Below are 144,179 nucleotides of genomic sequence, written 5' to 3'. Positions count from 1 at the left end.
AGATGGACTGAAGGGCTTGTCTCTGTGCTGTACTTTTCTGTGACTCTATGGTCTAAAACACTTGGGGCCAGTAATCCCAGACTCCGCATTAATGCTGGGAGTACAGAGATACTCCAGCTATTGATTGATCAAACTGTGAGCTTGTTTGCTGTGCTCAGTAACAAAGAGTATCTGGTCTACAAGCTTCTCTGTATTCAATAACAATGATGCAAATAATGTATCTGCAGTTAATCAAAAACACAAGAGATCCTTCAGATGCTCAAAATCCAGAGCAGCACACACAAATCCCATGCTATCAACATTCTGGGGGTTACGATTGACAGGAACCTGAATTGGTTTAGACATTTAAACACCGTGGCATCCAGAGCAGGTAAAAAAGTTAGGTATCCTGCTGTGTTTAACTCACCTTCTGACTCCCCAAAGACTGTTCACCATCTCAAAGTCTCAGGTCAGGAGTTTAATGGAATAGTCACCACCACCTAGATGTGTGCAGCTCCATCAACACTCAAGAAGCTTGACACCATCCAATACAAGGCAGCCCACTTGGTTGGTACCCTTTCCGCAAGCATCCAATCCCCCCACCATCGACGGACACTTGCAGCAGTGTGTACTATCGACAAGATGCCCTGCAACAACACACCAAAGTTCCTAAATCAGCACCTTCCAGACCCACGAGCACTACCATCTAGAAAGATGAGAACAGCAGATACCTGGGAACACCAGCACTTGGAAATCCACCTCTAAATCACTCACCATCCCGACTTGGAAACATATCACCGTTCATTCATTGTCACAGGGACAAAGTCATGGAATTTTCTGCCTAACATCACTTTGGGTATACCTACACCTCAGGGACTGCACCAGCTCGTCACCACTTTTTCAATGGCAAATAGAGAAGGGCAATAAATGCTGGCTTAACTGGCGATGCCCCCATCCCGTAAATGAATAAACGGACTCGGTCGGTCAGCAGCATCTATGGAAATTAATTTGAAGTTGATGTTTTGGGCCAAAACCCTTCATCGGGACTGGAAAGGAAGGGGAAGAAACCAGAACAGATGAGCAGAGGGGAAGGGGGCAAACCAGGATGCTGGGAAAGGGGGTATGAAGTAAGAAGCTTGGAGGCAACATGTGAAAGACAAAAAGCTAGAGGAGAAGGAACCTGAGAGCAGAGGAGAGTGGACCAGGGAAGATAAGGAGGAGGAGGAGCACTGGGCCAGGTGAAAGGCAAGCAAGGTGAGGAGAAGAGTCAAACCACTAGAAGCTGGAGAAAAAGACGTTCATGCTATCAGGTGGAATATGAGGTGTTACTCCTCCAAGCTGAGAGTAGGCCCATCGTGACAGTAAAGGTAGCCGTGGACCAACATGTTGGAATGGAAATGGAAACTGGAATTCAAATGGTTCACCACCAGAAATCCCAGTTCTTTCAGAGAGACCGAGGGTGCTCAACAATGCCGTCCCCCAACGCAGACCAGACAGCATTGGGAGCACTAGGTACAACAGATGACCCCAAAAGATCTCGGGGTGAAGCACTGCTTCACCTGGAAGCACTGCCTGGGTCTCTGAATGAAGGTGAGGGAGGGGGGTGAATGAGCAGATGTAGCACTGCTTCTGCCTGCAGGGACGGGTGCCAGGAGGGAGACTAGTGGGGTGAGTGGAAAGGACAAGTGAATTACAGACTGGAGGGGAGGTAACAATGTTTTTGGTGGAAGGGTCCTGGAGACTGATGTGCTTGATACAGAGACTCATCGAGTGGCAGACAGGGACAGAGAAACTCAATCCCTGCTAAGGCAACAGGAAGATGTGGGTGAGGGTGGACATTCAGGAAACGGAACAGATACAGATGAGGGTATTCAATGGTGGAGGAAGGGAAACACTGATCCACAAAGAAGGAGGTTATCCCTGATCTCTTGGAAAGGAACGCCTCACCCTGGGAATAGATGCAGTGGAGATAAAGGAACTGAGAAAAGCGAATGGCATTTCCACAGGGGGCAGTGTGGGAAGAGGCTGTAGTTGCCTATTTTATGTAGGCGAATTAACATGACCCCATTGTCTCACCTTTAGCAAATGCAGATGAGAAGGCTCATGGTCGCTTCACTTTGCAAACGATGCAACCAACCTCCTCAACATTTGCAAAGCTGTGCTTTATATTTCAAACTGATTAGTTCAAGCAATTTACATTAAGAGCTGAAGACTGGTTCTTGTTTACAACAAGAAGCTGAACAAGGAATATGGTTAGAAGTTTAACTTTGTCACAGCCAATTCTGATCCTGAGGAAAGGTTATGCTGCTATGCTAAATAGCTGAAGTTAGCAAAAGGCCTCTTGGGCCTTGGAAACTGAATGTCCAATACAGTAATTTTTTGTGCTACTGTAATGCCTGCAATAAAATGAATCTCAATGTTGCATATGGTGACATATGCGTAATTTGATAATAAACTTACTTTGATCTTTCAACATTGAACCTAGTATGTTGTGAGAGGCAACGGACAGAATTGCTAGGACCATGGCAGAGATCATTGTTTCTTTAATACCCACAGCAGAGTGACTGGGAAACTAGAGAATGGCTAATGCTGTCCCTTTACTTTAGGAGGGCCAGTAGAATAAGCCAATATGTTATGGCCATTGAACCTTAAATGAAGAATGGGAAACTTAGAGGGATTCTGAGAAACAGGATTATTTACATTTGGAAAGGAAAGGATGAATTAAGGATAATCACCAAGAGTTTTTGCATGGCAAACCAGTTCTCACTAATTTGTTTGTTTTTTGTTTTGTGTAGGTAAGCAAGAAGACAGAAAAGGGCACTGTGCTGAGCATTGCCTATATCAGGGGGTTCCCAAACTGGAGTCTACAGACCCGTTGCTTAATTGTATTGGCGCATGGCATGAAAGAGGTTGGGAAACCCTGGCCTACACGAATTTTAGCAAGGCCTTTCAAAAGGTCCATTTGGTAGGCTGCTCAAGAAGATTAGAGACACATAGCATCCAGGATGAGTGAGCCACTTAGATACCATATCGGCTTGGTAGCAAGAGGCAGAGCTCAGTAGTTAGAGGTTGCTTTTTCAGATTAGATGTCTGTGGACAGCGGTGTGTTGTAGAAATCTCAACCTGATCTCTTGTGGTTTGTCATCTATATTAATGATTTGCATAAGACTGTAGGTGGGATGATTAGTAAGTTTTTATTGGATGGTAAACTCACCTCTTCACACTCAAAACCTGCCTACCTTCCACAAGTATCATGTGAGGACTGTGACGCAGTACTTTCCACCAGTGAAGAAACTTGACACCATGCAAAACACAGCAGCCCGCCTGATAGGCACACATCCATAACCATTCACTGCCACCATAGATGTAGCAGGTTTTGCCATTTACAGGAGGCACTGCAGCAGTTCACTAAACAAATAACCATACAGCATTTGGTTTACTTTTTATGGCCATGCTAATGTGAGGAACGACTTAAATAATAAGCCCTGTGTAAGGATTTTGTCCCGACACGCTGACTGTACTTTTTTTTTCCATAGATGCTGCCTGGCCTGCTGAGCTTCTCCAGCATTTTGTGTCTGCTGCTCGGATTTCCTGCATCTGCGGACATTCTCTTGTTTGTAGATAAGTGCATCTGTTTGCTGCTCCAGTCACTGATGCTTCTATTTTACACGTTTTGAGTAACATCTAAATTCTTCCTCCCAAGAAGTATTATCTCCCATCTCTATCTTTTTTTCTCATAATTGATATCATCCACAATTAAATATCATTCAAAAATGTACAATTCTTATTTTCAAATCTAAAATTAAAAATCAATACTGTAAATTGCAAACTGCAAAGTCTCATCAATGATCCAGGCAGAATACCATTTCTCAAGAACAATATGGCTCTAGGACTCTATTTTAACTCACGGTGAGCAAACTAATTGACTCTTAAATAAGTCTCCCATAATATTTTCTGTGGAAGTCCGCTACAAAATGTGAGTTTTTTTTCTTTTCTGTGAACAGAGCAGCTCAATATAACACAAGTACTTTGTTTGCAACTTTCTACCTTATATCTTGCAATGGATTTCCAGAATCTTTTAGTTCCCACTGGATATTTATTTATTTATTTTTTATAATGTGATAAAGTATTTCAAATTATATTGTTAACTGTGTTTTTTAAAACAAAATCTTTATTTTTAATCTGCAAAACTTGGCTCGAGTAGAGCCTTGATATGTTGTTGAATGTATAAAAGCTATAGGGAGAGATTTTAATGTCCAATTGCAGATGTTTGCTTTTTAAAAATTCCTGCAGAAAGCCTCATTCACATACAAATTGGGGGTGGGTGTATATGTAACTATTAAGCAAGCAGATATTTGTTGGCTAAATGATTTTTTGTCCAAGGTCTTTCTCCTCTTTATTGTTATCTAGTAATACTGGTAAACAGACCCTGCAGTATTGTTTGTGTTCTTACTAATGGACAAATCTGACAGGTATTTTTCTCAAATTGTGTATAAATAATAAATCAGCTACAACAAATGATAAAACATTGATAAAAGTGAATGTTTAATCAGTTCAGTTTACCAATCATGACAATTAATCAATGCCAAAATGTGGAATTAATTAACGAACGGGAGCAAAAGCAAACACAGTAAGTGTGTTTATAGGACTACTCACAATGTGCTGGAGGAACTCAGCAGGTCAGTCAGCATCAGTTGAAAAGATTAGTCGACGTTTCGGACCGAAACCCTTCGTCAGGACTGAAGGAAGAACTTTGGGGAGGGTTTGAAGAATGCTGGTAGTTGAAAGAACAAGCAATTTGAAAGACAAATGGGTGGGGGAGGGGAAGCAGGGAGGTGATTGGCAGGAGAACAATGTGCAGTAGTAGAAGGAGGTGTAACTATGAGGGAGGTGATGTGAAATAGGGATTGAGGAAGGGAGGTGGAGGGAATTACCGGAAGTTGGAGAATTCTATGTTCATACCAAGGGGCTGGAGACTACCTAGAGGGTATATGAGGTGTTGCTCCTCCAACCTGAGTTTAGCCTCATCATAGCAGTAGAGGAGGCCATGTATGGACATATCTGAATGGGAATGGGAAGCAGAGTTGAAGTGGGTTGCTACCGGGAGATCCTATCTGTTGTGGCAGACGGAGCGGAGGTACTCGACGAAGCGGTGCCCCAATCTGCGTCGGGTTTCACCAATGTAGAGGAGGCCGCACCGGGAGCACCAGATGCAATAGATGACCCCAACAGATTCGCAAGTGAAGTGTTGCCTCACCTGGAAGGACTGTTTGGGGCCCTGATTTGTGGCAAGAGAGGAGGTGTAGGGACAGGTGTAGCACTTACGCTTACAGGGATAAGTGCCAGGTGGGAGATCCGTGGGGATGGACGTGCGGATAAGTGAGTCGCGGAGGGAACAATCCCTGCGGGAAGCAGAGAGGGGTGGAGAGGGAAAGATGTGCTTAGTGGTGGGGTCCTGTTGAAGGTGGCGGAAGTTGCGGAGGATAATGTGCTGGATCCGGAGGCTGGTGGGATGGTAGGTGAAGACAAGGGGAACTCTGTCCCTGTTGTGGTGGCGGGAGGATGGGGTGAGGGCCGAAGTGTGGGAAATGGAGGAGATGTGGGTGAGGGCATCATTGATGACGACAGAAGGGAACCCACGATCCTTAAAGAAAGAGAATATCTGAGATGTCCTGGAACGGAAAGCCTCATCCTGGGAGCACCTCCGCGACGTCCCTCCCCACGGATCTCCCACCTGGCACTTATCCCTGCAAGCGTAAGTGCTACACCTGTCCCTACACCTCCTCTCTTGCCACCATTCAGGGCCCCAAACAGTCCTTCCAGGTGAGGCAACACTTCACCTGCGAGTCTGTTGGGGTCATCTATTGCATCCGGTGCTCCTGGTGCGGCCTCCTCTACATCGGTGAAACCCGACGCAGATTGGGGGACCGCTTCGTCGAGCACCTCCGCTCCGTCCGCCACAACAGACAGGATCTCCCGGTAGCCACCCACTTCAACTCTGCTTCCCATTCCCATTCAGATATGTCCATACACGGCCTCCTCTACTGCAATGATGAGGCTAAACTCAGGTTGGAGGAGCAACACCTCATATACCGTCTAGGTAGTCTCCAGCCCCTTGGTTTGAATATAGAATTCTCCAACTTCCAGTAATTCCCACCCCTTCCCTTCCTCTATCCCTATTTCACACCACCTCCCTCATAGTTCCACCTCCTTCTACTGCTGCGCATTGTTCTCCTGCCAATCACCTCCCTGCTTCCCCTCCCCCACCCCTCTGTCTTTCAAATTACTGTTTTTTTTTCTACTACCAGCATTCTTCAAACCCTCCCCAAAATTCTTCCTTCAGTCCTGACGAAGGGTTTCGGCCCGAAACGTCGACTAATCTTTTCAACTGATGCTGACTGACCCGCTGAGTTCCTCCAGCGCATTGTGAGTGTTCCTTTGACAACAACATCGGCAGATTATTTTGTGTTTACAGGACTAATGATTTATTAGCAGACAGCGTGAGAAAACACACAGGAGGAGATTTAAGTGATGATCTTGCTGTCATTCACCATGGTTGGTTGATTGCGTCTTTAATGGTATTTGGAGCTCAATTCATCCGAGACCACCTTAAGAAATTTACCAACTGCACAGTGGTATGCAGGGGTGAACGTAGGCAAGTGAATGGCCAGGGTGAGTACGATACAATTGGTGAGCATCTGTAAAAGTGAAAAGTAAATAGCATAGGCTGGTGTTAATATTCTCAACGGTTGAATTTACCCATTAAAAGTGCGTTGATTGTTTGTCCTTTGAATGCTTTCCTATGTATAATGCAACAGGACAAAATATTCCCAGCTAAGCTGACGAAGATGACATTTCCAGACTGCTGGGATTTCAACTGAATAAATTTGAAAGTTCAGAGTTGCTGATCTAATTATAATATCATAGTTTATGTAATAACAATTACTAAGATTCTATAAAATTGTTACATACGTGAATGTAATGAGGATCCATCTGCAGTTCTTCACGATATTCAATGGCAAGCCCTTCCAGGTGTTTACCCATGTGGTCCACGTCATGGGCTGCATCCGCCAATGCTTTCATTACCAGGCGACCGTGATTTCTGACCGATGGGTCACAGTCTTTGAAGCCAGTGAATTTCTTGAAATTTTTCTTAGTTTGAGGATAGACAGTAAACAACCTTCAGAAAAATGGAAAGTGAAGGCAGAAATTATTTGCAGACACAATATACACTACATCTCGCCTAGAATTAAATTTAATTTTTCTTCGGACCAGCAATCGCACTACTTTGGAAAATCTTCAATTCTATACAGAGAATGTCTTTGTATAGGGAAATGCAAAGACATGTTACCGATTACAAATAATAGCTGAAAATGCATTAATTATACTATGAATCTAAGAAAATTACCTGACTAAAGCATCCGCACCCCAAGCTTCAGCATTTGCCTTTATGTGGTTGCCAATTTCTTCCATAATCTGTTTCTCGCTGTCAGAGAATGCCATTGTTGCAGAGTTTTCGCCTTTTCAGATCTCTCAATAACCAGGAGATGCCTCTGGCTCGATGTGTCCGTACTTACTGCAATTCGCGCTGAGCCGCACCCTCTCCGCCCCACTTTTCCCATTGGTTGTGGGTCCTGATTCATGGTCTATGTAATATAATGATAAGAGGCAATGGGAACGGCAGCCAGTTGTCCGGTTCACATACGACCGTTAGCAAGGATATCCTGTTTCCTAAAAGATAAACACCACCTTAATATATTTCATTTGAAGCGCTTTTGCAAAAACTTAGTATATTTCCGTATAAGTTATCAGTAAATGTAGAAAAACATCCATTACTCTATATGCGTTTTCAAACTAACCCTGATATAATAAGTTTATTTCGTTTTATTGTTATTTTTGCCTGGATATTACACTGAATTCACCCATTCAACTTCATCCTCCTCACCTTTAGTCTTTTTTATTTCACAACTGTCTAACCTCAGTGTGCAGGGAGACTTGGTTTTCCAAAATTCTCAAGATGCCTGCTGCGTACGCTGCACAGAAACTGACTGGGCAAAATGAATGTTAATGTAACCATATTGGACCAGGAAGTGTGTTGGTCTAGAATCACGTAAATAATGTGTATTAGCAAACAGCTGAAGGATTTGGTTATGCCCTAGTCTATTTAAGGTCTAAAACGTGAGGATGGCCAGAGCAACTTTGCAGTATTGTTCTGGAATTACATAGACATGGGAGAACTGAGCTGATGTTACAAGCACATTTAGAGAAGGAAACTCAGGTCAGGTTTGAGGTTACAGACCTGATCAAACAGCGAAAGGGAGAGTGATGAAGTTGGCTTCTGATATCAGAATTATGCAGCCAAAGCAAATGATTTTGAATTCTTCCTAAAGCTCATTTGGAACAAAATTTCCTTCATTCATTGCCAGACATCAGATAACTAGCGTGACTGAGCAGAAGCAGTGGATGAGTCAGCAGAGTTGCAAAGAAATACAATGTTGTGGTTCATTGTATCTAATGTGTTACTGCTCTCTGAGAAACATAAAGCACTGATTATTTTAAGAAAATACATTAAAAACATTTTGTTTTCATATTTAATTTAAATAATTTTGTGATTTGCCTCAAATTGTATAGAATAATGATTTAGCAATGTCTAGTGAACACATCTCACATGGAGTAATGATACTACAATACTTAACCGAATGTTATTAGCATATGGTGGGTGGAATTTATTATTTAAACAACATTTTGGATGGAATTTTGTCATTTCAGTAACAAACTTTCATGATGTGAACGTAAGAAATGAATGAAGGTTTGGACACAGCCTTTAGGATGACCTCTTCATTCAGTAAACATTTAGTTGATCTGCTGGACGACCACAACTCCACTTTTTTGCTGGATCATCATATCCTTTGATCTATTACATTCTATTTATCTACCAATTCCAATTCTTGAGAGAATTAACATGTACTCAACACCCACAGTACTCTGAGGCAGAGCATTCCAAACAGCCACAACCACAAAGAGAAGAAAATCCCCATCATCTCACTGTTGAAGTGGCTAAACCTGTTTTGTGAAACTAAACCCCAGAATACTTTCTGGGTTGAGCCTCCAATGAAGAGAAAATTTAAAAAATCAGAGTTTAAAAGAATGTTGGGAGTCCTTGTGCAGGATTCCCTACAGGTTAACTTGCAGGTTGAATTGGTGGTAAGGAAGGGAAGTCAATGTTTGCATTCATTTTGAAAAGTCTAGAATATTGAGCAAGGATGTAATGCTGACACCTTATAAGGGTTTTGTCAGATCACATGTTATGTTGGTGGTACTGGGAAGCTGGGTGGTCATGGGTAACACACACGAGAGATGGAGACGTGAGGAACAAATGTACCGCTGCTTATTTTACAAGCCGTCTACCCAGCATGCCCTCTTACAATACATTCAGTACATAACACACAGAAAAGCTTGACAGAAACCCGTAAGGGACAAAATAGACACGAATGCATAACACGTCCCCTCTCCTCATTCTAATGCTTTGTCCCACTTCCCGTACACAGACCAGCTGCTGAACAGTTAATATTTGACGTTGTAATCATCAAATTCAACAACAACAAAATAACATGTTTTCTCAGCAAAGGAAAAAAGAAATAGCATGCCTCTATTTCCAGACATAACCCTGGGAATCATCCTGTGCCATGAGTTGCAGCTCAGTCACCAAACTGCAGATTCCATCTGTTTGGAGGCTACTTGAGGTACTGACGACTGGGGGATGACACCAAAGGTGTTTTATCTCTTGGTAGTGTGTGCTTATACATCTTGGTTTGGGTACCACATTGTCAGTAGGAAGAACCTCAGAGAGCACAGGGGATGGGGGATGAATGGCCTTGCTGATTCGGAACTTATGTATATGGTTCTGACTGACCAGCAGGTCACCTGGGATATCTGGGGCTGGTGGCTAAACTACAGGGGTGGTAGAAATTCGGGGGGAGTTGATTGCAAAGTTCAACCTGTCTTCATACTTTTAACTAGTTTACTTAAAGCAGACTTATCTGCGTTTACTTTCGTATTTGCTCAGGATCAGTTCATGCAGTTGGAGTCTATTCCAGATTTGACACCATGAATGGGGTGGCAATGTTCCTCACAGATTGCATTTTAAGACCTTTCAGTTCTGCTTCCACCTCTTCCACATACAAAACCACTCCAGTCGGTAAACTGGCCTTTAGTTTCTCCTCGTTAGCAGTGAGACTGGACAGCTATGGTTTCACACCCACATTTACTTTTCACAGTATTTCTAAAATATCTACCCTTTCATTAATCTTCTTATGATCTTCTTGTATGGAATGGAAGCAAAGTCGTTTCCAAGCTTTGCAAAAGGAGTTTGGATCCTCTATTCCAGACCAACATATCTCTCAAGTTTTTCATGTGTGGTAGAATACAAGCTACTGAAGCATCTACCCGCTCTACTGAAGTCACTTGAAAACCCTTGACTGAGCTTTCTACTTGACACTGATCCGGGTGATCCGGGTGGGTGTTCCTCTGGCTACACATGTAACAAGCCAGTTCGATTTCAACCATTAAGGGATAGTTTGGATGGGAGGGGTGCGGAAGGCTTTGGCCCCAGTACAGCTCGAAGGGATGAGGCAGTTTAAATCGCTCAGCCCAAAGGCCTGTTTTTGTGTTGTACTTTTCCATGTCACCTTGATCTCTGATTCATAACAGAGACAACGGGTTGATTCAACAAAGATCAGAAATAATTTTCAGAAGTTTAATTTTTCACAGCCCAAGGATATTCTAACAAGGAGAACATGTTCTGCAGACTTTTCAAGCGGTCCCTTCTCTCTGCCCCACACGCTGGTCTTTCGTAACCATCGTAACACACAAATGCTGGAGGAACTCAGCAGGACCGGCAGCATCTATGGAACGGAGAAATTAGTCGAGCTTTCGTGCCAAACCCTTCAGTGGAACTGGAAAGGAAGAGTGAATAGCTCAGATCATGGATTGATTTGGAAGATGAGGATGGTTGTTCTGTGAAACTCGGAGCTCAGGGTCTGTGTGGAAGCATCTGCTGGACCTGCACATTCCTCGGAACAGGGAACGTCCTTTCTGCTGAAATCAAATCCGACCAGTTCGACAATTCACTGTCATTCAGGTGTGAAATCATTCACTTTTATAATGTATTTATCCATTTCTGCTGCAGGGAAGACCGATAGAACCATTAATGTGTCTTTAAGAAATTTACCTGGGGTCTCGAACCCGCAACATTACCCGTTACAGAGCTGCGAGTGTTAGCTGCGAGTTTCCAGCATTTCATGTTCCCCTCGGACTCGCATCAGCTGCAATTATTCTACAAATATTTTCAGGATTCCTACAAATAATCAGTCCGTGTCATTCCTAACTGCAACATTAACTTGGCTATGTTCCCAGTTACTGTTGCCAGTAATGTTTAAATGTTTGCTGTAACCGTGAGGGTGAGGGCGAGGGAGAGGAGGGGCTGATGGAAAGGAGGAGAGTGCGGTTTGAAGGGTGAGCAGATGGAGGAGGGGCAGGATGAGTGTGTGGAAGTTAGAGAGGGGGAAGATGAAGTTGCGTCGAGAGCGGGCGGAGTGGGAGAGAGTTAAAGAGATGGGAGACATGGAGAGGGTGAGAGAGGGGGAAGACGTGCATGTATTTTCTATATCCATTAAAGAATGCCAACGTTGCATCCACCCTCTTCACCACCGACTCAACCTTGGAGGTTAACCTTTAGGGTATCCAGCACAAGGACTCCCAAGTCCCTTTACATCTCTGCAGTTTGAATTCTCTCCGAGGTTGTCACTCTCTATCTTGTAGTCATGGAAGCATCAAATCTGCTGATCTTTGTCCTGGACCAGATACTGAGCAGGATTCCGAATATTTACATGTTAATTGAAATTTTCTTGCGCTCCAAGTGTATACCGGTGTTTAACATCCACGCTGTTCCTCTTTGTTTGGTCTGGTCCACAGTCACCCTTCACTTTTGATCCATTTGTAGCCAATTGATGTCAAAAAAATTAAAACTAAATATTGCACCACGAAAATCAGGGCAATGATTCTGGGGACAGTGACTGTGATCAGCTGTTTAAGGAACCTTTACTGGTACTTTCCGTTCTCACAGTATTATACAACAACAATTACTCCATCTATTTGTTTGACTTCTCTACATTATTTGTCCTTATCTTTCGCGATGCCAATGGACTTATTTAATTGCACCCTCTCCTCTGTAAATCCCATTTTTGCTGTTTTTCCTGACGAATGGATTAACAGCTGGGCGCAGGAGACTCCGGTATGCTGACAAGGGGCAGGGTGCCAGAGGCTCGGAGACGGAGAGCCACAGGAAACCCTTCGAGCAAAGAGCTGCTTCAGGACTGTAAGAAATGCAAGAGAACACTTACGAATAAACAAGCAGGAGAGTCAAAGGAAAGCATGATGTTTTCTTAGCGGACAACGTGAAGGAGAATCGTATGGGAGGCTGCAGATATGTTAAGAGCAATGGGACTACAAGAGACAGACTTGGTCCTCTGGGAGATCAGAATAGTAAACCGTGCGTGCAGCCAAAGAGATTATTCAATGCGCATCTGTATTTAGTCAAGAGACGGAGAGAGAGTATATAGAGGTAATGCAAATAGGCATCAACCATGGTTTCTATACATATTATAGAGAAGCTGTTTGCAGTCTTGAAGCTGGGATTAAATCACCAGGACTTGACCAGGTGTACCCTCAGACCCTGCGGGAGGCAAGTGTAGAAAATGCTGGGACTCCAGCAGAGATATTTAAATCACCCTCAAGCCAGAGGATTGCAGCATAACCAATGTTGTTCCACTGTTTAAGAAGGATTCTAAAATAAACCATGTAATTATGGGCCGTGAGCTGACATCAGTAGTGGGAAAGCTACTGGAAATTAATCTAAGCGACCGGATCTATGAGCATTTGGATAGACATGGACTGATTAGGGATAGTTAGTTAGCATGGCGTATTACGTGGTAAGTCGTGTCTCATCACTGTTATAGAGTATTTCAAGCAAGTTATCAGGAAGCTCGATGAAGGCAAGCATTGTCGGTACGGATTTTAAAAAGGTATTTGACAATCTCCAGCATAGGAGGTTGGACAAGGAATTCAAAACGAGGTAGTAAATTGGATAAGGCATTTGCTCCGTGGGAGAAGCCAGAGTGGGGTAGCCGATGGTTGTCTCTCTGACTGTAGGCTTGTGACTAGTGGAGTGTTGCAGGGATCGCCTTTCGCTCTTTTCATCTGTATCAACGATCTGAATGACAGTGTGGTTAGCTGGATTAGCACATTTGCGGTCGGCAGCGAGGAATACTATCATGTCTTGCAGCGGAATCTGGCCCACCTGGAAAACGCTGTTACAGATTAATGGCGTTTGGCACATCGGCCTTCATAAATCAAATACTAAACACAGGAGATGGGATGTTATGGTGAAATTGTACAAGACATCGGCCTTCATAAATCAAATACTAAATACAGGAGATTGGATGCTATGGTGAAGTTTTATAGGACATCGCCCTTTGTAAGTCAAATGCTAAATAGAGAAGATGGGATGTTATGGTGAAATTGTACAAGACATCGGCCTTCATATGACACTGGCAAATGATACTTAAAGGGTTGACGGTGGATATGCAATGGCAAGCATTTAAAGGTTGCATGGATGAACTACAACAATTGTTCATCCCAGTTTGGCAAAAGAATAAATCAGGGAAGGTAGTGCACCCGTGGCTGACAAGGGAAATTAGGGATAGTATCAATTCTAAAGAAGAAGCATACAAATTAGCCAGAAAAAGTGTCTCACCTGAGGGCTGGGAGAAATTCAGAGTCCAGCAGAGGAGGACAAAGGGCTTAATTAGGAAAGGGAAGAAAGAGTATGAGAGAAAACTGGCAAGGAACATAAAAACTGATTGTAAAACTTTTATAGATATGTGAAAAGAAAAAAAGATTGGTTAAGGCAAATGTAGGTCCCCTACAGACAGAAACAGGTGAATTGATTATGTGCAGCAAGGACATGGCAGACAAATTGAATAAATACTTTAGTTCTGTCTTCACTAAGAAGGACATAAATAATCTTCCAGAAATAGTAGGGGACAGAGGGTCCAGTGAGATGGAGGAACTGAGGGAAATACATGTTAGTAGGGAAGTGGTGTTGGGTAAATTGAAGGGATTAAAGGCAGATACGTCCCCAGGGCCAGATGGTCTGCATCCCAGAGTGCTTAAGGAAGTAGCCCAACAAACAGTGGATGCATTAGTGGTAATTTTTCAAAACTCCTTAGATTCTGGACTAGTTCCTGAGGATTGGAGAGTGGCTAATGTAATCCCGCTTTTTAAAAAAGGAAGGAGAGAGAAACCGGGGAATTATAGACCAGTTAGCCTAACATCGGTGGTGGGGAAAATGCTAGAGTCAGTTATCAAATATGTGATAACAGCACATTTGGAAAGTGGTGAAATCATCGGACAAAGTCAGCATGGATTTGTGAAAGGAAAATCATGTCTGACGAATCTCATAGAATTTTTTGAGGATGTAACTAGTAGAGTGGATAGGGGAGAACCAGTGGATGTGGTATATTTGGATTTTCAAAAGGCTTTTGGCAAGGTCCCACACAGGAGATTAGTGTGCAAATTTAAAGCACACGGTATTGGGGGTAAAGTATTGATGTGGATAGAGAATTGGTTAGCAGACAGGAAGCAAAGAGTGGGAATAAACGGGACCTTTTCAGAATGGCAGGCAGTGACTAGTGGGGTACCGCAAGGCTCAGTGCTGGGACCCCAGTTGTTTACAATATATATTAATGACTTAGACGAGGGAATTAAATGCAGCACCTCCAAGTTTGCAGATGACACCAAGCTGGACGGCAGTGTTAGCTGTGAGGAGGATGCTAAGAAGATGCAGGGTGACTTGGATAGGTTAGGTGAGTGGGCAAATTCATGGCAGATGCAATTTAATGAGAATCAATGTGAGGTTATCCACTTTGGTGGCAAAAACAGGAAAACAGATCATTATCTGAATGGTGGCCGATTAGGAAAAGGGGAGGTGCAACGAGACCTGGGTGTCATTATACACCAGTCATTGAAAGTGGGCATGCAGGTACAGCAGGCGGTGAAAAAGGCGAATGGTATGCTGGCATTCATAGCAAGAAGATTCGAGTACAGGAGCAGGGAGGTACTACTGCAGTTGTACAAGGCCTTGGTGAGACCACACCTGGAGTATTGTGTGCAGTTTTGGTCCCCTAATCTGAGGAAAGACATCCTTGCCATAGAGGGAGTACAAGGAAGGTCCACCAGATTGATTCCTGGGATGGCAGGACTTTCATATGATGAAAGACTGGATGAACTAGGCTTATACTCGTTGGAATTTAGAAGACTGAGGGGGGATCTGATTGAAACATATAAAATTCTAAAGGGATTGGACAGGCTAGATGCAGGAAGATTGTTCCCGATGTTGGGGAAGTCCAGAACGAGGGGTCACAGTTTGAGGATAAAGGGGAAGCCTTCTGGGACCGAGATTAGGAAAAACTTCTTCACACAGAGAGTGGTGAATCTGTGGAATTCTCTGCCACAGGAAACAGTTGAGGCCAGTTCATTGGCTATATTTAAGAGGGAATTAGATATGGCCGTTGTGGCTAAAGGGATCAGGGGGTATGGAGGGAAGGCTGGTACAGGGTTCTGAGTTGGATGATCAGCCATGATCATACTGAATGGCGGTGCAGGCTCGAAGGGCCGAATGGCCTACTCCTGCACCTATTTTCTATGTTTCTATGTTTCACATGATCAATGCCCCTCATCATTTTATACACCTAAAAAAAGGTTCTAAATATAATCAAGAAAATTATACATTGCTTTGAGGATTTGTTAGAAGTATACAAAATTATGAGTGTATACATAGGGTAAATGCAAGCAGCTTTTTCCACTGAGGTTGGGTGGGATGACAACTAGAGGTCATGGGTAAGTGGGGAAGGTGAAAATTTAACGGCAACATTTGGAAAAGCTCTTTACTGAAATGGTCGTGAGAGTGTGGAATGAGATGCCAGCACAAGTGGTGAATATGAGCTCAGTTTCACCATTTAAAAGAAGTTTGGATGGGAGCCTGGATGGTAGGGGTATGGAGGGGCGATGGTCCCAGTGCAGGTAATTGCATTAGACAGCTTAAATATTTATTCTGAATTGACTTGATGGGCCAAATAGCCTGTTTCCGAACTGAACTTCTCCATGTTTCTGCGACAGAGAAGCTGGCCAAAATTGTTTGGAAGGGAAAAGGTAGGATTGACAACGGAGCAGCAATGGCTGGAGTTTTGGGGAGGAATTCGGGAGCTGAGTGATCGATACATCCCGAAGAAGTGGAAGCATTGGAAAGGCAGAAGGACACGACCATGGCTGAAATGAGAAGCCAAAGCCAATATAAAATCCAAAGAGAGGGCAAACAAAAGAGCAAAAACTACTGGAAAGCTTTTGGAAACCAACAGAAGACAACTAAAAAAGTCAGATGAGCTCAGGGCGCAGAATTATGATATTGTCGTGATTAAGCGCTATTCTGATGATATCGGAAAGGATCTGGCGAGTGTGGACTGGGATAGGCGGCTTTCTGGCAAAAATATACCTGGAAGGTGTGAGGCCTTCAAAAACGAAATGTTGAGACTACTAAGCCTGCAATTGCAGATCAGAATAAAAGGTAAGGATAACGAGTACAGGAATGTTGATTTTCAAGAGATATTGGGGCGCTGGTTAAAAGAAGAGAGGAGGTGCTTAGCAAAGAACGGCAAATAGGATGAAATGAGGTCCTTATGGAGTCTGGCAAGTTCAAGAAATGGTCAAGAAATAAATCAGGGAGGCGAAAAGAGGGCATGAAGTTCCTCTAGTAGACAAGGTGAAGGAGAACCCTTGATGATTCCACAGACATGTTCAGAGCAAAAGGATTGCAAAGAATAAAATTCGTCCTCTGGCAGACCAGAATGATCATCCATTTGTGGAGCCAAAACAGATGACGAAGACCTTAAATGAATTCATTGCACCTGCATTTCATCAGCACACGGATACAGAGTTTGTAGAACTGATGCAAAGCGGCTTCAATTTCACGAACCATGTACAGATTACAGAGGAGTGGGTGTTTGCTACCCTGAGGCAAATCAGAGTGGATAATCCCCAGGGTCAGACAAGATGTTTCTTCCGACCCTGCAGAAGGCAAGTGCAGAAATTGACGGGGCCTTAGCAAAAATATTAAAAACAGGTGAGGTACCAGGGGATTGGAGAATAATCAATATTGTCCGCTGTTTAAAAAAGTCTGTAAACACGAACCAAACAAATTACAGGCCGGCGAGTCTGACATCAGTGATGGGAAAGTTATTGAAAGTTATAACCTTCGACTGACCAGTTCTGATGAAGTGTCTCGGCACGAAACGTCGACTGTGCTCTTTTGCACAGATGCTGTCCGATCTATTGAGTTTCTCCGGTATTTTGTGTGTGTAATTTGAATCTGCAGATTGTCCCTTGTCACGGATAGTCAATATGGCTTTGTGAGTCATAGGTCCTTTCTAACTAAGCTTATAGAGTTTTTCGAGCAGATTACCTGCAAAGTGGATGAAGGCAATGCTGTGGATGTTGTGTACATGGACCCGAGTAAAGGAATTGACGAGGTCCCGCATGGGAGGCTGGTCAAGAAGGTGACGTCACTCGGCATTCAGGATGCGGCTTGCAAGACGTGGTAATGGGGTGTTGACTCTCAGTCTGGAAGCTGTGACGAGTTTTGTGCGGCAGAGATCAGTGCTTGGTCCTTTGTTGTTTGTCATCTATACCAATGATCTGGAGGATAATGTGGTTAACTGATCAGCAAATTTGCGGATAGCACCAAGTTTGCGGGTGTAGTGGACAGCGAGGACGACTACCATGCTTGCAGAAGGATCTGCATCAGCTAAAACATGGGCTGAAAATGGCCGATCGAATTTAATGCAGACATGTGCAAGGTTTTGGCCTTCTGCCGGGCCAACCAGGATAGGTCTTACACAGTCAATGGTAGGGCAATGAGGACTGTGATTAAACAAGGGGATCTGCGACCACAGGTCCATATCCATTGAAAGTTGTGTCACAGGTAGACAGGGTCGTAGCGAAAGCTGTTGGCACGTTGCCATTCATAATTCGATGTATTGAGTACAGGACATGGGATGTTATGTTGAAGTCATATAATACGGTGATGAAGTCTAATTTGGAGAATTGTGCACAGTTTTGGTCACCTACCTACAGGAAAGGTGTAAACAAGGTTGACGGAGTACAGAAAATAATAAAAGGGTGTTGCAGGGTCTGGGGGACCTGAGTTATCGGGAAAGATTGAGCTCGGTAAGACTGTATTCTTTAGAACGTGGACGATTGAGATGGGATTTCATGGAGGTATTCAAAATACGAGGGACATACGAGGGACGAGTGCAAGCAGACTTTTTCTATTGAGGTTGCGTAGGATCACAATCAGAGGTCATGGGTTAAGGGTGAAATGTGAGAAGTTTATGGGGACCGTGCGGGGAAACTTCTTCACTCAGAAGGTCGTGACAGGATGGAATGAGCTGCCAGCATAAGTGGTGCAGGCGAGCTCGATTTCAACGTTTATTCGAAGTTTGAATAGGTACGTGGATAGTAGGGATATGGAGGGTTATGATCCCGGTGCAGGTCGATGGGAGTCGGCAGTTTAAAACTGGTTTCGGTGTTGATGAGCTGAAGGGCCTGTTTCTGGGCTGTGGTTTCAGATGACTGTATGTTCCGGGACGCGTAATTTCATCCTGAAAACAAACCAAACCCGTTCGCCCGTGTACGATTCAGGAATGTTTATGACTATTCCTTTATTAACACGAGCATTAACTGATTATTGTATTTCCATCCGGGCAGTTATTGCCGCAAAAAAACACTTTCGCCCTCAGTTGACCAGCCCGAAACATCTGTGAAATTTGTCGTTATTAAAAGACGCCCATTCCAAATGGCCAGGAATTGTATCCAAGTAGGGAGTGATAGGTTTGGAAATGGGCGATATTGAAGCAGTGACGCACAAACTGAGATGGACGACGTCACTGTTATTGGAATGGCCGTCGGGGAGGGAGAGACGCAGAAACTAGTGATGTTCACCTTGGTTAACTTGGCTGTCAGGGAGGGAATGAAATATTGATTGGAAATTATATCCAGTTGTGTAGTATTAAAAATGCGAGCTAGGAAGGAAATGATTCCCAATTTCAAAACGTTCACGGGAATGTAGATCAGATCGCAGATCACATTCGCAAACTGACAGGCCACGGTTTACGGCAGAGAGAGAGAGCGCGGAGAGAGTGAATGGAGGAGACACAGACTGCGGTGAATGGAGAGAGAAAGTGAGGAGAGAGAGAGAGAGAAAGAGAGAGGGAGAGAGGGAGAATGGAGAGATTTGAAATGGAGGAGGGGAAACAGATGGATAGTGATATTGGAGAGTGGAAGCGTGAGAGGGAGGGAGTGAGTGAGTGGATGAGACAGAAGAAGAGACTGCTGTGAATGAAGAGATTGAAGGAGGCGGGGGGGGGGGCGGAGAGAGAGAGAGAGAGAGAGAGTGCCAGAGAGAGAGAGAGAGATTGGGAACTGGAAGTGAGAGGGTGGAGGCTAGGAGGACGAAGATAAGTTTGGGACCCTGTATACCTGTACCGCCACTTTAAATAAATTACGGACCTGTATTCCGACTGAAGGGCCGCACCTCGCACTTGTTTACACTAAAATCCATCCACCATTTTTGCAGCTGGTCCAGATCCCGCTGGAATCCAATAGTCTTCCTCGTTGTCCACTGCGCCCCCAATCTTAGTGTCATCCGCAAATGTGCGGATCCAGTTAACCACATTACCATCTAGATCAATGATAGAGATGACAAACAACAGCAGACCCAGCACACATCCCTTTGGCACTCCACTAGTCACAGGCCTCCAGTCAGGGAGGCAATCACTCTCTCGCTTCTCCCGCAAAGCTAATACTTCATACAATTTACTCCCTCTCATTAAATGTCAAGCAGCTGAACTTTCTTCACAAGCGGGACCTTGTCAAGTACCTTCTTAAAGTCCGTACACGCAACATCCACTTCCTTGTCTTCATCAACGTTCCTTAAATTCCCTTAAAACTCTCTCATATTCATTAGACACAAGCTGAAGGGGACAGAACTATGCTGACTGTCCCGAATCAGTCCCTGTCCATCCAAATACTTAAAGGCCCAATCCCTCTGAATACCGTCCAATATCTTTCCCTCGACTGATGTCAAGCTCACATCAGCAGAAACCCTTTTCTTAAACAGCGGGACAACATTTCATATTACCCATCGACTCGATGGGGCAGTGACCTAGTTCTGATCTTTTATCTTCTGGTCATGTAGATTCGCCCAAAGAGGGAAATTAGATCAGCCATGACGAAATGGTGGAGCCCATACGCGGGGCCTATTTCCCCAATTCTGCTCATATACCTTCCGGTCTTACTCGCTATCCTCCGATTTTGCGGTGCCTCACCCGTCGCTACGAATGGTTTAAGTATCTCTGCTGGAGTCCGAGCAATTTCTGCACTTGCCTCCCACAAGTTCCGAAGGGACACCTTGGCAGGCCTGGGAGTTTCTCCACCGAATTTACTTCAAGGCAGCAACATGTCCGCCTCTGTAATAAGTATATGGTCCATCATCTGCTTTGCCCCACTTTTATATGTTTTGTCTTGATTCTGAGTCCGTTTTCCTAATAAATACAGATGCAGAATAAAACCTGCAAGATCCCTCCCATCTCTATTGGCTACACGCATTGATTACGGTTCTGATCTTCCAGAGGATCAATTTTGTCCCTTGCAATTCTTTTGCTCTTGGCATTTCTGTAGGATCCCCTTAGGATTCCAGTTCACATTGTGTGCTTGGCCAACCTCAACTTCCTGATTTTTCTTCAGTATTCTCTTGAATCTCTCTTACCCCAGAAGTACCTCAGTTGCCCCTACCTGCCTACACCTGCTAAGCAACTCCATATTTTTCTTAACTAGGGCCTCAATATCTCCTGAAAGCCAAAACTCTGTAAACCTGTTATATTTACCTTTTATTTTGAAAGGCACATACAAGCTTGGTACACTCAACATTTCACTTTTGAAGGTTTCCCATTCACCAGTTACACCTTTGCCTGACAGCAGCGTGTCTCAATGCACAATTCTCAAATCCTTTCAGATACCATCGAAATTGGCCTTTCCCCAATTTAGAATCTCAACCCACAGGTCAGACCGTACCTTATCTATACTTACTTCGAAACTAATGGCATTGTGATTGCTAGATGTAAAGAATTTGCCTACACAATCACCTGTCACCAGCCGTGTCTCAGTATCTAATCGGGAATCAAGTCTCGCACACTCTCTCGTTGGGACCTCCATGGACTGATTAAGGAAACTTTTCTGATCACATTTAACAAACTCTATAAATCTAGGCCTTTTGACTATGGGAGACCCAGTCAGTGTGTGCAAAGTTAAAATCGCCTACTTTCACAAACGTATGTTTCTTTAAACAATCTGGGATCTCTCCGCAAATTTGTTCCTCGAAATCCCTAGGACTGCCGGGCGGTCTGTAATATAGCCCCAGTAATGTGGTCCTACTTTGGTTATTACTCAGTTTCACCCTTAACGCCTCACTAGAGGAATTCTCCAGTCTGTCCTGACGGAGCACTGCCCTGACATGTTCCCTGACTGGCAACGCCACCGCTCCTCCTGTAATCCGTCCCACTCCATGGCGTCTAAAACAACGCAATCCCAGAATACTGATCTGTCAGTCCTGCTCCTGTCACAGCCAACTCTCACTAATGGCTACAATATCACAAAACCTTGTTTCGACCCAAGCTCTGAGCTCATCCGCCTTTCCTTCAATAATTCTTGCATTGAAATATACTCAGCTCAGAACATTAGTGGCAACATGCTTTACCTTTTGATTCCTGACTTTGCCTGAGGGCTTAACATCTGTTTGAGAAACTTGGATAAGTACAGGGATGGGAGGGGTATGGACAGCATGTCAGTGCGAATCGGCAGGTAAGTAATTTGGCACGGAGACGGGGAGCAGTGTCCTGGACTTATTTCATAATTTACTGGCATAATTTACATACTACTATTTAACTATTTATGGTTTTATTACTATTTACTATTTATGGTGCAACTGTAACGAAAACCAATTTCCCCCGGAATCAATAAAGTATGACTATGACTATGACTATAACACTCCCGATGTGGAATACAGAGACTGAGAATTGTGTGCGGTAAAACACCCGGTTGTCGTATATGGAGACCAGAACCATACGCGGTAAAACTCCCCGTGTGGAACCGAAGGTTTGTTCCGTGACTTGTGAACATACTTGATTAAGACGCTGCCACTGGTGACTGAATAAATAGTTAGTCTAACAATTCTAACCAGACACATCTCCATCTCCTCGCCTTTCTGCCTCAGCCCTTTTCCCTCAGCAGTCCCTCCTCACAACACCTCCTCCTCATCCGGCCTTCTACTCCAACCCTCCCTTCTTGCTCCCTCTCTCCCTTATCGTCTCTCCACTCCCTCACCCCTTCCTTACCATCTTCCCTCTCAATCATCCCTGCTTCCTCACCGCCTCTCTCCCTCACCTTTCCCTGTCCTCTGTTCCTCAGTTACATCCCTAACTCGCCCAGTCTCTCCCTCTCTCCCACTCCCCCCCCCACTTTCTTTGCCTCCCATCGCCCTCACTTTCCTTTCTCACCGGCCCCACATGCTCACTGGTCCCTCCAGATTCGTTCACTCCCTTTGCCTCAAATGCGTCTCCCTCAGACCTCTCTCCTCACCTACTTGTTCAATCGCACTTTCCTCCTCGCTGCACCTCTCACTCAGTCACTCAGCCACCCACCCACCCACCTGCCCCCCAAGACACACACACCTCCTTCATCTCCCAAACTGCTTCCCTCTCCGTCTCTCTTCTATCCTTCAGACTCTCCATACCCCACAGTCCCTACCCGCTCTCCCTCCACTTTCTCCCTACTCCTCTCTCCTGTCTCCCTCTTCACCTCTCTCACCCTCTGCCCTGTCTCTCTTTATCTCTCCCACCCTCTCTTCCCTTCTCTCCTTCTACCCCCTCTATTCAACCTACTCTCCCATTCTCTCTCACATCCCACTCCCCCTGTCCCCGCCCCTATCACCCGCCATCTCACTCGCAATCTGTCACCGTCTTCCCCTCCCTATCTCTTGTTCTCCCTTCTCCTCACTCTTTCCCCTATCTCCTCTTTCTTACTCTCCAGTCTCACACCCTCGCCGCCTCTCTCTAACCCATTCTCCCTCTCTATTTCTCTCCCTATGGCCCACCCTATCCCACTCGCTCTACCACACTCTCTCCCTACTGGCTTCCGTATCCCACACTGTCTTTCCCCCTCTCTCTCATCCTCTTAATCCACCTCTCACCCCACCCACTCTTCTTCTTCGTTCTCTCTCTCTTCCTCCCTCCCTTCTCCCTTTCTCCCTCTCTCTCTCTCTTCCTCTCTCTCTACTCACGTTCCGCGCTCTCCACCTCATCCCATACATACATCAACAATATTTAAATGCCAAGTACATTTGTATCTGGGATCTTTGTGGGTTCCAGATCCTCGGTAATGGTCTTTATATTACGGAATGACGCAGCTGGGAATGACGTCGAATCATATATTAAAATGAATTGTGTAAAATATTTTTCAAACAACTGCAGAAAGTTGTCATCTGAGTTAAACATGAAAAAGAAGGTTCGGATAGATATAGATTGTTTCGCTCTTCCCTGCCGCAGAAAGGGTTAAATAAAATATTAAAGTGACCTGGTTCACACCCAAATGAGAGGGTTTTGCCGAACTAGTTCGATTTGATTTCAGCCTAAAGGCGGCTCCCTATTCTCAGGAATGTGCCTGGACAGGAAGTTGCTTACACACAGAGCCTGGACTGCGAGTTTCACAGAACAACAACCCGTACCTTCCAAATCAATCAATGATCTGGCCTCTTCTCCTTCCATTCCAGTTCTGCTGAAGGGTCTTGGATCGGAACATCGACTGGTTATACCCATCCATAGATGCTGCCTGGCCTGCAGCGTTTCTCCCGCAGTGTGTGTGTGTGTGTGTGTGTGTGTGTGTGTGTGTTGCCATGGTTACGGGAGATCAGCGCGAGGGTGCGAGATGGCGCGTGTGGGTGCAGTGGGCGGGGAAGAAGCGACTTCAGAACACCCGTCCTTCCAGAATATTCCTGGGGAAAGATTCATTTTCTGATATGTATTTTGTATCTTTATTCAAAACCAACCAGTTGTCTGTGTTTTGGATCAGTGATTAATATGTTACCGTATGAGGAACGTCTGGCAGCTCTTGGGAGGCATTTGCTGGAGTTCAGGAGAATGAGGGGGATCTCATAGAAACATTCCGAATGTTAAAAGGCCTGAACAGATTAGATATGGCAAAGTTATTTCCCATGGTAGGGGATTCTAGGACAATAGGGCACGGCTTCAGGATCGTAGGACGTCCTTTTAGAACTGAGATGCAGAGAAATCACTTTAGTCAGAGGGTGATAAATCTGTGGAATCTGTTGCCACCAGCGGCTGTGGGGGCCAAGTCATTGGGTGCATTTAAGGCAACGATTGATAGGTTCTTGATTAGCCAGGGCATCAAAGCGTATGGGGAGAAGGCAGGGGAGTGGGGATGACTGGAAAAATTGGATCTGCACATGATTGGATGGCGGAGCGGACTCGATGGGCCGAATGGCCTACTTCTGCTCCTGTATGTTATGGTCTTATGTCATCACCTCTCTTCCAAATCTCCTGACGACGGTTGTGTTTGCGTTCCTCTTGTTTCCCGTTTGCACGGTTGAGTTTTTCCAGAATTTATGTCAAGATTAATATCAGTTCTAAAACGATGAGTAACGGTTTAAATCTAGTTGATAACCCGAAACACCAATCAGCCTAAAAATTACTCTGCCTGCTGTGTTAGGGCAGATTACGGAACAATGATTCCAGAGAGAAACTTCTTTCTCAAAGTACAGCCAGCATGCGAGTCAGTTACTTGTAGCTCGGTATATCAGGACAGTATATCAGGCTTTCCCAAGCGCAGGCATGTGATGATTCTTAGAACAAGGAAGCACAGACATAGTTATTTTCCCATCCCGTCTACAAAGCACATTTCAGTCACACCGTGTACATTAGCCGCAGATAAGTGATTACAGACTTTGAATTCACACACTACAAGAAGGTCATTAACCCCTTAACGTTCGCCACAATGTCTGACTATTTTTCTTCCACAGGGTGGAACGCCCTCTTGACGAATCTCGTATCCCTATTGGTTGGTACCTTAGATTGACATTATCTGATACCAATGGAAGCAAAATATCGCGGTAGTCATTTGACGAGAAGTGGCACGTTGCCTGGGAGATGACAGGAGCACGGATTGTTAGCGCGAGGCTGACGAAGCTCCGTGAGAGGGCGCGCGTGGTGCAGTAGGCGGGGCTGTGTAATGACGCATGAGAGCGATGGGGGGTCTGCAGGATGAGTGAAAGCGAACGGGAAGCTCGTCTTCTCTTCCCAGACCGTGTTGCCCAGCAGCCGTTCAATTCCCCAACCCCTGCTGGGGTCCGGAATTCACACTGAAAATGGACTATAAATACATAATTAGTGCAATATTAAATTTACGTTCTGCCAACTAAAAATTTGCATGTGCATTTGCAAGTACTCGTTCGATTGGTTTACTCCAAATCAGTTGTCACCGATTCTCTTGTGAACAGCGCAATGTGCATTTGTAGGCCAGCCAGCCCCTCAAATCGGCTACTTCAGGCAGTAATCTGATTTGAACCCGAGGGCCAATACGAATACTCCAAGCGCGAGCGGAGCGGCCATCCTTTTTCATTCTGTCACTGATAAGAATGGCTTTATCTCATCGGGCTTAGGCGAGATCAGGTTTGGGTGAGGTACATTGTCCTGTAAGTTACTCGCTTTGTGCGCTCACTTGTTCATTCCCCATTTATTTTGGCAGAACAGATTAGAGCGAGTGGCTCCTGGGCAGTGTTTTCTACTCTGTGTGGGATGTGGGAAGTCTGGGAGACCTCCAGTCCCCCAGATAAACACATCTGCACCAGGTACGCCGAGTAGCGCCCCCTGAGAGAAGGTGTTAAGGAACTGGAGCTGCAGCTCGATGGCCTTCGACTGATACGGGATAATGAGCGGGTGATAGACAGGAGCTAAAGGGAAGTAGTGACCTCTAGGTTGCAGGAGATGGGTAACTGGGCGGCTGTCAGGAGAATGAGGGGAAATACACAGCCAGTGTGGCAGTCCCCCTCATTAATAGTACACAACTAGATACTATTGAGGGTGACGACCTACCCGGGAGGAGTCACGGTGACCGGCTCTCTGGTACTGAGTCTAGTGCTGCGGCTCAGAAGAGCAGAGAGATGAAGACAATTGCAGTGTTGATAGGAGATTCCTTAGTCGGAGGGACAGAGACGATGTTCTGTAGGAGTGATAGAGAAATCGACATGGATGTTGCCTCCCTGGTTCCGGGATCAGGGGTGTCTCGGGTCGGGTCTATGGTACTCTCAAGGGCGAGCGTGAGCAGCCCGAGGTCTGGTGAATATTGACACTAACGGCATTGGTAGACAAGGTGATAAGATCCTGAAGAGAGATTTAGGGAGATGTTTAAAAGCCTGAGAAACAGGACTTCCAGGTAGTAATCTCTGAATTGCTGCCTATGCGACCTGACGGAATGATTTGGCAGGCGACAGCGAGGCCTCACTTGGGGCATTGTGAGCAGTTTCGTCTCCCTTATCGTAGAAAGGTTGTGCTGAAACTGGACAGGGTTCAAAGGAGGTTCAGAAAAATTATTCAAGGTTTGAAAGGCTCGTCATATGAAAAGCGTTTCCTGCCCTGGGCCTGTATTCACCAGAATTCAGAAGAATAAGGGGTGGCCTAATTGAAACGTATCGAATGGTGAAATGTCCTGATAGGGTAGATGCGGGGAGAATGTTTCCTGTGGTGGGAGAGTCTAAGACCAGATGACCCAGTCTCACAATAGAGGGCCGTCCTTTAAGAACGAAGATGCGGAGAAATGTCTTTAGCCAGTGATTGGTAACCCTGCAGTCAAGTCTGAATGTATTTTTAAGGCAGAGGTTTATAGATTCTTGATTGGTCAGGGCATGAAGTGATACGGGGAAAAGGTGGGCGTTTGGGGCTGAGATGCAAAATCGATGAGCCATGGGGAAATGTCGGAACAGTCTCGATGGGCCAAATGGCCTAATTCTGCTCCGCCGTCTTATGGTCTTAAAAAATATAGCTGAACACATCTGAACTTTCAGTCTGCATTCCCAAACTTTATATTAAGCGTCTGGGTCTTGAATATAATCGAAAACCTTGGTTCTATTGACCATTGAGAGGATTTTCAAACATAACAAAAAAGACAAAAAAAGAAAGAGAGATTAAAAACGTACTTAACATGCAACCCTTTCAAACCGGATCAGCTGTCGTTAATACAACTGTTGCTTTTAAACCGTTCCCCCATCTTTTAGAACTGATATTAATCTTGACATAAGTTCTGGAAAATCTCAACCGTACAAAGAGGAAACAAGCGGAACGCAAACACAATCTCCACTAAGCGAGATTTAGAAGAGAGGTGATGACATATTGATCACTGATCCGAAACACAGACAACGGGTTGTTTGTAAATAAAGATACAAAATACATATAAGAAGATGAATTATTCTCATCTTAACTCCTCAGGAATATCCTAAGAGGATGGGTGCTTTGAAGTCGATTCTTTCAACTAGCCCCGCCCACTGCCCCCTCCCCCCCCACACGCTCCCTCTCGCGGATCATTCGTAACCAGGGCAACGCTGAAAATACCGGAGAAACGCTGCAGGCGAGGCAGCATCTATGGCTGGGAATAACAGCTCGACGTTCCGATCCAAGACCTTTCATCAGGACTGAAATGGAAGGAGAAGGTGTCAGATCATTGATTGATTTGGAAGGTCCGGGTTGTTATTCTGTGAAACTCGCAGTCCAGAGTCTGTGTGTAAGCAGCTGCCTGTCCGCTCCCATTTCTGAGAACAGGGAGCCGCCTTTGGGCTGAAATGAAATCGAACCGGTTCCGCAAATTAATCTCATTTGGGTGTGTGCAAAGTCGCTTTAATATTGTATTTAACCCTTTTTGCAGGAGGGAAGAGCAATAGAATCTATATCTATTAGAGCCTTCTTTTCATTTTTAACTCAGATTACAATTTTCTGCAGTTGTTTTAAAAATATTTTTCACGATTGATTTAAATAAATGAGACAACGTTATTCCCAACTGCCGCATTCCATAATATAGAAACATAGAAACCTAAAGCACAATACAGGCCCTTTGGCCCACAAAGCAGTACCGAACATGTCCTTAACTTAAAACTACCTAAACTTTACCCATCGTCCTCTATTTTTCTAAGCTCCATGTAGCCATCCAGGAGTCTCTTAAAAGACACCATCGTTTCCGCCTCCACCACCGCCGCTGGAAGCCCATTCCACGCACTCACCACTCTCTACGTAAAAAAAAACTTAATCCTGACATCTCCTCTGTACCTACTTCCAAGCACCTTAAAACTATGCCCTCTCGTGCTAGCCATTTCAGCTCTGGGGAAAAGCCTCTGACTATCCACACGATCAATGCCTCTCATTATCTTGTACACCTCTATCAGATCACCTCTCATCCTCCGTCGCTATAAAGATAAAAGGCCGAGGACACTCAACCAATTCTCATAAGGCATACTCTCCAATCCAGGCAACATCCTTGTAAATCTCCTCTGCAACATTTCTATGGTTTCCACGTCCTTCCTGTAGTGAGGCGATCAGAATTAAAAACAGTACCCCAAGTCGTGTCTGACCAGGGTCCTATAAAGCTGCAACATTACCTCTCGGCTCTTAAACTCAGTCCCATGATTGACAAAGGCCAATGCACCGTATGTCTTCCTAACCACAGAGTTAACCTGCGATGAAACTTTGAGTGTCATATGGACTCCGACCCCAAGATCCCTCTGATCCTCATATATAAAGACCATTACTGAAGATCCGGAACATACAAAGAGCATTATTATAAATGCAACTTGATATTTAAATATTGTTGATGTATGTATGGGATGAGGTGGAGAGCGTGGGGTATGACGGGAGGGAGGGAGTGAGGGATAGAGGAGACAGAGAGAGAGGGAGAGAGAGAATAAGAGAGAAGGGAGAGCGTGAAAGAGAGATTGAGAGAGAGGGGAGTTGAGAGACAGTAAGAGAGAGAGAGCAAAGAGGGAGAACGCGTGGGGTGAGCGGTGCATTTAGAGGGTGAGAGAGAGGGTAGGACAGTGTGGGATACGGGAGCCAGCAGGGAGCGTGTTTGGAAGAGCGAGGAGGTGAGGGTGGGACATAGGGAGAGATATAGAGAGGGAGAGAGCTGGAGATGGAGGAGGTTACAGAGAGACAGAGGTGAGGGAGTGAGAGAGAAGAGTTAGAGGGAGAAGAGAGTGAGAGATGGAGAGGGGGAGACAGAGGGTGACTGAGACTGAGTGAGATGGTGGGTGATGGGGTAGGGACAGGGATTGTGGAATGGGAATGAGAATGGAAGAGTAAGAGAATCTGAGGGGATAGAAAGGGTGAAGGGGAGAGAGAGAGTGTGAGAGAAATGAAGAGAGAACATGAGAGAGTGAGGGAGTGAAGAAAGACAGGAGAGAGGAGTACGATTTGTTGATAGAATAGTAGAGAGAGGGGTAACAGAGGAGAGAGGGAGGAAAAGGATGAAAGACAGTGGGAGACTGGTCGAGGTAGTGGTGTACCTGAGAGGGATAGAGACGAGGGAAAGGGAGGGAGAGGGACGGTGAGGAAGCAAAGATGATTGAGAGAGGCGATGAGGGGGAGATAAGGGGGATAAGGGATAACGGGGAGACGACACGAAGGGGGAGACGACACGATGAGGAAGACAGGGAGTAAGAAGGGAAGGCTGGAGTAGAGGGCCGGATAATGAAGAAAGACTGTGAGGAGGGAGACGGGGTAAGTAGCCAGGGGTAAGGGAGAAATGCGAGGAGATGGTGTGCCTGATTAGAATTGTTCAACGAACTATTCATTCAGTCTCCAGTTGCAGGGTCGTTAATCATAGATGTTCACAAGTCACCGAACATATCCACCGTGGGATTACGGTTCCACGTCGGGAGTTTTACCGCGAACGGTTCTGGTCTCCATATCTGATAGCGCGGAGTTTTACAGCACACGATTCTCCGTCTCTATATTCCGCACCGGGAGCTTTATTGTTCACTGTTCCCCGTCTGCGTGCAAAATTATTAACCTGCCGATTTCCACTGACCTGCTCTCTATAGCCCTCCCATCCACATACTTATCTAAGTTTCTCAAACAGATGCTAAACCCTCAGACAAAGTCAGGAATCAAACGGTAAAGCATGTTGCGACTAATGTTCTGAGCTGCGTATGTTTGAATACAAGAATTATTGAAGAAAAGACAGATGAGAATCAGGGCATGAATCGACACGATTTACAATATTATAGTCCTTCGTGAGACTTGGCTATGACACGGGCAGGATTGACAGATCTATATTCCAGGGTTCCGTTGTTTTAGACGCCACAGAGTGGGGCAGATTAAAGGAGGAGCGGTGGCTTTATCAGTCAGGGGAAAACGTGATGGTAGTGCCCCGTCAGGACACTGATATGTTCCCGCTGATGGGTGAGTCCAGAACCAGAGGCCAGAGGCCACAGTTTAAGATTTAGGGGTAGGCCATTTAGAACGGAGTTGAGGAAACACTTTTTCACCCAGAGAGTGGTGAATATATGGAATGCTCTGCCCCAGAAGGCTATGGAGGCTAAGTCTCAGGATGCTTTCAAAAAAGAGATGGATAGAGCTCTTAAAGACAGCAGAATCAAAGGTTATGGGGATAAGGCAGGAACGGGGTACTGATTGTGGATGATCAGCCATGATCACAGTGAATGGCGGTGCTGGCTCGAGGGGCCGAATGGCCTACTTCTGCACCTATTGTCTACTGTCTATTGTCTATTGACAGACTGGATAATTCCTCTAGTGAGGCGTTATGGTTGAAACTGAGTAACAAAAAAGGTAGGACCATGTTACTGGGGCTATATTACAGACCACCCTACAGTCCGAGGGATTTTGAGGAACACATTTGTAGAGAGATCACAGACTGTTCAAAGAAACATAAGTTTGTGAAAGTAGGTGATTTTAACTTTCCACGCATTGACTGGGTCTCCCACCATGCTCAAAACCCCTAGACTGGGTCGTGTTTGTTAAATGTGATCAGAAAAAGTTTCCTTCATCAGTACATGGAAGTCCCAACGAGAGAGTCTGCGAAATTTGATTTCCCATTAGACACGGCTTGTGATTGAAGATTCTGTATGCCAAATATTTACATCTAGCGATCATAATGCCATTATTTTAGAAGTAAATATAGATAACGAACGGTCTGGCCTGCGGGCTGAGATTATAAATTGGGGAAAGGCCAATTTTGATGGTATCTAAAAAGGTTTTGAGAATTGTGCATTGGGACTCGCTGTTATCAGGCAATGGTGTAACTGGTGAACGGGAGACCTTCAAAAGCGACATTTTGAGAGTGCCAAGCGTGAATGTGGCTGTCAGAATAAAAAAAAGTAAATATAACAAGTTTAGAGAACTTTGGTTTTCAAGATATATTGAGGCAGATATTGAAGAAATAAATGCAGTTCCTTAGCAGGTATCGTCAGGTAGGGACAACTGAGCTACTTCTGGGGTATGGGAGATGCAAGAGAACACTTAAGAAAAGATCAGGAAGGTTAAAGAATACATGACATTGCCCAAGGAGACAAAGTGAACCAGAATCCAAAGGGGATTCTACAGAAATGTAAAGAACAAAATAATTGCAAGGGACAAAATTGGTCCTCTGGAAGACCGGAATGGTAATCAACGCATGAAGCCAATAGTTATTGGGTGGGGTGGTTATTATCGGTTTTATTCGGGAGTCGGAGGCAGAATCTACACAGAATATATAGAAGTCAGGTGAAGCAGCTCATGGAACATATACTTATTACAGAGGCGGACATGCTGCTGCCTTGAGGCAAAATCGGTTGACGAATTTCCAGGTCCTGCCAAAGGGTTCCTTCCGAACTTGTGGATGGCAAGTGCAGAATCTGCTCGGGATCCAGCAGAGATAATTAAACCATCCTCAGCAGCAAGTAAGACAACAAAAAAATTAGAGAATAATGAATAAGACGATAAGGTAAAGGGGCAGATTGGGGAATTTGGCTCATCGAGTCGGCACTGCCATTTCATCCTGGCTGATCTAGTTACCCTCTCTGACTCAATCTACACGACCTTGAGATAAACGATCAGCATTAGGTCACTTGCCCATCGTGTTGATCGGTAATGTGAAATATTGTTCTGCTGTTTAAGAAAGGCTCTCTCCTGATGTGAGTCATGTCAGACGTGGGAAAGATATTGGACGGTATTCTAAGGGGTCGGGTCTATGACCATTTGGGCGGACAGGGACTGATTAGGGATAGTTAGCACAGTTTTGTGCCCTGCAAGTCGTGTCTAATGAACATGGTAGCGTTTTAAGGGGAATTTACTAGGAATGTTGATGAAGGCAAGGAAGTGGATGTTGTGTGCATGGACTTTATCAAGATATTTGACAAGGTTTCGCATGGGATGCTGGTCAATGAAATTCAGTTGCTTGGCATTCAATGAGAGGTAGTAAATTGTATGAAGTATTGGCTTTGCGGGAGAAGTGAGATTGTGATTGCCTCTCTGATTGGAGGCCTGTGGAGTGCCAAAGGGATCGATACCGGTTCCGCTGTTGTTTGACATCTATATCATTGATCCAGATGATAATGCAGCTAACTGGATCCGCACATTTGCGGATGACTCCAGTATTGGGGGTGCAGTGGACAACAAGGAAGACTATTGGATTCCAGCGGGATCTGGACCAGCTGGACAACCGGTGGATGGATTTTAATGCTGACAAGTGTGAGGTGCTGCACTTCAGTCGGACCATCCAGGGTGAGATTTACCCAGTGAACGGTGCACTGGGGTGTGCGGTGGAACAAGAGGATCTGGCAGTACTGGTCCATAATTCATTTATGTGGCTGTAGAGGTACATAGGGGTCGAAATGAAAGCTTTTGGCCCGCTGCCTTTCATAAATCAAAGTGCTGATTACAGGAGACAGGATGTAATGTTGAAGTTGTATGAGACGCCATTGAGGCCTGACTGGGAGTATTGTGCGCAGGTTTGGTCATCTACTAACAGGAAAGCTATAAATCAGGTTGAAGCGGTTCAGAGGAAATTTACAAGGATCTTGTCGGATCTCGAGGACCTGAGTTATGAGGAAAGATTGGACAGGTTCGCACTTTATTTCTTGAAGTGCAGAAGATAGAGGGGGATTTGACAGAGGCATAATAAATACTAAAGGGGGCATATAGGGTAAATGCAAGCAGGATTTTACCACTGAGCAACGCACACACACAATGCTGGAGGAACTCAGCAGGCCAGGCAGCATCTGTAGACAAGTGTAAACTGTCGATGTTTCGGGCCGAGACCCTTCATCAGGACTGAGCCTGAAATGTTTACTCTTTTCGATAGATGCGGCCTGGTCTGTTGAGCTCCAGTGGCATTGTGTGCATGTGGCTTTGACTTCCAGCATCTGCAGATTTTATCGTGTTTCTTTTTCCACTGAGGTTGGGCGAGACTACAGTCTGTGGTCATGGCAGAAGGACGAAAGTTGAAAAGCTGAAGAGGAAAATGAGGGGATTTTTTTTCACTCACTGGATCGTGAGAATGTGGAACGAGCTGCTACCGCAGTTGTTGCATGCATGCTCGTTTACAATGTTTCAGAGAAGGTTGGATAGGTACATGGATGTTAGGGACATGGACGGGGCAGGTCGATGCGAATAGGCGGTTTTTTCACAGAATAGATGTGTCTCCTTATTGGAAATCAAATCCACATCCAACTACCATCGCACCTTCAACAGCGCTCATTCCCAAACAACCTGTCACTCCCTACATGGGTCCAGTTTCTGACCATTTGGAATGGGCGTCTTTCAAGAAAGATAAATTTCTCAAATCTTTCTGGCGCAGTGTGAATCAACAACTCACTGGTTAACCGAGGGCGAAGGTGCTTCTTTTGATAAGAATTGCCCTGATTGAAATACAATAATCAGTTAATACTGATGTCAATAAATGAATAGTCGTAAACATTCTTGACTCGTACACGGGCGAACGGGTTTGGTTTGTTTCTAGAAGAAAGGATGAAATTACGTGTCCCGGAACATAGAGTCATATAAAACGACAGCACAGGAACAGGCCCTTCAGCCCATCTAGTCAATACCGAAACCAGTTAAACTGCCTACCCGCACCGACCTACATCGGGATCATAACCCTCCATATCCCCACTATCCATGTATCGATACAAACTTCGCCTGAACGTTGAAATCAAGCTCGCCTGCACCACTTGTGCTGCAGCCTCATGCCATCCTGTCACCACCCTCTGAGTGAAGAACAATTACCTGGAGGTAACCCTGGGTAATTGCTAAAGTAAGTACATGTTAGGTACAGCTTTGTGGGCCGAAGGGCCTGTATTGTGCTGTAGGTTATCTATGTTTCTGTTTCCTCTCACGTTCCCCATAAACTTCTCACATTTCACCCTGATTGTAGCCCTACCCAACCTAAAGAGACAAAGCCTGCTTGCATTTACCACATCTATGCCCCTTGTAATTGTGTATACCTCTATCAAATCCCCCTTCCACTTTCTAAGGAATCCAGTCTTACCCTGCTCAACATTTCCTTATAACTGAAATCCCCCAGACACTGCAACATTTTTGTATTTTTTCTGTACTCCTTCAAACTTGCTTACACCTTTCCTGCAGGTAGGTGACCAAAACTGCACACTATTCTCCAAGTTAGACTTCACCACCGTATTATACAACTTCAACATAACTTTTTATCTCCTGTACTCAATACACTGCCGTATGAATGGCAACGTGTCAAAAGCTTTCTTTACCACCCTATCTACCTGTGGCACAACTTTTAATGGATTATGGATCTATGTTCGCAGATCCCTTTCTTTAATCACAGTCCTCAGTGCCCCACCGTTCACTGTGTAAGACCTAGCCTGGCTGGTCCGACAGAGGTGCAAAACCTTGCTGTTTTCTGTATTAATTTACATCAGCCATTTTTCAGCCCATCTTTACAGCTGATGCAGATCCTTCTGCAAACCGTGATGCCGTCCTCACTGTCCACTACAGTCCCATACTTGGTGCTATCCGCAAATCTGCTCATCAGTAAACCACATTATCCTCCAGATCATTGATAGAGATGGGAAACAACAAACGACAAAGCGCCGATCCCTGTGGCTCTCTATCCTGAGGCTGTGTCCTCTTGTCCTGGACTCCCCCACGTCCTTTTCACGTCTACTCTGTCTCGGCATTTCAACATTAGAAAGGATTCAATGAGATTCCCCCCACCGCCCGCCCCCCTCCATCCTTCTGGATTCCAGCGCATGCTGACCCAGAGTCATCAAACGTTCCTCGTGTGATAACCCTTTCATTCCTGGAATCGTCCTTGTGAAGCTCCTCCGGACCCTCTCCAATTCCAGCACGTCCTTTCTAAGCCGAGGGACCGAAACTGTTCACAATACTCAAGGTTAGGCCTCACCCGGGCCTTGTTATGTCTCATCGTTGCTCTTGTACTCTAGAACTCTTGACATGAATGCTAACATGACATTTGCCTTTTCACCACTGACTCAACCTGCAAGTTACACTTCTGGGTGTTCTGCACAAGGACTCCCAAGTCCATCTGCATTTCAGATTGCTGGATTTTCTCCCCGGTATAAAAGTAGTCCGCACATTTATTTCTACTACAAAGTGCATGACCATGCATGTTCGAACATTTGCCACTTTCTTGCCCATTCTCCTAATCTGTCTCAGTCCGTCTGCATCTTACCTGTTTCCTGAACTCTACTTGCCTCTCCACCAATCTTTGTATCATCTGCAGACTTGGCAACAAACACATCTGTGCTAACATCTAAATTTTTAATATACAGCAGGAAAAGTAATGCTTCCAACACCGACCCCTGTGGAACACTACTAGTCACTGGCAGCCGACCAGAAAAAAGGACCCTTTGATTCCCACTCGCTGCCTCCTACCAATCAGCCAAGGCTCTAACCATCTTAGTAACTTTCCTGTAATACCATGGGCTCTTCACTTGGTAAGCAGCCTCATGTGTGGCACCTTGTTAAAGGTCTTCTGAAAGTCCAAATGTACAACATCCACAGTATCCCGTTTATCTATTTGTCATCTCCTCAAAGAATTCCAACAGGTTCGTCAGGTAAGATTATCTTGTACTGTGTCACCAACTACACTATCATTTCTCTTTTATTTTTAACATACTTGAAAAAACTTTTGCTATCTATTTTGATATTATTTGCTAGTTTACTTTCATATTTCGTTCTTTCCCTTCTAACGATTTTGGTTGCTCTCTGTAGGTTTTTAAACACTTCCCAATCCTCTATCTTCCCACTAATTTTTGCTTTGTTGTGTGTCCTTTCTTTTGATTTTACAATGGCTTTGACTTCCCTCGTCAGCCACAGTTGTAGTATTTTTCAATTTGAGTTTTTCTTCATTTTTGGAATACCCATGTCCCGCAGTTTCCTCTTTTTTTTTTCAGAAATGCACGGCATTGCTGCTCTGCTGATACCCCTGCCAGCAGCTCCATCCAATTTACTTTGGCCAATTCCTCTCTCACCCCAATGTAATTTCCCTGACTCCACAGAAATACTGAAACATCAGACTACCCCAGATTATCAGTTTGATCTTCCAAAGGTCCAATTTATCCCTTGCGATCCATTGTCTTTGAACATGTTTGTGGAATTCCCAAGGATTTCCCTTCACCTTGTCTACTAGAGGAACATCATGCCTTCTTTTAGCCTCCCGGGTTTCTTTCTTGAGCGTTCTCCTGCACTTGTTATACTCCATACGGACCTCATGTGATCCTACTTGCCGTTCTCTGCTGTACTCCTCCTCTCCTCTTTTAACCGGCGCCTCAATATCTCCTGGCTATCAATATTCCTACACGTGTTATTCTTACCTTTCATCTGACAGCCACTTGCAGGCTTTGTAGTCCCAACATTTCTTTTTTAAAGGCCTCACACCATCCAAGTACACTTTTGCCAGAGGCAGCCTGTTTCAATCCACACTTGCCAGATCCTTTCTGATAACATCAAAATGGTGCCTTCTCCAATTCAGAATCTCAACCCACAGGTCAGACCTAACATTTTACATGTTTACGTGTACATTCTGGCATCGTGGTCAGTGGATGAAAAGTGTCCCCATACGCAAACTTTTGTCCCCTGCCCTGCCCCATTGCTTAATTGCAGATTCAGTATTTCACGCTCACTCGTTCTGCTTACCGATGAAGAAAACGTTTGACAATCTCTATCCCAACTAGTTCATGTACGATATGGGATTGCTAGCCATTATGTGGAAAATTAAAATCACCTACTATAACAACTACAAGGTTCTTGCAACAGCATGGGATCTTACAATTCCTCTAAATCCCCAGGACTGTTGGGTTGTCTTTAATATAGCCTCTTTAACGTGGCCATAGCTTACTTATTTCTCATTTCCACACAGAACTCCTCACTAGTCGGGTTCTACAATTTCTCCTGACGGAGCGCTGCCGTGACATTTTCTCTGACTGGTAACACCACTCCTTCTTCATTAATCCTCCTCGCTCTGAAACGCCTTAAAGAACGGTTCCCCGAAATAGCTGTGACGGGCGTGGAGTGTTTGTGTTGAAACTCGTCCTGCGCCGGAGAACCCCGTTCACACGCGGGGTGGAGCCTCAACCCGGCTGGATCAAATTTACAGCCTGGGATTGGCTGAATAAAACGGAGAAGCTCCGCCCCGCTGGTTGCGTCACCGGAATAAGGAGGAAAACTGAGATCGACCCGGAAATCCAGACAGAAACTACCTGCGAACGCGGGGGAAGGTTCACACAGCTTCTGTAATTCTGCCTGTGTTTTCTGCGTTCGTGCTAGTCCCCTCTACCCCGCTGACCGACCTGTACCAGGCCGGTGAGGAGGTGTGGGACCAGAACCGCCGACTGCCTCATTAACCCCGGCTCATCCGGACCTGTCTCTCTGTAATCAGCGACTGACACTCTATAACCGAATAGGGTCGGGAGCGGCAGCACAGACTGAATTATCGGTGCACGGTCGGCACATTTGTCATCCGGGACCGCACTGAACACCGTCCGGTATCAACATCAGAGGTAAATGTTGTCTCTGATTCTGCAAATCAGTGTGCGTTTACAGCGGGGCTGGTCTTTTGTCGGGATCGGGAGGGAATACAAGGGGCGAAGGCAGCTCTGACACGTTCAACGAAGTAATTATTGACCAAATGCATTAAAAGAAACGACATTGTTACCTTCAGTCATACACATTTTTTAGGGCGGTTTCTACTGAGGTAGTACAGTTGAAGCTTGTTCACGATAATAATATCCAAAATGTACCGCGGGGCAGGGCCGGGTCCCTTCGCCGATTTCTCTCTCTCTCTCACACAGAGACACAGATACACGCACACACAGTTAAAACTAACTACCCAGAATAACAGGGCGACCGTGAGATTTTACTGTTTTACTGTTCGGGACGTGACGGTGGAGAATGCCACAGAGCAATTTATTCAATTAAACCGCAAAGTATGATATGGAAACTACAAATGATGGCAGTTTGTGGTAAAATTTAATGCTGGAATCTTACAAGGTCTGGTCGCAATCGTAACAAGTAATCATTCAGACTGCAGACACTGGGGAACTTTCTTTTCTATACCAACGGGTGTTTATTGTTATTTTTCTGTAACAGAAATAATTAAATACAACATTAAGCCTGCTATGTGCACAGCTGCAGTGGAGTTGAACTGGTTTGTTTGGAATCCGCCCTGTGGACAGGCAGCCGCTTGCACACAGAAAATCGCGCTGTGAGTCTCACAGAACAGCGACACCGGGCCCTGCCCCATAGATAATAAATATCTGTCGCTGGACTGGTTGGAATGAAGTTAGCAGAAAACCACTCGAAAATATATCGACACGGAGACAGAACATTCTTGGTGAATTGAGGTGAGACTAATTCAGCTTCTGATATTTATTTCGGATCTTTATTTCCAATCAGCACGTTATCTGTGTTTTGGATCAGTGATCAAGAAGTCACCATTTCTATTGTAACCCTCCTCGGGCGGTGGTGGTGTTGGTGATCCTGTAGTTTTCCGTCTGCACGTGTGAGAGCTTCCACAATTTATGTCAGAGATAAAAGCAGTTCTCGAACCAGGGGTTACGATTTCAAAGCCAGTGTGCGAAAAGCTGTTTAGCCAACACGGGTTCTGTATCCAAACTTGTCATTTCAGATGAATGCATGTTCTTTCCTCTTTCTGACTGTGTTTATTGTGGGTGTTTCGAGCTGATCTCCTCAACGTCATGTAGCAGCAAAGACCTTGATTTTGCTTAAGGCTTCGATACATTGCAAACAACTGGGGGTGGGGGTGGGGATGGGGAAACAGTTTCAGAAAGCAGCACGTGGTATTGCAAAGCGAAAACCATGATTGCACGGTGTGGGACAGAAAGCTCGATGGGCTGGATAGTCAATTCTGCTTGGCATGTTCACAAGAGAAGCTCTGACGACAGTTACCGTAAATCAATTTAATGCGAACGGAGCATAACACATGTAAATTACCTGTCGCTGAACCAAAGCCAAACATTGCCGTAATGTTTGGAAGGGAGGAGAACAGGAAAATCTAAAAAGAATCTAATCTAAAATTACATCATCCAGGCCGCTGACATAGGTGATAAACAACAATGGACCCAGCGCCGATCCCTGGGATATCCCAGCACCCACTGGTCACCAGTCAGAGGGTTAAACCATCTTTCAGTATTTGCTGGTTTCTCCCGCACAGCCGATGGCGAAGCCAATTTATCACCACATCCAGAATTTCCAAGTCCCTGAACCTCAGACCATAAGACAGAGGAGCAGCATTAGGCCATTCAGCCCATCGAGTCTGCTCCACCGTTCTATCATGGTTAATCCCGGATCCCACTCAATCCCATACACCTGCCCTCTCGCCATATCCTTTAATGCCCTGACCGATCAGGAAACTATCAACTTCCACCTTAAATATACGCCTGGGCTTGGCTTCCGTGGCAGAGTATTCCACAGATTCATTCCTCTCTGGATAAACAAACAATCTTCCTTACCTCTGTTCTAAATGGTCGCCCCTCAATTTTGAGGCTCTGCCCTCCAGTTCAGGATACCGTCACCATCGATAACATCCCCTCTACGTCCATCTTGTCTAGTCCTTTCAACATTCAGTAGGTTTAAATCAGATCTACACACATTCTTCTAAATTCCACTGAGTACAGGCTCAAAGCTGCCATACGCTTCTCATATGTTAACCCCTTCATTCCCGGAATCTTGCTCGTGAACTTCCTCTGGACTTTCCAATGACAACACATCCATTCTGAAAAATGGAGTCCAAAACTCTTAGCTATACTCCGAGCGCGGCCTAACCAGTGTCTTATAAAGGTTCAGCATAATCTCTTTGCTTTTATACTCTATTCCACTTCAAATAAATGCCAACATTACATTTGCCTTTTCCCAAAGACGCAACCCGTAAGTTAACCTTCTGGGAGTCTTGCACGAGGACTTCTAAGTCCCTCTGCATCTCCGATGTTTGAAACTTCTCCCCATTTAGATAATAGTCTGCACTATTGCTCTTTTTACCAAAAAGCATTACCATACATTTCCCAACAATTAATCCATCTGCCAATTTTTTGCCCATTCTTCCAATTTGCCTAAATCCTGTTGCAATCGCATTGCTTCCTCAGCCCCACATACCCCCTCCAGCTATATTCGTATCATCCACGAACTTTGCCACAAAGCCATCAATTCTATTATTTAAATCATTGACAAACAATGTGAAAAGTAGCTGTCCCAATACTGACCCCTGAGAACCACCACTAATCACCGGCAGCCAACCAGAAAAGGCCCCTTTTATTCCCTCATGTTGTCTCTTGCCTGTCAGGCATTCCAGTCTCCATGCCAGTATCATGTCTGTAACGCCATCAGATGTTATCTTGTTAACCTGCCTCAGGTGTGGCACCTTATCAAACGCCTTCTGAAAATTCAGGTAAGTGATATCCATTGTCTAAGCCCTTCTGGCATCCCTAAGAAACCCATAATATTGTTTTCTTTACTACTCCGAAAGCATCACATCTGAGGCCGGCCTAGTAGCGCTAGGAGATGTGACTGTAAGATGACCGGGTCTAGATGCTCGTTATTACATGGTGCTGTGAAAGGGCAGCAGCTCAAAGGGGAAAACTCGGCGTAGGTGTTAACTAAGGATTCCGAATGTTCTTTAATCGAGATATAGAGGTAGTAGTAATGCAGAATAAGTGTGATTTTAAATACTTAATAGCAGGGAAAAGGAGGCTGCGGGGAGAGTAAACACCAGAGATTCTGCGGATGCGGAAAAAAAGAGATTCGCACCCGAAAAGTAAGCATACAGGTACAGCAGGCAGTGAAGAAAGCTAATGGCATATTGGCCTTCATAACAAGGGGAGTTGAGTATAGCAGCAAAGAGGTCCTTCTGCAGTTGTACAGGGCCCTGGTGAGACCCCACCTGGAGTATAATATGCAGTTTTAGTCTCCAAATTTGAGGAAGGACATTCTTGCTATGGAGGCAGTGCGGCGTAGATTCGCTGGGTTAATTCCAGGGACGGCGGGAATGTCATATGTTAAAAGATTGGAGGGACTGGACTTGTATACACTGGAATTTAGAAGGATGAGAGGGGATCTGATTGAAACATATAAGATTATTAAGGGATTGGACACGCTAGAGGCAGGACACATGTTCCCGATGTTGGGGGAGTCCAGAACCAGAGGCCACAGTTTAAAAATAAGCGGTAGACCATTTAGAACGGAGCTGAGGAAGCACTTCTTTACACAGAGGGTTGTGGATGTGTCGAATGCTCTGCCTCAGAAGGCAGTGGAAGCCAATTCTCTGGATTCTTTCAAGAAAGTGTTAGATAGAGGTCTTAAAGATAGCGGAGTCAATGGATATGGCGAGAAAGCAGGAACAGGGTACTGCTTGTGGATGATCAGCCATAATCAGAGTGAATAGCGGTGCTGGCTCGAAAGGCCGAATAGCCTACTCCTGCACCTATTGTCTATTGTCTATTGTCTATTGAAATGCTGGAGGAAGTCCCCAGGCCTGGCAACATCTATGGAGAGAAATTCCTCGACCCGAAACGTTGTCTGTCTATTCCTCTCCCTAGATGCTGCCTGACCTATGATTTCCTCCAGCATTTTGTAGTTGTCATAGCCCCCAAAATAAGATCTGTCGGTTGGGTGAAGGTAAGTAGCTTTTGAAGTTTTGCAGCTGCATATTGACAGGCAAGCCAATTGCCAAGGCTGTCGCAATTTGTCACAATGTTGTTTTAGAGTGTATGCTATAAACCTATGCGGGAAAAGGTTATTTTGGGTTCGCTCCTTTTGTGCAACAAATACGGATTCATAAGAAACATTGTGAGTGGCTCCATGCTGTTGGACGCGGGATCAGGCTCCGCTAAATGGGGCTGAGTCAATGGGCCTCCGGTTATCTGTAGCCCGGTCATGACATTAGGTAACATTGGAAACACAGTACATTTGTAAGTAGGATTTGTGGTGATGCTGTGGTCCGACTTTTCCGACAATCGCGACATGGGCTTTAATACTAGACTAGTGCGGGATTAGATGATTAATCCCGTGACCTGGAAGAATGGGAAATGTGTGACTTGGCTCAAGGATTTTTCTAACCTTCTGTTCGTCCATCTGTATTCACTGTATCTCTCTCCCAGTAACACCTTAGCCCCGCTCCTCCTGTCACGTTGCTTTCCCAAGCCGCTACTCCTGCCGGGCAGTCAGCACCGCGAACATTCAATCCCTCTCTGTGTGCCTTGCGCTCCTGAGTGGGATCAGAACGCCTCATATCATGACCGGGTGCAGTCCCACCCCACTCCCACGTGTGCTAAACTTAATTTGTCTGCCATGTCTTTATTCCCCATGATCAATTCACCTGTTTCTGACTGTAAGGGACCTACATTTGTCTTAAAACCAATCTTTTTCGTTTCACATATCTATAAAAGCTTTTACAGTCAGTTTTTATGTTCCCTGCCAGCTTTCTCTCATAATCTTTTTTTCCCTTTCCTAATTAAGCCCTTTGTCCTCCTCTGCTGGACTCTGATTTTCTCCCAGTCCTCAGGTGTGCCGCTTTTTCTGGCTAATTTGTATGTTTCTTCTTTGGAATTGATACTAACCTTAATTTCCCTTGTCAGCCACGGGTGCACTACCTTCCTTGATTTATTCTTTTTCTAGACTGGGCTGAACAATTGTTGCAGTTCATCCATGCGATCTTTAAATGTTTGCCATTGCATATCCACCGTCAACCCTTTAAGTATCATTTGCCAGTCTGTCTTAGCTAATTAACGTCTCAAACCTTCAAAGTTACCCTTCTTTAAGTTCAGAACCTTTGTTTCTGAATTAACTATGCCACTCTCCATCTCAATGAAGAATTCCACCATATTATGGTCACTCTTACCCAAAGGGCATCGCACGACAAGATTGCTAACTAACCCTTCCTCATTGCCCAATATCCAGTCCAGAATGGCCTGCTCTCTAGCTGGTTCCTCGACATGTTGGTTCAGAAAACTATCCCGCATACATTCCAAGAAATCCTCTTCCTCAGTACCCTTACCAATGTGGTTCACCCAATCTATCTGTAGACTGAAGTCACCCATTATAACAGCTGCTCCTTTATTGCACGCATTTCTAATTTCCTGTTTGATGCCATCCCCAACCTCACTACTACCGTTAGGTGGCCTGTACACAGCTCCCTCTGTATCGATTGACAGCGAGGTGGAGATCGGCACACATTGTGGTTGCCCGGTGAGGAAGTCGAGGATCCAGTTGCAGAGGGAGGTAGAAAGGCCCAGCGGTTTGAGCCTTTTGATCAGATCTCTAGGAATACTGCATTACAGGCTGACCTCTGGTCGAGAAACAGCATTCTGATATAAGTATTCGTATTGTCAAAGTAATCCAAAGCGGCATGATGAGCCGATGAAATCGCATTGTTGCCTATTGTGGATACAATCAAATGACAGTGGGCTGAGGTCCTTGCTAAGGGATGAGCTAATTGTAGCCATCGCAAACCTCTCAGAGTAGTGTGAGTACTATGGATAATAGTCCTTAATGCAGCTCATGCTGCTCTTCTTGGGCACTGGTATGATTGTTACCCTTTTAAGGGATGTGCAATCTTCCAACTGCAGCAAAAATGACCGCATCTCCGAAACAGTCATAGAACACAACTCCTGTTGTTCTGGGATGGCTGAAATCCCTTTTAACTCCATGCGACGACTGCACCCACCACATCCTCTCTCTCCCAAAATCGATGGAAACACAAACATTTTCCCACGATGTCATTCGTGCCCCAGGATTAGTCTCAGTAAGGTACACTAGTAATGTCATCAGTGTCCCAGGTTGGGATGTAGAATGGGACACCAGTAATGGCAATCAGAGAACCGGGTGGGGCTCGGTCTGAGACATTAGTAATGCCATCAGTGTCCCAGGATGGGGCGTAGAATGGGGCAACAGTGATCGGATTCAGTATCGCAAGAGCGTGGTTATCCGGGGCGAGAGCCGTTTGGCCAGGTCATGAGTTATGTGTATCTGGACTGTCTACTGCTGTCCCTATTACAGCCTGTCTGTATAAAGTTAATTTGACTAATATCTCAACAGTTGACTCTGGGTCTGAAGAGATTTTGGCACACGTTGCTGTGCTGTAATTTTTTAATAAATGCAGAATGACGGTGATGATTGGACGGTATTATTTTAACCATTTAACCTGGAAGTTGAACAATTCAACTCATTCTTGTCAGTTCGCTGGCCATGGCGGTTTTAAAATCTGGAAGAAAATGTCGAACTCGAATGGGTCAAGGACAGTGGAAGCAGACAGGTGAATTGTCTTTGCTCCTGCCACGTGCTTGGAGATGGAGGCTGCCATTTTTTGGAACTGTTTTACATCCTCCATTTTGTGAGATAAAGTTGCTTTGCTCTGTGTTTTAAAATCGACAGAACGATGCCTCAGGTCACCTGCTAAACTGGAGATCCTTTCCAAAGAAGTTATTTGTGAGGTGTTCTTTGATATAATATAACATGTAGCTTTGTGAATGATGCGGTTGGTGCCTGCCTGATGTGATTAGAGCTGGTTACGGAAGAGAATGCATTAGGGTTCTCTCCCTAGTTATCCTCCTGATCTTGATGAATGTATAGAATTCCTTAGGATTCACCTTAATCGAACTTACCAAGAATTTTTCATGTCCCTCTCTTCTCTTTCGTAATTCCCTTTTTCAGTTATGTTCTGGTGTCTTTATACTCCTCGTCTGTTTTGTTTGATCCTAACAACTAAAGCTTTACGTACGTTTCATTTTCCTTCCTGACCAAATTTATCACCTCCCTGGCCATCTAATGTTCTCCTCTCTTTTCATCCCCGTCCATTCTTTTAACAGGAACTTTTGATAAATGGCAAAAGTTGAATAATTCCCCAAGAATAGTCCAACAGCATTTTGACGTCATTGCAAACTGCCAGACACACTTTCTTCACAACTGCTGAAATCAAATGGAACCGGTTCGACCAATCACTCTCAATAGAGTGTGAACAAAGTCACTTTAATATTGTATGTAACCATTTCTGCTGAAGTGTAGAATGATAGAGCCTTTATTGTGAAATAAAGAACATGAACTAGGGTCTCGAACCTGCAGCATTACCAGTTAAATTTGCTGCCCTGTTTTCTGTGAGTTTACAAAATTTTACAAATTTTACAAGAAGAGGAAGGGCAGGGTGAGTGTGTGGAAGTTGGAAACTGGAGAGGGGGAAGCTGAAATTATGTGGGGAAAGAATAGATCAAGGAAGGTAGTGCACCCGTGGCTGAGAAGAGAAATTAGGAATAGTATCAATTCCAAAGAAGAAGCATACAAATTAGCCATAAAAAGTGGCTCACCTGAGGAGTGGGAGAAATTCAGAGTTCAGCAGAGGAGGACAAAGGGCTTAATTAGGAAGGGGAAAAAAGATTATGAGAGAAAACTGGCAGGGAACATAAAAACTGACTGTAAAAGCTTTTATAGATATGTAAAAAGGAAAAGACTGGTAAAGACAAATGTAGGTCCCCTACAGACAGAAACAGGTGAATTGATTCTGGGGAGCAAGGACATGGCAGACCAATTGAATAATTACTTTGGTTCTGTCTTCACTAAGGAGGACATAAATAATCTTCCAGAAATAGTAGGGGACAGAGGGTCCAGTGAGATGGAGGAACTGAGCGAAATACATGTTAGTAGGGAAGTGGTGTTAGGTAAATTGAAGGCATTAAAGGCAGATAAATCCCCAGGGCCAGATGGTCTGCATCCCAGGGTACTTAAGGAAGTAGCCCAAGAAATAGTGGATGCATTAGCGATAACTTTTCAAAACTCTTTAGATTCTGTACTAGTTCCTGAGGATTGGAGGGTGGCTAATGTAACCCCGCTTTTTAAAAAAAGGAGGGAGAGAGAAACCGGGGAATTATAGACCAGTTAGCCTAACGTCGGTGGTGGGGAAACTGCTGGAGTCAGTTATCAAAGATGTGATAACAGCACATTTGGAAAGCAGTGAAATCATCGGACAAAGTCAGCATGGATTTGTGAAAGGAAAATCATGTCTGACGAATCTCATAGAATTTTTTGAGGATGTAACTAGTAGAGTGGATAGGGGAGAACAAGTGGATGTGGTATATTTGGATTTTCAAAAGGCTTTTGACAAGGTCCCACACAAGAGATTAGTGTGCAAACTTAAAGCACACGGTATTGGGGGTAAGGTATTGATATGTATAGAGAATTGGTTAGCAGACGGGAAGCAAAGAGTGGGAATAAACGGGACCTTTTCAGAATGGCAGGCGGTGACTAGTGGGGTACCGCAAGGCTCAGTGCTGGGACCCCAGTTGTTTACAATATATATTAATGACTTGGATGAGGGAATTAAATGCAGCATCTCCAAGTTTGTGGATGACACCAAGCTGGGCGGCAGTGTTAGCTGTGAGGAGGATGCTAAGAGGATGCAGGCTGACTTGGATAGGTTGGGTGAGTGGGCAAATTCATGGCAGATGCAATTTAATGTGGATAAATGTGAAGTTATCCACTTTGGTGGCAAAAATAGGAAAACAGATTATTATCTGAATGGTGGCCGATTAGGAAAAGAGGAGGTGCAACGAGACCTGGTTGTCATTATACACCAGTCATTGAAAGTGGGCATGCAGGTACAGCAGGCGGTGAAAAAGGCGAATGGTATGCTGGCATTCATAGCAAGAGAATTCAAGTACAGGAGCAGGGAGGTACTACTGCAGTTGTACAAGGCCTTGGTGAGACCACACCTGGAGTATTGTGTGCAGTTTTGGTCCCCTAATCTGAGGAAAGACATCCTTGCCATAGAGGGAGTACAAAGAAGGTTCACCAGATTGATTCCTGGGATGGCAGGACTTTCATATGAAGAAAGACTGGATGAACTAGGCTTGTACTCGTTGGAATTTAGAAGATTGAGGGGGGATCTGATTGAAACGTATAAAATCCTAAAGGGATTGGACAAGCTAGATGCAGGAAGATTGTTCCCGATGTTGGGGAAGTCCAGAACGAGGGGTCACAGTTTGAGGATAAAGGGGAAGCTTTTTAAGACTGAGATTAGGAAAAACTTCTTCACACAGACAGTGGTGAATCTGTGGAATTCTCTGCCACAGGAAACAGTTAAGGCCAGTTCATTGGCTATATTTAAGAGGGAGTTAGATATGGCCCTTGTGGCTAGGGGGATCAGAGGGTATGGAGGGAAGGCTGGTGCAGGGTTCTGAGTTGGGTGATCAGCCGTGATCATAATAAATGGCGGTGCAGGCTCGAAGGGCCGAATGGCCTACTCCTGCACCTATTTTCTATGTTTTCTATGTTTTCTAAGTAGAGCGAGTGGGAGTGAGAGATGGGGAATGAAGGGAGAGGGCAAAAGAGAGGTGGGGTAACAGAGTGAGACGTGAGGAGGGAAAGAAGGGGAGAGGTGCAAAGACGAGGAGTGCGGTGGGGAGAAGGAAAGCAGGGTGAGAGGTCTAGAAAGAGGGGAGAAAGGGACAGAGAGGGGCAGAGGTTCGGAGAGGAAAAGAAAGCACAGAGAAAGGGAGCAATAAACCAGTCCGTGCCATTCCGAACTGAGACATTCTTTAAATTAAGGGACATTGCCATGTGTATGGAACCTGCAGCATTTGCAGTCACAGTTCCCACTGAACATTTAAATGCTGTTGATGTAAGGGTGAGTGCAAGGGGGAGACTGTGAGGGTAAGGGAAAGGGTAGGATGAGTGTGTCTAAGGTGAACAGAGGGAAGATAAATTTGTGTGGGGGCTGTAGAGAGTGAGTGGAGAGAGAGGGGGAGTGAGAGATGGGCAGTGAAGGTAGAGGGCAAGAGAGAGGGGAGGGAGTGGGAGGGACGGAGAGAGGGGAGTGAGAGAGTGAGACGTAGGGGGGAAAGAAGTGTGAGACAGAGAATGAGGGGGAGTGAGGTTGGGAGAAGGGAAGCAGGGTCAGAGAGGTCTAGAAGGAGGAAAAAGGGGGACAGAGATTGGAGAGAGGGACAGAGAGGAAGAGAAGGGCCAGAGAGAGGGAGGAACAAAGAGGGGGTAAAGCGTGGGGAGAGTGACTGAGAGAAAGGGAGTGAGAGGGATGGATGGATGGTGAGAAGGTAATGGGAGGCGTAGAGAGAGGGGAGTGGAATAGGAGAGAGGATGAAGGAAAGAAGCAGAGAGAGAGAGAAGTTAGAGTGCGGAAGGAGTAAATGGTGGGGAGAGTGAGGGAGTGACAGGGAGTAGGAGATAGGGTTAGGAGACTAGGAGGGAAAGGTGGAATAAGTGGTGTCCAAGGGAGGGTGAGTGAGTGAGAAATCAAAGGAGGAATGGGTGAGCGAGAGGGGCAGCAAGTAAGGAGGGGTGTGACTAGGCTGGCAAGGAGGGAGGGGTGAGTGATATCAGCAGTGAGTAGGGAGGGGTGGTGGGCTGTACATTGAGGAGGATTTGTGACCGAGTTGGGCGGCGAGGAAAGACGGGCGAGTGAGAATGACGTCAACGACAGAGCAGCGAGAGAGATGGGATTGGGGCAGAAGGAGTGAAGGTGTGGGGTGCGGAGGGGTAGGAGGGTGAGCACTAGGGGGGATGATGAGAAAGGACGGCGAGGTTGTTGGGTGGTGAGTAGAAGGGGCGAGTGTGGAGGGTGAGGCAGAGGCATGGAGAAGAGAGCAGGGTGAAGAGCGGTGGTGAGGAGGCGAGGACGAGTGAGGGAGGCCAGAAGTATTGGATTAAATATTTATTCATCCACAGTGGTAAGGATGCTCATCATAGCTGATCAGAAGTCACTGAACAAATCTACCGTGAGATTGTGGTTCCCGGTCGTGGTATTCCACAGCGGGGCTGTTTACCACGCACGTTTCCGGGTCTCCAACCCCATATGGTGATTTTTTTTTTCGCAACTGGCTGCTTTACTGCGAATGATTCCTATTCTCCCTTCCTACACCGGGAGTTTTCTGTGCACATTTCCAGGTCTCCGTGTCGAACTGTTAATCCGTCGAGACCCATTGACGGGCCGTCCATACCCTCCCATCCATGTACCTATCCAAGTTTCTCAAACAGATGTTGTTAAGACCTCAAACAAAGTCAGGAATCGAAGGTTAACCATGTTGTGATTAATGTTCTGAGCTGCGTGTATTTCAATGCAACAAGTATTGAAGGAAAGGCAGATGAGCTTAGATTATGGATCAACACATGGAATTATGATATTGTCACCATTATTGAACTGGCAGCTCGATATCCTGTGGTTCTGGTTAGTCCTGACGAAGGGTCTCAGCCCGAAACGTCGACTGTATTTCTTCCTATTGATGCTGCCTGGTCTGATGAGTTCCATCAACATTTTGTGTGTGTTGCTTGATTTTCCAGCATCTGTGGTTCTGTTGTTTTAGACAGGACAGAGTCGGAGGGGTTAAAGGGTAGCGGGTAGTTTCAGTACGCAAGGAAAATGTCACGGCAGTGTGCAATAAAGACAGATGAGAGAACTCATCTCGTGAGGTTTTATGGGTAGATCGGAAAAATAAAAATTGTTGACCGTGTTAATGGGTCTGTCTTACAGACCACCTAAGAGTCTGCGGGATTTAGTGGAACAAATTAGTAGACGTCAGAGAATATTGGAAGAAACATAATTCGTTATATTTTCATTTTAACCTTCCATATACGGACGAGAACTCTCATGCTGTATATTGAGTAGATGTACTCATGTATTTGACAAATGTCTTCAGGAAAGTTTCGTCAATCAGCACATTGAAGTCCCAAAAACACAATTGTGATACTTGATCTCCCATTAGGGACTGGGACAGGACACGTAACAGAAGTCTGTGTTGGGAAACTCTTTGCATCGGTGATCACAATGTCATCAGATTCAAAGGCAGTGTGGACAATGATAGCTCTGATCCGTGGGTTGAGATTCTAAATTGGAGAAAGACCAATTTTGATGGTATCAGAAAGGATCTGACTAGTGTGAATTGGCTATATTCTGGCAAATGCGTACTTGGTAAGTGGGAGACCCTGAAAGATACAATTTGTGGACTTCAAGGTATTTATGTGTTTGTACAAATAAAAGGTAAATATACCAGTTTTTCAAGAGATATTGAGGCCCTGGTATAGATTTTTAAAAAAGGCGCATAACAGGTGTAGGCAGGGAGGAAAAAATGAGGCACTTATGGAGTCGAGGAAAATCAAGATAACATTGAGGAAAGAAACCAGGAAGGCTATAGGATGGCACAAGGTTGTCCTTGCTGACAAGGCGAGGTATTATACAGATAACTTAAAAGCAAAATGATTGCAAGAGGCACAATTGATCGTCTGGATTATCAGAATGATCATGTACGCATGGAAACTAAGAAAGTATAGGAGTTCTTAAGTGGATTTTTGCTTCTGTGTTCACTCGGGAAAATAATCTATAGAAATGAGGCAAAGGAGAAGTAAGGCCATGGATGTTTGGCATATTGGGCAAATTAGAATGTATCAATCCCCAGCGACTGACAGGTTGATCCCTCGGACCCCGATGGAGGCAAGTGCGGAAATTGCAAGGACGTAGCCGATATGTTCATATTATTCTCAAAGACAGGGGAGGTACCAGAGGATTGGAGGATAGCTAATTTTGATCTGCTGTTTAAAAAAGGCTCCAGAATTAATCCAGGAAATTATAGGCCAGTGCACCTGATATCAGTCTTGTGAAGATATTGGAAGGGCCAGATAAACGAGTATTTAAATAAACAGGGTTGATTAGGGATATCCAACATGACTTTGTATGTTCTAGAAAATCTTATCGAGGTTCAAGGAATGTTACCAGGAAAGCTGATGAAGGCAGGGCAATAGATATTGTTCACATGGACTTTAGCTAGGCATTTGACAAGGTCCCGCGTAGGATGTTGGCCAATAAAGTTAATTCTCTTGGCATTCAAGGTGAGGTAGTAAATGGGAGAAGACATTGGCATAGAGGCGGAAGGCAAATGGTGGTAGCAGATAGTAGCCTCTCTGACTGGAAACCTGTGACTGGTGGAATTCCGCAGGGATCAGTGCTGATATCGGTTGTTGTCATGATTCTATATCAATGATCTCGATGATAATCAGATGAAACGGATCAGCAAGTTTGCGGATGACGCCATGGTTTGGGGTGTATTTGAAGCGAGGAAGACTATCAGAGTTTGCAGCGGGATCTGCATCAGGTGGGAAATGGGCTGATAATGGCAGATGGAATTGAACGCAGGCCTGCGAGCTGTTGCACCGGTAGGATCAACCAGAGAAGCTCTTACACAGTGTACGGTAGGGAACTGAGGAGTGCCGTAGAACAAAGGCTACCGGGAATGCAGGTCCACAATTCATTGAAAGTGACTTCACACCTGGATAAGGTAGTAAAGGAATATTTGGCACACTGGTCTTCATAAATTAAAGTATTCCGTACAGGAGATTGGATGATTTAAGATGGTTATGAGGCCTAATTTGGAGTATTGAGTGCAGTTTACGTCACCTACCTATAGGAAAGATGTAACTAAGGTTGACATAGTACAACGAAAATTTACAAAGATGTTGTTGCCGTGATTGGTGGGCCTGAGTTATAAGGGAAGATTGAATAGGTCACGACTTTATTGCTTGGAACGCAGAAGATTTGATGGAGGTCTGCAAAATCATGAGAGTATAGATAGGGTAGATGGGTAGAGGTATGGGGAGAGTGAGGGTTAGGTCAGGAGACAGAGGGGAGTCAGGCTTCCTTTTGAATCAGCACACAACTCCCCCCTCCCCCCGTGCTCATTTTCCATCAGAGCATCATTCCCTTCCTGTCGGCCATTTCAACATATGTGAGTTTTCAGTGAGTGCGTCACTCCCTCCCTCGGTAAAACTTCTGGCTGTTTGGAATAAATGCCTTTAAAGAGAAACAAATTCTACAAGTATTTCCGGCGGGGTGTGGATCAACAACCTCTGCTTGTGAAACGAAACCCGCTGTTAACCGTGGGCGAGGAGGTTTCTTGGGACAATAGTTGTCCGGACGGAAATGCAATAATCTCTCCCAGTTTTCTTTCAAATTGGTGGAAATATATAGTCGAACGTGTTTGGTTTAATTTCAGCAGAAATGCGATCCCCTGTGCCTGAACAGGTGAGGGACGTTTTGCTGAAACTATAGCTACGCCGGACAGTCCTGTTTACACACGGGGCGGAGATCAGACCCTCCCAGAACCCGGGCTGGATCAAATTCGCAGCCTGGGACTCGCTGAGTTAAACAGAGAAACCCCGCCCCAGTGGTTGTATGAAAGAAAAAGGAGAGATCTGCACGGAACTCCAGACAGAAAGGTTAACGCAGTCGGTTTGTTTCCCTCTTTATGGTTGCTACATTGATCCCACTCCCGCTGTCAGACCCGTCCTGAGCCGGTGAGAGTTAGTGTGACCCGGACTGCGGCAGTCCCGCTCTACCCCGGTTCACCCGGCCCTGTCCATCTGTAATGAGCGACGGACACATCACAGCCGAGTGGCCTCGGGAGCAGCAGCTCAGACTCAACTCTCCTTACAGGGTGAGAACACCTTTGCAGGAACGTTGTCGGTCACCCGGGTAGTCAGACTGTGATTTCCCGGGACCACAGTGAATGCCGTCCGGTTACAACATCAGAGGTAAGTGTTGACTATGATTCTGCGCAACCATTTAGTGTGTACAGCGAGGCTCGGCTTTGGTCGGGATCGGGAGTGAATTTAGTGGGAGAAGGGAGCACTGACATGTTGATGTTAACGAGTCAATTACTGTCCAAATGGATTAAGAGAAACGACGTCGTTGCCGTCAATCAGAAATACTCTCCAGGGTGGTTTCTACTAAGTGCGAGCAGAAGGCATCTTTCACCCCGGTAGTGACATATGACGCATCCTACGGGGCAGTGACCCGTCACCCGTCACCGATCTCTCAGAAACAAGAGAAAATCAGCAAATGCTGGAAATCCGAGCAATGCACACAAAATGCTGGAGGAACTCTGCAGGCCAGGCAGCATCTATGGAAAAGAGTAAAGTCGACCTTCGAGAGCCCAGCTTATGTACTTTATATCGCGTCATTGGTTCTGTCGCTCTTCTCTGTAGCAGGAAGGGTTAAACTTTCTTCACTCTTGAATGACGGTATTTTGTCGAACCGGTTTGGATCTGATTTCAGCGGAACGGCCGCTCCCTGTTCTGAGGAATGTGCCGGGACAGGCAGCTGCCTGCACACAGACCCTGAGCACCGAGTCTCACAGAACAACAAGCCGCACCTTCCAAATCAGTCAACCATCTGCCCTCTTCCCCTTTCCATTCCAGTCCTGATGAAGGGACTCGGTCCGCAACGTCGACTATTTACACCCATCCATAGAGCTGCCTGACCTGCTGAGTTCCTCCGGTGTTGTGTCTGTTACCATGGTTACGAGAGATCCGCGTGGGGCGGTGGATGGGGTTATTTGTAAGAAAAGATATACAGCATCAACACTGTCAGAATATTCTGGGGAATTATGTTGAGAATAATTCAGCTTCTGATATTTATTTCGAAACAACCAGTTGTCTGTGCTTTGGATCTGCAATCAAGGGGATATTTGTCTTTTTTAAGCCACTTCTGGCTGTGGTGCCTTTTGTGTTCCAACTGTTGCCTGCTTGCATGATTTACATTTTCCCCAGGTTAGGTAAAGATTAAGATCAGCTCTAGAACAATGGCCTTCTGTTTCAAAGCAAAGGTGCGGGAGCTGTACAGCAAACACCTGTTCCGTTTTCAGAGTTTCTTATTTCAGTCCAATACATCTATTGTTCCTGTGTCGATTGTGAGCAATTTGAAATCCTCCTGTCAATGGCCAGTGGAAGCAAAGACTGTTTAAGGCCGAGATTCTTGATAAACAACGGGTTTGAAGTGTTACTGGGATGGACATGGGGGAATACGTAATGAAATTTTAGATCTGATCAGCCATGATTTCATGATCTGCTGCAGCAGTTTCGAGGGGCCCGTGTGGTCCAGTTATGCGTGTTGCTATGTTGACTCGAAAAGCTCTAACAATTCAATTAACGTAAATTGGTATAATGACTGCATGCGAAGGGAAACATGATTTTTTTTGTATTTGAACTAAAATCAGACATTAATTATCTATGTCCAGCTTTGTGCGTAATTTATGTGCCCTAGCTGCGTTCGGGGGTCGAAATTTTGACTAACTAGGTGAGCTGAACATCACGGTATCGGACCGAGAGACACGCTCCCCGTTCGCTGTTAATCCCGGCGCAGACACCCTGGGGATCTCGTGTTCAAACTCACGGCCCCGCCCAGCCCACTGCCCGACACGCACGTTCTCGCAGAGCTCGTTACCCTCGCGCTCCCGGGCTCACACTGAGACCCTTTAAGAAAACTTTTTTTTTTTTTAAATATTTTATTTGGGAAATCAGCCGGACAACTGTCGTCAGGTGACGTGTAAATTATTTAGCTCTACTGGTGTCGGAAAATGTCAATTGATGCCTCATCCGTGCAGGTTAAGCACACTGATCCAGGTTCATTGTCGCCCATCCAGGAGGTCAGACTGTGGTTACCCGAGACCGTACTGAACGCTGCTTGGTTACAGCATCAGATGTAAATGGTGTCTTCTATAGCAGGGTATAGGTTTTATCGGTTTCCCTGCAGGAGAAAGCGTAAAACGACTTTGCTCAGTCCCTAATGAGAGTGAATTGTGGGATAAATTGGAATAAATTTCAGCAGAAAGGCCACACCCTGTGTGAGGAATGAGCGTGGAAAGGCAGCTGCTGAGACACTGACCGAGTCTCACAGCGCTACAATCCGCACGTCCCGAATCAATCAATCAATCTTCTGGCCCTTCCTGCTTCCTTTCCAGTCCTGGTGAAGTGTTTCGGCCCGACATGTCAACTGTTTATTTCCCTCTACGGGTGCTGCCAGGACTGCTGAGTTCTTAACGCAATTTATGCGTTGCCATGGCTACGAAAGATCAGCGAGAGCTCGCGTATGGGGAAGTGAGCGGGGTTAGTTGAAAGGAACAATTTGCTGGATATTGATACATCCATGGATATTGAAATCATATCCACACTGTCAGAATATTCCTGGGGAATTAAGAAGGGATCCCCGCAGAGTCCCCCGTGGCCGCAGGTCCCCACATCGCCGCCACTGGTCGGAAGCTGGAAGGACAACGGAGAGGGCTCGGCTGTCCGGCCTGTTCTCTGTGACACTCCCGACCTCCACATCAATTCTATTCATCCGACTCTGGGAAAATTTTAACAATCAACAGCATAATTCCTCTCAGCGATCAGCTGTCTGAATGATCCCCTGGGTTTTAGAGAAAGGGCTCCCTATGGTCCACATTGTCAGAGTGGTCAGTTTACAAGGATTTAAAGACTGCAGGAATGAGAGGTGTTCTGTTGTCTAATACACAGTGTGTAGACTCCGATGGCAATTCTGGTTTACATTAGTATATCAGCTGTTTTTTCAAGATACTGAACAACGAGACACTGCACCGATTAAAACTATAGGAAACAGTTTCAGCCTAGAAGGTCCTCCCCAAAAAAATTGAGAATTTGTGACACAACTGGAAACAAACAGCCCGCTTCCCATTCCACCAGTAACACGGCGCAGCCAGGCGAATCGCATGATTGATTTTGTTTTCCTTCGGAAATCAAATTAAACGTCCATTTAGTTATTTTAAAACGCAAGTCTCCCCACCCCCCACACCGGGATCTGACGTCATCTTGCTGTCGACTTTGACTGGTTGTTATCTCTGGGGGGGGGGGGTTATCTCGGTACAGTTGCTCCACAATCGGCCCATTACTGGAATGATCTAACTGCCAACATCTGTTCAAAATGGCTCTTTACAAACAGACTGACTTCGAAGTCAGTTCCTGATGCCTGGGGCACAGTTAAATCTGGAGAAAGAGAATATTCAGTGTTCAAAAGGGAAACAACAAACACCAAATGCAGAATAATTCATCAGACTTCGCGGCTCCTTTCCTTCTGCTGACTTTGTGCAATAAACCAACAGCGATCTTTGCCCTGAGCTGTTGCTGGAGTTTATAACCTGACAATAAACTGGTCCCGAGGTGAACAATAACTCAAAGCGACGGCACCAACAGAACGGAACCGGGATGCGAGTAGTGATTCCTCTCTGGAGGTGGTAAAATTTTGCACACGGTAGTATTAATTCTGGGTCGGACCACAAGTTAGAAAGACTTACTCAAGCAAGGTGAGTCTTTGTGTGGATTAACTCAAGCGTTATGGAGTAAGGTGTGGCGTTACCTGCTGAATTGGGGGGAAGTTCAGGTTTATGAGCGAGTTATCAACTGAACATTGCTCAGGGTGTGTTCACTTACTGTTAGTGTCCAGAAAATTCAGATACTTGGATTCGCTGAAACCAGACCCAGGAGTTCTGCGTCAGGTAGGAACATGGACTGTATTCGGCAGTGTTATGGTGTTTTAATAAGCCCACTTGTAAAGGCAGCATTTCTAATATTTCTACCATATCAATGTTATCGTTGAACTTGCAAGGCTTTACGGATCTGTCTGCTTTATTATTCTGTACGCGTATTTTTTTTTAGCGAAGACGAGGTAGATCTGGAAATGATATTTATATTAACAAATATTGTGGTAATTCTCACTGACCGTAGATAAAAATAGCAAATTCTCCACTCAGTGGGCATTTTACCATGTACCTCCTGTAGCTAATAATGTGTCCACTGAGAGCATGTCCGGGGGATTCTGCTGATGTTGCCCGTCCACTTCAATACTGACTACTGCGCTACCGTCCGCTTCACTGCTGACCACTACGCTACCGTCCGCTTCAATACTGACCACCACGCTACCGTCCGCTTCAATACTGACCACTGCGCTACCGTCCGCTTCAATACTGACCACTACGCTACCGTCCGCTTCAATACTGACCGCTACACTACCGTCCGCTTCAATACTGACCGCTACACTACCGTCCTCATCAATACTGACCACCACGCTACCGTCCGCTTCAATACTGATACCACGCTACCGTCCGCTTCAATACTGACCACTTCGCTACCGTCCGCTTCAATACTGACCACTACGCTGTATTCGCTGGTATTCGATGTAGACGGGGAGTTGATTGCATTCGCTGTTATTTAGGAGGTGAGGAGGTTTTATCCGCTCGTGGTTAGATCCTTTGAATTGAGCCCTTGCTGGGGACATTGAACATCACTCTGAGTCTGGACAGGAATGTGGAGAACATGTTTGCTACTGAGGAGAGAGCTGAAACAGGTGAAGAGAGATGAGGTTATTTTTCTGAGGTGGAACAAGTGTGTCTTCGGAATTCTCTTTTTTGCCTGGGTTCTCTGACGAAGAACGGTACAAGTATTTGCAAAATAAATGTGATTCCGGTTGATATATGTGTGAAGTAAATGGGTTGCCAGGCAAATTCGCCAGCGGGAAATGGTCATAATTTCATCTGATTGCTGCTGTGACATGGTGACCTGTTTCCAGTCAGTGAGCAATAAACTGAAGGAGAAGGGTGTCCTTATCTCGCTGTCGACTTTGACCGGTTGTTATCTCTGGGAGATGGTTATCTCCGCACAGTTGCTCTCCAGTTGGTCCATTATTGTAATGGGCCAACTGCGGGCAACTGTTAAAAATGGCTCTTTATAAACAGGGTGACCTTGAACTCAGCTCCAGGCAGAGGGGGCACAGTAAAATCCAGAGAAAGAGAATGGCTCCCGTTCAAAAGAGAACATTATTCCAAATACATAATATTTCATCAGAGCTCACAGCGCCCTTCCTTCTGCTGTCTCTGTGCAATAAACCCACAGCGATCTTTGCCCCGAGCTGTCTCCAGGGTTTATAACCTGACAATAAACTGGTCCCAAGGTGAACAATAAATTAAAGCGACGACACCAACGGAACTGAACCAGGATGCGGGTTGTAATTCATCTCTAGAGCAGATCAAATATTCCAGAGAGAGGAAATTACTGCACCGCTTGCACTGTGGTATTAATTCTGGTTCAGACCACTTGTAAGAGTGACTTGTTCATGGAAAATAAGCTTTTATGTGGTTTAACACAAGCGTTGAGGAACAAGGTGTCGCGTTACGTGCTGAATAGACTGAAGCTCAGGTTAATGAGCGAGTTATCAACAGAACATTGCTCAGGGTGTGTTCACTTACTGTTAGGGACAATAACATTCAGATGTTCGGATTCTTTGTAAACAGACTCAGGAGTCCAGCACCAGGTAAGGACAGAGGCTATAGGGGGAAATGTTATGGTGCTTTATTACGCAATCTGGTCGCGCTGGTATTGCTAATGTTTCTATCAGTTCCACATTGTCCTAAGGACTGCGTGGATTAACGAATATGTGTGTTTTATTCTGTTTGTGTATTTTTTAGCAGAACATTTATAAATCTGGCAGTGACATTTAGGTTAAAACTTCCTGTAATAAATCTCACCGGCAGTTGATAAAAGTATGGAAGTCCACACTCAGTGGGCACGTTTTTATGTACCCCCCGTACCTAATGATGTGGCACTGAGTGCATGTTCGGGGTTTACTGCAATTGTACCCCGTCCAAATCCAATGTTCTGCGTTCAGTGTCGCTCTCTTGCACGCCGCTGTTGGACCGCATGGTTATTTGAGTTCCTGCCGCCGTCCCGTTGGATTTAATCAGTCTGTCCAATCTCACTGAGCTCTCTGATTAACGAGGCCTTTAGAACTGCTGCTCACTGGATTTTTCTTTGGTTTGTTTCCGGACCATTCTCTGTAACTCAGGAGATTTATACGTGAAAATCCAAGTAGTTGATCAGTTTCCGTAACACTCATTCCACCCGGTCTGGCACCAGCGATCATTCCACGGTCAACGTCACTTACATCACATTTATTTCCTATTCTGATGTTTGGCCTGAATAACAACTGAACCTGTTGAACATACCTACATGTGTTTATGCTTTGAGTTGCTGCCACGTGATTAACAGATTCGCATTAATGAGCTGGTATACAGTTGTACCTAACAAAGAGGCCATTTAGTGCATTTCCCATTTAGACAAACCCTCACCCATCTCGAATGAGATGAGATCTGGGCCTAACTATTGACGATTTGCATGTTTGCAACAGCAGGTTGTCGCTGGCAAGGTAGTGGACAAAACACTGTTATAAGGTGGGGGTAACCTGGAGAGAGAGACCCGTCAGTGTTCCTCTGAACTACGCGTCTGCGTAACCAAAATGCTCCTGCAAACGGAGCCTTTGTTGCAGCGCAGATGGGATTAAACTCTGCCAGATAAACATTTATGAAACCTGAAGGTTTGTGTCTGTTGTAATGCATTTTTATCATATCCTTTAATTAATAATTAAAATCAAAGGAATAATTTTTTCTTGTCAGTCTTCATTCTAAATATTCATCGATGCACATTACAAAACCAAAAAAAAATATCTACGATGTCGCGCTTTTTTCAGGCCGTGTGAAACTTTCCAGCTCAGAGCAATGGTTGATTCACGCAGCTGCCAAAATAGTAATTAGTGGGAACATTGGAGATGGAACCACGTTACATTCTATGCATATTGAACACGATTGAATATGGTACATTATCGTTCTTCCAGTTACAGACGATATGTTAAGAGTCAATAGAGTGGACAGAACTGTTTCACCGGGAGCCTCTCTGGTATCCAGGAAGTAGTGATGAATAATGCAAGCAAATTAATAATAATTTCGCCTTGTCCGAGGGAGCGTACTCTGAGGCAATGAGGCTCAAGTGTTTAACAATACAGAACTAATGTTGAGCAGCGAATAACTAGAAGGTCTATTTACTATAAATTCAAGAACATTTCATTTTCGTTTCTCGGACGATCACTTTTAATGCCCCGATAATCACTTTTACTACCTTTTCAGAACACTGGGTGTAGTACCTCCCCCATTATAGGTATGAGCAAGGATGAGATCTGGGCCAAATTGCTCAATTAAGCATTCAGAAGATCGGGCAGCATCTTGGACAGTCCCAGTTCTGATACTGGGTCTTCCACAGTTTCTCTTTACACACATCCAATCTGATGTACCGAGTATCTAGCACGAGAGAAAAAAAGACATGATTGAATGATGGAGCAGACTCGATGGATCGAATCACTTCATTCTGCTCCGATAGCTTATGTCTTTCCATGACTGAATGATGAGTCCTTCGTATCCCGTATCAGAATTTGTGACGTGTGAGGGACAATTACAGACTTGTTCACTGAGATCCTTTTATTTGTCTTCAGCGTTTAAATTTCAGTCAGATTTGTTTTCGGAACATTGAGCGGAAATATTTGGTTTTCCTTTGTATTGTTAATGTGCTTCATTATCTCTCTAGTTAAACTTAGACCTGCGGTGAGAGATTTACTGGAAGAAAACCCCACAACTGGAAGTGAACCACGACTGAAGGTGAGGGAACAGCAAGTGAACCAGCCCGAGGACTGAGAGCACCAGCTGGAGAGAACCCTTCTTACTCAGGGTTTCCATTGATTCGCTCAGGAGCAAGTTTTGTGAGTGTCATTTATTCAAACACTGGTCCTTTAGACATTACATGCATGTACAAAGGAAGGAACGAAATAAGTGGAATGGGCTGAATGTGCCCAGAGATACCAGTGATGCCTCTGCCTGACCCGGTTGCAATCACTCCAGGTCTGGTAATGTGTTTTCAGAAACCCACCTCTCTAAAGTCACTCACATTCTCTCAGTGTTTGCTCATTTGAAGGTCCTGCATCATCTGAAGTAGCTTTTGGTCAGTTCTGATGTTTCCTTGTTACGTTATAATCATCTCAAAATGCGTTGCCAATTTCCTCCCTTTATAAGAAGCCCCGAGTGCGTTGTACTGTAGTGATTGTGGAAATGTGGAATTTCCATGAACGGCAGCAACACGCCATTGATTCCTCTGGCTATTGTCATCTCCTCTGACTATTGTATACTCGCCCTCGAATATATTGTCGTGTAGGCCTGCGCCGAGAACAGATCTGTTTTAAAGCAAAATGTCCCAACACTGTATTTTATTCAGTCCTCACTAGCAAATGGCAACCAATAATTTACATTTACATACCTTGGCCTCATCAAGTACTTTTCTACTAATTACATTGTCAGAACCTGTGAACATGACATTAAGCAGAGGTGGAAATTCCAAGTTATTTACCCATGGATGTTGTACATTACACATCAGCAAAGGCTTTGACAAGGTGTCACATGGCAGCTTGGTCTCGATGATTAGGTCCAATGCTGTCTGGAGAGGGCAAATTGGATGTATTCGAAATTAGCTTCAAGGTAGCAAGCAAAGAGTGCTGGTTGAAGGTTTCTCCTCGCAGTGGAGGCTAGTAGTCAGTGGTGTGCGCCAGGCTACAAGTTGGGATCTTTGATATTCGTTATTTTATAGCAATGATTTGGGTGCGAATGCACAAGACTTACTTGATGGGTAAGTTCGCAGAATGCATAAAATTAGTAGTTGCTGCTCACAGAGAAGTTCGTCGGAGCATTTAGGGGATCTAAATGGACAGGAGGTGGTAAAGAGATTGAAAAACCAACCTGAGCAGCAAGGGATTCATGCAGATGTTGGGGATTATGTGCAGGAAACAGCCAGAGGAAGTGGATGAGGCCGGTACAATCGCATAATTCATACAGCAGTTGGGATGTGTAGATGGAGTGAAAAGGCCAGAAGGGAAATGGACCCATCACAGGGAATTGTGACTATCTTGGTGGGCACTGTGGTTCGCATTGTCTCGTTTTGCTGAACGCTGCGAATTTGGACTCTATTGTTCCGTGACTCTGTCAGTAGATGCGCCAGGTATAACTGGAGAGACATACAGACATGGTGTGGATGTTGCTGTTAACGGGGAATGTTTAATCCCCAAACCAACTGCATCTCTGATACAGGGGATGAAGATACTGTCAATTTGCAAAATAATCGTACTCTCTCTGACTTACTGTCTGCTTGTGGTGTAATTCAGGGTATCACCAGCAGATGGAGCTTTCTAGCACCGGGACCAACGTGTAAACAAGACGACGACAATCAGCAATCGTCAGAATGGACACAGGTATGATCACAGGGATCTTTGAATTAAACTTCTGTCGCGTTTCTACACAGTACTTCAGATGAAGAAACTGACATAGATGTTAACAGGGCATAGAAAAGTTTCATCAAGCAGTATCATTTATCCCACTGGTAAAGCGGCATTGAGTAATTCATCAACCTAACAGATCCAGCGCAGGGACCTGACACCAGTAATGGTCGAATCACTCCACTCACCATGCAAAGCTTCACCTGAGTGAAAAGAACAGGGACTCCTGAATCAGGTGGTCGTGAGTGAAACACAGACAGGAATGTGACAGCGGTCTTGTGGTTAATGTAAACGTTCAGGGTCAGGGTCCGTTTCACCTCCAGACAAGTACTGAGGTGTAAGATATCTCCAGCTTTCATTTATAAAATTCAGATCCAGATAATAGGAGCATTTCCGGGATTTCAGAGATTCTGTGATAACACAGCATTTCAGGTTTTGGAAGGAAAGCTATCAACCCCCTCTGTTTTTTTCTTGGCTGCTGCGCAAAGGAGAAGGGGGGGGGGTGTTTCCGAAATCTGTTTTCTGTAGCAGAGAGGAGAACATCGCTAGTATTTCGAATGGCTGAGGATCAGGAGGCAGCTCATTGTAGATACATTTTTGGTCTGCTTCGGAGTTTTACTACCCTAATGAATGTCTGAGCTGTGGAGAAATGGTGGACGTGAGTTTCTAAATATTTCCCTCTTCAGATGATCTTCTACCTGAATTTAAATTCCCAAGATTTCTGCTGGGAAACCCGGTATAACCAATGACCAACTGTCTCTGTCACCTGTAGGCATTGTGATTTTGCTCAAATATGTGATTCTATGTGGAATAAAAATATGTTACAGCCTGGAAACAGGTCCTTCTGCCCATCTAATTCATGCTGATTTAAATGCCTGAGATTGCCCTATTTTCCTGCAGTTTTTTACCAAATTTCCCTTGTAAACTTCCTTCTATCCTTTTTCCTGCCCACATGCTCTCATCTTCGTAATTTTATTTGTGTTTGCAATCTCCTCTGGATGAACGTAATATATACCCATCACCCACTAAGTGAAAAATGCCCTTTTCGTCCCTTTTAAATATCTGCACTGAAGGCTTAGATTTCCCTACCCTGGGAAAAAGACTGTGACCATCTACCCTATTTACACCTCTGATTATTTTATGTTCATATACCTGTGTAAGGTCACACTTCGAGTTCCTGAGCTCCAGGGCAAACTGTCCAAGCCGATCCATATAGCACAAAAAGCAACACACTAGTCCAGTACCGTAGTGGTCATTCCCCACTACATACTTCCCAGCTTAATCACCTTCATCCTATAGATTAGCAACTGCAACTACACACAAAGCTCTCTGAGCGAGACATTACCAATGACTTGCATAGTTGTTACATGACGTCATCAGGCGGGGGATAGGAAGGGAACCAGGGGAGCGGTCAGCATAGATCCCTTGGTAATGGTCAGCCTGCGACCCAGGGTACCGGACGATGTGCGTCTCATAGAACACAGAACATAGAACATAGAATAGTACAGCACAGTACAGGCCCTTCGGCCCACAATGTTGTGCCGACCCTCAAACCCTGCCTCCCATATAAGCCCCCACCTTAGATTCCTCCATATACCTGTCCAGTAATCTCTTAAACTTCACTAGTGTATCTGTCTCCACCACTGACTCAGGCAGTGTATTCCACGCACGAACCACTCGCTGAGTAAAAAACCTTCCTCTAATATCCTCCTTGAACTTCCCATCCCTTACCTTAAAGCCATGTCCTTTTGTATTAAGCAGTGGTGCCCTGGGGAAGAGGCGCTGGCTATCCACTCTATCTATTCCTCTTATTATCTTGTACACCTCTATCATTTCTCCTCTCATCCTCCTTCTTTCCAAAGAGTAAAGCCCTAGCTCCCTTAATCTCTGATCATAATGCATATTTTCTAAACCAGGCAGCATCCTGGTAAATCTCCTCTGTACCCTTTCCAATGCTTCCACATCCTTCCTATAGTGAGGTGACCAGAACTGGACACAGTACTCCAAGTGTGGCCTGACCAGAGTTTTATAGAGCTGCATCCTTACATCGCGACTCTTAAACTCTATCCCTCGACTTATGAAAGCTAACACCCCATAAGCTTTCTTAACTACCCTATCCGCCTGTGAGGTAACTTTCAGGGATCTGTGGACATGTAACCCCAGATCCCTCTGCTCCTCCACACTACCAAGTATCCTGCCATTTACTTTGTACTCTGCCTTGGAGTTTGTCCTTCCAAAGTGTACCACCTGACATTTCTCCGGGTTGAACTCCATCTGCCACTTCTCAGCCCACTTCTGCATCCTATCCATGTCTCTCCGCAATCTTTGACAATCCTCTACACTTTCTACAACACCACCAACCTTTGTGTTGTCTGCAAACTTCCAACCCACCCTTCTACCCCCACATCCAGGTCGTAAATAAAAACCACGAAAAGTAGAGGTCCCAGAACAGATCCTTGTGGGACACCACTAGTCATAATCCTCCAATCTGAATGTACTCCCTCCACTACCACCCTCTGCCTTCTGCAGGCAAGCCAATTCTGAATCCACCTGGCCAAACTTCCCTGGATCCCATGCCTTCTAACTTTCTCAATAAGTCTACAGTGTGGAACCTTGTCAAATGCCTTACTAAAATCCATATAGATCACATCCACTGCACTACCCTCATCTATATGCCTGGTCACCTCCTCAAAAAACTCTATCAGGCTTGTTAGACACGATCTGCCCTTCACAAAGCCATGCTGACTGTCCCTGATCAGACCATGATTCTCTAAATGCCCATAGATCCTATCTCTAAGAATCTTTTCCAACAGCTTTCCCACCACAGACGTAAGGCTCACTGGTGTATCATTACCCGGACTATCCCTACTACCTTTTTTGAACAAGGGAACAACATTCGCCTCCCTCCAATCCTCCGGTACCATTCCCGTGGACAACGAGGACGTAAAGATCCTAGCCAGAGGCTCAGCAATCTCTTCTCTTGCTTCGTGGGGCAGCCTGGGGAATATTCTGTCAGGCCCCGGGGACTTATCTGTCCTAATGTATTTTAGCAACTTCAACACCTCCTCTCCCTTAATATCAGTATGCTCCAGAACATCAACCTCACTCATATTGTCCTCACCATCATCAAGTTCTCTCTCATTGGTGAATACCGAAGAGGAGTATTCATTGAGGACATCGCTCACTTCCACAGCCTCCAGGAACATCTTCCCACCTTTATCTCTAATCGGTCCTACCTTCACTCCTGACATCCTTTCTTTCTTCACGTAATTGAAGAATGCCTTGGGGTTTTCCTTTACTTTACTCGCCAAGGCCTTCTCATGCCCCCTTCTTGCTCTTCTCAGCCCCTTGTTAAGCTCCTTTCTTGCTTCCCCATATTCGTCAATAGACCCATCTGATCCTTGCTTCCTAAACCTCATGTATGCTGCCTTCTTCCTCCTGACTAGATTTTCCACCTCACTTGTCACCCATGGTTCCTTCACCATACCATTCTTTATCTTCCTCACCTGGACAAATTTATCCCTTACATCCTGCAAGAGATCTCTAAACATCGACCACGTGTCCATAGTACATTTCTCTGCAAAAACATCACCCCAATTCACACCCACAGGTGTGAGCTTTATAGCCTCATAACTTGCCCTTCCCCAATTAAAAATTTTCCTGTCCTCTCTGATGGTATCCTTTTCCATGATAATGCTAAAGGCCAGGGAGCGGTGGTCACTGTCCCCCAGATGTTCACCCACTGAGAGATCTGTGACCTGACCCGGTTCATTACCTAGTATTAGATCCAGTATGGCATTCCCCTGGTCGGCCTGTCCACATACTGTGACAGGAATCCATCCTGGACACACTTAACAAACTCTGCCCCATCTAAACCCTTGGAACTAATCAGGTGCCAATCAAGGGAATGGTCTGTCTGTGACCGAGGGGACTGGACATCGTGTGACAAAGCGATTGGAGAATATACGATCCAGCAGACTGGACCATGAGTAATCCCGTTGCTGGTCTGTGTGTGACACTGACTACTGGACAGGAAGTGACCCTGGGAGATTTTAGCTTCTGGAAGATAATCGCAGTGATATTTCCGAGTATCACCAGACACCGCTGCATTGAGATCCCCTGGTCATCCGTGTGTTCAACTGCTATGAATTCAGTGATCAGTATTACTGTGTCTATCCTGTTATTTTACTGGGAGTGAATGTGCTCAGACACCGGCTTATTGGGATGGTCAGCTGGCAAGATGTATGGTTGACATTAACCAGCACAGTTCCACTCCAAATCTGGTCAGCCAGAGTCTCGGCTCCATTGCAGTCTGAATCAATTTTGCTCATCTCTAAATGATAATAGTATAACCTGCAATTCATCACTTATTTCAGGTGGGATAATGAATCGAGTAGGGAAAGCACTGAAGAGGATTTTACCAGGCAACTCATCGAGGGAAGATGATCTAGATGCGGGAAGCAAGGTACCAAAACAAGGTGAGACTGAGAGCAATGTCCCAATGGAATGCGGTCCGGCCGCAGCGGAAGTGGAGCAAATTCAGCTCAGAGACAGTGACGTCAGAGACACTGATCAGGACCCTGGAACCGGTACAAGTGAGGCGACTGTCTGTCAGCTCGGAAGCTCATTAAACACGGAATTGTCAAGTCCGCAACAAGGAGCAGGTGAGTGAAATATGAGGGTGATGGGTTCACAGAATGTGGCAGGGAGGAGGGTAAACGTGAGGCCTTGTTGGAGGGTTGGTCAAAGGAGAGGGGGAATGTGTGGATGTGGTACATGTGGTGTAGTGGGGCACCCATTATCCCACTACAGAAAATGTACTACCTGCTGTGAGGATTTCCAGGATGAGTATTGGAGAAAATGCAACTTTCCGGATAAGAGAGTATTTCCAGGATATGAGTTATGGGAAATGTATTCGCCAGGATGGAGATACCATCTCTGGGAAGTGAATATTACCGACAGGCCCAACATTTATTGCCCATCCAAAACTGAAATAGGTGAGTGGGTGGGATGGGGGATGGACTGGTTTGCATTAAATGTGGTCCTTCTATTGCGTAATGCCCAGAGCATTGCTGGGTCGGTTTTAAGGCCGTTGTTGGAGATGGGGAATTAATCCATTGTTTGTGTCTGTAGGCAGGTTCAAGACATGTTATTTTTTTGTTGAGTTGGGTGAGAGCGGTGGAGACAAGCGATATCTGAGTTCAAGCATACATTTTCCTTTTTATATTCACAGAGCCAGAGTTTACAATCTCTGACCTCCTGGCACAGGGGGAGGAATATCGACTGTACCAGCTGACAAATTTCTACAGGGATAGACTCCAACAAGCAATTGAAGAAAAGTTTGACAGACTCGCTTTGATGCTGACAGAGGAGGGACATTTCAGTAGAGAAGAAAAGGAGGTGAGTGTATTTAGTGTATTGTCACCGAATTGCTGGTATCAGAGGGAATAGTGATCAATATTCATCTCCTGCACGATCTAGAAGGTCTACATGACAATGGAGACTTTGATCTCTGACTTGTCTCTCACAGATCTGGTTTCAGCTGTTAAGGTGGGGAGCACTGGGAACTACAGGTTCAGCGTCACCTTTTCCTCTCACACCGGCTGTATTTAACTGTGATATACGTGCAGTGGCTGCATATCTGAACGGCTGAACAGGCATTAAATCTAAAATAAATTTAGCATCTTATCAGGACCGTCGGTCAAATTCACATGAGTTTATTAATATATGAATATTAAGCTGTCAGATAGTAATCGTACCTTCTGTGTTCTCCAAATGAACTCTCGAACATATATGTGGCTAACCTTTCATAGAGTCATGGGAAAGGACAGAACAGAAATAGGCTCTTTGGCCATCTACTCCATGCAGAGCGATTTTAAACTGCCGACTCCCATCCACCTGCACAAGGACTATGCTCATCTGTACCTTTACCTTTCATGGATCTACCAAACTTCTCAACCGCTGAAATCAGTTTACTTGTATCACTTGCACTAGGAAATCAATCTCTACTCTCACGACCCCCTTGAGTGAAGAACTTTCCCCTCATGGTCTCCTTCAACTTTTCACCTTTCACGCATAAAGAAAGACATCTTGTCAAATGCCGAGCTAAAGTCCATGTAGATACACTGCCTTGCCTTCATGCACATTCTTACTCGAAAAACTCTATAGCATTATTGAGACTCGAGCTACCCGGCATAAAACTGATATTTCATGACCCAGGAAATCATGAAGTTGCCCTAAAAGGGAAGAAAAAAAAGACAAAATGGAAATAATCTGTAGACTAGCTGAATATCTAATTAAAGAGAACCGGGGCACACAATTTCAGGTCAGTCTCCATGTACCCCACAAATAGTGATGGTCATGTCCTAGATCTGACCTTTCCAAACGCAAGAGGCATTAGAAAATTATATGTGTTACACTGACCAGTCACTCTGTTCTCGTTGGGATTCATTGGCGCTGTCTGTAATATATCAATCTGACATTATCTAAATGGCTCTGCTCAGACAGGAGAAGTAATACGTAAATGTGTATGAGATCATAAGCTATAAGAGCATAATTAAGCCATTTTCCCCATCGATTCTGTTCCACCATTTCATCATACCTGATCCAATTCTTATCTCAGCCGCACTCTCCGGCCTCCTTTAATATTATATGCTAGCTTACTATCGTATTCGATCCTTACCACCTTAATGATTACTTCAGTTGCATTCCATTGGTTTTCAAAAGCTTCCCAATCCTTCAACTTCCCACTAATCTTTCTCTACCATATACTCTCCGTTTAGATTTTATGTTCGCTTAACTTCTCTTGTTATCCACAGTTGTGTCATCTTTTCTTTGGAATACATCTTCTTCTTTGGGATGAATACACCCTGCTCCATTTGAATTGCTTCCGGAAATTCCAGCCTTTGCTTCTCTGTTCAATCAATTCTGGGCAGGTCCTGTCTCATGCCACTGTAATTCCCTTTACTGCACTGTAATGCGGATATATCTAACTTTAGCTTCTCCTTGTCAAATTTCAGGGTGAATTCGATCACGTTATGATCAATTGTCCCTAAGGGTTCGATTACCATAATTTGTCTAGACAATACCGGTTCAGAACAGCTGATCCTCAAATGAGCTCAACCATGAGCTGCTCTAAAAGCTATCTCGTAGGCACTCTTAAAATTACACCACCTGAAATTCATCACCATGCTGATTTATCCAATCTACCTGCATACTAAAGACCCCATGAATAATGTAACATTGCCTTTTAGCATGCATTTTTTCATCTCTTGTTATAATATAAAGGTCACATTCTTACTACTGTTTGGGAGTCTATGGACAACTCCCATCAGGGTCTACTTAACTCTATCCACAATGATTCAAACCTTCCAACCCTGTACACCTCTTTCTAAAGATTTCATTACATTTTTTACCAACAGAGCAAAGCCGCCTCCTCTTCCTGTCTTTTCGATACATCAATCTCACAGCTATAACCTTTTTTCCATCCTTGATTCAGTGATGCCTACAACATTATACCTGCTAATCTGCAACTGTGCCGCAAGTTTATCTACCTTATTCCATACGTTGTGCGCGTTTAAATACAGCACCTTCAGCCCTGTATTCACCCTTGCCGATATTGTCCGCCTTTTATGTTGCAACTAATCCTGTTGGCTGAAAATTTTCCCCATCAACAGCCCCTCCTCACTACGCATTGCCTCTGTTTGTAAACTAGCTACCTCATCTTCAGCACTATTATCGGCTTTTCATACGGTACTTCTGCTATTGAAATATATACAGCTCAGGACACCATGCTCGACCTTTTGATTCCCAACTTTGCGGCCTTACCAACATCTGCCTCCACTAACTGTTCTGACACACTGGTTCCAATAGCCCTGCAACTTTAGTTTGAACCCCACCATCCAGCATTAACATATCTTCCTGCTTAGATATTACCCCTCTCCAGATTAGGTACAACCTGTACCTTTTGTATAGGTACCGCCTTCCCGGAAAGAGAGACTACTGATCCAAAACGTTTACGCCCAACCTCCTATACCCAATCCTTAGCCACGTATGAAACTGGATAATCATCCTAATCCTGGTTTCACTAGCATGCGGCAGGGGTAGCAATCATAAGACCTCAACCCTTGCAGTCCTGCCTTTTAACTTAGCACCTAACTCCCTGAACTGCCTATGCAGAACCTCCTCACTCACCCTACCCGTTTCATTGACACCTATATCAACCACGATTTCTGGCTGCTTACACTCTCACTTAAGAATGCTGAGAACTCGAATCCGAAATATCCCTCACCTTGGCACCCGGGATGCACCATACCATCCAGGAACCTCACTATCTAATCCCTCATCACCACACTGTGCCTGTTCTCCCGCTTCCTTCCTTTCTGAGTCACAGAGGCAGACTTAGTGAGAGAACCGACCACTGTACTTTCCTTTGTTGAGTTATTACCGCCCCCCCCCACAGCCCCCCCCCGGGGGCAGTATACAAAGTGTTTTACCTCTTGTTCAGGGGTATTGCCATAGGGGTACGGTACTCTGTTTTGGCCCCTTCATGCCTTTCCCCTTCTTGACTGTCTCCCAGTTTCCTTTGCCCTGCACCCTTGCTGCAACTATCACTCTACATGTCCTATCGATCACTCCCTCAGCCTCCCAACTGATCCAGATTTCGTACAGTTCCATCTCCAGCTCTTAATTTGTTAGAGCTGCAGCTGGATACAAATCTCGCAGTTGTAGCCGTCAGGGACACTGCCTTCCCCCATCCAGCAAGAGGAGCATTCCACTATTCTGCCTGTCAGCCCTACTGTCCAAGCTGAGCAAATATAAAGCAAGAAGAGAATGAAAAAACTTGAGTTTTTATTTTCTTTGCTTTCACTGACTGAAGCCTCTCTCAGCGGAAACCTCGAAGAGCTAAAGCCTCAAGAATTAAAGTCGTAAAATCACCACTTTGACTACGTGCCTAACCCCACCTTCCTTTAGTTTTGCGCCTGATCATCTATTCCAAAAGCCAATTGGTCACTGGTCAAAGCTCTTCCTCGCTATACGGAACTGCTGTTGTCTTGTATCTTCAGACCGTGGTCCTGATTGAAGTCCTCTCCTCTCCAAACTCCCGATGTCGATATTGGCCACTAGCCAACGCTCTATTTCCATGCTCATCTCTGGATTCATCGTCTGAGATCTTCCACTTTATTGGTATGGAACATAAACATTTAAATCCTTTCACAACTGTAGCTCATCAGACCCGTTTCTAATGAAACTCCAGCCCAGTAGAACGACATGAAACTATGCAGATTTATTTTTGGCATAATTATGTTCCACTTTTCCTGTGATGGGCAATCTTTCCATTTCTCTACTTGTTAACTGTTGTTGGAGATTAATCATTCGAGCCCCAGGACATCACTCAGTTATTTCTCAGAGCAATACTCTGGACCCGTCCATTTCCAGCTGCACCCTCGATGATATTCATTCCATCATATGGTCAGGGGAGTATGTTGGTTGAATACTATTCAATGAAATCCAACAGCACCATACAGGTTCTTCGGCCCACGATGCTGTGCTGAAAATGTCCTTACTTTAGAAATTACCTAAGGTTACCCATAGCCCTCTATTCTTTTCATTGATAATTACTCATTTAATAAGGCAGCCCATGCCTGCATTGAGGAAGAGAACACGATTTTACAGCATAAGTGCCAGGTAGTTACCATCTCCATCAAAAGACAACCGCACCAACTTTCCTTAACTTTCTTCAAAGTTGCTGGTGAACGCAGCAGGCCAGGCAGCATCTCTAGGAAGAGGTACAGTCGACGTTTCAGGCCGAGACTGTTCATCAGGACTAACTGAAGGAAGAGTTAGTAAGAGATTTGAAAGTGGGAGGGGGAGGGGGAGATCAAAATGATAGGAGAAGACAGGAGGGGGAGGGATGGAGCCAAGAGCTGGACAGGTGATTAGCGAAGGGGGTATGAGAGGATCATGGGACAGGAGGTCCGGGGAGAAAGACAAGGGGTGGGGGGGGGGGAACCCAGAGGATGGGCAAGGGCAGAGCTCTGTCCGCCAGAGAAAGCAGGATCTCCCAGTGGCTGCACATTTTAATTCCACATCCCATTCCCATTCTGACATGTCTATCCACGGCCTCCTCTACTGTAAAGATGAAGCCACACTCAGGTTTGAGGAACAACACCTTATATTCCGTCTGGGTAGCCTCCAACCTGATGGCATGAACATTGACTTCTCTAACTTCCACTAATGTCCCACCTCCCCCTCATACCCCATCAGTTATTTATTTTTATAGACACATTCTTTATCCCACTCTCCTTTTTCTCCCTCTGTCCCTCGGACTATACTCCTTGCCCATCCTCTGGGTTCCCCCCCCCCCGTCTTTCTTCCCGGACCTCCTGTCCCATGATCCTCTCATATCCCTTTTGCCTATCATCTGTCCAGCTCTTAGCTCCATCCCTCCCCCTCCTGTCTTCTCCTATCATTTTGGATCTCCCCCTCCCCCTTCCCACTTTCAAATCTCTTACTAACTCTTCTTTCAGTTAGTCCTGACGAAGGGTCTCGGCCTGAAACGTCGACTGTACCTCTTCCTAGAGATGCTGCCCGGCCTGCTGCGTTCTTTGATGTGTGTTGCTCGAATTTCCAGCATCTGCAGAATTCCTGTTGTTTCCTTAACTTTCTGTTGTCTTGAAACACCAACTTTAACACCATGGGACATAGAAGCAGAAATAGGCCAGTTTCCCACCGCTTCTGTTCCGCTATTCCATCATGCTGAATTATTATCCCCCTCAGTCCCATTCTCTTGCATTCTCCCATACCTTTTGCTGCTATGACTAATCAAGAACCTATAAACCTTCGCTTTAAGTATACCCAATGACTTTGTATCCACAGCCATCTATGTCAATTCACTCCACATCGGCTAAAGAAATTTCTCTTAATTTTTGTACCAAATGGGTGTCCCTCTACTCTGATTCTGAGTTCCACTACTCTGGGCTGAATTTCCTTCAGTTACTGTTTCTCTATTAGTGACTGAACCCAGGGAGGATGAGGCAGCAACCCAGTGACTGCATCTGTTCTGAAGCTACTGGGGCCATGAACAGATATTTCCCTGCACATTCTCCATGTCTGTCTGTATGCTCCACAATAAATTCATTGTTTTTTTTTATAGAAAGTCACTGAACTGACAGAGAAGGGAAATCGGGCAGAGAGTTCCAGACTCTTCCTCAGTTTGGTGATGGAGAAAGGCTCCCGGGCCCGGAGGGCGATGTGGGAATCCTTTGTGACATGGAGGACTGAGTTACCGAAGTTGGACAGAATACTGAGGGAAATACAGGAACTCGGTACGTTAAAAACATGCACTGAACACAAAGGAACACAGAAAGAAAGATTTTTAATTATAGTAGCTGTCTTTTCATGATTTTCTTTTTTTTTAAAATTTAAACAGGCACTGATCCACAGGAATACATGAATATCGCCCACGGGTTGTCTGAGTTACCCATCCAACTGATAGGTGAGTGATGAAATGCACAGTTCCAGCCAAGTCTCAGATGTTAGATGGTGGCTTGCCAGAAATTAGGAATCATTGCGAATCTCTGTATACAGTTAGAACTCAGAGAATCTCTCGTTGGAGCCCGAATATTGCAATTTATTAGATTAGACTTTGAAACTCAATCCTCTTTTATTGTCATGTAGTAATGCATGCATTAAGAAATGATACAATATTTCCTCCGGTGTGATATCACAAAACACAGGACAGACCAAGACTGAAAAAACTAACAAAACCACATAATTATGACATATAGTTACAACAGTGCAACAATACCATAACTTGATGAAGAACAGTCCATGAGCGCAGTAAAAAGTTCGAAGTCTCTCAAATGTCCCACATCTCACGCAGACGGGACAAGGAAGAAAACTCTTCCTGCCATGCCCGACCACAGTCCGACTCTGAGTCATCCGAGAACTTCGAACCTCCGATCAGGCCTCCGACACCGAGTACCGAGCGCCATCTCTATTCGAGCGGTTCGACCTCAATCTCGGTCGCCAGCAACAGGCAAAGCCGGGGATTTTGAGGTCTTCCCTCCGGAAGATTCTCGATCGCGCAGAGAACAACAGCAGAGAACTGGTGTTTCAGAAATTTCTCCAGATGTTCCTCTGTGCTTTCACGTCTGTTTCCATCAAATCAGAATTGTCCATGGCCCCTATTTAACAGATACGATATCATTTTCACCGGAGGGCTCGCACGCGGCGCGTTGCTCTCTCTCCTCCCACCTTATGTTTCCACTAATCTAGATGTTGGATTTGCTGAAGCCTTCACTCCTGGTCCTACACACTGGGAATCCCCACACAACCCAGGAGGCTCATAATACACTGTCTCATTCGGTCCAGGTGACTTATCTAACTACAGGGCTTTCAGCTTTGAAAGTAATTCCTCCTTCATAATAAAACTCAATTCTGCTCCTGATACGCTTAACATTTTGGCATATTGCCGGAGTCTTCCACAAGGAACTCCGACGGAAAGTCCTTGTTGAGTTTGTCTACCATTTTCTTTGCACCATTACTACATCTCCAGCATCATTTTCCAGCAGTCTGATATCTATCCTCTGCTTTCTTTTATTATTTATATAACATTTAGTATCCTCTTTTATATTAACTGGCTATGCCCTTCAATTTCCTGCGCATTCATGGGTACATCTAGGATTATCTTTAATAGGCCTGTCTTAGCTGCCTCGGCCACCACCCAGTCAGTACATTCGAGGATCCACTCCGTGTTTAGGAAAAAAAAGAAGCGCTACCCACATTTTCGCCTTTTCAACTGAACCGAATGACCTCTGGTATTAGAGATTTCAGTCCTGGGTAAAAATACTGACTCTCTACTCTAACTTCGCCTCTCTGAAATATGTAGACCTCTGTCAGGTTTCTCCTTAACGTCCAGAGTAAACAATCCACGTTTCTTAAGCCTCTTCTTGTAGCACATGCTCTCGAATCCAAGCAACATCCTGATGAACCTATTCTGTACCTTCTCCATCCTTCCAAGAATTGGGTGATCAGAAGTGAATGCAAGACTGCAGATGCAGGTTAAGACCATAGGACCTAGGAGCATAATAAGGCTATCGGTCCATCGAATTTGCTACGCAATCCCTCTCAACCCCGTTGTCCTGCCATCTCTTACTAATCAGGAACCTATCAAACTGCATTTTAAATATACCCAATGACTTTTCCTCCACAGACGCATTATGGCAATAGTTTCACAGATTCACCTCCCGCCAGCTAAAGAAATTGCTCCTCGTCGCTGTCCAAAAGGGATGTACTTCTATTATGAAGCTGTGCCCTCTAGTCCAAGACTCCTCCACTATAGGGAACATCCTTTGCACATCATCCACTCCATTTAGGACTTTCAATATCGATAGGTTTCAATTATATCATCTCTACCACCGCCTTTCCCCACTTATTCTGCTAAACTCCAGAATACCTTCATTCCCGGGATAATTGTCACGAACCTGCGCTCCAATGTCAGTACATCCTTTCGTAAAAAAATCTGATTTTTCCCCCTGTTTATTAAAAGGTCTACATGCCTTTTAACTAATTGCATGACCATATACTTTCCAAAGCTGTATTCCCATTCACGTCATTGCCCATTCTCTGAATCTGTCTATTTACTCCTACAGACAGATCTGCAAACTTAACCACAAGGGTTAAGAGGGCGAATTCTCGGACTAGCTTGAGTTTTATAAAGTTGCAACATAACTTCCCGACTCAGATCCTGAACTAATAAAGACAAGCAAGCGACATATCTTCGTTTACACACTGTCAGTCTCTGAGTCCATTTTCAGCGAACAATGAGCCTGAACCTCAAAATCTCTCTGCTCGTTAATGCTGTTAAAGGTCTTGCCTTTAATGGAGCACTGACTCTTGATGTTTGAAGTTACAAGACTTTACCTTTGGCTGGGTTAAACACCAGACGTGTTTTTTATGGATATGTATATAATTGAAATTCCACTATGTTGTTCGTCCATCGTTGACGTCGATGAGGACCTCGACACCATAATGACTAGCGCATGATTTGGATTTAAGTGAGGGAGAGTTGTGCAGCGTCAGCCTCACTCTCTCTTCCCAATTCCCATCTGGATCCAGTGGCAAGACAGAGTCTAGACGGCTGGAGATGGGACTAGGCGCAGTGGATGACCAGGACGTCTTCTGTGTCTTGTCCTGCTCTACACGTTCCATGATGCTTGCAGAGACCGCCTTCTTGACCGTTGGACCTTCAGCTGGTCTCGTCCACTCAATCCGCCGGAGTCTGTCTTCACATGCTGGGATAGACAACTCCCTATCTCACCGAGGGTTTGAGACCTGTCGGCTACCCTCACCTGGTTTAGCCGGCTTGTCGAAGCGGTTGCCCGGGGTGTGGCCGCTGTCGCATGCAAACAGCTACGGGGAGCCACAGGTGAGAGATGAGTGCCAGATGGGGACCAAAGGTGGACTAACCGCCCTGAAAAGGACGCGACATGTTCCCCCACCAGAGGTGCTACCCCTCCCTGACACCCCATACACCCCATATATGTATATATGTATATATACAGCAGATCCCAGTTCTGATCGTCGTGGAACATTTCTGGTCAGGGAAATCCAGCCAAAATAAATAACAGATCTAATTACCATCTGTCATCCATGGAGAAGACAATTATCAATCCAAAAGGCCAATCCACCACAATTCCCAAGCATGTTAATTTTCCACTTTGTATCTTCAGCTATCACAATTGTCACCTCCCAGAATAACTCGGTGAATTTAACAAGACGCTAATTCCCCGGCTCAAGCCCTGCTGCTTAAACCCAAACCACCTGAAACATTCTCTTTCCACACCCTCTCTAGAGCATGAGATGGAGAAAAGACCAGGATCAAGAGCAGCTTCAATTCCGAATTCATAAGAATACTGAATGGTCACGTATTATGTTATAACGTGCTTTTAATAATAAGACTATTTTATATCTAAAGTTGTAACATCATGCACCTCACCACTAGTAAACACTGACTTAGTTACCCACAATATACTTACAGTTTGAGCAGTGGGAAAGTTCTTAGTACCGATAATACTTGTGAAATTTTGATACCATCTGATGAATCATTTCTGTACTGTAGTCATCCAATCTATTAATAACCAAAAAAGAACAACCACTGGCAGGAAAATACATCGAAGTATTTTCCAAGGTGATTCACTGAGCGCATTATGATTTTGTCCAGCTTTAAACCCACTCTCTAGTTTACTGAATGGGACAAAAATAGGGAATCAAATTTTAAACAAATAAATAAATAAAGGGTCCCTTGACATACCTTCCATACATTGATGACTTGAAATTATACGTTTCTTCATCAATAACGTTAAAACAATTAATTCAAAATAGTAACAACACAGGCAACATGCTGGAGGAACTCAGCAGGCCCGGCAGCATCGATAGAAAATAGTAAACAGTCAACGTTTCGGGTCGAGATCGTTCATCAGGACTGGGAAGGGGAGAAAGAAAAGAAGTTAAGAGACCAGAGGAAGAAATTTAAATTCGCAGCTGATAGGTGAAAATGGGAGAGGAGGAGGGGTGAAGTGAATAGCTAGGAACTTGTTTGGTGTAACTGTAAAGGGCTCGGGAAGGGAGAAATAGATATTCCTGCCATCAGGTCGAAGGTTAGTAGATGGAATATAATGTGTTGCTCTTCCAGCATTAGGCGTGGCTTCATTGCAGTAGTAGAGGAGGTCATGTATTGACATGTCGGAATGGGAATAGGAAGTGGAATTGAAATAGATGGCTAAAAGGCGGTCTCACTTTTTTTTCTGGCGAACAGATGTAGGTGCTCGGCGAAGTGGACTCCCATTTTGCATAGGGTTACACCGATATACAGGAGGCCATACCAGGAGCACCAGACACAGTATATGATCCCAACAGACTTACAGGTGAACTGCCGCCTCACCTATAAGGACTGATTGGGACCCAGAATGGTTGTGAGGGAGGAGGTGCAAGGGCAGGTATAGAACATAGAATAGTACAGCACAGTATAGGCCCTTCGGCCCACAATGTTGTGCCGACCCTCAAACCCTGCCTCCCATATAAGCCTCCACCTTAGATTCCTCCATATACCTGTCTAGTAGTCTCTTAAACTTCACTAGTGTATCTGCCTCCACCACTGACTCAGGCAGTGCATTCCACGCACCAACCACTCTCTGAGTAAAAAACCTTCCTCTAATATCCCCCTTGAACTTCCCACCCCTTACCTTAAACCATGTCCTCTTGTATTGAGTAGTGGTGCCCTGGGGAAGAGGCGCTGGCTATCCACTCTACCTATTCCTCTTATTATCTTGTACACCTCTATCATGTCTCCTCTCATCCTCCTTCTCTCCAAAGAGTAAAGCCCTAGCTCCCTTAATCTCTGATCATAATGCATACTTTCTAAACCAGGCAGCATCCTGGTAAATCTCCTCTGTACCCTTTCCAATGCTTCCACATCCTTCCTATAGTGAGGTGACCAGAACTGGACACAGTACTCCAAGTGTGGCCTAACCAGAGTTTTATAGAGCTGCATCATTACATCGCGACTCTTATACTCTATCCCTCGACTTATGAAAGCTAACACCCCATAAGCTTTCTTAACTACCTTATCCACCTGTGAGGCACTCGTTCCGCTTGCAATGATCAGTGCTAGGAGGAAAATCAGAGGGGAGGGGCGAATGGACAAGGGAGTCGCCTAGGGCGCAATCCCTGCGGAAAGCAGGGCAGGGGGTAGGAAAAGATGTGCTCAGTGGTGCAATCCCGTTGCAGATGGCGGAATTTACAGAGAATTATGTGGTACGTGTGAAGGCTACTGGAGTGGTAGGTGAGGATGAGGAGCCCTATCCCTGGTTAGGGTGAGGCCAGATGTGCGCAACATGGAAGAGATGCGGACTAGGGCAACTTTTATGGTGAAGGAAGGGAAACCCGTTCTTTGATTAAGGATCCTCGTATTTGGCATTGAAATAATAGAACTATTTTCTCCAGATATAAACATAAACTTTGGACAGGATAAGTGCGGAACATTAAGCATAAAGTAGGGTGCAACAGAGCTGGTAGTCTATAAAACAGAGCATCAGGGTACAATATATGTGATGGATGAATAAGAAACATGTAAATATTTAGGATATCAACAAGCAAAAAAAAAAGAATAGATCATCGTGTGATGAAGGGAAATCTTGTGACAGAATTTACTACAAGCCTGAAGAAAATCTGCCAAAGGGATTTCAATGTTGAAAATATAACAAAGGCAGTAAACACTTCAGGTATACCCATATTAACACATTATATCGGCATAAAATCCTGGTCCAAAATCGATCTGGAAAATTTACAAGGAAAAATAGAAACTGGAATGACAAATTTTAAAAAGCACCATGTACACGCCAACGCACTTAGGTTAACATTGCTTAGGACAGTATGTGGAAGAGGAATAACAGACATAACGATGTATCCAACAGTCAGATAACAATTCTGAGAATCAGAATCGGGATCAATGTCATCGGCAAATGTTGTGAAAGATGTTGCCCTTTCCGCAGCAGCACACTGCAATTAATATTAGAGAAAAAAAACTGAAATATAGTATATATTAGTTAAATTAAATAGTTTAAATAAATTGAATTAAATTAGTAGTGCAAAAATAGAAATAAAAAGTGGTGATGTAGTGTTCATGGGTTCACTGTTCAATCAGAAATCCGGTGTCACTGGAGAAGAAGACGTTCCTCAGTGGGTGACTGTGCACCTTACTTCTATTCACATACCAGATGGTGCAGCTGGTAGTTAGAATACTCTCCAATGTACATCCTTACAAAATTTCCAGTGTTCTTGCAGACAATTAGATTAGATTAGATTATGAGGACACGCAGTCCCCTTTTATTGTCATTTAGTAATGCATGCATTAAGAAATGATAAACTGTATTTCCAGAATGATATCACGGAAACACATGACAAACAGACTTAAAAACTAACAAAAACACATAATTATAATATATAGTTACAACAGTGCAAACAATACCGTAATTTGATAAGAACAGACCATGGCACGTTAATAGTCGCAAAGTCTGTCGAAAGTCCCATCATCTCACTCAGACGGTAAACCTCCAGCGCTGCCAACTTGCCAATGCAGCATACTGGAAGCATCAGAGTACAGTCCGACTCCGAGTTCATCCGAAAACTCCGAGCCTCCTACCAGCTCTCCGACACCAAGCACCGAGCACCATCTCTGCCGAACATTCCAACCCCGGCCCCGGCAACAGGCAATAGGCAATAGGCAAAGCTGAGGATTTGGGGCCTTCATCCCCGGAGATTCTCGATCGCGCAATAGCAGCGGCAGCGAAGCAGGCATTTCAGAAGTTACTCCAGGTGTTCCTTCGCGCTTCTCACAGCTCTCTCCATCAAATCCGGATTGTGCACGGTCCCTAGTTACATATAATCGATATCATTCGGAACAGCCGTGCGCGCTGCGTCGCGCCACCATCTTCTCTTCCCTCCCTGACATACCACATTTTCTCAAACTCCTAATGAAATGTACATGGTGTCATGCCTTTTTTGTAGCTGCATCGATATATTGGTTCCGGGTTAATCCTCGGAGATATTGACAACTGTGAGTTTGAAGTTGCTCACTCTTTAAACTTCAGCTGTCCCTATGAGGACTGGTGTGTGTTTCCTTTCTGAAATTCACAATCAGTTCTAAGGATATATTTTTGTCAACGCAAGCAGGATTCAGCACTCCTTACAAGCATATGCAATTCTGATTCTTTTAAAAAATAAGTGCACATCACTAAACAAATTAAATCACAACCCACAAAAATGAATAAGTTATCACTATAGGAGGAAGAATTAACCAACTGGAGAGCATGAACCTGCATGGAAGATATTCCCATGATCTGAGCATCGACTAGAAAGCATTGAAGGCCTGTCTCAGAGTTGGAGATATCTTCTCAAAAACAGAGGGGATCCTGGTGGCAATACAGTACCAGGCTGTTAATACGAATAATTATCACAAATGCATAGCAAAAGACCATCAAATTCAAAACGATATATGAAAAGAAATGGCAGTAGAAACTAGAAACAATTCAACAGGACCCTGAAGTAGTAGTCGTAGTAGTAGTAATTTATTTATAAAGCACTTTTCATACAGTAGATGTAGTAGAAACTGAATTACAACGGGATAAAGTGCAAACAAGAAAATAAAAGACAAAATGATTTTAGTTTTAAACAGGATTAAATAAAAATAAATGTTTAGAGATGCTGTTTAAAAGTGACAGCTGCGTCTGCATCCCTCACACATCGCTGCGAAAGTCTTGAACATCCTATCTGTACATCTATGTTTAAGTCTTTTGCACAACACTGTAGTTTTAGGTATTGAATTCTGCAGTTTAAGAGCGTAGTTCAAAAAAGAAAACTGACCTGCCAATTATCCTTTGGCCTTGTACCTTATTGTTTGCTTGCAGTGCATTTTCTCGGCAAATGCAACACTGTTTCCCTGTACTATTCTGTTCCGTTTTTCCTCGCACAACCTCATTGCACTGATGAGAGGAAATGATGTATATGGATAGCAGAGAAAAGTGCTTTGCATTGTACCACAGTACATGTGGTAACAATAAACCGTTTCACTGATTTATTGTTGTCAATAAGACAGCGCCCCACACCCCGACTTCCAGACTGATCAGCAGCAGCTGCCAAGACTTTACCCTCGACCACAAGCACAATGTACATCAACAAGATGCGTGTGCTTTCTTCCATTCACGGAAATTCCTTTCCACCTTTCCTCTGTTCCTCCATCACTGAGACCGAAAACTGCCCACTTTCTATCTTGTTATTCGGATGGGTTATCGATCCGAAACTTCACTGTGATTCTCTCCACAGCTATTGTCCGACTTGAGTATTTCCTGCATATTCTGCTCCTGTTTTGATGCGAGAGCAGCGGACACCTGTGACTCCCCAGTGTGCAGCTTTGCAAAGTGCACAGTGTCCTGCTCTCCGTCTCTCCACACCAGATCAACATTAACATCGTCTGTTAATGATACAAACAACGCTTTAAATATAGTGAAATGTTGTTTTAACGGAAGTGCAGTCAGGATTGCAATAGGATATCAGGGAAATGTTCACCTTCACAAGTAACTAGAACGGAAATATCAGGATTGGATATTTTCTAAGACATTCATCGTTGTTAATTCCGGTGTTTGTGAGCAGAATTTTACTTTCTGTCCTAATTTCCATGGAAGCATTGTATTAATTCATGTAATCTCAAATACTGAATGTTGAAATGTAGTTATAAAGTTCTTTGGCGTCTGAGTCATCTAACATTTTAACTACGTTCTCTGTTCCCATGGAAGATGTTCAACAGAAACACAAGGAGACTCTGCGGGCACAAACTGAAACACTGAGAGTGAACACGATCCTGATGAGGGAGAAGGTGAAGGTTTTCCAGCTGGTTGATCGATACGCTGAGCTCACGGTCATTTCTACTGTTCGAGATCGGAGACTCGTGGAAGATGAATTGTTGGCAAGAGGCAGAGACCACGAGGAGTGGAGAGAGCAACATCTCAGACGAGTGCTGGAAAAAATCCGGATGGAACAGTTGTTCCAGAGCAGCTTTTCCCGGAGTAAATCCGAATCTGGAAGTTCGGCAGCAGTGGCCGGAGTCCCAGGAATCGGGAAAACAACAATGGTACAAAAGATTGTTTATGAGTGGTCCACGGGAAACATATACCAACAATTCCAGTTTGTCTTTAGTTTCAAATTCCGTCATTTAAACACCATTAACTGCAGAATAAACCTAAAGGAAATGATCTTGGATCAGTATCCTTACTTTGGGAATATCTTGAGAGAGGTCTGGAAGAACCCAGAGGGATTGCTGTTTATATTTGATGGTTTGGATGAATTCAATGACAAAATTGATTTTGCTGACAATCGGCGAGACACAGAACCTCGGTCCACATGCACAGATCCTGAATTCAAGTGCAAGGTGTCTGACATTGTGTACAGTTTAATCCAGCACAAGCTGCTCCCAGGGTGTTCAGTGCTGGTGACCACACGACCCACTGCGCTACATTTATTGAAAAAGGCGGAGGTCAGTGTGTGGGCTGAAATACTGGGATTTAGTGGTGAGGAACGGAGGGAATATTTTATCAGGCATTTTGAAGATAAAACGATCGCAGCAGCTGTTTTCAAACACGTGGAGGAGAACGAAATCCTGTACACCATGAGCTACAACCCCTCCTACTGCTGGATCCTCGCTCTGGCACTGGGCCCCTTCTTCACACAAAGAGTCAGGGACCCGCAGCGAGTTCCCAAGACCATCACCCAACTGTACTCCTACTATATTTACAACATCCTGAAAAACCACGGCCGTGAGATTGAGAACCCCCGTGATGTGTTTCTCAGGGTTGGTCAGATGGCCTTCTCAGGAGTGTCCCAGAAGAAGATCGTGTTTACAGATGGAGATTTGATCAACTACAATCTGCAGCCTTCCCAGTTCCTGTCCGGGTTCCTGATGGAGCTTTTGGAGAGAGAGGATTCTGGCCAGTGTGTGGTGTACACATTCCCACACCTCACCATCCAAGAGTTTGTAGCCGCTCTCGCACAATTCCTGACTCCACATCATAGGGATATCCTGAAATTCCTCACTGAAGTCCAGAACACGACAGATGGGAGATTTGATGTATTTCTCCGTTTTTTTGCTGGTCTCTCCAACCCAATGACAGTTCGGGGCCTGGAGGAGTTTCTGGGTCCATTTCCTCATCAAACAACCTGCCGGGTGATTGACTGGGTGAAGGAGGAGGTTAAACGCCAGAGTGGAAACTTGTGGAGTGAATCTGGTAAAAGGAGCCTCCTGAACACATTGCACTACCTGTTTGAGTCTCAGAATCGTGGACTGGCTCAGGAAGCACTGGTATCTGTGGAAACCTTCTCGTTCTGTCAAATGCGACTGACCCCAATGGACTACATGGTCCTGTCTCATGTCATCGGACTCTGTGATACAATAAAACAGCTCGATCTGGGTCGCTGCCACATTCAGTGTGAAGGAATCCGGCGGCTGGGACCCGGGCTGCACAAGTGCCAGGACTTGAGGTAACTTTATATAAAGGAATTTGGGTAAAAATGTCGTAAACGAGTTAGTAAAGATTTGTGACAAAGGACCAGTCGGTCTGTCCGTTATGCCCCACGGGCGGGAAGGAATGTTAGAGACTTCGTCAGATAAGTGAACAACAACCATTGGTTTTGTTGCGTCTGAGCACAGCTCTTTATCAGCTAACTAAAAAAAAAACAGGCCGGAGATAGCTTAAAACTGGTTTATTCAGATGAGAGAGAGAGAGAGAGAGAGAGAGAGAGAGAGAAAAGAGAAGAGAAGAGTGCTGACGGGGTGGTCATTGTGCTAAAATAAATAGATCCATGCATTTGCTGCTTTACTGGTAGACAATCACAGGTATGGCCCTGTTTCTTGGTGCCTGCGACGGTCTGTTGACAATGTTGTTAACCGTTACTGACACCCAGACCGACACCACAGTCTTCTCAGTGAGGGACAAGAGAGAGCCAGCCTAATGTTGCAGTTAAAAGGATAGGCATACCTCAGTCCTTTCCCTGCCCTTCCCATTATGTAATGATTAACCTCACTCCACCTGCGCGACTTTGGTCACTACCAGATAACCAACCCATATAGGTATCTCCTGTCATGACTGTCAGCCTCAATACAAACCTACGACTCCCGAGCGATCTACTTCCGCACCTCGTCGTCTTTGCGATGATTTGCTCTCAACTCTCACTTGCAGTGGAATCTCTCTTCTCCAACACCTTTTCTCCCGTCCGATATGTCTCTCCCCCATTCCTAATGATTCCTTATCCCATTTCCTCTATTCGTATTTCTCTTCCCCATCTCCCCTCGTCCTTTCCTATATCTAAACCATCCGCGTCCTCCAGTAGGATATCCCTTCCATTTTCCCTTTCCAACTGTGGGATATTTCTTCTCCATCCCTCTTCTTTCTTTGAGAACTCTCTTTCCCATTGCCCTTCCTACAATGTGTTTCTCTTTTCCCCATATCATGTCCTCCAGTGCGGATCTATCTTCCCCATCGACCTTCCACCTATGAGATCTCTCCTCCATACCCATGCCTCTAGTGGAGTTTTCTATTCTGCATCGCTCTTCTTCCTGTGGTTATCTCGGTTCCCCATCCCCCTTCAACCTGTGGATATTTCCCTTCTCCTTCCTGCTTAATCCAATGGGGGTTCCTCTTCCCCATCCCTCTTTCCCCTCTGGGACCTCACTTCCCTATCTCCCTTACTCCAGTGGGATTTATCGTCCCTATATTCAATCCTCCTGTGGGATCTCTATTCGCCATCCACCCTCCTCTTGTGGGGATATCCCTTCCCCATTCCCTTTTCTCCTCTCGAAGCTATGTTCACAATCTCCATTCCTCCTGTACGATCTCTCTTCAACATCCCCTTCTTCCTGTGGGTTCCCTCTTCCACAGCCCCTTTCTTTCTTTGGGTACCTTTTGCGTGGACCTCACTTCCACATCACCCCTCCTTCTCTGGGGATCTCCCTTCTGCATCCTGCTAGCTCCTGCCTGATCTCACTTCCCCATCCTCCTGCCTCCTGTGTGACCTCTCTTCCCTATCTTCCTTCTACCTCCGGAATCTCACTTCCCCTATCTCTCTTCCTCCTGTGAGGATCACTTTACTACATCTCCATTTCTCCTATGAGATCTCTCCGTCCTATGCTCCTTCATCCTGTTCGATTAATTCCTAGAACTGGATCTCTATTTCTTCCTTGTTCACCAGCATCTTCTGGATACATTTCTTCCCCAAAATTTTGCTCCGATGGGGAACTCTCTTTCCAATTCCTATCGTCCTGTGGAGATCTCTCTTAACAAACCCTTTCTCCTTTGGAATCTTCCTTCCACCCATTCCCTTCTTCCTGCTGGATCTCTCTCTTCCCCAACCATTTTCCACTTGTGGAATCTCTCTTCTCCATATCACTTCCTCCTGTGGGGAGTTCTCTACCCCATTCCCCTTCATCCTGTGTTTAACTCCCTTCCCCATTCCACTTTCCCAATCTCATTCATTGTGGGACCTCTCTTCCCCATTAGCCTTACTCTTGTTGGGATCTATTCGGATCACCCGTCCCTATCCACTTGTCTTGTAGGATTTCTCTTTCCACAATCGTCCTTCAACCTTATTTTCCATCTCACTTTCTGTACTTTTGGTTCTGTCTGTCGGATATCTCCTCCCAGTTCTCTTTTCACTTGTTGGGGATTTCTTCACAATCCTCCTTCCTCCTGTGAGATATCGCTTCCACATCGTCCCTTCATCCTGTAGGATCGCTCCATCGCATTCCCATTCATCCTGTGGGATATCTCTTCTTCATGCCACTTCCTCCTCTGAAGATCGCTATTCCCAATCCCCCTTCCTCCTGTGGGATCTCGCTTCCCCATCCCCCTTCCTCCTGTGAGATCTCTCTTCCCCATACCCCTTCCTCCTGTGGGATCTCTCTTCCCCGTCCCCCTTCCTCCTGTGGGATCTCTCTTCCACATACCCCTTCCTCCTGTGGGATCTCTCTTCCCCATTCCCCTTCCTCCTGTGAGATCTCTCTTCCCCATCCCCCTTCCTCCAGTGGGATCTCTCTTCTCCATGCCCCTTCCTCCTGTGAGATCTCTCTTCCCCATCCCCCTTCCTCCTGTGAGATCTCTCTTCCCCATCCCCCTTCCTCCTGTGAGATCTCTCTTCCCCATCCCCCTTCCTCCTGTGGGATTTCTCTTCTCCATCCCCATTGCTCCTCTGGGATATCTTCTTCATACCACTTCTTCGTGTGGGATCTCTCTTCACTATCCCCCTTACTCCTGTCGGCCCTCTCTTCCATGTTCACCTTTCCTCCAGTGGAATCTCTCTCCCCAGATCCAGTTTTATCCAGAGGGATCTTTCTTCTCCGTACACGTCTTCGGATCTTTGTTCCACATCCTCGTTCTTACTGTGGTGATCACGCCTGCCCATCCCTCATCCTGCAGTAGAGATCTGCCTTCCCCATCCCCCTCTTGGATCTCCGTTCCTCTCTCTTCTCCTTCTGTGCGATCGCTCTTCTCCACCCCCTTCCTTCTGTGGGTAGTTCTTGTTGAAAACCCTCTTTTCTGGAGCTATCATCCAGATCAAACTCTCTTTTGTGGGGATCTTTCCTCTGCAGGCTAATTGATCCTGTCTGATCTTACATCCCCATTTTATTTCCTCCTTGCCCTCTATCTTCCTCCTGTGGGTATCTGTCTTCCACATCCGTCATGTGGGACGTCTATTCCCAATTCCACTACTCTCTGAGGGATCTCACTTCCGCAATCTTTTTCCTCCTGTCGGATATCTTTTTCTGAATTCTCTTGCTAATGTGAGATCTCTCTTCCCCATCCCCCTGGAACGTGTGCGGATCCTTCTTCACCATCCACATTACTCATGTATGGATCTCTCTTCCCAATCCCCTTCCCTCCTGTGCGATCCGTCCCTCACATTCCCATTCCTCCTGTGGCGACCCCTCATTCCCGTCCAATTCCATCTAAGATCTTTATTTCTTTTCTATTATTCATCCTGTAGGTATCACTCTTCGCAGGCCCTGCTGTGGACATATCTCCGGCCCATTTCCCTTCCCTCTATGTGATCTCTCTTCCCTATCACGATTCTTACCATAAGATCTCTCATCCTATCCCCACGCCCAGCTATCGGATCTCTTTTCCTTGGAATATCTGTTCGCAATTCTTCTTCCTTCTGCTGAACCTCTCTTCCCCAACCCACTTCCTCGTGTGGGATCTTTCTTCTGCATCCATATTCCTTCTGTGGATCTCTGCATCCTCCTCCTACCACCTGATGGGATATGTCTTCCTCATCCCCTGCCAATTGTGGAATCTCTATTCCCCATGCCCCTTCCTCCTGTGGGATGTCCATTCACCATCATCCTCACCTGTGGAGATATTACCTCACCATCCCTGTTCCACTTATGTGTCTCTCTCTTCCCCATGCTCCTGCCAACTGTTGGGATCTTTTTCTCACCAGCATTTCTCCTGCGGTTATCTATCTAACTGATCCTGCTCTCTCTTGTGTGATCTATTCCCCACATTCCCCCTACACCTGTGCAATCTTTCGGCCCCACCCCATTCCCTCTGTGACCTTTCTTCCCTATACACCATTCTCCTAGGTATCTCTACTTGCCATCCCATCAGTGGGTACCTTTTCCGTTTCATTCCCCTTCCCCTTATGGGATCTCTCTTCCCATCCCCACGTCCAACTGTCCGATCTCCATCCCCTATCCTCCTGTGAGATCTCTGTTTCCATATCCAACATTGTCCTGCTGGCTCACTCTTACCCATCTCCCTTCCTCTTGTTGAATATATTCTCCCTGTCACATGTTCACCAATGGGACCTCCCTTCTCTATCCCTCTTCCACTTCTCTGACTCTCACTTCTCCATCCCACTTACTCCTGTGGTTATCTCCTTTCCTCATGCCACTTCCTCCAAAACTATCGCACTTCCCCATTCCACATTCGCATGGGGAATTTCTCCTGCACATCTCCCGTTCTCCAGTTGCGATATCCCAACTTAATCCTCCCGAATCTCTCTTCCCCATCCCCTTTCCTCGTTTCCAAACTCTCTTTTGCAACCGGCTCGTCATTTGGGATCTCTCTTCTCCACCTTCTACTACCTGTGAGGATCTCTGTATCCTAGCCCCTTCACTTCTTGTGATTTCTCTCCCTTTTTCCAATTCCTGCAGTCTGATCGCTGTTCCCAATGCCATTCTCTCTGTGTGATCTCCCACAAGATCTCCTTCTTGATAAGTGTTTTCCACATCCCTCTGTGAGCATCCTTTCCAACACTCGGATCTCCCTTCCCCCTTCCCCTTCCTCCTGTGGCATATCTCTTTCCCCAAATACATTTCCCGATGTGGGGATGTCTCTTATGCATCCCTCTTCATTTTGTGGAAGCTTTCCTTCCTCGTTGCCCTTCCTCCTGTCCGATCTCTGCTTCAATCCTACTTCCACCTGTGGAATATCTCTTCCTCATCCACCTTCGTCCTGGTGGTTCGTTCTTCCAAATCCCCCTTCCTCATGTGGTAACCCACTTCCCAACCTTCCTTCCTTCTACGGATCTCTCTTCTGCATCAACATTCCTGAAGAGGGCATCTGTCTTAAATATCCCCCTTCGTCACACTTCCTAGTATAGGGTCTTAGTTCTCCATCATCCTTTCTTGTTCAGGATCTCCCTTTCCTGTCCCTTCCCACTTGTGGGGATCTGTTATGCCCATCACTCTACCGCATGTGCGAATCTCTCTTCCCATCCCGTCCTCATGTAGGATCTCTCTTCCACACGCCCTTTAGTCCTGTCGGATCCCTTTTCCTCATCATATTTTGAATGCCGGGATCTCTCATTCATCCCTCTAACTCGTGGGCTCTTTCTTTCCTATTCTACTACCTCCTGTAGGTTCTTCCTTCCCCATTCCTCCTGTGCAATATTTCTTCGCCATCCACCACTCTTCTGTGAGAACTTCTCGTCCTTATCCTTCATGAGGTGTACTCTCCTCCTCATCACCCTTTCTTCTCTGGGGATCTCACTTCTGCAATCTGCTCCCTCCTGCCTGATGTCACTTCAACATTTATTTTCCCCCTGTGTGATCTCCCTTCCTATTCTACCTTCGTCTGTGGAATCTCTCTACCTCATGCCTCCTGTGAATACCTCTCTTCCTTAATCTCCTTCACTCTATGGGATCTTGCTTCTCCTTCCCCTTCATCTTATCCGATCTCTCTTCCCCATCACCTTTCGTCGTGACGGATATCACTTCCACAATTCCCTTCCACCTGAAGAGACCTCGCTTAAGATCCTCCTGTAGGACCTCTGTTCCCACATCCACTGTCCTGAAGGACGTCTGTTCTCTGTCCAATGTAGCCTGTGGGACTTTTCTCCAGAATCCCGCTTTCTCCTGTGGGATCTCGCTTTCTCCAATCCCCCCTTTTCCCTATGCCGATTTTGCTTCAGAATCACTCATTCTTAAATGGGTATCTCTCCTCCGGATCCCCCTTCCTCCTTCCTTATCTCTGCTCCCTTCCCATTCCCGCAGTGGTATGTCACTTTCCCCTCCACCTTCCTCCTGTGTGTAGTTCTCTTCCCCATCTCTCCTCTGGAGATCTTGTTTCCCCTTTCCCCTCCCTCTTTATGGTCTATCTTCCCTCTTCGTCCTTCCTCCAGTGGCACTCTATTTTACTCTACTTCTTTCCCCTGTGTGATCTTTCTTCCCCATCCCTCTTCCTCCTGTGCGATCACTCTACCCTGTACCACTCACTCTGGTAACACTCTTCCCCATTGCTCCTTACTCCCGTGGTTATCTCTTCCCAATTCTCCTTCCCTCTTTATGGTCTCCCTTCCCCATCCTGTGTCATCCTCTGTGATATCTTTTACTCGATCACCATTAATCCAGTGGCAATCTATCTTCCCCATCCTCCTGCGTCCTGTTGGCTCTCTCTTTTCCAATCCCCCTGCATCGTATGTGTAATCAACTTCCTTATTCCACTACCTCCTGTTGGATCGCTCTTTCCAATTAATTTTCCTAATTTGGAGATCCCTTCTCCCCATCCCTCTTACTCAGGATGGGATCACTCTTCTCCATCCCCCCTTCTCCTCGGAGAATCTCTGTTCACTACCCCTGTTGTTCCTGTGTCTTCTCTATTCCCCATTCCACTTCCTTCAGTGGGATCTCTCCTACCTATACCCTATCCCCCGCGTAGCGATCTCCCTTCCCCATTCCCGTTACTTTCCTCAGTTTTTTCTTCCCATCCATATTCCTCCTGTCAGGTCTCTGTCATCCTCAATCCACCTGTAGCGAACTTTTTCAAAACTCACTTTCTTCTGTGCTATCTCTCTTCCCCACCCTCCTTTCTCTTGTCGGAACTCTCTTCCCCAATTCTCTTCCCTCTGTTGGATCTCTCTTTTCCCGGTCATCTATCCATCCCCGATCACACTCTGCTTTGGGAAGTCTCTCTTTCCTAACCCCATTCCTTCTGTGAGATTTTCTCTTCCCCATCCCCCCTTCCAGTAGCCGGCTCTCCCTTCACAGTTCCAATTGCTCCCGTGGTATCTCTTTCCCCTTTCCCTGTTTCTCCTTTGATATCTCTCATTCCCTATCTTCCTTTCTGATGTTCGATCTCAAGTCAACTCAAGTCAAGTTTATTGTCATTTCTACCATAAACTGCCGATACAGTACACAGTAAAAAACGAAGCAACGTTCCTCCATAACCCTGGTGCTACATGAAAGAACACAAAACTACACTAGACTATGTGAGACAGCACAAGGCTACACTAGACTACATAAAACAGCATAAAAACTGCACTAGAGTGCAGACCTGCTCAGGACTACATAAAGTGCACAAACAGTGCAGGGCAGTACAATAATTAATAAACAAGACAATAGGCACAGTAGAGGACAAATTACAATATAATAATAAATGATGTAGATATCAGTCCAGACTCTGAGTATTGAGGAGAGTGATGGCTTCCTTCTCCCTATTTCTCCTGTGGCATCTCTCTTCCTCTTGTGGGACTCATCTCCCCATTCCACTTCCATCTCGGGGCCTTAACTTCCCCATCCGCCACCTTGTGACATCTCTGTTCTCCATCCCCATATCTACTGCCGGACCTGTCTTCCCATCTCCCTTAGACCCTTGAGATCTCTTTACCCACCCACTTCATTCTGTGAGAGCTCTTTGCCCCAAACCCCTTCCTCCTGTAGAATTCTACTTCCCCACCCATATTCTCCTCCTATTGGATCTCCCTTCTTCCTCAATAATCCCTCTTCCCCATATTCTTTGTGATCTTCCTTCGGCAAACCGCTTCCTCCTGTGGAATCAGTCTTCCGCATTGCCCTTCCTCCTGTACGTATCTCTTTTCCCCTATCCTGTTCCTCCTCTGCGAATACTCTTCCCGATCGTCAGATCTATCTCCCCATCCTCATTCCTCCTGTCTGAAATCACTTCCCCATCCACCTATAGCGACCTGTTTTAAATCACCCTCCTCTTATTATGCGATCTATCTCACCATCCCCATTCTTCCAGTCGGAAATCTCTTTCCAATCCCCTTCCCTGTGCGACCTTTCTTCTCCATCCTCTATCCTTCTCTGGGATCTCTATAGCTCATTCTCTGTGGCTATTCCCATACTTTCTGCTTTGTGAAATCTCTGCTCCCCATCCCAATTCCTCCTTTGGGATCTCTATGGCCCATCCCGTCTTCCAAATATCGGATATCGCTTCCCTCTCCCTTTATGCCATGGGACCTCCCTTCCCAAGTCCTTTTCCTCCAGTGGGGTCTCCATTTCTCCACCCACCTTACTCTTGAGTGTTCTCTCCTCCGTTCGTTTCATCCTTTTGTATCTGTTTTACCCATCTGCCGGATCAATTTACTCCAACTGCCGGATCACCCGTACCTTTTCCCTCCCTCCTTTGAGATCTCTTTTGCCCAATCCCACATCCTTTTCCGGTGATCATTATTTTAACAAACCCCTTCTTCCCGTGTGCTCGCTCTCTCTCCACACCCCCTTTCCTCCTTTGGAAACTTCCTTCCCCATCCCCTTCTTCATGTGGAATCACTTTTACCCAATCCCCCTTCCTCGTGTGGAACCTCTCTGCTCCTGTGGCATCGAGGTTTCCTTCATTGTTTGTAATCTCTCTTCCCCGTCCCTCTTCCTCCTTTGGGCTTCTCTATTTCGCAACGCCAGTCATCCTGTTGCATATACCTTCCATATCTCCATTCCCACTGTGGGGATATTGTTTAGCCATTCCACTTCCCTGTCTATGATCTCTCTTCCGCATCCCCGTTCCTCCTGTGGCATCTCCCTTCACCAGTCCCTGCGTCTTTTGGAGATCTCTCCTCGCCGTCCCGATTTTTTTCAATGGGATCTCTCTTTATCATCCGGCTTGCTCCCGTCTGATCTCTCTTCCCCATCAGCTTTGCTCCTGTCGGATAATTCTTCCACATCCCTCCCCCACGTGTGGGATTTCTGTTCCCCATCACCTTCCTCCCGTGGGATTTCTATTCCCTATCCCCCTTTCTCCTGTGGGATCCACATCACTCTTTCCTAAGTGCGAATCCTTCCCCATGCACTTTCCACATTTGGGGATCCCTCCTCCATGTCCCGTTCTTTCTGTATATATCTCTCTTCCCAATCGGTCTTCCTCCTGTTGTATGCCTGTTACGCATGCGCCTTGCTCCTGTTGGATCTCTGCCACATCACCGCCCCTTTTGTCGGATCTTTCATGTACATCCGCCTTCCCCCTGTGGCGATCTCCATCCCCATCTCCCTTCGTTCTGCAGGCATCTCCCTTCTGCAACTACCTTCTGCCTTTGGGAACTCTCTTCCCCATGCTACTTCCACCTTTAGAGATCGCTCTTCCCCATTTCCTTTCATCCTGTGTAATCTCAGTTCACGTCCCCCTTCTGCCCATGGCATCCTTTTTGCCGTCCCCCTTTCTGCTGGGAGATATCAGTTTCCAGTCCGCTTTCTCCTGTGGGATCTTATTTCCTCATCACCGTTCCTACTGTGAGAATTCTCTTCCCCATCACCATTCCCTGTTGTTCTTCCACCTTTGGGTATCCCTCTTCCCCATCATACACCGTCCTGTGGGATCTCCCTTTACCGTCCATCTTCCTCTTGTGGGATCACACTTTCCGACCCCCTCCCTTCACTGGAATGTCTCTTCCCTCTTCATCTTCTTCCTGTTGGATCTCTCTTCCCCGTCTGCCTTGCTTCTGTCAGGTGTTTTTAACCATCCCCTTCCTCCTGTCTCTCCCTTCCTCCAGTAGGGAATATCTCTTCCGCATGTCTCGCGCCTGGGATCTCACTTCCCATTCCCGGATCCTTCTTGTTACCGTCCTTCCCTATTTTCTCTTCCTCCTGTGGAATCTGTCCTCCCTAATTCCCTTCCCACTCTGGAAACTCTCTTTCCAATGTTCTCTTTGGCGATTTCACTTCCCCATTCCCGTTGCCCTGTGATGATCTCTCTCCTCCTTCCTCATTTCCCATCTGTCTACCCATCCCTTTTCCTGCGTTGGGTGTAACTTGCAGCATCTCCCCTGAGCAATTTCCCACGGACAGCTCTTCTCTAGGAAAGCTGTTTGCACCCTTCCGACCCTCTCACATCAGGCACGTTTTTCTCACCATCAGGGAATGAGACAGAATATGTAGAGTTTACAGGGTCACACTGACAGACTAAATTACTGACATTCGGTGTATACCCTGGAGCTGGGCAGTGAGGGATATTGACAGTGATGGGAACTCCGATCAGTGATTCACTGAAGGGTTTAATGTTTCCTGAAATATCCGAGTGAGAGAAATTCCCTCAAACCCACGATTTGAATAACTTTGTTCATTAATTTTTCTGTGTTTAGACTTGGGGCGAATAAACTGGGAGATTCAGGAGTGAAACTGGTGTCTGCGGCTCTGAAGAACCCAGAGTGTAAAATACAGAAACTGGGGTAAGTACCAGACTGTGGGAGATTGTGTTTACAGTCACTGCGTCTGACACTGAACATTAATGTGATGAGTAATTGTATTACTGATAAACACTGGGGATTTGTACCGTCTCCTGTCTCTCTGTGTCCTTCACCCTCACTCTGTCTCATCTCCAGGCTACACAAGGTCAGTCTCACCCAATCTGGTGCCGACGATCTCGCCTCCGCTCTCTGTACAAACCAATCACTGAGAGAGTTGGATCTGAGTGGTAATGAACTGGGAGATTCAGGAGTGAAACTGGTGTCTGCGGCTCTGAGGAACCCGGAGTGTAAAATACAGAAACTGGAGTAAGTACCAGACTGTAGGAGATTGTGTTTACAGTGACTGGGTGTCTGATGCTGAACATTAATTTGATCAGTAATTGTACCGATAAGCTCTGGGGATTTGTACCGTCTCCTGTCTAAGTGTCTTTCTCCCTCACTCTCTCTCATCTCTAGTCTGGAAAATGTCGGTCTCACAAATTCTGGTGCCGAGGATCTCGCTTCTATTCTCAGTACAAAGCCATCACTGACGGAGCTAAAACTGACTGATAATAAATTGGGAGATTCAGGAGTGAAATTGATATTTGCTTCTCTGTGGAATCTGGAGTGCAAAATACAGACACTGGAGTAAGTACCAGACTGTGGGAGATTGTGATTACCGTCACTGGGTGTCTGACAATGAACATTAATGTGATCAGTAATTGTGTTACTGATAAACACTGGGGATTTGTACCGTCTCCTGTCTCTCTGTGTCCTTCACCTTCACTCTCTCTCATCTCCAGGCTGGGGAAGGTCGGTCTCACAGATTCTGGTGCCGAGGATCTCCTCCCCGCTCTGAGTACAAACCTATCAGTGACAGGTCTGAGTCTGGTATCAAACTCGCTTACAGACGGATCTGTCCCCGCTCTCCGCCGTCTCATGTTGACCCTCTCGAGTCTGGAGAGGATCTGGTGAGCATTTGTGTTTGATGTTGAATGTGATTAAAATATCATCGGATATGTGGATCCACGGGTTTTTTGGTAATATTTGTCTGTGAGTGTTGTTGAAATATTAACCCCAGCCCGCTGGTACTGACAATGTTGTGTAATCTCTTTATTTCATCTTTATTCTTCCATCTGTTTCAGGCTCTGGGAAAATCAGTTCAGTCAGACTGGGGAGAAGGAACTGAGATCTCTACAGGAAGACAGACCCGGACTGAAAGTGATCGTGTGAATATCTGAATGTGTGAACATCCCCGTCCGCGGGATGGGAACATTTTGGCCGATTTCCCGCCCTTCCCTTTCACGGCCGTGCTCCAGGCTTAATTCCCAACGCTTCTCACGGACCCTGCTTCTATGACGTCAGAGGCGAATTCACAATCACGTAATTCTGCCTTCTGTCCAGTGGCTGCCCGGGTGTGTGTTTCTCCAGAGGTACCTTGGGGGATTAGACAGGCAGGGAGAGCCCAGCGGTGTGGATACCGGGGTGTCCTGCTGACGGGCCACAATCCGAAATATCGACTGTACTCTTCTCCATGCCTGGCCTGCTTAATTCCTCCAGCATACTGTGTGTGTTGCTTGAATTTCCAGCATCTACAGATTTTCTCTTGTTTCTAAGGAAATTATTTTTCTCACATTGTTGACAACAGTACATTTAGCAATCTAGCAGATATAATGATGTTAATTTGACAAACACCTCGGTAGTCACCCTAGATCCCGAACACGACTCTGAAATGCGATTTTATAATCATCGGTTCCCTGACGCAGAGTGACTGTGAGAAACGGGACTGATTATTCAACCTGTCACTCGTTGTCGCTGGTAGTTAATTGTGTGTGACTAAATGACTTTGAGCAAGCGTATTTATTCCCACAAGTTATAAAGTCATACACTGTTTAATTTACATTTGTCATGATGAAATAAATAGGCTGAGTATCTTCCTGTCTTGGTGTTGGATTTGAGTCTTATTTCGGGATAAACTGCAACCTGGTTTTACCGGTGCCCCGTGCACTGCAACAGAGGGCCAGATCTCCACACGCTGAGCCAGTAACGTCTCAGCTCGTGGCTGAAGGAGGTCGGTCTCGCAAAGATACATGCCCAGGACTCCTCCCCCGCCCAACCGCTGCCAACCCAGCGCACTCCTCGCTCAACAGCCACCAAACGCCCTCTGCTCGTCGTCCCACCCCCGCGTTCTGCTCGCTACACCACTCCACACTTTCCTCGCCCCCCATCTCGCGCTCTCCTTGCACCCCAAACTCCAGCCCCGCACATTCTCCTCGCTTCTGCCCCTCCCTCGCGCCTCCGCCCCCGAACTCTCTCCAACCTATCCCCACGACACAGTCCATAGACCTCCATTTTTATATCATCCCTGTGCCTATCTAAGGGTATCTTATATGTTGCTAATGCATCTGTTCCAATCACCACTCTCGGCAGGGCAGTCCAGGCACCCGCCACTCTCTGTAAAAATAAGACACCCCCACTAAAACTTCCTTCACTCACCTAAAATTAGGTGCATATCTTAGCACCTCTTAAAGGCCCTCAATGAATATGCTACTAGCACCACCCCAGGGGTCCACCATAGTCTGTGTTTAAAAAAAACGATACCCTCCTTATCTCCTTTGGATTTACCCCATCTCACCTTAAATATATGCCCTCTGTCATTCGGTATTTCGACCCATGTAAAAGATGTTGTCTCTCTACTCTATGCATTCCTCTTGTAATCTTATTTTCACCCTCAGCCCGCTCCTCTCCCATGACGGGGCAATCGGGATTATACGCACCACTCCTCTGGAGTTTTACATAGCTCTCCATGCCAGAATATTTCATGTAATGTCGCAATCTCTTATCTTTTTAAGCAGCTTCATGAGCGGCACCCTGCCAAAGACCTTCTGAAAATCCAAGTAAACAATACCCATTTACTCCTTCGTCTACACTGCCTGTAATTTATTCAAAAAATACAACAGACGGCGAGCAATATTTCCTCTTCAGGAAACCAAACAGATTTTGTCCTATTGTATTGGGTGTCTCCAGGTACTTTGAAAACTCATCCTTAGTAAAGTAGTCCAATATTTTCCTTAAAACTGTAGTCTGGCAAGCTAGCCTATAATTTCCTGTTTTGTTTCTCTTCCTTCTTAAGGAGTGGAGTGATATTTGCACTTTTCCAGGTGGTCCGTGATTCCTTTGTCCCCCACCCATTACCACCTCTGCAGCATCATATCCACTATTGACTCTCCTTTGCTCTTTACATATCTGAAATAAACACGTTTGCATCCTCGGACATATAAGGTGGAGGAGGGACGGTGAGGAGGGAGGGGTGCGCTGTGCAAAGACGCAGTGGTGTGGAAGGGGGAGAAGTAAGGAGGGGCGTCTATCTTAGAGAGGGGAGCTGAAGAATAAGGAAGCCCGGAAAGGGGGCGGCGAGCGCATCCCACAAATAATTCCTGCCTCCATCTCCTGCAGGAGCTGGGCAGTAACGGGGAAAAGCTAATCGCAAATCGGGGAATATTGATCTCATATTGGATATGACTAATCAGATTAGAAACTCAACTATTTGACATCCATCCCCTAAGGTCCCGAACAGGAGAAGAATAGGGAATGGAACCCCGTCCTCAAACACTGAGTGAAGCTCCGTCCCGACTATCCTGTCAAACACTACCAGTTCAGACACAACGTGATGCTCCCTTCACACAGTCCTGGGGTCAGACACTGAGTGAAGCTCCTTCCGCATCGGCACATAACACAGTTCTGAAGTGAGATAGTCTGAAACTCCCTCCGCACCGTCCTATCACATATTCTCGTGAAGACACAGGTGAAAACTCCTTGCATAACGTCCCGTTACACACTGCCATGTTCACACAGACTGAAGCTCCGTACATATCGTTCAATTATGCCCTCCCCGGCCCAAACACAGAAAACGTCTGAGAGTGAAATATATCAGCTATGTGTTTCGGTTGAAAAAGAATAGAGAAGAGACTCCGCCGTGTTCAGCATGGAATTGGGGCACAAAGAAACATTTCCCTCTTCCACTATGCCCCTCTCCCCTACACGCACACTAACACATACGAGATGAATATTTGGAGGGGAGATCACAGAGACGGGGAGAAAAGTAGAGGAGCGAGGAGGTCGCGCAGACGGGGAGAAGCGTAGGGGATGGAGGAAAGGAATTGGGGAGACAGAAAGTGGAGTAGAGACGGATGTAGAAGGGGGAAGAGAATTCACAGAAAGTAGGAGGGAGGAAGGGTATGCAGAGATTTGCACATCTCAGGAGCAAAGCGATTAACAATCCCATTGGACATCTAGCGTCGAGTAATAGCCCAGGATTAAATCGAAGATGGGAATAATTTTGCTACAGCAGACCCAACCCGTTTCCGTCCACTCCAATCGTCTGCAATCCTAATGGAACGCCATCCCTTCGCTTTCACTGTCACGGACCGCACTCTCTACCAATGTCATGGTCCGGTCCATAAAGTCCGTATTCCGGTTCACGGTCCGGTCTATCGACCTTTGCTCCAGGTTTCCCTATCTACCCTGTTTCTGTTCTTGTTGAGCTAATTGAGGCAGCTGGTTCTCGTTGGGACTGGCTGCATAAATACCTTCAGAGACCAGGGCGTGGCTGCTGGATTGTTCTTGTCCTTACTCCTTGTATCCCTTCCTCTGCCTTCTGTTTCCTCGCCTGAAGCCCTGCCCTGCCTTGTCTTGCCGGTAACTCTCGCCTCGTCTCGCCTGCAGTTTTGTCCAGGAACCACCCTGTACCTAGCTCCCTTCATGTCCCTTGCCTCCGCCCAGGTAAGCCAGACCGTCTTGCCGTTACCGGGGGTTGGTTCTGTCCCTTCCAGTCCCTTGCCTCTGTGATGATCCGCGCCCTGCCCCGGAAGGGCCTGTCTCCAGCCTCCAGCCCAGCCTCGCTTCAAGTCTACTGCCTCCTGCCTCGCCTCAGGTCTCCTACGTCCAGCCTCCAGCCTCGTCTCAAGTCTCCTGCCTCCAGCCTCCAGCCACGCCTCGCCTCAAGTCTTCTGCCTCCAGCCTCGCCTCGCCTGAAGTCTCTTGCCTCCAGCCTCCAGCCTCGCCTCAAGTCTCAAGCCTTCAGCCTCGTCTCTTGCCTGGCCTCAAGCCTGAAGACTCCAGCCTCCTGCCTAGCCCCAAGCCTGAAGACTCCAGCCTCTAGCTTCTTGCCAAGCCAAGCCAAGCCAAGTCTCCAGTCTCTAGCCTCTTGCCAAGCCAAACCAAGTCTCTAGCCTCTTGCCAAGCCAAGTATTTAGCCTCTAGCCTCAAGCCTGAAGACTCCAGCCTCCTGCCTCCTGCCAAGTCTAGTCTCTAGCCTCAAGCCTGAAGATTCCAGCCTTGTCCTTGCCTAGCTCTGGGGTTCGAGCCAGAGGCAAGACCCAGGTACTGGGTCCTTGTCAAGTTTCTGGCTCGGAGTCCAAGCCCGGGCTCCTAACTCCCTTGTCCAGTCCTGTTCCGGGTTCCCGGTTTTCGTGTCCATGTCCTTGCCATCGCCCTGTATCCTAGTCCTGTCCCTAGTACTTCAGTGTCTGTGTCTTGCACTTGGGGCCGTCCCCAGCCACCGCCTTATGACAACCAAACCCCACCCATTTCCATTTATTCCCACTACCCGCACACTCAATGGGACAACCACCTTTTCATATTTACTCCAACCATCCGCACTCCCAATGAGACCGCAAGCCTTCTCAGGGCTGCGTTTATGGAATTTGACAAGACGCTGATGGGGTTATTTGTTAAAAAGGCTTCGGACACTGCAATCGGATATTGGGAATTTGATTGTTCTCTCTCAAGTCACTGGTAAGTGACCATCTAAACTCTCTCTACGTCACCCCCACAGAGTGTGATCCTACACCTCATTTTATCCCCAGTGTGGGCACAGAGTGATACTGTGGCACAGGTCAAACACAGTGGTGACTCCATCTACTTTATCCCACAGCCTTCCTACAGCTGCTCGATCAGAACCACAGAATAATCCAACAGTGGCCTCACTGACGTCTTGTACAGCTGTAGTGTGTCATCCCCAGAACTTAATTCTGTGTCCTGACCGATGAAGGCCAGCCTCGTACACCTGTTTCACCACCCGAGTTCTGCCTGAGCAACTATCACTGTTCTGTCTCAAACCACAAGGCCATAAGAGTTAGGAGCAGAATTCGGCCATTTGTCTCGAATCTGCTCAGTCATTAGATGATGGCTGATCCATTTCCCCCTCTGTCTCACTGTCTCTGCACCCCTCCGTCTCTCCTTTCATGCCCTGACTTGTCAAGAATATATCAACTTCCACTTTAAGTACACCCAGCGACTGGTGGCAGCAGCCAACGGTGTCAATGAACTTCACCATTTCATTATTCGCTGGCGAAATAAATCCTCACTTCCGTTCTAAATTGACATCCCCACATCCACTTTATCTTGACCTTTCAATATTAGACTTCCAACACTATATAGTGTCATGTGACCGGCAACAATGAATATAGAATTGAGTCAGGGTTTTATAAACAAACATAAACATTATTTAAACTCTGCTCAATAATAGAGAAAAGTATTCCAACGACTAAATTAACTGGAAGTTAACAGCTGTACAGAAACTCGGGAACAGTTCTTAAAAAAGTAAATTCCAAAACAGTTTTTAAAGTGGTAAATTCGAACGCAGTCTTAAAGTGGTAAATTCGAAAGTCCAGGTGATTTGCCCAGTCAATAAGGAGAGACTTCTCTGGAAACCGATTTCTTCGAAGATGTGAAGTTACTGCTGATTCTCCAAAGGATTCACGACGAAGGAAATAAAACGGCTTAAAGGAACTGACCTTTTTCTGGCAACTGGACACTGCACAAACTTCCCTGATCTTGCAGGAGTTATCTCAGATACAGGTCGCTTTTCTGAACGAATCCTCAATAAGGTCGATCCTTCATTAAACCGCGGAATGACTCCAACTTTATTCCGATCCTTCAGTTTCCCGTCCTTTCGTAAGGTCTTCACTCTCCAATACTACTGTAAAGGTAGATCAAAAAATACACCAACAAAGGTAGCAGTGATTGGTGAAACTGCCGGCACAACGATGTAACTTTACAATAGAAATTAAAACTCCGTTTGAAAACGAAACTGCGTCATGAGACGAATATGCAGCATAACGGAGTAACTGACGATCTAAACTGAAAACTAACTGCATCACAACAGGGATCCCGTTATATACCTGGTGATAACATGTCATCACGTGACCTCACATCGGCGGGAAAATTACATCATCCCACCATCACAAGACCATTACATCATGGTCATGAGATACCCAATTACATCATGGTGATAAGACAGTCACAAGACACCCATGAGGTATGTAACACCTCCCTCCAGAAAGGGAAATGTTTGACTTATATGAACAGAATTTTAACATTAACTATTTACAAAAAAATACAAATGTATAACATTTACAACCTACACAATAGACACAGTATTATCATACAGCACCTTACAAACTAATATCCAGTAGGTGTGTTACAAATATTAAAATACCACTCCATAAAAAAATTACATTGTACATTCAACATCTAGATAGACAGTGAGCAATCACATTATCTTTGTCTTTAATATGAGTTATCAAAATATTATACTCCTATAAACATCAAACTCTGTTGCTGAATTGGAGTTTGATTTGTTTCCTTAACCACTTTACTTAACCAAGCCTGGACGATCAACATAACTAAGATAAGTCACCGTGGCATGACCAAATTCACTTACAGCTAAGTTAATAGTTCAGTTAGCTTTTCAAAGCTTTTCAAACTTTCTCAGTAATATGTGCTTTCCAATTATCATTTCCTGTAACTAAATCATCAATATCCAGTCTACAAACACGTTCTTCGATTGTAACAACGGATGATGCAATCCGGGTCATATTATGATCGAGGAACGTGTCTGTAGACCGGATATTGAACTTTTTGCTGTTGGACTCCGCCATATTACACCGAGATACAACACTGGGCGTCACGGAAGGTTGTTCCTGCCTGTGGCCATCGAACTTTGCACCCCCTCCTGTGAAGGGTCAGACACCCTGAGCCAACAGGCTGGTCCTGGACTTATTTCCATCTGGCATAGTTTGCATTTTGTTGTTTGATTGTTTGTGGATTTAGTACTGCTATACTTATGCTCTATTCTTGGTTGTGCGGCTGTAACGAAACCCCATTTCCCTCGGGATCAATAAAGTATATTTATCTATCTATCTAATGTAAGTATCTGTGTCTTTTAACCCCTGAATTACAGAGTTAATCATTCACTGGAAAGTACCTGGTGCATTCTTCATCCCAAAGGGAAGTCATCTAACCCTGATAAGGTTACAAATGCAGAAATCTCTCTACCTCTGTCCGTCAATGGAACACACCAATAACCTTTTAACAAATCAATCTTTGTATGGAACTTTGCTTGTCCAACTTTGTCTACACAATCATCTACCCTAGGGATTGGATACGATTCAGTTTCTGTCACAGCATTCACCTTCCTGTAATCTGTAAAAAATCTAATACTACTATCTGGCTTAGGTACCATAACATACGGTGAACTCCAATTCGAATTAGAAGGTCTAATAATAGTATTTTCTAACATATACTTAATTTCTTGTTCAAGAAGTTCAGATTTTCACCTGTTCATCCGATATGGATGTTGCTTTATGGGTTTTGTATCTCCAACATCTACAGCATGCGAAGCTACTGTGGTTCTTTTAGGAACGTCTGGAAATAAATCCCGATATTTAAAAATTAACTGCTTCATCCACTGTCTCTGCTCTGACAGTAAATGAGCTAATTTCTCATCAATATTTTCCAAAACTGTTGAGTTTGGTAATCTGGCAGAAATAATGTTTGGTTCAAAATGAGTTTCAGACGAAAGGAGTGTAGGAGGAGGAGAAGATAGCAGCGCGACGCTGCGCGCACGGCCTCTCCGGTGAGTGATATTTGTAATCTGTCAAGTAAGGGACAGTGCACAATTCTGATTTGATGGAGACGGACGAGAGAGTACGGAGGAACATCTGGAAAACTTCTGAAATGCCCGCTTCGCTGCCGCTGCTACTGTGTGGTAACTGGAATCTCCGGCGCTCAAGGCCCCGAAATCCTCGGCTTTGCTTGTTTCAGCGGCCAGGGAGAGGTCGAAGGCGCATGGCAGAGGATGGCGCTCGGGAGGCTGTATCGGAGGGGCTGGTCGGAGGCTCGAAGGTTTCGGATGGACGGACTCGGGGTCGGCTGTGTCCTGCTGCTTCCAAGGCATCGGCAAGTTGTCGGTGCCTTGGAGGTTTATGGCAGAGAGTTTCTCCCTTTTGCCTCCTGCTATCAGGGATTCAGGAGTTGATCGGGACTTGAAACTTTTTTTACCATGCCAATAATCTGTTCATCAAATTATGGTATTGCTTTGCACTGCTGTAACTATATGTTAAAATTATGTGGTTCTGTCAGTATTAGTCTTTGGTTTGTCCTGTTTTCTGTGTTATCACTATGGAGGAACATTGTATCATTCCTTAATGCATGCATGCATTTCTAAATGACAATAAAAGACGACTGAGTGTTCTCATAATCTATAAAAAAATACAGACCAGAAAACTTAAGTGAGAGGCTAACTCAGAAAAATGAATCATCACTATGGAAGAAAAGATTAACCAGTGGAATGAGTATGACCCTCCATGGGAGACATCCCAACGATCTGAGCAGAGCAGATGTTGACAAGGAAGCATTGAGCACCTGACTGAGAGTTGGAGACCTCTTCCCTGAAATGGGGTGTTCCTTGCAGAAATACAGGACAAGATGGTCAACAATAAAAAAAATCAAAAATACATACAATACAAACAAACATCCTGCCGATGCTTATGGCCCTTGTGGCTAAAGGGATCAGGGGGTATGGAGGGAAGGCTGGTACAGGGTTCTGAGTTGGATGATCAGCCATGATCATACTGAATGGCGGTGCAGGCTCGAAGGGCCGAATGGCCTACTCCTGCACCTATTTTCTATGTTTATGTTTCTACAAGGCAATAAATGCAGAAAATGCCAAGAAAAAACAGACACAATCCAACACATTCCAGAATCCTGCAGCAGTATAACTCAATTTAATTACTTATGCAGGTACAATCAAGCAGCAAATATCATTCACCAAAATCTTGTTTTAAAATAGAAACACATGAATGACCACCGTAACTTCATTAAGGCAACATAAATTCAAACCTGATCCAGTTAGGGACAGAATCTCAATTTATATGATAATCAATACATTATTTCAGATAGGACAATCTGTAATAACCATCCAGGTATAATATTACTGGATAAACAAGCAGGAACAATTCCCTCAATAGATAAAACCATTCCCAACACACACATGTTCCTCGACTGGTGGAGCACCTCACCACAGGAATTGTTTGTGTCAGTCAGACAAACTAATTATTTTCTCTGCCAATTAGCTTCCAAATGTTGCTACTTTGTCATCCGTTGCCACGCCCCGCTGCTGATTCCTTTCTCCTCATCATATGTTCTTACCCCAACCATCCTCCAGAGCCCCAAACTCTGCCCTGTGCAGACCTGCCTCTGGTTTCTGACCCTGCTCCGTTGAACATCTAACTAATGGTTTCCCATTCTGTTTTCAGTCTTCAGAGGCCAGTGGTGTTTTCTAACAACCCTTTAGAAGCAGAGAAAAATGACCCATAATGTGCAAATGAGCCCAGAATAAGGAGGTTAACTCCCAATGTCATTCTTCCTCAGCCCAGAGATTTCAAGGGTGAAGAACATGTCAGATAGAACTGCAGCCAGCTCGACTTTTTCAGTCTGCAGAGAATTCAAGGAAAACCTCTTCACCCACAGAGTGGTGACTATTTCGAACCCATCGCACAGCGAGAGCAAGAAGGGAACAACAGGGGAGGATTTAAAGGGACTGTTGTGGAACAGAATCACTGGCAGTGTCCAGCCGGCCTGAGTTGACTCTCTACTATACACAAGTTGTGTTATAAATTCACTAAGTATTGGAGACAGAGTTTAAAATAGAACTGATTTATTTGTCTCAGATCCAAAATAATAAACTCCTGTCCCATTAAAGCAGAATATGCAACAGAAGAAACTCCTCCCATGCCCAGTGACCAGGGTGCAGACTGGGTGTGGTGAGCAACAGCGATAATTGCAGAGTTCAACACCGACTGTCACTCTCGAAATTGCATTCAGCAACGGTGATGGACAAATACCCAGCAAGCAGCTTATTGAAACTTGCTCCCCAGTGTGAACCCGGTAGTGTGTCACAAATAACATGCTGTAAGGTTTCACTGCTAATGTAATGGCTTCTTTGTAATGTTTCACTGCTGAGGTAATGGTTTCTCTGTAGCAGTAATGTTTATGTTACGACTGGAGATAACAGGGTTTTGGAATGCAGGGCTATCCAATGGGAGAAATGTTGTTCTTTCTTCTGAGTCTGGAAGAGAGATTTTTGCGGTCTTTTGACGGGGAGAGATGAGAAGACGCAAATAGAGAGAGTGGGCCCTTTTTCTTTATTTTTTGTTTCTTTAATAACCCTATAGTCAAAGTAAGAATTATAAAGCTCAATCATTTAATCGCCTATTGTGCACTGTTTGTTATTTCAGGGTACTGGTTTTTAACAGGGGACACATCACGCAGCATCCACCCAAACGAGATTTCTTAAGCTTGGCCGGGTTGTGGGTCTATCACCCCCCATATTAAGCTGCCAGCCAAATCGAGAGTTACATAAGGTTAGGTGACTGAGTGAATGGCTTCCCACATTCACAGCAGGTGAACGACCTCTGAACAGTCTGAACTCAATAATGGTTGATCTGGCTGAGAAAATCTCTTCCTAAAGTCTGAGCAGGAGATTGGCCACTACCCAGTGTGAACTTGGGGATAAACAGAGAGTAAGAGGTGGGGAGTTTCTTAAATCCATCTATTTTAATGCTAGGAGCATTGTAAGAAAGGTGGATGAGCTTAGAGCATGGATTGATACCTGGAAATATGGTGCTGTAGCTATTAGTGAAACATGGTTGCAGGAGGGGTGTGATTGGCAACTAAATATTACTGGATTTCGTTGCTTCAGGTGTGATAGAATCGGAGGGGCAAGAGGGGGAGGTGTTGCATTGCTTGTCAGAGAAAATAGTACAGCAGTGCTTTGGCAGGATAGATTAGAGGGCTCATCTAGAGAGGCTATTTGGGTGGAATTGAAGAATGGGAAAGGTGTAGTAACACTTACAGGGATGTATTATAGACCACCTAATGGGGAGCAAGAATTGGAGGAGCAAATTTGTAAGGAGTTAGCAGATATTTGTAGTAAGCACAAGGTTGTGATAGTGGGAGATTTTAATTTTCCACACATAGACTGGGAAGCCCATTCTGTAAAAGGGGTGGATGGTTTGGAGTTTGGAAAATGTGTGTAGGATAGTTCTTTGCAGCAATACATAGAGGTACCAACTAGAGAAGGGGCAGTGTTGGCTCTCCTGTTAGGAAATGAGATAGGTCAGGTGACGGAGGTATGTGTTGGAGAGCACTTCGGGTCCAGTGATCACAATGCCATTAGTTTCAACATGATTATGGAGAAGGATAGGATTGGACCCAGGGTTGAGATTTTTGATTACAGAAAGGCTAACTTTGAGGAGATGCAAAAGGATTTAGAAGGAGTGGATTGGGACAATTTGTTTTATAGGAAGGATGTAATAGAGAAATGGAGGTAATTTAAAGGTGAAATTATAGTGTACAGGATCTTTATGTTCCTGTTAGGTTGAAAGGAAAGGTTAAAAGCTTGGGAGAGCCATGGTTTTCAAGGGATATTGGAAACCTGGTTCGGAAAAAGAGAGAGACCTACAATAAATATAGGCAGCATGGAGTAAATGAGGTGCTTGAGCAATATAAAGAATGTAAAAAAGAATCTTAAGAAAGAAATTAGAAAAGCTAAAAGAAGATGTGAGGTTGCTTTGGCAAGTAAGGTGAAAATAAATCCAAAGGATTTCTACAGTTATATTAATAGAAAAATGATAGTGAGGGATAAAATTGGTCCCTTAGAGAATCTGAGTGGACAGCTATGTGCGGAGCCAAAAGAGATGGGGGAGATTTTGAACAATTTCTTTTCTTCGGTATTCACTAAGAAGGAGGATATCGAATTGTGTAAGGTAAGGGAAACAAGAAGGGTAGTTATGGAAACTATGATGTTTAAAGAAGAGAAAGTACTGGTGCTTTTAAAGAATATAAAAGTGGATAAGTCTCAAGGTCCTGACAGGATATCCCTCGGACCTTGAGGGAAGTTGGTGTAGAAATAGCAGGGACTATGACAGAAATATTTCAAATGTCATTAGAAACGGGGATAGTGCCGGAGGATTGGCGTAATGCTCAGGCGGTTCCATCATTTAAAAAGAGTTCTAAGAGTAAACCCAGAAATTATTGGCCTGTGCGTTTGACGTCAGTGGTGGTTAAATTAAAGTATTCTGAGAGATGGTATATATAATTATCTGGAAAGACAAGGTATGATTAGGGATAGTGAACGTGGATTTGTGCGTGGAAGGTCATGTTTGACCAATCTTATTGAATTTTTTGAAGAAGTTACTCGGAAAATTGACGAAGATAAAGCGGTGGATGTTGTCTAGGTACTAATATTGAAGTAGCAAAATGGATTCAACAGTGGCTGGATGGGAGATGCCAGAGAGTGGTGGTGGATAACTGTTTGCCAGGTTGGAGGCCGGTGATTAGTGGTGTGCCTCAGGGATCTGTACTGGTCCAATGTTGTTTGTCAATATATTCATAATCTGTATGATGGGGTGGTAAATTAGATTAGTAAGTATGCAGATGATACTAAGATAGGTGGAGTGGTGGATAATGAAGTAGGTTTTCAAAGCTTGCAGAGAGATTTAGGCCAGTTAGAAGGATAGGACTGGACCCATTTAGAAGACTGGACCCATTTAGAGGACTGGACCCAGTTAGAAGAGTGGGCTGAAAGATGGAAGATGGAGTTTAATGCTGATAAGTGTGAGGTGCTGCATTTTGGTAGGACTAATCAAAATAAGAACATACATGGTAAATGGTAAGGCATTGAAGAATGCTGCAGAACAGAGGGATCTGGGAATAATGGTGCATAGTTCCCTGAAGGTGGAATCTCATGTGGATAGGGTGGTGAAGAAAGCTTTTGGTTTGCTGGCCTTTATAAATCAGAGCATCGAGTATAGGAGTTGAAATGTAATGTGAAAATTGTACAAGGCATTGGTGAGGCCAAATTTGCAGTATTGCATACAGTTCTGGTCACCGAATTATAGGACAGATGTCAACAAAATAGAGAGAGTACAGAGGAGATTTACTGGAATGTTACCTGGGTTTCAGCACCAGAGTTACAAAGAAAGGTTGAACAAGTTAGCTCTTTGTATGAACTCGCGGGTCTCTCTGTAGGTTGGATAACCGAATGAATCCCTTCCCACACCGAGCAGGTGAATGGCCTCCCTCCAGTGTGAACTCGCTGATATACCTTCAGTTGAGATGAGCAAGTGAGTCCCTTCCCACAGTCTGAACAGGTGAATGGCCTCTCCCCAGTATGAACTCACTGATGTATCTGTAGATCAGATGATCGAGTGAATCCTTTCCCACAAACTGAGCAGGTGAATGGCCTCTCCTCACTGTGAATTGACTGGTGTTTCAATAGGGTGGATGACTGAGTGAATCTCTTCCCACAGTCTGAGCAGGTGAACGGCCTCTCCCCCGTGTGAACTCTCTGATGAACCTTCAGTTGAGATGAGAAATGGAATCCCTTCCCACAGTCTGAGCAGGTGAATGGCCACTCCCCAGTGTGAACAGACTTGTGTACCAGCAGGTTGGATGACTGAGTGAAACCCTTCCCACAGTCTGAGCAGATGAACGGCCTCTCTCCACAGTGAACTCGCTGATGTACATTCAGGTGAGATGACTGAGTGAATCCCTTCCCACACACTGAGCAGGTGAATGGCTTCTCCCCAGTGTGAACTGACTGGTGTGCTTGTAGATTAGCTAACTGTGTGAATCTCTTTCCACAGTCTGAGCAGGTGAACGGCTTCTCTCCAGTGTGAACTCGCTGATGTACCTTCAGTTGGGATGACTGTCTGAATCCCCTCCCACAAACTGAGCAGGTGAACGGCTGCTCCCCAGTGTGAACTGACTGGTGTGCTTGTAGGTTAGCTAACTGTGTGAATTCCTTCCCACAGTCTGAGCAGCTGAACGGCCTCTCTCCAGTGTGTACTCGCTGATGTACCTTCAGATTAAATGAGCAAGTGAATCCCTTCCCACAGTCCGAGCAGGTGAATGGCCTCTCCTCAGAGTGAACTGACTGGTGTCTCAGTAACTGAGATGACATAGTGAATCCCTTCCCACAGTCTGAGCAGGTGGACGGCTGCTCCCCGGTGTGAACTCGCTGGTGAGCCATTAGGTCAGATAACCAAGTGAATCCTTCCCCGCAGATTCAGCAGATGACCAACCTCTGCCCAGTGTAAACTGACTGGTGTGTCCACAGGTGGGAAGACCGACTGAATCCTTTCTCACACACACAACAGTTGAATGGCCTTGTCCCGGTGTGAACTTGCTGATGTACCTTCAGTTGAGATGACGGAGTGAATCCATTCCCACTGTCTGACCAGATGAATGGGCTCCCCCCGTGTAAAATGATGAGCATGACAGTCGGTCAGATGATCGAGTGAATTCCTCCCCATAGTCTGTGCAGGAAGGATGATCGAGTGAATCCCTTGCTCCACTTCTTAAATATCTGGACAGAGACAGCAAAAGTGGCGTGTTGTGTTTGAGATTCCCGGAGACGAATTCCTTCTCATTTTTGACCTGTAAAAAGATTTACAAAATCCATCAATGGGTGTACGACAACATTTCAGATGAGATCACTTGAGTTATCAAGGTGTGATCTGGCATCACACTGTTCCAGTGAAGTTCAACCCAAGTCGGAGAGAGAAATCATCTTCTAACTGGGCACAGTGCTGCTATCTGGAGTGACCATCAAACTCTCTGATGCTCTTCCTGTCTCTATAAGAATGGGGCATTTCTGCCATCTCCAGTCTGTGACCTGGCTCAGTTTGACTCTCTCCATTGGTATTATTCCCTGTTCGCACTGAGCTGCATGGGCGACTGGCCCCACAGGAACTGAAACACTCTCACACAAATATCCGGCAGTGCATTCCACGCACCCACCACTCTCTGTGTAAAAAAACTTACCCCTGACATCCCCTTGGTCCCTATTTCCAAGCACCTTAAAACTATGTCCCCTCATATTAGTCATTTCAGCGCTGTGAAGAAAAACCTCTGACTATCCACATGATCAATGCCCCTCAACATCTTATACACTAAAAAGGGCTCTAAACATAAACAAGGAAATTATACATTGCTTTGAAGATTTGTCGGAAGTATACAAAATTATGAGGGTATAGATAGGGTAAATGCAAGCAGCTTTTTCCACTGAGGTTGGGTGGGATGACAACTAGAGGTCATGGGTAAGTGGGGAAGGTGAAAATTTAGCAGCAACATTTGGAAAAGCTCTTCACTGCTATGGTCGTGAGAGTGTGGAATGAAACACCAGCAGAAGTGGTGAATATGAGCTGGGTTTCACCATTTAAAAGAAGTTTGTTTGGGAGCCTGGATGGTAGGGGAATGGAGGGCGATGGTCCCAGTGCAGGTAGTTGCATTCATTCTCGTTTCGGGCGTGAAGGAGCTCTTTGATCATGTCAGGTCATGGCATGACTCGCTCTTCTCGGGCTGGTTTGCAGTTTTCTGTGGGGCGTATCCATCGGCTCCTACGGAAGGGTCACTATGCCATGCTTGTCTACCTAGCGGCAGTGCTAGAATACCTGACGGCTGAAATTCTGGAGGTGGCAGGCAACGCTGCTCGAGACAATAAGAAGACCAGGATCATTCCCCGCCACCTACAGCTCGCTATCTGCAATGACGAGGAGCTCAATAAACTGCTGGGAGGGGTTACTACCACCCAGGGTGGCGTCCTGCCCAACATCCAGGCTGTGCTGCTCTCCAAGAAAATGGGACACCCTAGCAAAGTTTATACTTAAATACAACAGAGGCAAGGTAGTTGCATTGGACAGCTTAAATATTTATTCGGAATTGACTTGATGGGCCAAATACCCTGTTTCCATACTGAACTTCTCCATGTTTCTATGACAGAGAAGCTGGCCAAACTTGGTTGGAAGGGAAAAGGTAGGAGTGACAATGGAGCAGCAATGGCTGGAGTTTCTGGGAACAATTCGGGATACATCCCAAAGAAGTGGAAGCATTGGAAAGGCAGGAGGACACAACTGTGGATGAAATGAGAAGCCAATGCCAATATAACACCCAAAGAGAGGGCAAACAAAAGAGCAAAAACTGCTGGAAAGATTTTAGAAACCAACAGAAGATGATTAAAAAAAGTCAGATGAGCTCAGGGGGTGGAATTATGATATTGTAGTCATTAATGAGTCTTGGTAGCACCCAACAGTCTGAGGTATTTAGAGGAACAAAATATTCGGGGCCTCAATATCTCTTGAAAACCAAGGTACAATATGATAATTCCCCGTCCTGAGCTCATCTGGCTTTCCTACGATGCTTCTTGCATTGTGATGTACATAGCTCAGCACATTCATCGCACCATACTCAACCATTTCATCGCTGACTCTATCTGAGGTCTAAACAACATCTGACTGGTGTCAAACATAGAAACATAGAAAATAGGTGCAGGAGTAGGCCATTCAGCCCTTCGAGCCTGTGCTGTCATTCAGTATGATCATGGCTGATCATCCAACTCAGAACCCTGCACCAGCCTTCCCTCCATTCCCCCTGATCCCCCTAGCCACAAGGGCCATATCTAACTCCCTCTTAAATATAGCCAATGAACTGGCCTCAACTGTTTCCTGTGGCAGAGAATTCCACAGATTCACCACTCTCTGTGTGAAGAAGATTTTCCTCATCTCGGTCCTAAAAGGCTTCCCCTTTATCCTCAAACTGTGACCCCTCATTCTGGACTTCCCCAACATCGGGAACAATCTTCCTGCATCCAGCCTGTCCAATCCCTTTAGGATTTTATACGTTTCAATCAGATCCCCCCTCAATCTTCTAAATTCCAATGAGTATAAGCCTAGTTCATCCAGTCTTTCATAATATGAAAGTCATGCCATCCCAGGAATCAATGTGGTGAACCTTCTTTGTACTCCCTCTATGGCAAGGAAGTCTTTCCTCAGATTAGGGGACCAAAACTGCACACAATACTCCAGGTGTAGTCTCACCAAGGCCTTGTACAACTGCAGTAGTACCTCCCTGCTCCTGTACTCGAATCCTCTTGCTATAAATGCCAGCATACCATTCGCCTTTTTCACCACCTGCTGTACCTGCATGCCCACTTTCAATGACTGGTGTATAATGACACCCAGGTCTCGTTGCACCTCCCCTTTTCCTAATCGGCCACCATTCAGATAATAATCTGTTTTCCTGTTTTTGCCACCAAATTGGATAACTTCACATTTATCCACATTAAATTTCATCTGCCATGAATTTGCCCACTCACCTAACCTATCCAAGTCACCCTGCATCCTCTTAGCATCCTCCTCACAGCTAACACTGCTGCCCAGCTTCGTGTCATCCGTAAACTTGGAGATGCTGCATTTAATTCCCTTGTCTAAGTCATTAATATATATTGTAAACAACTGGGGTCCCAGCACTGAGCCTTGCGGTACCCTACTAGTCACTGCCTGCCATTCCGAAAAGGTCCCATTTATTCCCACTCTTTGCTTCCTGTCTGCCAACCAATTCTCTATCCACATCAATACCTTACTCCCAATACCCTGTGCTTTAAGTTTACACACCAATCTCCTGTGTGGGACCTTGTCAAAAGCCTTTTGAAAATCCAAATATACCACATCCACTGGTTCTGCCCTATCCACTCTACTAGTTACATCCTCAAAAAATTCTATGACATTCATCAGACATGATTTTCCTTTCACAAATCCATGCTGACTTTGTCCGATGATTTCACCGCTTTCCAAATGTGCTGTTATCACATCTTTGATAACTGACTCCAGCAGTTTCCCCACCACCGACGTTAGGAGAACCAGTCTATAATTCCCTGGTTTCTCTCTCCCTCTTTTTTAAAAAGTAGGGTTACATTAGTCACTTTCCAATCCTCAGGAACTAGTCGAGAATCTAAAGAGTTTTGAAAAATTATCACTAATGCATCCACTATTTCTTGGGCTACTTCCTTAAGCACTCTGGGATGCAGACCATCTGGCCCTGGGGATTTATCTGCCTTTAATCCCTTCAATTTACCTAACACCACTTCCCTACTAACATGTATTTCCCTCTGTTCCTCCATCTCACTGGACCTTCTGTCCTCTACTATTTCCGGAAGATTATTTATGTCCTCCTTAGTGAAGACAGAACCAAAGTAATTATTCAACAAACTCTCCCTCATTGCCACAAAAACAAAGGAGCTGATTGTGGACGACAGGAGGAATGGAGACCGGCTAACCCCTATTGACATCAATGGATCTGGGGTTCAGAGGGTGAACAGCTTTAAGTTCCTCGGCATAAACATCACCGAGGATCTCACATGGTCTCTACATACCGGCTGTGTTGTGAAAAAAGCACATCAGCACCTCTTTCACCTCAGATGGTTGAAGAAGTTCGGGATGGGGCCCCAAATCCTAAGGACTTTCAACAGGGACACAACTGAGAACATCCTGACTGGCTGTATCACTGCCTGGTCTGGGAACTGTACTTCCCTTAATCGCAGGAACCTGCAGAGAGTGGTGCGGACAGCCCAGCGCATCTGTAGATGTGAACTTCCCACTATTTCAGGACATTTACAGAGACAGGTGTGTAAAAAGGGCCCAAAGGATATTGGAGTCCCAATTCACCACAACCACAAACTGTTCCTGCTGCTACCATCCAGGAAACGGTACCACAGCAAAAGGACCAACGGGCTCCAGGACATCATCTTCTACCAGGCCATCGGATTGATTAATTCATGCTGATACAATTGCATTTCTATGTTATATTGACTGTCCTATATACAAACTATTTATTATAAATAACTATAAATTACACATTGCACATTTAGACAGAGATGTAACATAAAGATTTCCACTCCTCATGTATATGAAGGATGTATGTAATAAAGTCAATTCAATTCAGCCTCTCCACTATCTGTTCTGTCAGTCTGGCTCCCATTCCCCCACAACTTATTTTAACCACATCATCCCACTCCCCCAACTCTAGCACTAGCAAGCCTTACCAATAGGATATTGGTCCCCTCTTGTTCTGTTCCTCTAACTAACAAATCCCCTATCACCCCTTTGACTTTCCTCTGCCAGGTAATCCCCCCCATCAGTTTCTAAAGTGGTCCACCTGCTGTTGTGTAAGATGGCAACAAGAGTACTCTGCGATGGCTATTTAACCTCATTCCCCTTCCTGACTCTCACCCAGTTTACTGTATCCTGCACCTTGGGTGTAACTCACCTCTCTTCATGTCATATCTATCACCCCCTCCGACTCCCAGCTGATCCAGAATTCATGCACTTCAAATTCCAACTCCATAAAGTGCAGGGTTACAAGCTGCAGCTGGATGCACATCTTGTAGGTGAGGGCATCAGGGACACTGGAGGTCTCCCCACCTTCTCACCAATGTCCCTTCTAATTTGTAATGACCAGTGTGCACATAAATCTTGTACTGTACATTCTTTTACCCAGTGACAACATGTGCACTGTGAATTTTATATAGAGAGGTATTCCTTTCAACAGCTAGCAAATCACTGTCAGTAAGAACTTTGATCTCCTCTGGGTTTGATTGATTTCATCTGCACTCTCACACAACCTATGTAGCAGGCCTGTAATGGGTAATGAAGGATTTTTTCACCAGAACTTTTGCACATTGTCCATATGTGTTTCTCTTGCTAAATGATGCTTGAAAAAGTCAGATTTCCAAATATCACTCCACTTCTTCCCACTTGTAAATTCTCCAGCAACTTTTGCATCACCACAATACACACAGGTAACACCAGTTTCTGCATTGTATATAAATATTTCCCCTGAACCCTCCCCCAGGTGACTGACGGTGGTGAACTCAGTGATGGCAATGCCAATGAATATGAAGGGAAGGGCAGTAGTCTGTCTCATTGGAGTCTGGCACATTTGTGATGTGAAAGCTACTTGTTGCCCAGGGCAAAGGTGTTTGATATCATTATGTACCCAGAGAGAGTGGGACAAAACATGTTCTCACGGGTAGAAAAGTCCAGAACAAGAGGAGGTGGAACAAGCAACAGACACAAAATGCTGGGGGAACTCAGCAGGCCAGGCAGCATCTATGGAAAAGAGTACTAATGCTGAGTTCCTCCAGCAATTTGTGTGTGTTGCTCGGATTTCCAGCATCTGCAGATTTTCTCTTGTTTGTGACTGGAGGCAGAACAAAGGTGATTTTCACAACAGCTGATGTAAAAGATTTTGTTCCCTTTCTCCGAGTTCCCGATCCTTGCATTTAGACAGCTGGAGCTCAGCTCTGTCTGAGAGACCCATCGGTTCCCATTCCCTCATCAGCCGGAAGCTCCCCGGGGCCCGTGTACGGATGGTGGGGCTGAGAGAGAGGGAAGAGAGCAGGACTGTCCCAGGATTTCGGGTCACGGAGTCCGGAGTCACAGCAACTACCCGAAGTCGGTGTTGAAAACGCCGCCCGGTGAGACCCCCAACCCGGAGACCCCTTCTCACCTCAACCGATCATCCGGGGCCTTTTGTGCCCCGCGCGCTGGTGAGCTCGAGCTTGGTCGGTTTAACGGCCGGGCTACTAATCACGTGACCATCCCCTCCCCCACCGCTGTCAACAGAGGAGTCACGCGCTGCTGTATTCCCATTGGTAGGAAGCAATGTCAATCACTGCTTCCAACCAATAGAGGAGGCAGGCCAGCCGAGAGGGCGTTACCCCCGCTGACTCCGTCTCCCGAACTTTCCGTCACGGCGGGACAACCGTCAAAGTAAATGTCCGCTTTCTGATTTATTTCCATTTCCCTCCGAGGGAAGTTGGGGCGTTTGTGAAGCGTCTCCTGCGGCCGGAGTCTGATGTGTCGCTGAGAGGTAGGAGGAGACCGCTCGGCCCGTCGGTTTGATGCCGGTTCCCCGGGGAGGGAGAGGATGAAGACGGTGAGAGAGGGGGCGGACAGGATGTTTGTCCCGGTGGGGACAGGAGGGGCTCATCTGTGGAAATGTCTGAGCCCACGGTGGTGGCGATTCACCACATTGGGGGGCAAACACCGGCAGACTGTTGCCCTGCAAGCGGGGCCAATGGTCCGGGCAAAGTGACAATTATTTGTGTTTTGTTGAGACTGTACCGGGAATATGGTGTAAAATCCCGCTCCCCACACTAACACGGGTCACACAGACCAAAGAACAAACTGCCGGAGGAACTCAGTGGGTCGGGCAGCATCTGTGGAGGGAAATGGACCGTCAACATTTCGGGCCGAGACCCTCCCTCTGGACTGAGAGTGGACGGGAAATAGTCCGAGAAAAGAGGTGAGGGGTGGGGATGGGGCAAGAGCTGGGGAGTGAGAGGTGGATCCAGGTGAGGGGGAGGTGGGAAGGTGGAAATAGTGACGGGGGTGGGAGGTGAGTGGTTGGGGCAACACGGGGCTGCAGAAGATGGAAATTAATTCCATAGAGGATTAACAAAGAGGTTAGAGAGTATTTGTTATGGAGAGTGCAATGAAGATTCACCAGACTGATCCCTGGAGTGGTGGGGTCATCATATGAAGAAAGATCAAATGTGATAACCCTTTCATTTAGAGAATCGAGGACTGAGAGATGAAGACATTGAAATGCACAACATCATTACCGGTTGAACCAGGGATCCCAGTCTCTGAAAATGGGGGTGGACTGTACGGGACTGAGATGAGGGGAAATGTCTCCATTCTGAGGGTGGTGAATGTCTGTAAATCCCCATCACAGAGGCCGGTGAAGACTCAGTATCGTCCTCACATAAAAAAAAGAGGCCAGCAGATGTGTGGAGACTGAAGGGATCGAGGAAATGAGGATCGGGCAGAAACATGTGGCTGAGATGGGAGAGCAGCCGCCATCTTGGTGATGGTTCGAGGGGCTGAATGGCCACCTCCTGCTGATTCTCACTTGGTGTTTCAGTGTTCCTGTCCAGTGAGCCCGGAGGAATGTGAATAGAAAGTAGAAACATAGAAAAACTGCAGCAGTATAGAGGCCCTTCGGCCCACAATGCTGTGCCGAACATGTTCTTACCTCAGAAATTACCCAGGGTTACCCATAGCCCTCTGTTTTTCTAAGCTCCATGTACCTGTCCAGGAGTCTCTTCGAAGACCCTATTGTCCCATTCCACACACTCACCACTCTCTGTGTAAAAAAACTTACCCCTGACATCTCCTCTGTACCTAATCTCCAGCACCTTAATCCTGTGTCCTCTTGTGGCCACCATTTCAGCCCTGGGAAAAAGCCTCTGACTATCCACACGATCAATGCCTCTCATCATCTTATACACCTTATCAGGTCACCTCTCATCCTCCGTCGGTCCAAGAAGAAAAAGCCGAGTTCACTCAACCTATTCTCATAAGACATGCTCCCCAGACCCGGCAACATCCTTGTATATCCCCTCTGCACCCTTTCTATGGTTTCCACATCCTTCCTGTAACGAAGCGACCAGAATTGAGCATAGTACTTCAAGTGCAGTCTGACCAGAGTCCTACATTACCCTTCGCCTTTTAAATTCAATCCCACGGTTGATTAAGGCCAATGCACCGTATGCCTTCTTAACCACAGAGTCAACCTACGCAGCAGCTTTGAGTGTCCTATGGACTCGGACCCCAAGATTCTCCTGGCGGAGAATCTCACCTGGTCCCTAACACCAGCTCCAGAGCAAAGAAAGCCCAGCAGTGTCCTTACTTTCTGTGAAGGCTGAGGAAGGTCCATCTCCCACCCTCCGTCCTCACCACATTCTACAGAGGACGTATTGAGAGCATCCTGAGCAGCTACATCACTGTCTGGTTCGGAAACCATCTCGGATCGCAAGACCCTGCAGTGGATACTGAGGTCAGCTGAGAAGATCATCGGGGTCTCTCTTCCCACCATTGGAGACACTTACACCACACACTGCATCCGTAAAGCAAACAGCATTGTGAAGGACCCCATGCACCCCTCATACAAACTCTTCTCCCTCCTGCCACCTGGCAAAAGGCACCGAAGTTTTCAGGCCCTCACGACCAGTCTATGTAACAGTTTTTTCCCCCCCAAGTATTCAGACTCCTCAATACTCAGAGCCTGGACTGACACCAACCTACTGTCTTGTTTATTATTTATTGTAATGCCTGCACTGTTTTGTGCACCTTATGCAGTCCTCAGTAGGTCTGGAGTCTCGTGTAATTTTGTGTTTTTTTACGTAGTTCAGTGTAATTTTTGTATTGTTCATGTAGCACCATGGTCCTGAAAAACATTGTCTCGTTTTTACTGTGTATGGTACCAGCAGTTATGGTGGAAATGACAATATACAGTGCCTTGACTTGACTCTGATCCTCCGCACTGCCAAGTCTTACCATTAATGCTGTATTCTGCCATCATCTTTGACCTAATACAATGAACCAGCTCACACTTATCTGGGTTGAACTCCATTTGCCTCTTCTCAGCCCAGTTTTGCATCCTATCAATATAGATATAGATAGATAGATATACTTTATTAATCCCGAGGGAAATTTGGTTTCGTTACAGCCGCACCAACCAAGAATAGAGTGTAAATATAGCAATACAAAAAACCCCAACAATCAAACACCAAAATGCAAACTATGCCAGATGGAAAATAATTCCAGGACCAGTCTATCGGCTCAGGGTGTCTGACCCTCCACGGGAGGAGCTGCATGTTCGATGGCCACAGGCAGGTACGACCTCCCGTGCTGCCAAGTGTTGTATCACGGTGGAATGTGGCCGAAGTCCAACAGTAAAAAGTTCAATATCCAGTCTGCAAACACATTCCTCAATCATAATATACCCCGGATTGCACTATCCGTTGTTAGCCAGATCAGTAAGCACCGAACTCCTTCACGCTTACCGCTCTCAGTGCACTTCCGGTCAGCCGGAATGGAATTACCCACCGAACTCCTCTTCTCCAAAAGTCTCTGTTGTCTCGACCCGGTCCTCTTTCCTCGACTTTGTGATCCCCCTCTGTGTGTTTTCCTCCGGATTTCAGCTGGGGTGTCCATCGCTCTGTTCGCTAAGCCGGCCGGTGTTTGCTGGTCCGTGAAATATACAGTGCGACCTTGCTTCTGTCTCGCATGTTGGGATGTAACCATTTCCAGTGCTAAAGAAAACCCAAAGAAAACTCTCTCTACCAGCATGTTAGACAGCGTGCAGCTTCGACGTGTTACCGTGAGAAAAAAAATACAAAAAATAACGGAAATTAAAAAGTAAAAGGAATAGATCGGATTGGCTGTACCAGGCTGCATGCACAACTGGTGCATGTGCAAGATATATCTTCAAGCCAACACTTTAGATAAAATTTTAGTATCAAAATTGAGTAAAGAGATAGGTCTATACGAAGAGCATTTAGTAGGATTCATATTCTTTTTGAGAATGAGCAAAATGGAAGCTCCGTAAAAAGACTCTGGTTGTCTTCCTTCCTGTAAGGGTAGAACATAAATGTGGTATAAGCAAGGAGGAAAAAGCCTAATAAAATTCTCCAGAGAATCCACCGGGTCCTGGGGATTTCCCAGAATGCAATTCTCAAATAGCCTGAGCAATTTCATCCTGGGAAATAGGTTGATCCAATTGCCTACGATCATCTAATGAAAGATTAGGAATATTTAATTGATCTAAAAAATTATTCATTGCAATATTATCATTAACAGAGTCAGATCTATACAATTTAGAATAAAATTCTCTAAAAGTTCATTAATTTCAAGGTGGTCAGTTGTCACGTCCCCATTAATTTTATGTATTTCTTTAATTTGCCGCTTGGCTGAAAATGGCTTCAATTGATTAGCCAGTAGCTTACCAGTTTTATCTCCGTGAATATGAAGTTGACTTCTATCTTTTAAAAGTTGGCTTTCAATTGGATATGTTAAAAGAAGATCATATTTAGTTTTAGTTTCAATACGTCTCTTATATGTTTCAGGATCAGGTACAGAAGCATATTTATGGTCCAGTTGCTTTAACTGATTGGCTAATTCATTTCTTTCTTTGTTAGCTTTTCTAATGATGTTTGCAGTATAAGAAATAATTTGACACCGGATGTACGCTTTAAAAGTATCCCATATAATCAGGCTAGACGCCTCTTCCAACGTATTTTCTTCAAAAATAAAGAGTAATTTGATTCTCCATAATTTTTTTAAAAAATCCTCATCGGATAACAGAGTTGAATTAAATCGCCAAAATCTACTCATGGGGATAGGACCAGGAAGATTTAAAGATAGAATTACAGGAGAGTGGTCAGAGATAGCAATCTCTTTATATTCAATTGATCGAACTAATGGAATCATTTGACTATCAATAAAAATAAAGTCAATCCCGGTATAAGAATGATAGACATGAGAGAAAAAAGAATACTCCCTGTCCGTCAGATGAAGAAATCGCCAAGCATCAACTATACCACATTTAGTTAGAAAAGATTGGATAAACAAAGCTGATTTATTAAGTGTGGCTGGTTTAACAAATGAGTGATCAAATACTGGATCTAACCAGCAGTTAAAATCTCCTCCCATCACAAGGGCGTAAGTACACAAATCTAGCAAATATGAAAATAGACGCTCAAAAAATCCTGGATCATCTACATTGGGGGCATAAACATGAGCAAAAACAATCAACTTACTGTCTAAACTCCCTGATACAATAACAAAACGACCATTAGGGTCCGAAACAACTTTATGCTGAATAAAGGGAACTGTAGTATCTACAAAAAATCGAAACTCCACGGGATTTTGCGTTAAACGAAGAGTAGAATTCCTTACCCTTCCACTCAGTAAAAAAAACGTAAGGTATCACAGCTGTGTATGTGTGTTTCTTGTAAAAAAAAATAATGGGTGCTTTCATTTTCTTAATATAAGCAAACACTTTGTTCCTTTTGGTGGGGTGATTCACCCTTTCACATTCAAACTAAACAGGTGAATATTTCGAACCATTTTAAATACCAATCAACATGTAATTAAAAGATCTGGCCATAAGTTATTAAAACTAGAAAGCAAACCGTAAAGTAAGGTATTGAAACAAACAATCATATATTCAACCCAACACAGCTCCCAGAGAGAAATAGGCCCTACCCCCTCCCCTACCCAAAGCGAGAAAGCTGACCAATAGACAGTCAGTGAGCTAAGAACTAAGTACCGGCCCCAAAAAATCCTGTTGACAGAAAGAACTCCAGTCCTGCGATGTCATTATGTCCCTACCAACACACAACATAAAAAGTAAAACAACTTAGTATTTGAAAATGTGAAAGGATCAATTTAAACAAATTCAAAGAAAGCTGTATTAAAAGAAAGCCTCAAAAAGGGATAAAATAAAGTAGTATCAAAAAATATATGACAAAAGACAATATATGAACAGCCAAAACGTAACCTTATTTCAAATTCATATTAACAGAAGAAAAAAACTTGATCAAATAAGAAGTATAACAGTTTTAGAATTCATCCTTCAGAAACTCTTTTGCATCTTCAACTGAATTTATTCTTTTTCGCAATCCGTTCTTCAAAACAATACTCAGACGTGCGGGGAACTGAAGAGATGGTTTATACCCTTTATTATAAAATTCCGACATAACTTCTTTATATTTCATGCGATCAGCCAAAACTTCAGGTGAATAGTCTTCCACAAATCTAACCTTGCAATTTTGGAAATCGATCATTCCTTGTCTCCGGGTATGGTGAATTAAAAGGTCCTTCATACGAAATTCATGAAAGACTAGTCTGATCGATCTGGGTTTCGCCACCAAGGACAATGGCTTCAAAGTCAGAGAGCGAGAAGCTCGATCGAGCTTCAGCTCAGATGTGAATAAAGCAGGGAAAATCTGCTTCAGAAAGTTTGCAAAAAACTTCGTAGGGTCAGCGCATTCAATTGATTCTTCAAGACCCAGGATTCGCAAGTTATTTCTCCTATTTTTATTTTCGAGACTGATGATCCTTCTCAGCATTTTATCATTGGATAAAGATAACTCTTTGCAGAGTTTAATTGTATCTTCAGTGTCCTCTTCAAGTATCATTAGCTTCGCAGTATTCTCCTGAATTTGGTTCTCATGCTCAAATAAAGTTCGCTGAATTGTATCCAATTTGCTGTTAAGCCGTTGAAACTCTTCACAGAATTCCTACTTTTGCCGTTTAAGGAAGTCACTGATTGAATCCAAAGTGACTGCGGATTCATCTTCTGTTTCTCTTTCTTTTGCAAACGCTTTGGTTCTTTTCCCAGCCACAGTAAAGCAGTATTGAAGTTTTATAATAAGGTTTCAAAAAAAAAAGACTGGTAGGAGACAATTAAGTAAACAAGGTAGGAGCAATCGAAAAGCGGCCAACAGGGCTCTGACTGCTTCTTATATCTAACATCTGCTTCCTTCTTCCACTTGACGAGTTGCCTCGCGTGTTTCGTCAGCCACGGTTCCCTTTTCCGACCATTTTTTCCTTGCCTCAGTGGGACAAACCTATCCTGAACCCAGCACAAGTGGTCCCTAAACTTCCTCCACATTACTTCTGTGCTTTCACCTTTCAACACCTGTTTCCAATTTACTCTCGCTAGTTCCTGCCTCATCCATTCATAGTTAGCCCTTCTCCAGTTAAGCACTTTCCCATTTTGTCTGTTTTTATCCTTTTCCATAGCTATGCTGAAGCTAAGGGAGTTGTGGTCACTCTCACCAAAATGCTCCCCCACCAAGATGTCTGCCACCTGACCAGGTTCATTACCCAGAACTAGATCCAGTATGGCCTCTCCTCTCGTCGAACGGTCCACATACTGTGTCAGGAATCCTTCTTGAACACACCTGACAAATTCAGCCCCATCTATCCCCCTTGCAGTCAGGAGGTGCCAGTCAATATGAGGGAAGTTGAAATCACCCATAACTACAACCCTGTATTTCCTGCACCATTCTAAAATCTGCCTGCTTATCTGCTCCTCGATGTCCCGAGGGCTATTTGGGGGCCTATAGACCACTCCCGGCACAGTGATTGATCCCTTCCTATTTGTGACTTCCACCCACACCGACTCAGTGGACACCCCCTCTGCAGCGACCTCCCTTCCTACAGCTGTGATACTATCCCTGATCAGTAATGCTACTCCCCCCCTTTTCTACCTCCCATCCTATTCCTTTTAAAACACCTAAACCCCGGTACCTGCATCAGCCAATCCTGCCCTTCCTCCAGCCAAGTTTCAGTAACGGCCACAACATCGTAGTTCCACGTACTGATCCATTTTCTAAGTTCATCCCCTTTATTCCTAATACTCCTGGCATTGAAATAGACACACTTCAACCCCTCGAACTGGCTACATGTATGTTTTGTCCCCTGCCTGCCCTTCCTCAGCAACTCAGAACACATAGCATCATGCCCTTGTCCTTCTACCCTCATCTCTGCACTCACATTCTGATTCCCACCCCCCTGACAAACTAGTTTAAACCCTCCCCAACAGCTCCAGCAAACCTGCCCACCAGGATATTGGTTCCTTTCCAGTTCAGGTGCAGCCCGTCCTTGTTGTACAGGTCAGACCTTCCCCAGAAGAGATCCCAATGCTCCAGAAATCTGAACCCCTGCCCCCTGCACCAACTCTTCAGCCACGCATTCAACTGCCATGACTTCCTGTTCCTACCCTCTCTGTCTCGTGGCACAGGCAGCAATCCTGAGATTACCACCCTTGAGATCCTGCTTTTTAACTTTTTTCCTAACTCCCAATATTCTTACGCTCCAAAGAATAAAGACCTAATTTGTTCAACCTTTTGCTGTAACTTAGGAGATGAAATCCAGGCAACATTTTAGTAAATCTCCTCTGTACTCTCTCAATTTTATTGACATCTTTCCTATAATTCAGTGATCAGAACTGTATACAATACTCCAAATTTGGCCTTACCAATGCCTTGTACAATTTCAACATTACATCCCAACTCCTATACTCAATGCTCTGATTTATAAAGGCCAGCATACCAAAAGCTTTCTTCACCACCCTATCCAAACGAGACTCCACCTTCAGGGAACTATGCACCATTACTCCTAGATCCCTCTGTTCTACTGCATTCTTCAATGCCCTACCATTTACCATGTATGCCCTATTTTGATCACTCCTACCAAAATGCAGCACCTCACATTTATCAGCATTAAACTCCTTCTGCCATCTTTCAGCCCACTCTTCTAAGTGGTCTAAATCCTGTCTGCAAGCTTTGAAAATATTCTTCATTATCCACAACTCCACCTATCTCAGTATCATCTAATACTTACTCATCCAATTTACCACCCCATCATCCAGATCATTAATATATATGACAAACAACATTGGACCTAGTACAGATCCCTGAGGTTTAGTCATCAGAGACAATTGTGCTGTCCCTCACTTCCCACATCCTACAATCAGAGCACTGGACTGTCCTATCTACTGCCTCCATTACCAACTCCTAAGTTAATCAAAATAATTAAAGAAACATACCCAGCCTTACCTTACTGGGAGCAAGCTCGTCCTCTGCCTCTTCTCGCCGAAACCTCTCGAGCCAAAGCCTCAAAGCTCCACTCCTTCACTGGCCCACTCACTCACTGGCCGCTCCGCTTCAGCTACCCCTCTTTTTACTTGTTTGTTGAGCTTCTCAATTTACAATTGCCCAATCAAATTGCTTGGTCCCCTGACCTTGATTGCCCAATCAGCTGCATTCTGAGCTGTTCAAATTTTGATTGACATGATTGCACAATCCAACTGCCAGAACCTCTCGAGCCAAAGCCTCAAAGCTCCACTCCTTCACTGGCCGCTCTCCACTCCAGTCCATATAAAACTCCAGTCCCAATAAAGGTGAATATGCAGTAGAAGAAACTCCTCCCATGCTCAGTGACCAGGGTGCAGACTGGGTGTGGTGAGCAGCAGCAATAATTGCAGAGTTCAGCACCAACAGTCACTCTCAAAATTGCATTCAGCAACGGTGATGGACAAATATCCAGCAAGCAGCTTATTGAAACATTCCAGTACTATGTCACAAGTGTAACATGCTGTGAGGTTTCACTGCTAATGGAATGGCCTCTCTGCAATGCATCACTGCTGAGGTAACGGTTTCTCTGTAGCAGCAATGTTTAGGTTACGACTAGAGACAACAGGGTTTTGGAACGCAGGGCTATCCAATGAGAGAAATGTTGTTCTTTCTTGGGAGTCTGGAAGAGAGATTTTTGCAGTCTTTTGCCGGGGAGCGATGAGAAGACATGAATGGAGAGATTGGGCCTTTCTTCTTCATTATTTTTTTTACTCGTTCTATAGTCAAAGTAAGAAACTATAAAGCCCAAACGTTTAATCACAGATTATGTACCGTTTGTTTTCTCAGGGTACTGATTTGTAACAGGGAACACATCAAGCAGCATCCACCCAAACAAGATTTCTTAAGACTGGCCGGGCTGGGGGGGGGCTATCACCCCCTATATTAAGCTGCCAGTCAAAGTGAGAGTTACATCAGGTTAGAATACTGAGTGAATCGCTTCCCACATTCACAGCTGTCGAACGGCCTCTCCCCACTGTCAACCCAATGATGCACATTCGGTGCAGAGTGCTCAGAGAATCTCCTCCCAAAGTCTGAGCAGCTGATCGACCTCTACTCGGTGTGAACTCGCTGGTGTTTCTGTAGATTCGATGACCGAGTGAATCCCTTCCCACACACTGAGCAGCTGAATGGCCTCTCCCCTGTGTGAACACGCTGGTGTCTCTGTAGATGAGATGACCGAGTGAATCCCTTCCCACAGTCTCGGCAGGTGAACGGCCTCTCTCCAGTGTGAACTCGCTGGTGCATCAGTAGTTGAGATGACGAAGTGAATCCTTTTCCACAGTCTGAGCAGGTGAACGGCCTCTCTCCAGTGTGAACGTGCTGATGTACCTTCAGTTGATATGACTTAGTGAATCCCTTCCCACAGACTGAGCAGGTGAACGGCCTCTCCCCAGTATGAACTGACTGGTGTGCCTGTAGTTCAGTTGACCAAGTGAATCCCTTCCCACAGACTGAGCAGGTGAACGGCCACTCCCCAGTATGAACTGACCGGTGTGCCTGTAGTTCGGATGCCTGAGTAAATCCTTTCCCACAATCTGAGCAGGTGAACGGCCGCTCCCCACTGTGAACTCGCTCGTGTCTCTGTAGGGTGCATGACTGAGTGAATCCCTTCCCACAGACAGAGCAGGTGTACGGCCGCTCCCCACTGTGAACTCGCTGGTGTGCCATTAGGGCGGATGACTGAGTGAATCCCTTCCCACAGTCTGAGCAGGTGAACGGCCTCTCCCCAGTGTGAACTCGCTGATGTACCTTCAGTTGGGATGAGGAAGTAAATCCCTTCCCACAGTGCAAGCAGGTGAACGGCCTCTCCCCAGTGTGAACTCGCCTATGTGCCTTCAGTTGGGATGAGCAAGTGAATCCCTTCCCACAGTCTGAGCAGGTGAATGGCCGCTCTCCAGTATGAACTCGCTGGTGTACCTTCAGTTCAGATGACTGACTGAATCCCTTCCCGCAGTTCGAGCAGGTGAACGGCCGTTCCCCGGTGTGAACTCGCTGGTGTACCTTCAGTTCAGATGACTGAGTGAATCCCTTCCCGCAGTTTGAGCAGGTGAATGGCCTCTCCCCAGTGTGAACTCGCTGATGTACCATCAGTTGGGATGAGCAAGTGAATCCCTTCCCACACACTGAGCAGGTGAATGGCCTCTCCCCAGTGTGAACTCGCTGATGTACCTTCAGTTTGGATGAGCAAATGAATTCTTTCCCACAGTCTGAGCAGGTGAATGGCCTCTCTCCAGTGTGAACTCGCTGATGTACCTTCAGTTGAGATGACGAAGTGAATCCCTTCCCACAGTCTGAGCAGGTAAACGGCCGCTCTCCAGTGTGAACTCGCTGATGTACCTTCAGTTCAGATGACTGAGTGAATCCTTTCCCACAGTTTGAGCAGGTGAACGGTCTCTCTCCAGTGTGAACAGACGAGTGTACTTGCAGGTGGGATGATCGAGTGAATCCCTTCCCACACACTGAGCAAGTGAATGGCCTCTCCCCAGTGTGAACTCGCTGATGTACCTTCAGTTGGGATGAGCAAGTGAATCCCTTCCCACAGTCTGAGCAGGTGAATGGCCTCTCTCCAGTATGAACTCGCTGATGCACCTTCAGTTGGTATGAGCAAGTGAATCCCTTCCCGCAGTCTGAGCAGATAAACGGCCTCTCCCCGGTGTGAACTCGCTGATGTACCTTCAGGTGGGATGAGCAAGTGAATCTATTCCCACACATTGAGCAGGTGAACGGCCTCTCCCCAGTGTGAACAGACCAGTGTGCTTGTAGGTGGGATGGCCGAGTGAATCGCTTCCCACACACTGTGCAGGTGAATGGCCTCTCCCCAGTGTGAATTCGCTGGTGTCTCTGTAGATGAGATGACCGAGTGAATCTCTTCCCACAGTCTGGGCAGGTGAACGGCCTCTCCCCAGTGTGAACTCGCTGATGTACCTTCAATTGGGATGACAAAGTGAATCCCTTCCCACAGTCGGAGCAGGTGAACGGCCTCTCCCCAGTGTGAACTCGCTGATGTACCTTCAGTTGGGATGACAAAGTGAATCCCTTCCCACAGTCGGAGCAGGTGAATGGCCTCTCCCCAGTGTGTACTGACTGGTGCCTCAGTAGGTGAGATGATTTAGTAAATCCCTTCCCACAGTCCGAGCAGGTGTACAACCTCTCCCTAGTGTGAACTTGCTGGTGAGCCATTAGGTCAGATGACCGAGTGTATTCTTCCCCACAAATTCAGCAGCTGACCAGCCTCTGCCCAGGGTGAACCGACTGGTGTGTCCACAGGTGGGATGACCGACTGAATCCCTTCTCACACACAGAACAGGTGAATGGCCTTGTCCCAGTGTGAACTTGCTGATGTACCTTCAGTTGAGATGACCGACTGAATCCATTCCCACTGACTGAGCAGGTGAACGTGTAGGTCCTTGTGTAAAATGACGGGCGTGCCAGTCTGTCAGATGATCGAGTGAATCCCTCGTCACAGTCCGAGCACAAAGGATGATCAAGTGAATCCCTTGCTCCACTTCTTAAATATCCGGCTAGAGACAGCAAAACTGGCTTGCTGTGTTCGAGATTCCCATAGACAAATTCCTTGTCATTTTTAACCTGTAAAAATATTTACAAAATCCATCAATGGGTGTAAGACAGTATTTCAGATGAGATCACTTGAGTTGTCAAGGTGTGATCTGGCATCACACTATTACAGTGAGGTTCAATCCAAGTTCGAGAGAGAAATCATCTTCTAACTGGGCACAGTGCTGGTATCTAGAATGACCAACATATTCTCTGATACTGTTCCTGTCTCGATAACAATGGGAATTTCTGCCATCTCCAATCTGTGACCTGGCTCAGTTTGACTCTGTCTATTCGTATTATTCCCTGTTCCCACTGAGCTGCATGGATGACTGGTAGGAACTGAAACACTCTCACACAAATAGCTGGCAGTGCATTCCACGCACCCAGCACTCTCTGTGTAAAAAACTTACCCCTGTCATCCCCTCGGTATCTATTTCAAAGCACCTTAAAACTATACCCCCTCGTGTTAGCCATTTCAGCCCTAGGAAAAAACCTCTGGCGATCCACACGATCAATGCCCCTCATCATTTTATACACCTAAAAAAGGCTCTAAACATAAACAAGGAAATTATACATTGCCTTGAGGATTTGTTAAAAGTGTACAAAATTATGACGGTATAGATAGGGTAATTGCAAACAGCTTTTTCCACTGAGGTTGGGTGGGATGATGACCAGAGGTCATGGGTAAGTGGGGAAGGTGAAAATTTAATGGGAACATTTGGAAAATCTCTTTATTGAAATGGTTGTGAGAGTGTGGAATGAGATGCCAGCACAAGTGGTGAATGTGAGCTCGGTTTCACCATTTAAAAGAAGTTCGGATGGGAGCCTGGATGGTAGGGGTATGGAGGGTGTTACATACCTCAAGGAGATGTGATTTTTTTTGTGAGAACAATGTAATGCTCTTTTGGAGGTCACCTGATGTAATTTTCCCGCCGATGTGAGGTCACGTGAGGACATTTTCACCATGGGTATATAAGGGAAGACCTCAGATGACGCAGTTAGTTTTTAGTTTTTAGTTTTCCAGCTAGAACGTGCGTCTGTGTCTCCGTTTCTATTGCGTATTTGTTTTTATGACGCAGTTTCATTTTTAAAACGGCATGTTACGTTCTGTTTGAAGGTACAATAGTGCTGGACTGGAAATTTTTGCTAGATGTGTTGATGTACCTTTTTCCAGCAGTATTGGAGAGTGAAGACTTTTTCGAAGTACAGGACCCGAAGGACTAAGAGAAATCAGGAATGTTTGGCAGCTTAATAAATGATCGACCTTATTGAGTCTTTGTTGAAGGAGTAGCGACCTGCATCGAAGATAACTCATACCAAAAGAGCAAGGTAGTTCATGCAAGGTGCTCTCTAGAATTTATGGTCTGTTGTTTTAAGCCGTTTATTTCCTGCATCATGAATCCTTTGGTCAGAACAAACAGGAAAGTCGTGTCAATGAAGAAGTCCTTCTCCAGAGAAGTCTCTCCCAATTGAATGTATAAATCTGTTGGACTTTCGAATTTACCATTTTAAGAACCGTATTTGACTTTACCACTTTATGTACTGTTTTCACATTTAACGCTTTAAGAACCAGTGCCAAGTGACGATTTGTTGAACGGCTGCATAACTTCCGGTTAAGGTTTTTGTTTGTTTTTATATTGTTTATCCGTGTTTAATAAATGTTTGGTTGTTTTCCTATAACCTGTCTCGATTGATATTCATTGTTGCTGGTTACATAACATAATTTGTGGGGGCTCAGCCAGGAGATGTTCCGATTTTGAGGTTAAGTGCTGATAATTGCCATTCTGATTTGGAAAAGGAAAATACCCGATTTTTTTGAGTTGGATTGGTGTGTGAGTGGTATTCGGCAACAATGAATATTAACGAGTTTATGGACATGCCTGACTCGGTGTCTTTAGTGAATGCAAAAAAACCTGAGGTATTGGAGATTGCGAGGAGGTTGGATATTAAAGGAATTACAAAGAATACCACAAAGGCTTTAATACAAAGAAAATCGCTGAGCATTATATTAATTTGAAAACTTTTGATGATGAGGTGTTAGATAGGTTTCCAATGACTAATCTGGAAATGCAGTTGCACCTTGAACAGTTGACGTTTGAAAGATTTAAAGTGGAAATGGCCAAAAGAGAGGCTAATTAAAAAAGGGCATTTGAAGAAAGGGAAGCTGAAAACCGGAGGAAATTTGAGTTTGAGATGGAGAAATTAAGGATGGGAAATCAGTCTTCTGGTTCTAAGAAACAGTTTATTGCTAGTCGTGAGGTTATTTTGGCTCCTCCATTTAATGAAGCTGAAGTGGACAAATATTTCCAGCATTTCAAAACCGATGCACTGAGTTTAAAGTGGCCGAAAGAGCAATGGCCGCGTGATGTTACAAAGTGTAATTAAAGGCAAGGCACAACAAGCTTATACAGCTTTAAATGCTGAGCAAGCACTGGATTATGATACTGTTAAACAGCATATATTAAAGGCATATGAGTTGGTTCCGGAAGCGTATAGAGAAAGATACAGAAATTTGAAGAAATCTGTGGAAAAAACTTATGTAGAATTTGCCTATGAGAAATCTATGTGTTTTGAGAGATGGGTTTCCTCTAAAAATGTGAATGGGGAGTTTAATACATTAAAAGAGTTGATTTTACTGGAGGAATTTAAAAGAAGCATTCCTGTTGAAGTGAGAACATACTTAAATGAAAGGGACATTGCTACATTGCAGGAGATTGCTAAATTAGCTGATGAATATGCTTTAATTCATAAGAATAAATTTTCTGCAGGTAAAATTTTTAAAAGGAAAAATAGCACAGAGAGTCAATGTAAACCAGAAATTAAACCTGAAGTGAGTGAGAAAAGTAAGGATGAAGGGAGACATGTGAAGGAAAGACATTTTTGGTATTATTTGTAATTATTGTAAGAAACCTGGACATGTAATAGCTAATTGCTTTTGATTGAAAAAGAAAGAGAAAGAAGCCGACCCAGATGCTTGTGTGCAGCATATTGAAACACCTTTAAATTCACAGGGTTTAGAAAACATTAATGAAGATGTGTCAGAGTCTGACCAAGTTAAGAGGGGATATGAAACTTTTATAACAGAAGGATTTGTATCCTTGAAAGAAGGATCTAATTCAGTACCAATAAGAATACTTAGAGATACTGGAGCTTCTCAATCACTAATATTAGACAGTGTGCTAAAATCTGAAGTCTGACTAAAGTCTGACATTGTGAGGTAAATTATATAAGAGGAGTTGGGAGTGCCCTCATGCCAGGACATTTGCATAGAGTAAATTTAAGGTCAGGATTAGTTACAGGGATTGTTAAAGTAGGGCTACAATCCAGTTTAACTGTGAATGATGTTTCTCTTTTGTTATGGAATGATTTAGCATGTGGACAAGTTTTTCCTGAAGTGCATTTGAAAATAAATTCAAATTCTGAGGAACCACAGAGGGAATCTAACACAGATTCTTCCTGTGTTGTAACAAGAGCTATGGCTAAAAAGACTGATGTACAGGATGAGGTTGTTACCCATGACAGTTCAACTCAAGATTCGAATTTTGAGGATGTATCAGAAACTTTCTTACCTACGTTATTTGATCAGGATTTTGGTGGTAAGTCTGACCAGGAAGATTTGTCTTTATCTCGGAAGGAGATGATAGCAGAAGAACAAGCTCTTTCAGATAGTGAAATTGAAAAAGTACCAGTGGGATATTATTTTGAAAAGGGACTATTAATGAGAAAGTGGAGAGCACCTACAATTCCTGCTAGTGAGGAATGGGAGGTTAATCATCGGGTAGTAGTTCCTAAAGTTTATCGAAATGAGGTTTTAACTATGGCTCATAGTATTCCTTTGGGTGGTCATCTAGGTGTAAAGAAAACTATGAACAAAGTTTCTAAACATTTTTATTGGCCTAGTTTAAGACAAGGTGTAGCGACATTTTGCAGAACGTCCCATACATGTCAAATTGTGGGTAAACCTAATCAGGTTACTCCAGTGGCCCCACTGCAACCAATTCCAGTACTTGGTGAGCCGTTCTCAAAAATCATTGTAGACTGTGTAGGTCCTTTGCCAAAAACTAAACCTGGACATCAATATTTGTTAACTATTATGTGCACAGCGTCTAGGTTTCCAGAGGCAGTACCTCTTAGGAATATAACAGCCAAAACTGTGACAAAGGGTCTTATAGTTTTTTTTACTTATTTTGGGTTGCCTAAGGAAATACAACCGGATCAAGGTAGTCATTGTATGTCTGGATTGTTTCAGCAAATAGTTTATAAACTGGGAGCAAAACAGATTATCTCATCAGCCTATCATCCAAAATCACAAGGAGCCTTGGAGAGATTTCATTCTACATTAAAAACTATGATTAGGACATATTGTGTGGAAAATGAAAAAGACTGGAATGAAGGTATACATTTACTACTTTTTGCAGTATGAGAGGCAGTACAGGAATCATTAGGTTTTAGTCCTTTTGAACTTGTGGTTGGGCATAGAGTTTGAGGACCTTTGGCCTTGTTGAAAGAACAGTGGATTAATAAAGAGGTACACACTAGTTTGCTAGATTATGTTTTTTTTTAATTTAAAGAAAGATTATATAAAGCTTGTAGCTTGGCAAAGGAAATTTTAAATTAGCTCAAGAGAAGATGAAGACTTGGTATGATAAGGAAGCTAGGATGAGGTCATTTAAGCCTGGAGATAAGGTGTTGGTTCTTTTCCCAGTGCAAACGAACCCATTACAAGCTAAATTTCATGGTCCTTATGAGATTAAATCTAAGGTAAATGATGTAGATTACGTGATAAAAACCCCAGATCGGAGAAAGACAACACAGCTGTGTCATATAAATATGATAAAACCATATTAAGAGAGAGACTGCTGCTATGACTATTGTGATCAATAATGAGTCTGATCTTGATAAAACCTTAAGGGATGATTCATCTGAAACTCATTTTAAACTCAACATTATTTCAGCCACGTTACCAAATTCAAAAATTCTAGAAAATATTTATGGAAAATTAGCTTATTTACAGCCAGAGCAGAGACAGCAGATGAAACAGTTAATTTTTAAATACAGAGATTTATTTCCAGATGTTCCTAGAACAGCCACTGTAGCTACAGTTGATGTAGATGTTGAGATGCAAAACCCATAAAACAACATCCGTATCGAATGAACAGGGAAAAATGTGAACTTGCCAAATAAGAAATTAAGTATATGTTAGAGAATGATATTATTAGACACTCTAATTTGAATTGGAGTTCACTGTGCATTATGGTGCCTAAGCCAGATAATAGTATTAGGTTTTGTACAGATTACAGGAAGGTGAATGCTGTGACAAAAACTGATGCATATCCAATCCCTAGGGTAGATGATTGTGTGGATAAAGTTGGACAAGCCAAATTCCTTACAAAGATTGATTTGTTAAGAGCTTATTGGTGTGTTCCATTGACAGATAGAGGTAGAGAGATTTCAGTATTGGTAACCCCATCTGGGTTATATGAATATAATGTTCTTCCATTTGGGATGAAGAATGCACCAGGTACATTTCAGAGGATGATTAATAGCATGATTCAGGGATTAAAAGATACAGATGCCTATATTGATGATTTAGTTACAGGAAATAATACGTGGAAAGCACATATTACTGCGGTGGGGAAATTATTTGACAGACTTTCAAAAGCTAACTTAACTATTAACTTAGCTAACAGTGAATTTGGTCAGGCCACTGTGACCGTTAAGGAAAAGGGTTAAGGAAATTAAACTTCAATTTAGTAACACAGTTCAATGTTACAGGAGTACAATATTCTGATCACTCATATTAAGGGTAAAGACATTGTGATCACTGATCGTTTATCTAGATGTTAAATGTACAATGAAAAATTGTTTTTATGGAGTGGTATTTTAAAATTTGTAACACTCCTACTGTATATTAGTTTGTAAAGTGCTGAAAGATAAGACTGTATATATTGTGTATGTTGTAAGTTTTATACCTTTGTATAAATTGTTAATTGTTAAAATTTTGTTCTTTGAGAGACCAATATGTTTATTTTGGAGGAAGGTGTTACATACCTCAAGGAGATCTGTGATTCTTTTTTTGTGAGAATGATGTAATGGTCTTCTGGAGGTCACCTGATGTAATTTTCCCGCTGATGTGAGGTCACATGGGGACACGTGCACCACGGGTATATAAGGGAAGACCTCAGTTGACGCAGTTAGATTTTAGTTTTTAGTTTTCCAGCTAGAACGTGCGTCTGTGTCTCCGTCTCTGTTGCATATTTGTTTTTATGACACAGTTTCATTTTTAAAAAGGAGTGTTACTTTCTGTTGCAAGGTACAACAGAGCTGGATTGGCAATTTTTGCTAGATGCACTGATGTACCTTTTTCCAGCAGTACTGGAGAGTGAAAACTTCATCGAAATACAGGATACGAAGGATTAAGAGAAGTTGGGAATGTTCGGCAGTTTAATAAAGGATCGACCTTATTGAGTCTTCGTTGAAGGAGTAGCGACCTGCATCAAAGATAACTCATACCAAAAGAGCAAGGTAGTTCATGCAAGGTGCTCTCTAGAATTGACGGTCAGTTGTCTTAAGCCGTTTATTTCCTGCATCGTGAATCCTTTGGTCAGAACAAACTGGAAAGTCGTGTCAATGAAGAAATCCTTCTCCAGAGAAGTCTCTCCCAATTGAATGTATAAATCTGTCGGACTTTAGAATTTACCATTTTAAGAACCGTATTTGACTTTACCGTTTTAAGAACTATTTTCGCATTTAACGCTTTAAGAACCAGTGCTGAGTGATGATTTGTTGAACGGCTGCATAGCGGTTAACTTTCAGTTAAGGTTTTTGTTTGTTTTTATATTGCTTATCTCTGTTTAATAAATGTTTGGTTGTTTTTATATAACCTGTCTCGATTGATATTCATTGTTGCCAGTTACGTAACAAGGGCAATGGTCCCGGTGCAGGTAGTTGCATTAGACAGCTTAAATGCTATTTCAGCATTGACCAGATGGGCCAAATAGCCTGTTTGTGTACTGAACCTCTCCATGTTTCTATGACAGAGAAGCTGGATAAACATGTTTGGAAGGGAAAAGGTAGGAGTGACAACGGAGCAGCAATGGGAGGAGTTCGGGAGCCGAGTGATCGATACATCCCAAAGAAGTGGAAGCATTGGAAAGGCAGAAGGACACAACCGTGGCTGAAATGAGAAGCCACAGCCAACATAAAAGCCAAAGAAAGGGCAAAAACAGAACAAAAACTATTGGGAAGCTTTTAGAAACCAACAGAAGACGACAAAAAAAAATGTCAAATGAGCTCAGGGCGTGGAATTATGATACTGTAGTCCTGAGCCTTGGTTGTACCACAACAGAGGAACAAAATATCCCGGGCCTCAATATCGCTTGAAAACCAAGTTTCCCTGCACCAGTTACCCTTCAACTTTTATTTTGGCAGGCACATACAAACTCTACACCTTCAAACTTCACTTCTGAAGGCCTCCCACTTACCAAGTACTCCTTTGCCAGAAAACAGCCTGTCCCAAACCACACTTGTCAGATCCTTTCTGAGACCTTCAGAATTGACCCTTCTCCAATTTAGAATCTCAACCCGTGGTCCAGACCGCTTTTTTTCCATTTTTACTTTGAATCTCATGGCATTATGATCACTAATTTATGTCACCAGCCCTGGATCATTTACTAACAGATTATTGGACACTCCTACATCAGGAATTCTGCATACTGAATAAGAGCACATTTGACAAACTCTACCCCATCTAGTCCTTTCACAGTATGGGAGTCCCAGTCAATATATGGAAAATTAAAATCACTTACTGAATCAACCTTTGTTTCTTGGCATTGTCCTTGATCTCTGTAGAAATTTGTTCCTCTAAATCCTTCAGACTATTGGGTGCAACCAAGTCCCAATAATGACTACAATATCATAATTTTCTGTCCTGAGCTCATCTGGATTTCCTACGATGCCTCTTGCATTGTGATATACACAGCTCAGCATATTCATCGCTCCATGCTCAACCATTTGATTGCTGACTCTACCGGAGGTCTGAACAACATCTGACTGGTGTCAAGAAAACAAACTCTCCCTCATTGTCACAAAAACAAAGGAGCAGATTGTGGACAACAGGAGGAATGGAGACAGGCTAAGCCCTATTGACATCAGTGGATCTGGGGTTGAGAGGGTGAACAGCTTTTAAGTTCCTCGGCATAAACATCACCAAGGATCTCACATGGTCTCTACATACCGGCTGTGTTATGAAAAGAGCACACCAGCACTTCCTTCACCTCAGATGGTTGAAGAAGTTTGGGATGGGGCCCCAAATCCTAAGAACTTTCTACTGGAACACAATTGAGAGCATCCTGACTGGCTGCATCACTGCCTGGTATGGGAACTGTACTTCCCTTAATCGCAGGACCCTGCAGAGTGTGGTGTGGACAGCCCAGCTCATCTGTAGATGTGAACTTCCCACTATTCAGGACATTTACAGAGACAGGTGTGTAAAAAGGGCCCAAAGGATATTGGAGACCCAATTCACCACAACCACAAACTGTTCCTGCTGCTACCATCCAGGAAATGGTAACACAGCAAAAGGACCAACAGGCTCCGGGACATCATCTTCCACCAGACCATCAGACTGATTAATTCATGCTGATACAATTGCATTTCCACATTACATTGCCTGTTCTATGTACAAACTATTTATTATAAATTACTATAAATTACACATTGCACATTTAGAGGGAGACGTAATGTAAAGATTACTCCTCCTCATGCATATTAAGGGTGTACTGTATGTAATGAAGTCAATTCAATTCACCCTCTCCACTACTTGTTCTGTCATTCTGGCTCCCATTCCCCCTTCAAATTATTTTAACCACAACACCCCTCTCCCCACACTAGCACTACCAAGCCTTACCACTGGGATATTAGTCCCCTCTTGTTCTTTTGCCCTAACTAGAAACATGGAAAATAAGTGCAGGAGTAGGCCATTTGGCCCTTCGAGCCTGCACCGCCATTCAGTATGATCATGGCTGATCATCCAACTCAGAACCCCGCCCCAGGCTTCCCTCCATACCCCCTGATCCCTTTAGCCACAAGGGCCATATCTAACTCCCTCTTAAATATAGCCAATGAACTGGCCTCAACTGTTTCTTGTGGCAGAGAATTCCACAGATTCACCACTCTCTGTGTGAAGAAGTTTTCTCTCATCTCAGTCCTAAAAGGCTTCCCTTTTATCCTCAAACTGTGACCCCTCGTTCTGGACTTCCCCAACATCGGGAACGATCTTCCAGCATCTAGCCTGTCCAATCCCTTCAGGATGTTATACCTTTCAATAAGATGCCCCCTCAATCTTCTAAATTCCAACGAGTATAAGCCTAGTTGATCTAGTCTTTCATCATATGAAAGTCCTGCCATCCCAGGAATCAATCTGGTGAACCTTCTTTGTACTCCCTCTATGGCAAGGATGTCTTTCCTCAGATTAGGGGACCAAAACTGCACACAATACTCCAGGTGTGGTCTCACCAAGGCCTTGTACAACTGCAGTAGTACCTCCCTGCTCCTGTACTCGAATTCTCTTGCTATGAATGCCAGCATACCATTCGCCTTTTTCACCGCCTGCTGTACCTGCATGCCCACTTTCAATGACTGGTGTATAATGACACCCAGGTCTCGTTGCACCTCCCCTTTTCCTAATCGGCCACCATTCAGATAATAATCTGTTTTCCTGTTTTTGCCACCAAAGTGGATAACCTCACATTTATCCACATTAAATTACACCTGCCATGAATTTGCCCACTCACCTAACCTATCCAAGTCACCCTGCATCCTCTTAGCATCCTCCTCACAGCTAACACTGTCGCCCAGCTTTGTGTCATCCACAAACTTGGAGATGCTGCATTTAATTCCCTCGTCTAAGTCATTCATATATATTGTAAACAACTGGGGTCCCAGCACTGAGCCTTGTGGTTCCCCACTAGTCACTGCCTGCCATTCTGAAAAGGTCCCGTTTATTCCCACTCTTTTTAAGTAACTAAACCCCTATCACCCCCTTGACTTTCCTCTGCCAGGTAATGCCCCCCAACAGTTTCTAAAGTGGTCCACCTGCTGTTGTGTGGGATGGCCACAAGAGTACTCTGCGATGTCTAGTTAAACTCATTCTCCTTCCTCACTCTGACCCAGTTTCCTGTGTCCTGCACCTTGGGTGTAACTCACCTCTCTTCATTTCATATCCATCACCCCCTCCAACTGCTGGATGATCCAGAATTCATCCATTTCAAGCTGCAACTCCTTAAAGTGCAGGGTTACAAGCTGCAGCTGGATGCACATCTCGTAGGTGAGGGCATCAGGGACACTGGAGGTCTCCCCACCTTCCCACCAATGTACCCTCTAATTTGTAATGACCTGTATACACATAAATCTTGTACTGTCCATTTTTTTACCCAGTGACAACATGTGCACAGTGAATTTTATATAGAGAGATATTCATTTTAACAGCTAGCAAATCACTCTCGATAAGAACTTTGATGTGCTCTGGGTTTGATCGAGTTCATCTGCACTCTCACACAACCTCTGTAGCAGGCCTGTAACGGGTAATGAAGGATTTTCTCACCAGAGCTTTTGCACATCATCAATATGTCATTTGCTTGCTAAATTATGCTTCAAAAAGTCAAGATTTCCAAATATCATTCCACTTCTTCCCACTTGTAAATTCTCCAGCAACTTTTGCATCACCACAATACACACAGGTGACACCAGTTTCTGTATTGTACATAAATATTTCCCCTGAACCCTCCCCCAGGTGACTGACGGTGGTGAACTCAGTGATGGCAATGCCAATGAATATGAAGGGAAGGGCAGTAGTCTGTCTCATTGGAGTCTGGCACATTTGTGATGTGAAAGCTACTTGTTGCCCAAGCCAAAGGTCTTTGATATCATTATGTACCCAGAGAGAGTGGGTCAAAACATGTCCCTGTCATTTGGAACCTGATCCTTTTTTGGTATTTCACGAGACTCTGACAAGCATTTGATCCCGGCTAAATGACGAACATTGTCTTTTGTCTCTCTTTTAGCTAGACGTGCAGTACTCCTTAAGTGGAGAGATGAAGTTCCCCGTACCCATGTTCAATGGCTCAGGGATATTATGTCTTCTTTAGATCTTGAAAAGATATTAATAGCAAAAGGATAGTGAGGGATAAAATTGATCCCTTAGAGAATCAGAGTGGATGGGTATGTGTGGAGCCAAAAGAGATGGGGGAGATTTTGAACAATTTCTTTTCTTCGGTGTTCACCAGGGAGAAAGTTATTGAATTGTGTAAGGTAAAGGAAACAAGAAAGGTAGTTATGGAAAGTATAATGATTAAAGAAGAGGAAGTACTGACGCTTTTAAGGAATATAAAAGTGGGTAAGTCTCTGGGTCCGGACAGGATATTTCCTAGGACCTTGAGGGAAGTTAGTGTGGAAATAACAGAGGCTCTGACAGAAATATTTCAAATGTCATTGGAAACGGGGATGGTGCCGGAGGATTGGCGTATTGCTCATGTTGTTCCATTGTTTAAAAAGGGTTCTAAGAGTAAACCTAGCAATTATTGACCTGTGAGTTTGACGTCAGTGGTGGGGAAATTGATGGAAAGTATTCTCAGAGATGGTATATATAATTATCTGGATAGACAGGGTCTGATTAGGAACAGGTAACATGGATTTGTGCATGGAAGGTCATGTTTGACAAATCTTATTGAACTTTTTGATGAGGTTACTAGGAAAGTTGATGAGAGTAAAGCGGTGGATGTTGTCTATATGGACTTCAGTAAGGCCTTTGACAACGTTGCACACGGAAGGTTAGTTAAGAAGATTCAATCGTTAGGCATTAATATCAAAGTAGTAAAATGGATTCAGCAGTGACTTGATGGGAGATGCCAGCAAGTTGTGGTGGATAACTGTGTCTCAGATAGGAGGATGGTGACTAGTGATGTGCCTCAGGGATCTGTACTGGGTCCAATGTTGTTTGTCATATATATTAATGATCTGGATGATGGGGTGGTAAATTGGATTAGTAAGTATGCAGATGATATTAAGATAGGTGGAGTTGTGGATAATGAAGCAGGTTCTCAAAGCTTGCAGAGAGATTTAGACCAGTTAGAAGAGTGGGCTGAAAGATGGCGGATGAAGTTTAATGCTGGTAAATGTGAGGTGCTACATTTTGGTAGGACTAATCAAAATAGGACATACATGGTAAATGGTAGGGCACTGAAGAATGCAGTAGAACAGAGGGATCTAGGAGTAATGGTGCATAGTTCCCTGAAAGTGGAATCCCATGTGGATAGGGTGGTGAAGGAAGCTTTTGGTATGCTGGCATTTACAAATCAGAGCATTGAGTATAGGAGTTGGGATGTAATGTTGAAATTCTATAAGGCATTGCTAAAGCCAAATTTGGAGTATTGTATACAGTTCTGGTCACCGAATTACAGGAAAGATGTCAATAAAACTGGGAGAGTACAGCGGAGATTTACTAAAATGTTGCCTGGGTTTCATCTCCTAAGTTACAGAGAAAGGTTGAACAAGTTAGGTCTTCATTCTTTGGAGCATAGAAGGTTGAGGGGGGACTTGATAGAGGTATTTGAAATTATGAGGGGGATAGATAGATTTAATGTGGATAGGCTTTTTCCATTGAGAGTGAGGGAGATTCAAATAAGAGGACACGAGTTGAGAGTTAAAGGGCAAACGTTTAGGGGTAACATGAGGGGGAACTTCTTTACTCAGAGAGTGGTAGCTGTGTGGAACGAGCTTCCAGCAGAAGTGGTTGAGGCAGGTTCAATGTTTTCATTTAAAGTAAAATTGGACAGCTATATGGACAGGAAAGGAATGGAGGGTTATGGGCTGAGTTCAGGTCGGTGGGACGAGATGAGAGTAAGAGTTCAGCACAGAGTAGAAGGGCCGAGATGGCCTGATTCCGTGCTGTAATTGTTATAAGCGTATACGGTTACTATTCACTTTTTAATTCAGATATAGAGATCCAAAAGGTGTGGGGACCTTTTCTTGAATATTGACAAGTGTATTTTTTTCTTCCCTTGATAGTCAGATCCTGCATTTCCAGCTTTCTTTGATTCTTTGATTAGGTAGCAGGCTGCTTTTTTTATTAGTGATTTCACTTTTTACCACAATATATAGATCTGGGGTGATAAAAGTTTATCTCAAATGTCCTTTTAAATACTTATATTATAATAGTCGGCTTGGAGTTGGATCGTGGGTGGGTTGGGTGCTTTCCTTTCTAATTTTTCATTTTTAATATGGGTGACTTACTCATTTATTAAGACATGTATTATTGTTATTTTTGTCTGTATTGCAATGATCCCTCTATTTACACTATTGACTTTTTTCTTCCACACTGTTTGTAGAAAACTAAAAAAAATTTTAAAAAACATGACCTCATGGGTAGAAAGTCCAGAACAAGAGGGGGTGGAACAAGCAACAGACACAAAATGCTGGGGGAACTCAGCAGGCCAGGCAGCATCTATGGAAAAGAGTACTAATGCTGAGTTCCTCCAGCAATTTGTGTGTGTTGCTCGGATTTCCAGCATCTGCAGATTTTCTCTTGTTTGTGACTGGAGGCAGAACAAAGGTGATTTTCACAACAGCTGATGTAAAAGATTTTGTTCCCTTTCTCCGAGTTCCCGATCCTTGCATTTAGACAGCTGGAGCTCAGCTCTGTCTGAGAGACCCATCGGTTCCCATTCCCTCATCAGCCGGAAGCTCCCCGGGGCCCGTGTACGGATGGTGGGGCTGAGAGAGAGGGAAGAGAGCAGGACTGTCCCGGGATTGCGGGTCACGGAGTCCGGAGTCACAGCAACTACCCGAAGTCGGTGTTGAAAACGCCGCCCGGTGAGACCCCCAACCCGGAGACCCCTTCTCACCTCAACCGATCATCCGGGGCCTTTTGTGCCCCGCGCGCTGGTGAGCTCGAGCTTGGTCGGTTTAACGGCTGGGCTACTGATCACGTGACCAGCCCCTCCCCCACCGCTGTCAACAGAGGAGTCACGCGATGCGCTGTTCCCATTGGTCCGAAGTGATGTCAATCATTGCTTCCAGCCAATAGCGGAGGCGGACCAGCCGAGAGGGCGTTACCCCCGATGACTCCGTCTCCCGAACTTTCCGTCAGGGCGGGACAACCGTCAAAGTAAATGTCCGCTTTCTGATTTATTTCCATTTCCCTCCGAGGGAAGTTGGGGCGTTTGTGAAGCGTCTCCTGCGGCCGGAGTCTGATGTGTCGCTGAGAGGTAGGAGGAGACCGCTCGGCCCGTCGGTTTGATGCCGGTTCCCCGGGGAGGGAGAGGATGAAGACGGGGAGAGAGGGGGCGGACAGGATGTTTGTCCCGGTGGGGACAGGAGGGGCTCATCTGTGGAAATGTCTGAGCCCACGGTGGTGGCGATTCACCACATTGGGGGGCAAACACCGGCAGACTGTTGCCCTGCAAGCGGGGCCGATGGTCCGGGCAAAGTGACAATTATTTGTGTTTTGTTGAGACTGTACCGGGAATATGGTGTAAAATCCCGCTCCCCACACTAACACGGGTCACACAGACCAAAGAACAAACTGCCGGAGGAACTCAGTGGGTCGGGCAGCATCTGTGGAGGGAAATGGACCGTCAACATTTCGGGCCGAGACCCTCCCTCTGGACTGAGAGTGGACGGGAAATAGTCCGAGAAAAGAGGTGAGGGGTGGGGATGGGGCAAGAGCTGGGGAGTGAGAGGTGGATCCAGGTGAGGGGGAGGT

The 144,179-nt window shown here is 45.0% G+C and overlaps 5 protein-coding genes and 1 long non-coding RNA gene across 11 annotated transcripts; 3 read left to right on the top strand and 3 right to left on the bottom strand.

The window, feature by feature from the left end:
• Nucleotides 1-6,346: 6,346 nt before the first annotated feature.
• On the bottom strand, nt 6,347-7,610 carry LOC140208208 (hemoglobin subunit alpha-like). Its single transcript, XM_072276717.1, has 3 exons — nt 7,388-7,610; nt 6,952-7,159; nt 6,347-6,677 (listed from the first exon to the last, which is right to left on the bottom strand). The coding sequence occupies exons 1-3, from the start codon at nt 7,480-7,482 to the stop codon at nt 6,552-6,554; spliced, it is 429 nt and encodes a 142-aa protein (XP_072132818.1). The 5' UTR covers nt 7,483-7,610; the 3' UTR covers nt 6,347-6,551.
• Nucleotides 7,611-37,807: 30,197 nt separating this feature from the next.
• Nucleotides 37,808-61,113, top strand: LOC140208214 (uncharacterized). 2 transcript variants are annotated; one of them, XR_011888691.1, is made up of 3 exons: nt 37,808-38,248; nt 38,838-39,091; nt 45,566-45,719. It is a non-coding gene; the product is annotated as an uncharacterized lncRNA (long non-coding RNA). The 2 variants fall into 2 exon arrangements; XR_011888690.1 differs by lacking the exon at nt 45,566-45,719 and adding an exon at nt 60,948-61,113 and having other exon boundaries at nt 37,809-38,248.
• A 451-nt stretch (nt 61,114-61,564) lies between these two features.
• Nucleotides 61,565-116,946, bottom strand: LOC140208203 (uncharacterized). Of its 3 annotated transcripts, none has more exons than XR_011888687.1 (3): nt 116,875-116,946; nt 109,481-110,967; nt 61,565-61,587 (listed from the first exon to the last, which is right to left on the bottom strand). XR_011888687.1 is itself a non-coding variant. In XM_072276713.1 (2 exons), the coding sequence occupies exon 2, from the start codon at nt 110,558-110,560 to the stop codon at nt 109,706-109,708; it is 855 nt and encodes a 284-aa protein (XP_072132814.1). In that variant the 5' UTR covers nt 110,561-110,967; nt 116,875-116,946; the 3' UTR covers nt 108,430-109,705. The 3 variants fall into 3 exon arrangements, 1 of the variants encoding a protein (XP_072132814.1); XR_011888686.1 differs by lacking the exon at nt 61,565-61,587 and adding an exon at nt 101,758-102,163; XM_072276713.1 differs by lacking the exon at nt 61,565-61,587 and having other exon boundaries at nt 108,430-110,967.
• LOC140208187 (NACHT, LRR and PYD domains-containing protein 3-like) lies at nt 67,040-97,115 on the top strand. The gene is made up of 10 exons (XM_072276678.1): nt 67,040-67,343; nt 67,913-68,079; nt 73,835-74,006; nt 74,111-74,176; nt 83,034-84,771; nt 95,098-95,184; nt 95,338-95,508; nt 95,659-95,829; nt 95,985-96,152; nt 96,327-97,115. The coding sequence occupies exons 1-10, from the start codon at nt 67,064-67,066 to the stop codon at nt 96,412-96,414; spliced, it is 3,108 nt and encodes a 1,035-aa protein (XP_072132779.1). The 5' UTR covers nt 67,040-67,063; the 3' UTR covers nt 96,415-97,115.
• Nucleotides 111,873-112,199, top strand: LOC140207426 (histone H2AX-like). Its single transcript, XM_072275950.1, has one exon. It carries the CDS (start codon nt 111,873-111,875, stop codon nt 112,197-112,199), a length of 327 nt encoding a protein of 108 aa, XP_072132051.1.
• Nucleotides 116,947-119,839: 2,893 nt separating the features above from the next.
• Nucleotides 119,840-143,378, bottom strand: LOC140208198 (uncharacterized). Of its 3 annotated transcripts, none has more exons than XR_011888685.1 (3): nt 143,320-143,378; nt 125,783-129,448; nt 119,840-120,785 (listed from the first exon to the last, which is right to left on the bottom strand). XR_011888685.1 is itself a non-coding variant. In XM_072276708.1 (2 exons), the coding sequence occupies exon 2, from the start codon at nt 129,038-129,040 to the stop codon at nt 126,911-126,913; it is 2,130 nt and encodes a 709-aa protein (XP_072132809.1). In that variant the 5' UTR covers nt 129,041-129,448; nt 143,320-143,378; the 3' UTR covers nt 120,792-126,910. The 3 variants fall into 3 exon arrangements, 1 of the variants encoding a protein (XP_072132809.1); XR_011888684.1 differs by having other exon boundaries at nt 119,840-120,466; XM_072276708.1 differs by lacking the exon at nt 119,840-120,785 and having other exon boundaries at nt 120,792-129,448.
• Nucleotides 143,379-144,179: the final 801 nt, after the last annotated feature.

The sequence above is a fragment of the Mobula birostris genome, chromosome 13 (assembly GCF_030028105.1).
Source record: "Mobula birostris isolate sMobBir1 chromosome 13, sMobBir1.hap1, whole genome shotgun sequence".
Classification (NCBI taxonomy): domain Eukaryota; kingdom Metazoa; phylum Chordata; class Chondrichthyes; order Myliobatiformes; family Myliobatidae; genus Mobula; species Mobula birostris.
The sequence above is the reverse complement of the archived record's forward strand: the minus strand, read 5'-3'. Positions and strand labels throughout refer to the sequence as shown.

Coding starts and splice junctions, on each gene's coding strand:
- LOC140208208 (XM_072276717.1), bottom strand. CDS start 7,482: ATGGCATTCTCTGACAGCGAGAAACAGATTATGGAAGAAATTGGCAAC. Junction 7,160..7,387: donor GGTGCGGATGCTTTAGTCAG/GTAATTTTCTTA, acceptor ATTTTTCTGAAG/GTTGTTTACTGTCTATCCTC. Junction 6,678..6,951: donor TGGATCCTCATTACATTCAC/GTATGTAACAAT, acceptor TCACTTTTACAG/ATGCTCACCAATTGTATCGT.
- LOC140208187 (XM_072276678.1), top strand. CDS start 67,064: ATGAATCGAGTAGGGAAAGCACTGAAGAGGATTTTACCAGGCAACTCA. Junction 67,344..67,912: donor AAGTCCGCAACAAGGAGCAG/GTGAGTGAAATA, acceptor TTATATTCACAG/AGCCAGAGTTTACAATCTCT. Junction 74,177..83,033: donor GTTACCCATCCAACTGATAG/GTGAGTGATGAA, acceptor TTCCCATGGAAG/ATGTTCAACAGAAACACAAG.
- LOC140208203 (XM_072276713.1), bottom strand. CDS start 110,560: ATGGCTCACCAGCGAGTTCACACCGGGGAGCAGCCGTCCACCTGCTCA.
- LOC140207426 (XM_072275950.1), top strand. CDS start 111,873: ATGACTCGCTCTTCTCGGGCTGGTTTGCAGTTTTCTGTGGGGCGTATC.
- LOC140208198 (XM_072276708.1), bottom strand. CDS start 129,040: ATGGCTCACCAGCAAGTTCACACTAGGGAGAGGTTGTACACCTGCTCG.